The sequence below is a fragment of the Manihot esculenta genome, chromosome 4 (assembly GCF_001659605.2).
Source record: "Manihot esculenta cultivar AM560-2 chromosome 4, M.esculenta_v8, whole genome shotgun sequence".
NCBI lineage: Eukaryota > Viridiplantae > Streptophyta > Magnoliopsida > Malpighiales > Euphorbiaceae > Manihot > Manihot esculenta.
In genome coordinates this window covers 29,201,973-29,344,232 of record NC_035164.2, presented here as the reverse complement: position 1 = coordinate 29,344,232, position 142,260 = coordinate 29,201,973, and the positions used below count along the sequence as shown (strand labels likewise).

Sequence of the window (142,260 nt, the reverse complement as noted above, 5' to 3'; positions counted from 1 at the left end):
TTCAGGAACATTCAAAACAAAGTCGCATCTCAAGTTATTATCAAACCAAACGGGAAAAAAAGCCGCATATTTGGCGGATCAATTAATTTCAGATTGTCACTTCATTCAAATTTAGAAATTGTTTTTCTTTCTTTTTTTTTTTTTTTATTTTCTCTGGAACAACCCTTATAACTACCCATAAGGCCAAAACTATTCATAGTTGACGTACACTTTGGTTACAATAGTAATCTTAAACATATTTCAAGAGGTTTTAAGTAGGCTGAATGCTCAAAATTTATCCTTATTGTTGAATTTTAGTTTAAATTAGACTAAAGCTTTTAATTAATTATCATGTTGTTTGTGTTTCTGTGTTTTGTTAGTTGTTATGGATTTCTTTAATTTTATTGTCTGAAATATATTTAGGTGGTAGCTAATGGTGGAAGGAAGATTGATTGACTTTTTTTGGCACTAGAGTTAATTTGGCTTCTCAAGATTGCCCCAAGTATCACAAACTGAAAAGGTCATGGGCTGGTGCTTCTCTTGTAGTGATTATTCCACAATGGCCTTACTATCTTAGCTTTTCTCTGTATGCAATGGATTACTGGGATTGTCTGCTACCTATCTAACCGTTTGTCCAGTCACTATGGGTTGTGCGATGGTGTTGTTATTTCCTTCACCGGTAGCTTCTTGTTGGTAATGTGTGTTGTAGGTGGTGGTACCATTGCTTTCAACTTCTTTGTTTTCTAGGCTTTGTTTTGCTTGTTAAATTTGAGCCATTTGTTTATTATTTACTTGTTCAACATTTCCATAAACATAGAAGTAAAATCAAATATTTATCCATTTTAGTTACTTATTTATAAAAAAATACTCCAAAAAGAAAAAAGTTATTAAAAAGAAAGGATTAAAGACCATGATCCAGCTAAAAGCCCTCACTTCTTCAACCCTCCCTCTGTTAAAACCAAACCTATAATAATTGCCATGAGGCTAAGATTCTGAGCTACTAGAAAAAGCCACCAAAAATTCAACACATTTGCAAATCAAGTCCACCCTTTTGTTTGATCTGTGGGGAATTTTGATAATTGAATTTGATTAATTTATAATTTAGCTGCAGTGTCAGGACAGTCTCATCAACAAAATGAATTTCACCCTTGAGGACAAGGACCGAAGATGTAGCCATCCTGGAAAATAACACGAACCAGAATTATTTGCAATAATAATAATTCCTTTTTTCTATTTCAATCCGAAGTTTCTCAATCATTTGCCTATAAAAACATAGCATCGAGGGCAAAAATCAAAATCAGGCCATTGCTCCGCCTTGGGGAGAAAAAGAAAGAATCAAAGAATTTCTAAACTGCTATACTTCCTCAATAACCTGTACAAAAACCTATTCAACTATACAACAATTGAAGAAAAATTTACAAGATATATATACATGTAATGGTCAGTCTTCCAGGCGTTGTATTTCACCCATCAGAATTCGGTTGCTGGAAACCTTGAAGCCGAGGAGTGCCGGATCTATCTGCCTTCCTTTCTTCCCTTTCTTTTTCCCACTTCTAGCTGCTTGCAAACCACCATCAGATGACTCCAAAGCAGCAGCCGAATTAGCTACATCAGCATCATAGAGAACCGGCCTTTTAAGCACATCTATGAACGATGTCTCTGATATAGTGGCCTCACTGTAAGACGACGTCCTCCTAAAACGCATTTCTTTCTTCCCAGATGCCTGAGTTTCACCTGCTGAGGTTGCTACAATATTCCCCTCAGACTCGTGCCTTTTTTCTGAAAATTACCGTAGTTTTCAGCTATAAATAACCATCATTATCTAAAACCATCATGCTAAAAACTCACAGATTGAAATAGAAATAGAATTAACACATACCATTAGAAGTTGGAAACCTCGTTGAGCTTTTCTGCTTGACATTTGAGGCAGAGGCTAAGTCTGACAGACCATCCTGGGAAGATAAAGCCCGTGATACAGGTAGGCGTTTATGTGAAGTGTTATCAAGCCCTTTGGTTAATGTTGAATGTACACTGTTGGAAAGAAAAGAGGATTTCATTAACATCAGCGCAAGAGAAATTATGTCTTTAAACAAAAAGCTACTACCACCGGAAGCAATGCATAAGCATAGCAAGCTATCAACGTATTATCAATGTCAAAGCGCAAGGATTTACCAGAAAAAAAATACCTAAAATCAAACCTTACCTCCAAGACTCCAGTGTTGCTAATAAGCATCACATACATAAACAGCTTACTGTATGCAAAATCTGTAAATATCATGACCATGACACTGCAGCCCCCTAATGTGCTCAAGATTTTTGTCATAATACAGAAAAGATACTGCAGATAAACAAAATAGAAAATAGAACCTTTTTTTCACTTTTTACAGCGCTTGGGCAGTAAACAAAATTGACTAGAAAAACTGTTTTCCTGGTCAAAGGAAAATAACTTGTCATTTTCCAATGAGAAAGTCAATTTCTAGGCCTCATAGGTTAACCAAAAAAAAAGGAACACGTAAGATAACTAGCCACTAGCCACTGATCACTACCACCAGTCACCAGCAACAGCCACAATTTATCATCTTTGTATTTTTCTCACACGAACGAATTTCAAATTATAACTGGAAATTATCCTTTGAAAGTCCAAAAACAATCTTTGCATTGTATGAAAATCAAACTTATTCCTGTGCATGCCAAATGCCAGAATAATTTTGAATTGATTCCATCAAACAACAGAAATAAGTTATTGATGTTTTGCTCAAACAATGTATGTGTGAAAAATATAGTCCACAAGACAAATAAAGCCAAAATCAACAACTAACAAATGCAACAAGATATATCAGGTAACAACCACAAGCAGAGATATATTCATCCAACTAAGCACCTAAATGAACAATGAATACACACAATAACCACAAATAATATCATACAAAGTGACCTATCAAACCCTAGAAGAAAAGTAAACATGAAATCACAATCCTTTGAAGCAGACATATTGCTGAACTGGCATTGAGATTCAGGGGTCAAAAAGAGCCTTGTTAAAAAAGTATCATTTTAGATGACGATAAAAAAAGCAATTTGAAAAAAAAAGTTGTATTATTTGGTGTTTTTATGAATAAAAAGTGTAGAATTTATTTTAAAATTCATGTTTAATACTCTTAACTAATTATATTTAAGAAAGAGCTTTCCTTAACAGCTGCTCCAACAACTCTAAACAAACTCAAAAAAAAGTTAACAACCAAAGCAGAAGTATTATGTTCAAATACTTTCAGCATCCCCAAGCCACTTAAAAGAAAATGACAAGAGCATAAATTTGTCAATGCAAGGGACTAAATCTAACAAGACTAGAAATTGAAGACAGAATAAATTCTTCTATGAATAAGAGATAATATTCAACTCAACATCACTAAAAACAGCATTTCTGCTGTTGCAACATAGCAGAAAAAACATACCTATCATTAACAACCTCCTCTCCAGATGATAAATTATTTCCCATCTCATAATTGTATAAGCTTTGAGTTCCACCTGTGATGTTCATAGTGACTCAGTATTCATTTAGAAACAACTGTGTAATGATGAAAGCCTGACATATTACCAGTACTGCTTAGCGAACTATGCCTGCTTGGTATCCCCTCAAAATTCATTGCAGTTCCTGCTTGCTCAACCAAGTTGTCTTCAATTTGGGAAACTGGCATGCTCATTGAAATCATGTTTCTGGACCCATATATACTTCCCTTTCTTCCCATTTCTGGCAACTCTTTGTCCATAGTTGATTTACCAATAAATCTGCCATCCGCATAATTTGTGAGAGAAAGGTCTCTTGCGCCTGACAAGAATGTCTCTTCTTCAATTAGTACTCCTGAATTTGACCTGGAGTGCAATCTTTCACCATTTTGAGCACTCAAAGCTGCATTGACAAGATTTTCTTGCAATAAAGAAGTTGAATTCAAATTTTGTGCCCCTTTCATAAATGAATGGTTCATAGCAGCTTCTTGGCCTAGGATGTGATTGAAAGGAAGATTTGAAAGCCTCAAGTCCTTCATCGGCCACAAGGAATCCTGAGGTTCAGAAGACAATGTAAGATGTTGATAATCATTTTCTGATGACTTCATAGATTGAATACCGAGTTTTTGGTGCTCCATCAAAAGTCTCTTTGAGCTTTCCTCATCAGGTCCAGTTGGCGCCCAAATACTAGCATTTACAGCTTCTGGAAACTTACTCAGCTGCTGAGTTTCAAGATGCAGTTGTTGCATCCCTCCTTCACTCCAACTCTTTTCTGACTGTCCATTTTTTCCAGGAAGGTGCCCCGTTGCTTCTGGGTGAGAACCAGAAAAATCATCTGAAAATTGTTGACACTGGAAAGGATTACTAGAAGAGAAAGGACCTAATTGGTCAGCAGGCTGCTTGTAGAGATGTTCTGTTGAATCAGGACCTTGACGATGATCATTTACATTCTCCAACTTTATCCCAGGAGTGACACCAGGAAGAGACATTGACCTCTCAAATTCCATATAGCTAGGTTCATAAAGCCCATGCTGACGTCGCTCATGTAAAGCACCTTTCCATTTAAGATGCTCCTCCCGTGAGGAAAGCCTCTGCTGCTGGTAGAAATCTGAAGTATCAAATCCTGAAGACACAGAATGACGACGATCATCAGAATTCTGTGAAAGCTGACAAGCCTTACCAACAGACCATGGCCCACTAAAATGTCTTTCCACCTCCATTCCTAACTGCTGTTTTAGTGCCAAAGATAATTGTTTTGCCTGCAAACGTTCTTGCTCAAAATGAAACTGGTTGGAAGGGAGTATATTTCTATGTTTTGACTGCAATACATCAAGGAAATCAGCCTGTGGTTCTTGAGAAGCATTCAAGCCAACCTTAGCTTGAATAATTTGCTCCAGTGATGGATCAAGGTGTCTCGAAGGATTTGAACTCTGTTGCATTTCTGCCAGCTGCATTCTGAACTGAACTTGATCAAGTAAGTTATCCATCATAGGATCCACCTTTGATTGTCTATAACCAAGATCAGACATCTGATACTGCAGCATTCGTTCAAAAAGCAACTGCTGTTGTTCTTGTTGCTGCTGCTGCAGCAACTGCATTTGATGGTGGTGAAGTTGCTGTTGCAGTAACTGCTTCTGCTTCTGAAGTTCCAACTGTCGCTGCTGCCGCTGCTGCTGCTGCTGAATCTCCAACTGCCGCTGCTGCTGAAGCTCCAATTTTCGCTGGTGCTGAAGCTCCAATTTTCGCTGGTGCTGAAGCTCCAACTGCCGCCGCTGCTGAAGCTCCAATTGTCGCTGCTGTTGAAGCTCCAACCACTGCTGCTGTTGAAGCTCCAACCGTCGCTGCTGCTGAAGCTCCAAGTGCCACTGCTGTTGTTGAAGCTCCAATCTCTGTTGCTGTTGAAGCTCTAATTGCTGCTGTTGAAAATGCAGTTTCAGAATATTAGAAGGAATTTCCTCAATGCCCAATCTGGAAGCCTGTGAGAGGGAATGTGGAGAAAAATTATTCTGTTGCTCAAGTTGTTCTTTTTGCAGATTCCGTAAAATTAGATGCTGTAGGTCAAAATCACTGATGTCTTGCTCCCTGTGAGATAAGTGATGAACATCATTTGAATCTATATGAATGCCAGGGTTGGTGAGAGTCTCTTGGCTATAATCATCAGAACATGTCTCCGCATGAGGTTGATCAACCACTGCACCAAAAGAGCTGTGATTTCGGAAAGCAACATCCCTTTCTGAGAAAGGATCCATAGTTTGACCCTGATCACCTATGCTTGAAGATATATTGGATGACTGAACATGCCTCAGCTGAGAGTTGCCTCTGAGCTCAGACATCAACAGGCCAAATGGATGCAGATTCTGACCCTGATGAGTTTCTGAGAATTCATTTGCAAGGGAAGCGTGACTCGAAGCATCGGAAACCAAATTCCGAAGGTCTGCAGCATGCTTCATCAAAGGGTTACCACTGTTACTTCCAGGTACTCCAAGAAGAACTTCTGTTTTACAACAAAAACCAAAACAATCAAGCTAACTGAAATAATAACATTTGCAGTAGAACCAATTTTACATTACTTACCTTCATCCTGAGCAACAAAACACTGGAAGCTTTGTTCATCAGTGTACTGAATCCCAGAGTGAAAGTTCTTATCAGAAGCAGAAGGTACATTTTCTTCCAAGGCACCTCCAACAGTATCGGATAACTTGGGAGTGCTACAAACAGATCCTTGTTTAGCTTTCAAATGAGGCATGATGTCACCAAGTTCATGAAAGGGTGATCCATCAGGTGCATCTGACATGCGAACAGGTAGATCAGTTCCAAAATATCCTTGCTCCAACCATGTGATAATATCAATCCCGAGGTATGGCCCCTGTATTTCCCCTTGAGGATCAAGATAGTACAAAGATAACTCCTCAGGAACCATAATGCTTCTCAAAGAGCGTGCCTCATTGTTGCTCTTTAACTGATCATTGCTAATTTTCTGTCCAGATGGGAAATCAAATAGAGAACTTGGATCATCAGGAAGCTGACTACCAATTTCAAAAGAAGTAACCGACTCAAAATCTTCCGACTGTCGATGATTCATATTAGCCAACTCTGCCACTTGCTGGTTATCAAGAGCTTTCAATTCCACAAAATCATGACTGGGGTCAATCTCCTGGGAAATGCTGGAATCTTCTTTTTTCATAACTGCATGCATCAAGCCATCACCACCAGCTGCCATTCTATGCTCTTGTTCACCTTCTTTTGAAGCACATACTTCTGAAATACATAAGAAATAGCATTAAGGTTATGATTCTCATCTCCATGCACCTACATTTAGCAGCAATCAAGACCTTGGAATAGTGACACCTTACCCTCAGTTATTGATGTATGTGATATCTCAAGCCCATTACTATCACAGGAATCACTAACAAAAACCCTTCTAAGAGATTCAACAATTTCACGAGTACTAACTAAGGAACTCAGACTTCCCTCACTTGTCACTTCAGCAAAGAATAAATAGTAAAATCTGTCTCAAAAAGAATTCAAACATCATATAATGAAAACTCAGACAAGGTACAATAATGATTACCTCCATAATCATTTTCTGATCCCCCATTCCTGTCACCAAGCGAGTTGTGCAAACCTCCAGAGCTTTTGATTTTTCCCACCCATATATCTCCAAGGAAAGCCTGCAAGAATCATACAAGTAAATATGTGACAATAACAAGTTGAACATATACACTCTACTAAACGATTTTTGATATACTTCTTCCTCTGCATCAGGGGCAACTAAAGACAATGGCTTAATAGCAACTTCCAGTGTTACTGAGGCTACATTCTCCATCCCATCAGGCATGGTATCAAAACTTGGAAGATCTTTCTGCCTTCGGTAAATATCCAGAAGTTTGCCCCTCCGATAGCAGTATGATTGATTTTTATCTAAAGGAATAGACCCAATAGCAGATGCGGAAGCAGAAGAATGTGCTGCAATTGATATGCTTCCATTACTATTTGACCTTCCTCGCCCTGCAGCAAATCGAATAGCTGATGCTTCCATGCGTCCTTTTTCTGACCCGAATCCTGGTGCACTTCGATATGCAGCTGTTCCACCTGCATGAACTTCCATACGGTGGCGTGGCCTCCACTTCTCTCGAGAGTCATTCTCACGCTCAGAAGCTGTGCGGCTTCCAGTAACAACAGTTTGCTTGTGTGTACAACTATCTTCCTTCTCAACATATGTTCTCTTCTCTGTCCGAGGATTCTTTTCCTTATCTTCAGGACCCCACCTTGATGACCATTTGCTATCTCTCCAAGATTCATGCCCAGAATTACGGCTATTACTATCACACCAACGATCTGAAGAAGACAATAATCTAGTCTCAGAAATGTCCCTTGTTGACACAGCATCAGCACCACGATCATCCTTTCTACGATCTCGTCTACCAAGTAAACTTGTATCTCTCTCCTCTTCCCGCCAACTACGTTTGATTTCAAGATCAGATGAAATTTTTCTCCAGTCTTTTTTATCCTGGGATCCATCTAACTGCCAACTATTTTTTAGATTGTCAGGGGAGTTCCCATGAGACAGAGAATTTGGTGCATGCATTTCCTGACAATTTTTCAATCCCAAGGAATCATAAATGTCAATAATAAAATAAGTACAACTTAAATCTTGGCAGTCTTGAATATTTGCAACTAAACTGAGTCAAGTATAAGCATAGTTGTCTAATTGAGAATTGATTCGAAAATCAAAATCCTCATTTTTTCAATGGAGAATCAAGAATCCAAGGGAATCATAAATTTTCTGTCAAACTTTTTAAAACAATACATACATACATATATATCTTATTAAATCTAACAAAAGATAGTAAACATTAAATTGTAAACAATGTATAAATAATTTTAATTCCAAATCATGTATTAAACATAAAATCAAAGTGAACCTAATGAGTGAACCTAATGAATTTACCATGGCCAAGATAAAAACATCACAATAACAACTTCAAATTTTAAAACAAAAATAACAACAACTATCTTGGGCCATTTGCCCTTCTTTTTAACTAATTTGGTGTCCTCTTAGGATTCTATCTTTTTCCCTTCCTCTTTTTTTCTGAATTCAGCCATTTGCCACTTTCTATTTGTGAATCTATCAATTCCTAACAATTCTCACAATTCACCTCTGATTCATGAGGTTCTTGTTAGATTCTTTGCTTCTTGTGATTCACTCATCAGATTTGTATCGTTCGGCTAATAATTCAACATGAATCATATGAGTTGCATAAAGAATCGTACAAGGGAAGACAATAATAACAAACATAGAAAAAATAAATCAAGCCACTAAACTAAGTGAATAAGGAGTTAAGGACTAATAAAAAGCAGAGGCCCAATTCTTCCTACTATGTAAGGTAATGGACCTTTATGGACTAAAGTGGTCGAGCTTCTAGCTTCAATAAAATTGGGATTACTTAAAACCAAAATTCACTATAACAATCTTCTCATTAGAATTTCTTGTTATAAACCGTCGTCCTTCCATCACATGAATCTTTAAATGCTGCACACACCCAGCACAATACAAAATTTGTCAGCTCTCCAACCTTTCCGTCCCTTCCTTTTCGGTTTTTTTTTGGTGGGGAAGAGGCTTAAGAAGAGGCCAGAATCAAGAAAATGCCGCAAGAAAAGACAAACAGGAGAGCCTAACTTTTATCATCTGTCATGGAATGATAATCCTTATACATATTCATCAGAAACATGTTCTCAAGTTCATTAAAAGCAAATGAAAACAAGAATAGGTATATGCACTCTGAATAAGGATTATATATCAATCTATGCGCAAATATGAATCTAGTGGAGAAATCATAAGAATCCATTGTTTATAAGGAATCCACATTCTCCTCCAAATAAAATTGAACTTCATAAAATCATATACGAAATTCCTTTCCACACTCAACCCAAAATGCAAGCTACGCAACAACTATAATAAAGATAAAATGACAGACACAACAAACACTGTTGTGAAAGGCGCGCCTAAGGCGCAAGGCGCACTTCCAAATTTTTTGCCCTAGTCTTCCATTTTCAAGACAGTAGCCGCAGTGAGGAGGGAAAAAGAGAGAGGAAAAAAAGAAGAAAAAAGAAGAAGAGGAAGAAAAGGAATTAATGAATAATCATTAACTCTTTACATACCTGTTTAATCCCATCTCAGGCAACTATTTCTTTTTTTTTGTTTGTTTGTTTAACATCCTCCTTCCTCTTTTTCTTTTTCTTCCTTCTCATATCATTTTCCTCTTCTTGTTCTCATTTGTTTGAATCTGTTGCTGCATCTGTTCTGTGCTATTGTTGTTCTGTTTCCTTTTCTTTTCAGCTTTAAGTTACTTGTGCATTTGTGCTATCATGCTAATTAATTAAGTGAGAATTGTGCTTTAGGTACTTGATGTTTTGTGAATTGTGTTATTGTGATTGTGCCATTGTGATTACAGAGAGAGACCAAGTAATGTGTTTTGTGAATAGTGAAATTGTGAATGTGAATTGTGATTACAGAATTGTGAGTATTAGTATTTGATGTTTGGTACTTAATTTTATTAAGTTTAGCTTTATGGTACTTGAATGTTAATGAATTTTTGGATTTTTATTTATTTTTTCTTATTTGCACCTAGTGTTGCTCAAAATAGAAGACTAAGGTAAAAAAAATAAACACTAGAAAAACCAAATGATGATGATTAACCAGCAAGAAAGTCAATAGGATGGAGCGCTATCACATTAAAAATATCCAACAAACACTATAAAAGAAATCCTGAACATAATTTACTTGAGTAAAATAAGAGTAAAAGTATGTCCCCTGAAACCCAGTTGAGACTATAAAGAACTAGAAGAGAGAGAGAGAGAGGGAAAAAAAAGCATACAAACAAGTAAAAAAGGGACCAATCAAGAGATGCGTCCAACTATATGAGAAATTTTGTACCACTGATGCTGCAGCAGTAGGTACCTTAGCATCAATTGGTTTAGTATGAAGCCATTGTGGAGAAAGGGGTATGCTGCTATCTGTCGGCATTTGATCTGCAGATGAAACAATAATAAGTTATACTACTAATAATCAAAAGCCAATAAATTTGCGAAAAAAAATGCCAATAAGACAAGGGAAAAGGAGACACTATTGTCTATTGTAAACAACCAACATTATTAGAAGATAATGTGAGACATCAATTACATTTAACTCAAAAAGTAAACAAAAAAAACAAGACAAAAAACATACGTTTAAGCAGAAAATGAGTTTTACCTTTTGACTCAACAAGCAAACTCATCAGATTCTTGTCCTCACCAGTTCCTCCACCCCAACAATCAACTAGAATGATCAAAACAATAAAGGGAATCAAAGAATAAAAAAATTTGTTCCCTTGTTTAGAGAAGAACTTATTTAAAAATAAAAAAGGCAATCTTTTAAAAGCAGAAGCGAAGCAGATAAGACTACCATAAAATAAGAATAGCAAACATGAAATTGGGAGGCCCAAAACAGGAAACATAAATTGAGCGCACATCAAATATCAAGAAACAGAAGGCAATATGGCATAGCACAGATCGATCAAGTATCTATTCAAGAAAAAGAATTGCAACACAAAACAAGAAATGCGTCCCAGTGTGTGTGTGTGTTTGTGCATATATATGTGTATGCATATTACCATTAACATTGGATGAGAGGAGATCGTCAGGCAGGGTAAGCTTCCCGTCAGCCATTGGAGCCACAGGTAAACAACAGAATTGACAATGGACACAGAGAGAGAAAGATAGAGCTTGAATTGGGGACGAAGTTGCAGAAAAAAGAAGAAGAAGCAGAGGAGATTGTTAGGGTTTGGGAATCGCGAGAGGAAAAGAGGGGGAGTGAAGACGCCTATAGATTAGGATTTGGGAATTGCAGAGAGAGAGAGAGAGAGAGAGGAGACGGCTGGTGGCTTCGGTTGATCACAACAGCCAAAGAAAGGAGCGAGTTTGTTGAAAAAAAAAATCATAAATATGGATAATATAAAAATATTAATATTGTAATTTTACTTTATTAATATTTGTTAATTTTTCGTAAATTTCCCAATTTTTTATGTATTAGTTTTATTGAACGGCTTGTACGCTTTTATACTGATATAATATTGGTGAATTATAAACATACATATACTATTCTTTTTATAATTTTTTTTTTAATTATTTTAAATTATTATCTATTTTCTTTTTTAAATTATAATAATATATAAAATTGATTATTATAATTATATTTAATTTTATCTTATTTTTTAAAAAAAATTTAAAATATCTTTAAATATTTAATAAAATTTAATATATTTAAAATGGTATACACTTAAATTCAATAAATTTATAAAAAAATTAAAGTGGACAAAAATTATAGAATAAAAAAGTATAAATTTAAAATTATAATAAAAAATTTAACTAAAAATATTTAAGTATAAATAATAATAAAAATTTTAAATTAATTTGATATTTTAAATTTTTATCTTAATTATCTAATATTTTAATATTATATTTTAAAAATTAAATAAATTTATTATTTAGATTTTTTAATATTTTATTATTATATTTTATAAATTATATTGTAATTTATCTTTACCAAAGATTAAATCATCATCCAAATATTTATAAATTTTATTTAAATTTATTAAAATTAATTGAGAGATAAATGAATTATTTATTATATAATTAAATTTAATAATTTTTTTAAAATGTAGAAATTTTATTATTTTTTTAAATTAAAACTGTTATCTAATAATTTAATATTATTAAAATTAAAATTTATTTTAACAATTTTGTTTTAAAATTTTGATATTTTAATATTTATGTATAAGTCAAAATACAAATATTCATTTACTAATTTTAAATTTTAAATATAATTGTAAAAAATAAAAGGATAACATATTATTTAATAGTTTTATATTATTTTTTTTAGTATTATTTAATATTTAATTTAAATTTTAAAATATATCTTTTATTATCTCATTTATATTAAGAGTGTTGAAAAAAAATAAACGTAAATTAAATTAAATTTATATAAATTAATAATAAATTATAATATAATTTTTAAAATTTTAATTAAATAATAAAATAATCTTTAAATATATAATTTTATTACAATAATATCATTTTTTTATTAATTTCCTTATCCATTTTCCATTTCCACTTTTATATAATATCATAAATATTAATAAAAATTTAAAATATAAAAAAAATAAAATTTATAATTTAAAACTTATAATATTTTGTTTTATATTGAATATTTTTAATAGTAGTAAATTTTTTTAAATATAAAAAATGTACATATAACTTAAAATATTGAGTATAAAGTAAAATATTTTAATATATATTATTTATATGTAATGTTTTATATAATAAAAATTTATTTATAATAAATATATTTAATTTTAATATAAATTTAAATTGAAAAATTATATGTTTTATTAATAATATTAAATTTTAAAGACTATATTATAATTTAATATTAATTTATACAAATTTAATTTAATTTTCTTAATATAATTGTAATAAATTGAAATTTTTAATTTTATTAAAGATTTAAAATATTATATATAAATATAAATTAATATAAATTTTTAAATTTTTTTATCAATACCACTTTAATGTTATAATTTTTTATTTTTTATTATAAAATTTAAAGATATTATTAATAATTAAAACAACAATCTATTATCTAAAAATCTTATATCATCAAATTATTTATAACAGTATCTAATAATTTAATATTATTAAAGTATCACTTTAATAATTTATAATTTTTATTTTATAAATTTTGATTAAATTATTATCCATTTTAAAATTTAAATACCATTGTTAATAATTTAAAAATAAATAAATATATATATATATATAAATTCAAAAGTTTTATTAAATAATTACAATTACAATAATATTTTAATATTTTCTCTAAACATTAAATCGCCTTTATCAGATGACTTAATTATATTATCACTTATTATCTTACAATCATTTTTTTTTAATTTAAAATTTTTATTTAATAATTTAATAGTATTAAAATTAAATTTATTTCAATAATAATATTATCTTATATTTATATTTTTCATAATGATTTAATCTTTAATTTAAAATTAAAATATTTATTAATAAAATTATATTTTTACCAAATTTAATAATATACAAATAATTTAAATTGTGATGTAGTGCAGATCAACTCCATCAAATCATTAAAAATAAAAGTTTAAATTAATAAATATTTAGTTTATTAATAACTAGTGACACTTTATAAATTGTAATTGTAAAGATTATTATGGATAAGTTTATCATATTTTACAATTATATTTATATAAAAATTAATTATATTAAAATTTTAAATAATAATAAATTTATTTATTATTTTTTAATCGATCATAATAAAGGTAATCAAATTTATCAATTTATGAAATAAAATTTCAACCTTAAAATTTCCATTAGAATTAATAATAAAATTTTAAAATTATTAATCCACTAAAAATAACTGATGATTTTTTTACTTCCTATTTTAAAATTTTTTATTCTTTAATTTTTAATATTTGTTAATTAAATTTAACTTCTTAAAACTATGAATTTATTATTTTAATATTTATCTTATATTTATACATGTTATTTTAATAACTCTTATTTTGAAATTAATTTAATGGTATTTAAATTAATTTAGAGATTTCCTTAACAAATTTAAAAATTAATTTAAATAATAAAATTATAATCTAATTTATATTCTTATTTAAAAAAATTAATCTTACTGTATTTTTATATAAGATTTTCTTAAATAACTAAATTTAATTTAAAGAATAAAATTATCAACAATTTACATAATAAATTAAGCATAATATGTTTTAATTTTTTTAAATTAAATCCTATGATGTTTGTATTTTATTTTTTAAATTTATAAAAAAAAATTATATAAGTTTTTTAAAAAAATATTAAATTAACAAAAAGTAGCGATCCCTCAAAAATATATAAAAAAATATTACCACCTTAAGATATAAAGATAATAACGTAATTTTTATATAATAAAATAAAGATAATTTACCTTATTTTAAATCAAATAACATGCAATTCGGTTAATTTTAAAATGGTAAAATTAAAATATTTATTTAAAAGTATTTTTAGTATTTAGTGAAAAATAATTTATATTTAAAAAATATTTTCTTACAAAATAATTTATTTTTAACTATTTAATTTTAATTCAAAACAAAAATTTTTTTTTAAAGTAAATGTATGGAGTGTATTAATAAAATTTTATCAAATAAAAAGGGATACCATCCCAATCAGAGAGACCTGATAGATTCTCTAATCAAAGTATAAGTGGTTAGAATAGTATTACGATAAATTTATCTAACAGAAATATGAATTTTAGAGTTTAACAAATATTTACAATTATTTAAAATTAAATAATTTGATAAAAATACTCCTAAGTATCTGTCTAAACCCCTATAATTTGGCAAAAATACTCTTCTTTCTTTCTCATCTCTTGAGTATAAATCATTAAAATCTCCCGAACAAAACCACAGAAAAGAGTTTCTGTGAGACAAATCTCGAATAAGGTTTCAAGACTGACGTTACCGTTGCGATTCTGTAAACCATAATAACTAGTAAACCTTCCATTAAATATTACCTTCCGAAACAAATCGAATCAATAAAATTTGAAGAAAAGTCAACAATAGAAACAGACCCATAACTGTTACACGTTAACGAAAGACCTCCTCATAATCTTTATCTATTGACTATTAACTGAGAAACAACCATCAAAATGTGAAAAATTACGAAAAAATTTCATACGAGAACTAAGAGTTTTTATTTCCATAAAAAATAAAATGTCTAGTTTGTAACTTGGAACCAAATCCTTCAATATAATAACTGTCCAATAATTTTCGTCATAAATCTGCCAAAGTGGTTTGTATATTCTAAAAATTGATTGAATTTTATGTGAGAAATATCATCACCCTACAAAAATTATAAGTGACGATCGAAATATTTCTGGAACTCTTAATAAGAACATCATCTTCTTTTTTATCGATAACCAATTGATACAAATTATTTTTCACGAGGAGGGAAAAGAATAAATTAGGTTTAGAAAAAATAAAAAGACGAGAGTACGGAGCCGGAATAAAAACTATTATAATTCAAAACAAAAATATATTAGGTGCCCATAAATTTTTAAATATAAAAATAACTTTTTTAAAAACGATGAAATTATTTTTCCTATTACTTTAATCAGCGTATCATTAAATTTAATACAACCTACTTTTAATTTGTAATAAATTTAACTTATTGACATTCAATTTAAATAAGTTTATAATAAATATCATTTTTTTAAATAAAAAAACAGAAATTTTATTAACTTTCAAAAATGATCAATTAAAAAATATAATTAGAAAAAAAATTCAACTAAACCTGGAATACTATCGTTAATTCGAGCTAAGTGCATGAATTACCCCATTAACAGAACTATGAATAAAGTTAATAGAAATAAAAATTATTTATAAAATAAAAGACTTACAATAAAAAAAATAAAATTACCAAATGATAATAAATTTTAATAATTAGAATCAATTATAATTTGAACTAAATGTTGAGTGTGTGACCTACAGTAACCGAGAATCAACTAAAGGTTTTGAGTTAGTTTAAAACTTTCATAAAATTATGGTGTCAAAAGTTTATAAATATCACTTTAAATTACATAAAAAAAAGTTTCTATAATTTATTTTAATTATATTTAAACATGATTTTTTTTCTGTAAATAAGTTGATTTTACATATTTTAATTTCAATTCTACTTATTTAATGACATTAATTTATTTATATATTAAACTAAAGTAAAATAACACATATTATTATTTTTTTACATGAAGATAAAAAATAACAAACTAAAATAAATTAAATATTATGAATTTTCTATATATAAAATTATTTTATTGAAAACTATTTTATACGAAAATATTTTTTATAGAAAATATTTTTTAAATTATAAAAAATATTTTTTAAATATAAATTATATTCTGTAAATAAATAGAATCTTAATTATAATTATCATTTTTTATATATTAATATCTAAATATTATAAATATTTATAAGTAAATATTTATATTTTTTATAAATTAATCTTTCATAATTATTAAATTTTTGTATTTTATATTTGATAATAAAATAAAATTAAGAATCTTAAAGATAATGTATATTCAGACGAAAATTTTTTTCTATTTAACTTTTTTTTTTCATTCTCAATAATTTATTTATTTATTAGTTTAATTAGAGCAAAGTAAAATATTTAGAGATTAATTTATAAAAATATAAAGATTAATTTTAATTAAAAAGATAAAGATTAATTTTAATTAAAAAGATAAATTTACATTAAAAAAATATTTTATTAATTAAATAAAATTATAATAATTTAATTTAAAAATATAAATATTTATTAAATATTAAAAGAATAAACTGTAATTTACAATAATATTTGACTGTCTCAAAAAATTTGGACTTTTTTTTTTTATAAAATCTTTCCAACTAAAATAACGGGTAGAAAAAACGAATAGCTAGAGAAAGAGACTGGTCACCGGACAGGGCTGAAACATACGCCAGTTCAATTTGAGCTACCTCCGAAGCTGAAGAAAGTGCAGTGTCGACGATCAATCCCTACGCCTCTACTGCATAGTAGCACCTGCCACTGCCGGGCCATGGACAACAGAAACGTCGTCGTCTGCGACAATGGCACTGGGGTACCCTCCTCCAAATCATTTTTTTGTATTACTTCTTTTTTTCCGATCTTGATTCCACTCCTAGCTGCAACATCATACTTCAAAAATTTTCGTATTTCTATTGTTCCTATGTGTTTGGATCTGATACGAACACTGTAATTCTCCCTTTCTTAGAAATTATTCTTCCGATTTCATAGGATACTTATCCAATTATGGGAAGTGGGGGCGATTACCTTGTTATTACTCAGTGCAGATAACTCTTGCTATTTAGGTTTTAGCTTAGGGTGGCATCTAGCAACGTTCATTTCATTTCTTCATCTGTTTTAAGCAGTTCTGTTTTATTTCTTTTGCAAGAGTTTTTTGCAAATATTTGTTCTTCAATTGGGAAGGTTTTGATATTCTTAGAGGTATGTTCCCTGTTTTTATCGTGTTAGGATTTGAAACAATCTAATTGCCTTTTGGAATGAAAGGAATCACAAATAGTCACCAAATTTTGAAAAAAAAAAACCTAAAAATGTTAAGGTGTGATTCATAATACTGTGGGATTTAGATAAGGATCAATATTTGATAAAGCACTTGAATCTCTTATTTTGATATTTTTTCATGCCGCATAAACATGCATGGATTACAAGAGCTTGCCAACTGGCATTGTGATTGTGAAATTAAGAGGTAGAAATGACATGCATGACCATTGCCTTCGTTTGGTTGGCATAATGACATGGAATAGGATGGGAATAGATTAGCTGTTACTAAACTTGATTCAAATTTAGATGGGTACAATTCCATAGAACTAACAATTTTTTTGATAATTTTATTTTTGTCTTAATTTATAACATTTGCAAGAATTATTACATACATAATATCTTTTAATTTAGTATGACTTAGGTTTAAAAGATAACATAGATTGAAAATATAAGTGAACCATACTTGTTCAGTTATTCTGTTACATGCACCAAAAAAGTCCTGGCGTTTGATGAAGTTTGTGCTTAACTATTTCATTGAGGTACAGTGAGAAATATGTTCTACCACTCGATGCACTGACACATCACATATTTATCAATTCTTTCCCATTTACTGATTTTCTTCACTTCGTATAACTTGATTTATTCAATGCAGTATGTAAAGTGTGGATTTGCTGGAGAGAATTTTCCCACCTCTGTATTCCCTTGTGTGGTGGGAAGGCCCATGCTACGGTATGAGGAATCTCTCATGGAAGAACAGTTGAAGGTGAAGACATTTTGTTGGACTTTCACTATGTCATGTATTAACCTTCTGTGTATTTTCGTCATATGCATCCCGATCTCAAAGAAAACCATACAAATTAGCATTTTATTGTTTTTGATGTGCTGTTATTTTTGGTTTTCAATCAGGATATTGTTGTTGGAGAAGCTTGTGCTGACTTGAGGCATCAACTGGATATATCTTATCCTGTTAACAATGGAATAATTCAGAACTGGGATGACATGGGTCATGTTTGGGACCATGCATTTTTCAATGAACTTAAAGTAAAATTCTGGTGCTTTTCCCTGGAAACCTACAGTTTTAAGGGTTTTTTTTGGTATAATTTCATCGTATCATAAAAACACTTCGTTTTTTCATTCTCTTCAACAGGTAGACCCAACAGCATGTAAAATTTTACTCACAGATCCACCTCTTAATCCTTCAAAGAATCGTGAAAAAATGGTTAGCAATCCAATCTTTTACTGTTAGATTATGTTTTTCAGTACAATTGATGTTATTCTAAGTTACTTAATGGTTCACATACTCCTTATTTATGTTTGACTTTGTCTTGATTATATAGGTTGAGACCATGTTTGAGACATATAACTTTGCCGGTGTCTTCATCCAAATCCAGGCTGTTTTAACATTGTATGCCCAAGGTGCATGTGGAGATGATTGAAGGTTTATATTTTATTGATCAACATATTGTATTTCATAATGTGATGGAGAGTTGGAGAACGGCCCTTTGAATCTTGGAAATTACTGATGCTATTTTTATGAAAATGGTCAATTGTTGTTGCTTCTACTGATATTGCTTGACTACAACATTCCTTGTTTATTTGTCCTCTTTGTACGTGTGCTTAAGCGTTACCTTATTTCTCACAGGTTTACTGACAGGATTAGTCATCGACTCTGGTGATGGTGTCACTCATGTGGTAAACTAATCCCTCACACTATTTTTCAGGAGTAATGTTTTCCATTGCAACTCTCCATTTTGTCATTTCAATTGTTGTTCCTCAAGTGTTATCATTGTGTTTCTTAGGGCTGATTAGCTCCTTAATGATGCATAAAATATAAAATTTTTTCAGTAATATTTTATATATTATCTGGAGCTCATTAATTTTTCTTTTTAAAATGGACTAAGACTATATTGAGTTAACTGTGCTGCTTTCTTTACTGTTTGTGCAGTTCCCATAGCAAACAATCAACATGCCTGTTTTCCTCATAAAAGCCTATGCAATTTCAGTATTTAGGATGCTGATTACTCGTTGTTCCACTGCTGTTTATACAATGAACCTAGGGATAAAACTTGTGTATATTGTATGTCTGTCTATGGCTGGGTGCATCACTTAAAATAATCCCAAGGCTAAACTACTTAACCTTTTTCTTCCTAGGTTCCTGTTGTTGATGGCTACTCATTTCCTCATCTGACTAAACGAATGAATGTAGCTGGTCGGCACATTACTTCCTATCTTGTTGATTTACTTTCACGGAGAGGGTGAGTGTCAAATTTTCGTATGATAAATATGCTTATTAATTTTGTTGATCAGATGTACCTCTTTTAACCAGAGCAAGGCTGTTAACTGTAGGTATGCAATGAATAGAACTGCTGATTTTGAGACTGTAAGGGAAATCAAAGAAAAACTCTGCTATATAAGGTGAACAAAGAAATGATATACTGCTATATATCATATTTTAATTTTGTTGATGTAAGATTGGAATCTAAATCCCTTTTCCTTTAGTTATGATTACAAAAGGGAGTATCAATTGGGACTTGAGACCACAATCCTTGTTAAGAACTACACTGTAAGTTCATTCTTTTGTTATTTTTTTTAATCTTTCTATTTTCTGCTCAGTTATCAAAATTGATATATTTGTAGACATGGCCTTAATGAATGTTGAAGAAACAAGAGTTGGACTTAAGGACTCACTATTCATTATTCATTTGATAATATCAATTGGGACTCGGTGCATGTACATGGACATGGCCATGGGATACAAAGATTCTTACAAAAATCAAAATACAATATATTAGGGACACATTATAAGAAAATTATATGATAATATCCATTTGATAACTTAACATGTACTATATCTATTTTTTTATATTAAATATTTTAGTTCATTAAAAATATCAGTGTTTTAGTATTATTTGTAAAAGTGTATATAAAAAAGATAATCACAAAAATTAGAAAGGAAAAGAAAATTTCTGTTAATAATATTAAAAAAATTTCTTTTGCAGGTGGAGAAAAAAAGTGTATTCATAATGTATGAGAAAATGTTTGACATTAATGTGAAACTTAAATGCGTCATTCATTACACATTATAATTCGCAGGCTAATAATAGTAAATTAGTAAACACAGTTATTGAGTAATCTACTTTTCTCCAATGCAGTTATCCTAAAGGTTTTTATGGTTTAAGATTCTACTTTTGATATTTAGTTTTTTTTTTTTGTTTAATATGCTTTTAATTTTCTTATTGTTAATATGAAGCAAACCAAAACACGTATATTATGAGAAAAAGTGACTAACAGGTGTTTTCAATGAATAAAAGGTCGATTGGATATAAATATCAGACATTTTCCATTTTCATTTCCTTTTTGTGTTTAATATGCATTGGTTGCACGTCGGGCATATGTATGTGTCAGGCAAGCAACCAATGGTCCAATACTGCATACTTTTTGTTGGGGCATGTCTGTATTTAGTAGATCATTTACCTTTATATCATATTGCCTCTACTTGTGACATTGCAACTCTGTCTTGTTTAATTCTTACTTTTTGTTTTTAATTGAATATTTCATTACATTATGTTCATCTATTGCTTGGAAAAAGTTGAAACTAGTACTCTGGAAGTCTGAATGTAACCCCAGAACCAGACAACTACTCCTTCAAGTTATGACCGACTCTAGTTCATTTATTGTGTTGAATGTGATACAAAATGTAGCTGTTTGTGGTGCTTCTGGGTTTTGATTTGGTATCATGTAGCTTCTTTAATTTTAAAGCAGATATATACTCGATTGAATAATAATATACCAATAAGTGTTAATTTATCAGCTACCAGACGGAAGGGTGATAAAAGTAGGCACTGAGCGATTCCAGGCACCTGAGGCCCTTTTTACACCGGTAAGCCAATGTCTCCAATTTATTGTCATTTTCAAGTCTTTCTGTAAATTTTTCAATGCAAATGGTTTGGCACAAATATCCATAATGTGGTTGTCTTGTTATGGAGTCCATATATATTAATTTCTTTTTTTCATTTTTTTTAGTACCTTCATGTTACTAAACATGTTCTTGAAACTTTAATTAGCCTGGATAAACTGAGTATCTGATTTGCTTTTCGGGAAGTTTAACTATTTGCTCAGTAACTTATTTAAGCTTTAAATGTTTTCAGCTGTGGTATGTTTTAAAAAGCTGTTGATCATCTTTGCCAGAATGAAAATTTTGAATAGAACTTTTTTTGCTTTTGCAACGTGATATTTTGACACAAATTTCATACAATGAAGGACTTGAGCAAAAAGATTATGGCAAATATACATTCTAGTTTTATAAGTTCTCTTGTTGAGTTTTTTTTCCTTTCTTCCGGAGCTCTTGTTGAGTTGATTTTAACGACTTAAGGTGGAACTATTTTTTCCACATATGCACAATGGCATATGGGCTTTTGAATAAGGAACTTCAGAATAAAACAAGCCACTAGGGACCGCTAAAATTATGAACTAATTAGCAGAATGCACGTGGTAAATAAGCATAGCATAAAAAGTAATAAATATAGTATGTCATTGGTTAGTGAGTGGTTTGAAGAGAAAATCTATTATCAGACTCCACCACTAACCAATAAACTACATACAAAAGTTAAATGCATAATAAGAATTTATTGAAGGCAAAAAATTACAAATCCATAAGCTTGCAAAATCTGTATTACTTCATAAGCTTGCAAAATCTGTATCAGTTCATCAGAAAACCATGTGCATTGTGAAAGATGTTAATGGTTTACCACTGGAGATTAGCTTAAGTGACCAGAAGGCACAAGTACTTTTAAAATTTAATTTTTTATTACTCAAGTTCTTAATTGCATGAAACTATTTTTGAGATCATATTATAAGTGTATAAAATTCAATGTAACAATTTGAACTTAAGCCTGCCAGAGATCTATGAGGCCATGCAATTACAACAATGAATGGTAGTTTGGCAGTTCTGAAAATTATGAGGTGTGCCTTTCCTGCAGGACCTTATAGATGTAGAAGGTGATGGGATGGCCGATATGGTTTTTCGCTGCATCCAGGAAATGGATATTGACAACCGAATGATGGTACTAGGACTGTTTGTTAACACTTCATTTCATGTTTCATTTTTTTGAATTTAAAAGTTTTGCATCCTTTTTCTTTTTTGGTTTTTTGGTAAGGATGCATGAATTCCTTTCTATTTTGTAGAAAATGTTATTTTATTGGTTTGATTTTGATGCAAGGTATGGATGTTTCAGTAGTCCATTGCTTTTACATTAGAATTGTGTCCTTGTCTTGTTTCAATTTCTTCTAAAAGTTTGTTCATTTCCTTATGCCATTTTTGTGCATGATATGTTTTCACTTGAGTGAAGCAACAACTGTAATTTTGTTTTTTGTTTTATGTTTGTCATTTTTCCTGAATACACCCCATTTCCATTTACCATGCCATCTTTTTTTTATGTTTCAGCTTGTGTTAACTATGCTTTAGATGCTTTTAGGTTCATTTGATAAATCCCCAGGTGAAGTGGTTAGGACTTAGGAGTTAAGGCTATGATCTGAGCTCTGGAGTGAGTCACAGATAACTGTTGGGTTACAGTTTTGCATCTTTTCTATGTGTTATGCATGTATACTCTATGCTATGAAATTCTAACTACCGATTTGCTTTACATTTTGCAGCTCTACCAGCATATAGTATTAAGTGGAGGGAGCACCATGTATCCTGGTTTACCTAGTCGGTAATATTTCTAATTCCTGTTTCTCTTATGGGTTTGCTTTCTTTTTAAGACAAGGTACTTTATTATGATGGTTCCTTGTTTACATGGAATACTTAGATTTACATTGAATTTGATGACTTAAAATGCATTAAAATCAGTTTTGCATATTCACATTATAACTTAATGCACTTATGGCTGGAGACTTATTGGGTCATTTTCTCCATGCCCCTGTCTGACATTTAACACATCTACAGATGGTTAGACGGATAAAGCATGCAGCAAAAAAAGTTGAGAAATCGTTTGTTGTTTAGCCAGTCTGCCTGCACATAATTCAAATTCTTCTGTTTGCTCTTTGTTACTTTTGTAAGATACAATGTTCAATTTATGGAAACCTGGTTGTGCTGTATTTCACGACCTTTCTTAAATGTGAAGTGAGCAGCTTCTATCATTTATTTGTTTGCATCTTTATATGGCTGTGCATTTAAGGCAATGTTAGCAAAGAGGAATCACTAAATAATTTACGTATTAGTTCAGCCTGGAGAAAGAAATACTGGATCGCTATCTTGAAGTTGTTCTTAAGGGAAACAAAGATGGTTTAAAGGTAAGATTTAAGTCTCTTATGCTTCAACTTTGAAGTAGAAATAATAATCATGCTCATTTTTGTTTTGCTAAACTTGTGTTCTCTTGTACCTAGTTTGATGTCAAAGTAAACTAATATATTGACATCATATTTGAGGCAATCTCCAAAAGAGTAGATCCTTACAATTCACCAGCTTATAGTTTGTACAAAACATTTTGCTGCATGTCTGGTTGGAAATTTCAACTGCAGGTTGGGTACCTATTTGAAAGGACACAACAGCTGGGTCGCTCTAGTTGCCACTAACTTTGTACCAAATTAGTGTATGGGCAGATTTTGTTGTTTGATAAAATAGTTTTTTTTTTTTTATGAAAAAAATTCGGCATAAAAAATCTAATGAAGTCCATATACTTTATAAATATATTAGAATAAGCTATTCTTGAAATTTCAGAACTTTCCACGTATCCCAGATCTTCCATGAGTAATAATCACTTTCAGAATAATTTATATTGAACTGCACATAACCAAGGTCGCAGCTTAGGAAACATGGCTATAATTGTCCGGATGAGTTTTTGGCGCCTATCTGTGTTGTTTGTCTTATGCTCCTCCTCTGACAAACAGAAGCTGCGATTGCGGATTGAAGATCCACCACGGAGAAAGCATATGGTCTACCTTGGAGGTGCAGTACTTGCTGGAATTATGAAGGTAAATGCCTGACTTTCTGCTGTTTCTGCTTCAATCGTTTTGTTGATGACAGTTTCAACTTCTTCCCAACACTTACATTCAAACCAGTATTAATTCATCAACTCACATCTGTTTATAATGGAAAACTATACAGGATGCTCCAGAGTTCTGGATTAGTAGGGAGGATTATCTAGAAGAAGGAACTGCTTGTCTCAACAAGTGCGGTTAAGCATTATTGTCATTATTATTATTATTTTTATTTTTGAAGGTTTTGCAGCGTCTTTATCCGTCTGTAAATCTACAATATATCATATAGAAGGGTGTTTGAGCTACTAAAAAGGATAATGTTCATCCTGGATAAAGTACAATGCCTGGTATGAATTGGATCGCTCATGACATGTTTCGTTCGTAACAACTACAGCTTCATTGTGTTTCATTCCTCTGACTGGCAAAACGACATGATCACAATATTTTCAGACAAATGGGAAGCTATCCTGATTTCTTTCAGCTTAGGTATGACTAAGATGAGCAATTGATATGCTGTTATGAATTGTTGAATAAATATGAACATAATGCAGGCTTTGTTTGTTTCGTAAAGAATATATTTCATATTTTCCATTGTTTGAGTTTGAGAGTAGTTAAAAAGACGGAAGTTAGATGGCTTGGGTTGCAGTCCCAATTCTTGTGATTTGTTGGATGCTGCGCTTTGGAGTGTTGCGAGGGGCTTGGGATTGCTTGTGGTTTCCATTTTAGGTAAGTGGTGGTTGAGCAATCTAGCAGTCTGTCCAGCCAATCCATCTTGAAAGAGAATTTTTTTGAGAAATTACTCTTTATTTTTTTCATTATAAAAAAATTTAATTACATCAAAATGTCAGTTTTAAAAAGTTCATTAATTAATTTATTAAATTTTTTATTAATTTTAATCGTTAAATATTTTATTAATTAATTTTTATTATTTAAAAAAATTATTAATTAGTTTATTAAATTTGCAAAAAATTTATTAATTAATTTTTTATATTAAAAGTATTTTATTTTTTTATAATATTTAATTATTAAAATTAATAAAAAAAGTTAATTAATAAATTTTTAAAATATTAAATATATTTTAATATATTTTTTAAAATCTACGAATCTTTACGGTGAGTTTGTAAATTTCCTTTTTTTTTAGGTTTAGGCGAATACATTGCTGGTAGAGATTGTGATTTAAGCTACGGTGAATCTCCTATTTTCCCTATCCTTTCTTTGATGAATAGAAGCCGGAGAGTTTAGATTAGGTGTGTATATCGGGAAGATAATCCTTGTGTTTATTGGTTGGCTTGTTTTTATACTCATCAACTTTCTCTAATTAAATTTAATATATTTTAATTATAAACACACTTAATTTTTTTAATATATTCTTACCATAATCTTAAGTAATCTCACTTGTTTTGCATTGTACAACATTAATAATCAGTTCTTTATATACTAATCTGAAATGAAAAGATTATATATTAATCTAATTAAATTTTTGTATTTTCATTTGAAGGACAAATAAAATTAATTCTTTTTTTATCAGATAAATTTTAAATGGATCATGATTTAATAAATATTATTTGTTAATAATTAAATATATTTTTTATAATTTTAAAAATTATTTATTATTTTTCTGTATTTCTTTTTAATTTTATGTTAATAAAATATTAAATTTTTGATATTTTAAATTATAAAAAATAATATTATATTATATCAAAACTTATTAGCTTTAAATCTAAAATTTAGAGATTTATTTAGTAAAAAAATTAAATTAAACTTATTTAATTCTTGAAAAAAAATACACAGATTTAATTTGATTTATTTCTATTATAAAATTATTATAAAAAAATAGCTAACTAACTTTATTTTTTTTACAATATCCACTGCAGAGCAACTACGAGGAAAGTAGTTTGGGAGACTCAATCCCTATATTTCCAGATAAATTTCAGGAAATACTTTAACCATTTCGACTGGACGGTTTTAGCTCTATTTATATATTTATTAAATATTGTGTTAAGTATCAGTTAAAAAAAATAGAAAAATTATTATTTGATTTTTATATTATAAAAAATTAACTAATTACTTTTTTTATTTTAAAAAAATATTAAACATTTACAAAATTTTAAAAAATTTATTAATTAATTTTTTTTATTAATTTTAATCGTTAAATATTTTCAATAAAAAATTAATTAATAAACTTTTTATAAAATTTAATATTTATTTAATAAAATTTTTTAAATTATAAAAATTAAATGGTAAAATATTTAATTATTAAAATTAACATAATAGCTAATGAGTAGATTTTTAAGATTTTTGGGATATTGTAACGTATTTTTAAATCATAAAAATCAACGAAATAAACTTTTCCTTATAGGGACTATTTGAAGAGAATCAAGCTTGCAAAATTTGGGATGCCAACCCCACCAAACAAACTCAAACAGACCATTCTGATAATGGTTGATCCATTGATCAGTGGCCTACTCTCACCCACATCACCAAAACAATAATCCATAAAACAAAACTATTTTCCACGTTTTTCTCTCTCTAAAATTCAACAGTACTTGCTACAGATACATCTTGGAAGACACCATTCCCAATCAAGGACTGACACCTGTCCTTTCACAATTTTCTCACTTACTTAAAGAAGTAAAATTAACTTATTTATTGAATTTTCTAGAATTAATATTCGTTAAGATATGGTGGGAATTATTTAATCTGGCTTATTAGAGTTGGGCCACCCTCTTTCCATATATAAAACCATTGGTTACTAATTCAAAACCTGTGACAGATTTCAGGTTTAAATACAATTATCATTTTTCAGTTACTGGAATTATCTATTCTGTCCTGGGTTCTGGGGATTTGCTCAGTTAACTTCCTTTAGAAATTTCCCAAGCTTCTTCACATGGTTTGTGGTCTTTTTCATTCAATAAATTTTGCATTTAAACTCTAGTTCTCTGCAGGCTACTGTAATATTAATGCTATTTTCTTTGTTTTGTTTGAGCTCAGGTTGTGGAGGTTGAGAAGGTTGCAGCAATGGAGAACTCAAACGGCAATGCGTTTCAACTCACTGTGAAACAAGGAGAGCCAACTCTGGTTGCTCCAGAAAAGGAGACAGAGAAAGGTCTCTATTTTCTGTCAAATCTTGATCAAAACATTGCAGTGATTGTCCGAACAGTCTACTGCTTCAAGTCAGATGAGAAAGGGAATGAAAATGCTGCAGAAGTTATCAAGAGTGCCTTGGAAAAAGTTCTTGTTCATTACTATCCTCTTGCAGGGAGGCTCACAATAAGCTCCGAGGGAAAGCTTATTATAAATTGCACTGGAGAAGGTGCTGTTTTCGTTGAAGCTGAAGCGAACTGTGGATTGGAAGACATTGGAGACATTACAAAACCTGATCCAGACACTCTTGGGAAGCTTGTTTATGACATTCCTGATGCAAAGAACATTCTGCAGATGCCTCCTCTCGTGGCTCAGGTTTTTCAACTTTTCCAACTTTGTTTTCGTTTTCAAGTATAATATGCAGGGGTGCATATTTGGTTTAAAATTAAAAGAGAAATTGATTTGAATCAAAGAATTTAATTCGATTTAATTAAATTCAGTTTTATCGGTTTAATTTTTAATAAATTTTTAATTTTTATATTTTAATTTTAGTATTCTAAAGTTTAATTAAATTTTGATCAAGGTGTGATCTCTTGTATCATCAAAACGGCAGTAATATTATAACTAATTGATTCGGTTTAATTTTGTCAAATTTTTTTATAAAAATTAAACTGAACAAAATATAATCAAACTAAATTTTTAAATTAATTCGACTAAATTAATTATTTCAATTTGAATCAAGCGCTGCTTGCCCTTAATAATAATCTGCATATGTATGATCTTAAAAGAAGCAACTTCTTTTTGTTCTTGAAGGTGACGAAGTTCAAATGTGGAGGATTTGTTCTTGGATTGTGCATGAATCATTGCATGTTTGATGGAATTGGTGCAATGGAGTTTGTAAACTCATGGGGCGAAACAGCTAGAGGCTTACCACTTTCTGTCCCTCCATTTACAGACAGAAGCATTCTTAAATCCAGGAACCCACCAAAGATAGAGTATCTTCATCAAGAATTTGCAGAAATAGAAGACAAATCCAACACCAACAGCCTTTACAAAGCTGATGAAATGCTCTACAATTCCTTCTGTTTCAATCCTGAAATGCTTGAAAGAATCAAAACCAAAGCTATGGAAGATGGAGCTCTTGAAAAGTGCACTACTTTTGAAGCTCTCTCAGCATTTGTGTGGAGAGCTCGAACCAAGGCACTCAAGTTGCTGCCTGATCAACAAACAAAGCTTCTATTTGCTGTTGATGGGAGGCCAAAATTCAATCCACCATTGCCAAAAGGGTACTTTGGAAATGGAATAGTGCTGACAAATTCTATGAGCCAAGCAGACGAACTGCTGGAGAAGCCATTGTCACGTGCAGTTGGGCTTGTTCAGGATGCAATTAAAATGGTTACAGATTCATACATGAGATCTGCCATTGATTATTTTGAAGTGACAAGAGCGAGGCCTTCATTGGCGTCTACTCTGCTGATAACAACTTGGTCAAGGCTGTCGTTTCACACTACAGATTTTGGTTGGGGAGAGCCGATTCTGTCAGGGCCTGTGGCTTTGCCGGAGAAGGAAGTGATCCTGTTTTTATCACATGGTAAAGAGAGAAAAAGCATAAATGTGCTTCTGGGATTGCCGGCTTCTGCCATGAAAATCTTCCAAGAATTGATGCAGATATGAGAAATTAACAAGATTTGTTATCTTTATTTATGGTTTTATTTTTTTTGCGTTTAAATTTTCATTGGTGGATCGGTCTTGGTTGTATTGGACTACTAGTATTATATATGTTTATGGATTGGTCTTGGTTGTGCTAGTGAGAGTGATGGATTTGTCTTTGATCAATTTTAACTCGTTTATTAGCTGATATAAGCTTGTTCTCATGAGAAAACTGTTAGCCCATTATGCCAAAAACAGAATAATTTGTGAACTTTCTTCCCCTGACCCGGCAGTGGGTTTCCTGAACTGAAATGCAATAAAGTTAATCTTTGACCTGAAATGCAGATTTCAAAATCAAATGGAGAGTTGATCTTTGACTTGCATATGACCATCACTTTTAGACGGCTATGAGGCATGATGGGTTTCTGCTGATTGCAAATTTATTTAAAAAAAGTTTGTTTAACTTAGCCATTTTCTTTATTTTGTAGGTCTATTCTAGGATGAAATATATGTTTCTTGAATTATTGATTATGGCATTCAGCTTTTCTAAAACTTTCTCATCTTGCAACTGGAGAAGTAGAATGCAGAAGAAGGGAAAGGAAATGGGGACTCTGACGACTTATCTTGGGTCAAATCAAAAGCCAAAAATGAGAAGCGATGGATGGTGACACCAATAGCTGAAGTGTCTTCAGCCAGAATCAGACTGTTTTCTCAGGATGTTTCCCCTCCATCTATTTCTTATTATTCTCTTGTTGTACTGACATTGTTTTTTCTGTTAGGTTTCATTTGTAGGTGTTTAGGACTTATACGTATTTGCAGCCATGTCGTCTCGTAGAACCCACTCTGTAGCCTGTAGTTGAAGTTGTTTGCAGGCTCAGCTATTTGAAGATTGAAGTTTAACCTATGGTATGAGTTCTAGCAGAAGTTTAATCTACAATAGATTGAGAAAAAAGAAGAGCAGGTACAAACCAACAAATTTTACTTGATATTACCATCAGTTTTATGGCTTAGTTTGGAGCGCAGAGCAGGGAAAAGATATATATATATATATTAAAAAAACTAACATTTAGCTTCCAAGATACTGCATTAGCAAATGAAGAGAACTGTGATGGGCTTGGGAGATTATTGTGATGAGAACAGCACTTGTTTTGAAGGCAAGACAGAATTGAAGGGAGAGTCCAAAGAGAAAAATTGGAAATTTAGACAGATGCAAGCCATAGACTGTTGATAAAAGGTGGAAAGAACTGCAGAAAATTTTCTTTCTTCTTAATTTCCACATAAGGTAAGATCAGTTTTCGATGGTCTAAAAGTCAATGCACTAAGGCTATAGATACAGAGATTGGCATGTCTGGCTTTGATTGCTATCTGATCTGATGTGGATTTGTATCCAGGAACATTGCAGGACTTAGAAGAACTCCACATTAAGCTTGCCTCGCAGGAAGATTCAATGGCTGCTTCAGCACACACAATTCCATCAACAGAAGGTACTTCCAACTTATAGACGCCATACCTGTTAGTGGTTCTGTTTACTGAGAATGATACTTGTTCTTTGGTTTTCGGTGAACTTGCTTTGAACTTGCAATCTATTCTGACTCCTGCACCTGGTTCGACATTCACACACATGAATGTGGAAATCTCCCTGAAAATATGTGTAATAAAGCAATAGTTGTGGGTTGTCGGAAAATTAGTCACCTGGTAAGAAGTAGCTGTGTCTGGAGAAGCTGTTGTTGGAGCAAATGTCACAATAAACAAAACCCATTACAGTGATATGGGCATTGATTTTAGCCGGCTCAACCCTCGAAGATAATGACTTGATAAACAAAGATGAAAGAAACAAGAGAATTACCGGATTCATGGCAGCTAAAATTTGGGAGATAAACTTCAGATAGGCACCTCAATGAACTGTTGGATTTTAGTGAATAGCAATCAAAGCATTATGATATAGTAGAAGATGAGTTGTGTTTTGTGGATAAGCAGCAAGAAGAGTTGGTGGAGATCCAACTGTAAACAAAAGCTAGAGGGAGATTTATCTTTTTCAGTAGAAACAAAGACATGTGAATGTAATTTGGCATATATGGAGTTATATGTGTAGGAGGGGTATCTTCCCTTTTGGGGATTTTTCAGATGTGGGGCATCAAGGTTCCTTTTCAAGGATAGCTCACAGAAAAAGAGAAGCTGTTAGGGCATATATAGACTCACAGAACTGGAGGTTGATACTCAATCAAGGGAGATTTAGAGCTTTGTTTCTTGTGACTATTTTCACTAAAAGATGATTATAAAATTGCAAATTGAAGCCCAAATCATTACTTAAAATGAGTATGATTCTTTGAATTTATTGCAGATGCACTCATTATCAATAGCATGTGTTGGTGGTGGTGGTGGTGGTGGTGGTGGTGTGTGGAGTAAACTGGTGAAGATAAAGAAGGCTTTTGAAGAGGATAAGGATTGTTCATGTTGCTCATGTGAGGCTTTTAAATGGAATATTCGGTCGGTTCTGTTTAAAATCGAATCGAACTGAATAAATTGAAAATCAAACCGAATTGATTTTAATTGAAAATCAAATTGAATCGAACTGATTTGATTCGGTTCAATTCAATTCAGTTTGATCGATTTGAACTTTTAATAAATTTTTTATTTTTCACACTTTATTTTTAATATTTTAAAATTTAATTAGAATATTTTAACTTTCATATGATCTAATCTCAATATATTATTGAAAATAATATATTATTATTCCTAATCGATTCGATTTAATTTTTTTGATTTTTTTCTGATAAAACTAAACCAAATTAAAATAATTAAAATTTTTAAAATTAAATTTAATTTAATCAATTTTTTCGATTTAAACTGAATATTTTTTAATTAATCATAATTATAATTAAAAGAATTAAATTAAATATAAAAAATATAACGCTAAATTATAATATAATCCATAAATTTTTGTTCAACTAAAAATATATATTTTTATTTTAATAATATTTTTTTAATCATATTATTTACTTTTTATTAACACTTTTATATAAATAAATAAAAATTTTAAATGTAAAAAAATTATAAATTAAAATATATAATATTTATTTTATTTAATATTATTAATATAAATTATAATTTTTTATATATTAAAAATTATAAATATTTAATGAAATATTTTAATATAAAATATTTATATATATTATCTCACATACTGAAAATTTATTTTTAATAAATATTTAATGTATTTAAAGTTATATAGGATAAATATAAAATTAATTTACTAATTAAAATATATGCTTAATGTGCCTTACACTTCTTTATTTCTTTCATTGCTTAAATCAAAATAAATTAAGTTACTATGAAGTGTACCCATTTGCATGTGTTCACTCTAAATGATAAGTTTGTTAGTTGGGATTAAAAAAAAATCTCTGTAAAAATTCTACGATTTTATTCTTAATTTTTTTTATAAAAAAATTCTATATCAATAATATTTTTATAATTATATTATCCGTTTAAATTTTTATTAAAAATTAATGAAAATTTTATTTTTAGCATAAAAATTCTAAATTATTAAATTATATTAAATAAATTAATTTAATTTTTATACAGATAAAAAGAGTTTCACATATATGTATGGATTTACATGCAAGTAAAGAGATTTATATATAAGCAAAGAATTTTATCAAAATTATCATAATTTTAACTTGAATTTGATAAAAGAAAAATAATAATTTTACAATTATATTAAATATAAATTTAACACTTCAAACAAACAATATATGTTTTAAATTTAAAATTTTATGTAGATTTGATATAGTTGAGAGTCTTGAGCTTTGAAGGATGGAAAAATGCAGATAACTCCACTCTTCCTATAGAGGAAAAAGACTATACTTAAACTGCCCAGTAACTAATTAAAGATATATTAGATTTTTCTATCATAAAACTAAATATATTTTATTTTAAAAATACAATAATATATTATTAAAATATTTATTTCTTAAAATTTAATTTATTTTTAAGAACATTATTTATCCTTTTATTAGTATATATCAAATAATAAAAAAGAAAAAAGAATAATACAGCCTAACTTATTTAAAAATTTAAAATTAAATGGTATAATTTTTAAATCTTATTTAAAAATATAGACTTAAAAGGAGAGTAAATTTGATAATCCACTTCCATTTTCTTTTCAAATTGAGGGGGAAGTAGGAGGAAATTTTTTAAATTATAAATATATCCCTATATTTATTATAGACTTAAATTATAATTTTACTAATTAAAAAACAGCTCTCCTTTCAATATTTTTCTCTTAATATCCAAACACACTAACAAAAATTTATTTTCCTTCCTTTTTCCTCATCCAAACATGCCACTAGTATTTAACAGAATGTTAAACAACAGTTTTTCTATTTAAGAAATAACTTTTTTTCCAATATTTTCTTCTCAATATCCAAACACACTAATAAAATTTTATTTTTCTCCCTGATCATTACTTTCTTTCTTTTCTTTTTCCCTCCCCTTCTTCCGATCCAACATATCGCTAGTATCTAACTTAATGCTAAACAATAATTTTCCTATTTAAAAAATAATTTTTCTTCCAGTATTTTTCTCTCAATATCTAAACGCACTAATATAAATTTATTTTCTTTCCTAATCATTTCTTTCCTTTATTTTCTTTCTTGCTTCCCTTCTTCCAATCCAAACATACAATTAGCATCTCTAACATAATGCTAAAAAATAACTTTCCTAATTAAAAAACAATTTTCCTTCTAATATCATCCTATCTATATCCAAACACACTAATAAAAATTTATTTTTCTCCCTAATCATCACCTTCTTTTATTTTCCTCCCCACCCTTACTTTCCTTTGTCCAACCCAAACATACCACTAGCGTCTAACAGAATGCTGAACAGCGTCATGGTTACCAAAGCTCTATTGGCACACCATCAACACGTTGATCCTTTCATGTGCATTTTCTTCCTCATTATCAATGCCTGGCTCATGTTCTAATCTTTTTGAAATTGTGGGTGTAGACCATAATTCCAATAAACCAATCCTAGCATGGTTTATTAGACAAACACGAAATTTGAAAACAAAAAAGTAGAACGATCAGCAAGAAATGAAGCCACAGATCAGGAAGCCAGTAATCAAGACTCTAAAAATTAATCAATCATATCTATTTCTCAATTGAACAATCCAAAAGGAATCGTTTAAACACCAGCAATAAACATTTACTATGTGCAAATCTAGTTAAGTGTATAATCAAAGGCACATGGGTAACTAACAAGCTACATTAGTTTTTTTTTCCTTCTGAAATTTCTCATGTTTCCACGGCAAAACCACCTCTCCACTACAAGCAGCCTTCAAAAATTCTATTGCCGGGAAATTGGCATCGATGATTGTTGGCTATACAACGTACCGTCTGAACCCTGATAACTTGGGTATGAATTTGATGGGGGCATTGTATACGGAGCGATACCTGTCATTTGAGTCCCAACTCCTGGATAGCCAGGCAAGGAAGGTGGTTGCTGCTGGGACATGCTGTAGTTGTATGGCACATTGTTTATTGATCCAGCAGTCTGCATGTACTGAGGAATTGAGTAAGGTTGCATAGGTGGTAGCGGAGGTGGTGGTGGAGGTGATGATGGGGGAGGTGGTGGATCATTTGAAGTTAACTGCTGCCCAGAGGTTGCCACTTGGAAAGATTCCGGATGTTGGAAAGGAGGAAGCGGTTGCTGTGGGGGATTCTGGGTCGGTATGTAAGGCTGATCATTCTCGAGCTTAGCTCTCTTGCCAGAGGCATAATCACCAGATGATTCTTTTATTGGATTGCCAATTCCACCCTCAGATGCAAGTGAAGAGAGGACAAAAGACAGCATCTGGGCTGAGGACGTCGACGCAGTCAATTTTGCTGCCACTGCAGCAGCAGCAGACTTTCTGGGATCTTCCTCTATTTGACCAGTTTTTTCAGGGAAAGGTGCCTGCCGTGTGTACATCGTTGGCACTGATTGTTCCCTATCTCCAGTTCTAAAGTTTTGAGATGCAATGGAAGTGCCAACTTCCTTTGAACCTTGCTCGCCAACTAACTGCATATTACCGGAACGCAGCAACTTCTGGCAGACATTACTAGCATGTTCTGATTGGGACTGTCCAGCCTACAATACATACGGAAGAAGACCAGAGACATGTTAAAAGTTAGTACAAATAACAATGCCATACTTCATGAGTTTGTATAAAAAGATTTGGAAGCTGAACTTGAAGCTTATTGGTGTTCATTTATTACCACTCATTTAAGGAAGACAAAGGCAGGGACCTTGAAGCCCAAGTCAAAATAGAAAAGTTGAGATAAAGGTCAGTGTTACTGACATATTTCATTGTACAAAATATTTCTTCAAATTACTGTTGACAAGATCAGAGGTAATTTACGAACAGGTCAAAGACATAAATACAAGGGGGGTATCAGAATATCCTCTCAACTGCCAAGGAAATAAAATCAAGTTCCAAACTGAGTTCGGATTATTAACCTATACTTCATATCAAAATGTCAAAAAATTCTACCTTACAAGCTAGGAAGCTTTTAAACCAAGCAGTATGGAATGGTTAGCAGCAAGCACAACTAAGTCTCTAAACATTCAACTCTCACAAATCATAGCAAAAGCAAAGAACATACATGCTAGAACCTTTACGCTAAGCATATATATTCTACATACTATCCATGAAATTTCAAGCATCGGTAGGATTCACCATTAAAATGTATCATCGAGAGACATTTCCAGTTATAGTTTATCACCTTGTCATAAATAATTAAAAAAAAAATCAATGACCAACTTAAGTAACACATGTACAAGATGTCAAACCTGAAGTTGACTGCGAATCTGTTCCAGCTTGTATTCCTGTTACCAAATTATTTTCACTTCAATATACCTTGCAATAAATTCTTCTAATGTCAATTGCAAAAATTATTTGTTCCTAAAACAGTTTGCCCAACCAACCTGCTCCTGAAGGGCGTCTCTCAGGTGAGACACAAGACTTGCCCTTGATGATTCAATGGCTGTCAGTTGTTCAATGCTATCCCTCAAAATAGTGTGCTGCCCTTGCAGCTCTTCCACAAATGAAGTTGCATGGAATTGTCCTGTTCAAAAAAAAAAAGGACAGCTAAGAAAGAAGTGCAATATCAATAATTCAAGGATCACCAATAACTTCAAATGCAGATTATTTTTTCTTTTCATAAGAATGTTAATAAAGGGATCAGTGGTATCCACCAAATGACAACTGAATCAAAGCTCCAAAAAAATTTCTCAGAAAGTACACATTCAGGTTTAAACCAACCAATTCATGACAATGCCAGGTCTCCGTATCAAATTATGAGTTGAAAATAAATGACATTTGGTATCTCCAGACTCCCATCCAGACTAACTAGATAACTTAGTACACTTATCTTAATCATCAATAACATTTATTACTTTGTGAAGCACACCAACAGACACAGGAGCCACATCTCTAGGCTAACACATAAGATGCTCTCCTTCATTCAATGGAAGAACAACCATAAAAGGCCAAAAATACACTTTGATGCTGTCTTGTTAAATAGAAAATGTTTGCCATATTTAAAATAAAATAAGGACATGCTATGGATAACGGATAGACCAAATCCATAACAGAACATCTCCAAATTTTTGAAGCAAAGTAAGGTTATCCTAATAGATGCAACTTATTATTTCTCAATAGAAATGCATTCTAACACTTGATTGTCTAAGCTTGTTTGTTAACATCTAATTTGTACCCCTTAGTTATTTAGGTGCATTTGATAACTTTTTTTGTCTTCAATAATTAATTTTGAAAAATCATTTAATTTGGGAAGTGCAAAATTCTACTTAATGTGATGAAGTTAATTAGTAAAATCAATCATCGATGGCTCTTATTCACAAATATCATTAACACAATCATCAACCCAACCACCAACATCATGTCAGCTAGCTATTATTACCATCTCCCCCAATTCCCTTGTCTCCCCTTCCCCCAAGGTACCACCACAAGTATCATAATACCAACCTATCATTCGCCACTAAAACAATATTACCAATTGCCACAATCACTGCCAGATCTATTGCCACAGCCCTCAAACTTAATATCTAATTTCCTATACCACCACTCCTAAGTTCTAAACATTATTCACACAATTATCATCACCACAACTACAATAATTAAATTAGTAATTCATTTTCTAGTTTTAATTCAATAATTTATCATTTCAATTAGAATTTGGATCTTAATTATTCAGTATCAAAATCATTTAACTCTAAATTTCAGCACTTAATCTTCAATTTTACCAAAGGCCAGTTTAAAATGCAGACAAAAAGGACATAGTTAAAAGGAATTTGAGACTTTTAGTAATGCAGAAACGATCCTAGACATAAATCACCTGAATTAATATTGACACCAATTTCCTTCTCAGCCTTCTCAAGCGAGCTAATAGCACTCCTACATTTGTTTATTATAACGTCTTCATCCACCTGGCTGGCATCAACAACTTGATAACCTGAAATTATCTTGTCCAATGTGCTTCCAGTAGGTTGCTTCTATTTGAGGATTGAAAAATGAGAGATGATTATGGCCCACAAGACATGAAAAGATTAACTGCCAAGGAAAATCTCAATCAACACATTGCAATTTACCAGTTTGAAGCCTACGCTCTTCCCATTTCTATTACTACCATCTGAGTGCTTTCCCACAAGCTCTTCCTTGAGAATTTGCCCACGTGAGCCAAAAACTTTTCTGTCTTCCCATATGCCAATCTGCAAGCAAAAATGATAAAAGTGAACCATAAGATGCGCAGCGAGCTAATTGTAACATAATTTATTCAAGAAGTAGACACTCGATCAAGCATATAGTTAAAATAAATGCATATGCATATACCCAAGTATCTCACAAAAAGAGGAATTTTGTTCTTCTAGCAATTCTAGACCCAAAGTGAGCATCTTTCACCAAAAAACAGAGGTGAAACATCAGAATATGCTGCCAAAACTATTATCTTAGCGACGACATAAAACATGATTGACACCAAAATACATGTACAAAGCAATTAAACTATATTGGTGGCGAGTTTCCACCTTATCTCTGTCTTCCAGTTATATACCAATTACTCCTCAGTTGTGACTACTAATAGCTAATCCTTTGTCACCATTTAGCTCTGTTACACACTAAGTCTGCATGAATATTCAAGACTTATAAATGCATTGATACTACATCCCTCCTTGTCATTTAGGTATCTCCCCTTCTCTTTTTCATTCCTTTCCTTACTAACTTATAAAGCTTTTGTACTAGGCAATTTGGCTCACTTGTGTCTAATAAATAGTACTATACTAAGATTAATGATTAAAAAAAATCAAAACCTTCATTGCAATGGAATCAAGCCAATCCACTTTTTGCTTTTGTTAACTATATATGCAATCTTTCATGTTGGTGTTAAGTGTAGCCAAATTTTGGAAGTGCATATGCTACATTTCTCAAATTGCTAACATGGCATATGTTTGTTTAAAAACCTTTTCATGTTAGTATATGATATAGTAAATTTAAGCACAAGAGAAGGCAAAATATTATGAACTATATTTCTTAAAAAATTACTAGTTATTATTTAAAACAAAACTAAGCCTTAATCTCAAACTACTTAGGATGACTATAAGGATCCCTGTTCACCATTAAGCCTTGCTTGGCGTTTACTGAAAGACTAAAATCAATCAAAAGAAATAAACATGAACGAATATTAATAAAAGAAAATCAAGAAATCTATTTTTTATACTCAAGTTCTGTTTTGATCTAGAAGGATGAGATGGGTTTTCTTTTATTTTTCTTGGTCAATACCTACAAATATTTTGGAACCCATTACAGATCAGTATTTAGAAATTGTAAATCTATTGATACTGTTAGATTTGATGAGATTCCCCTCACATTAAGAAGTAATTAAGAAGATTACTTCTTAATTGAAGAATTAAATATCTCCTTAATTTAAGGAATGTGCCTTCCTAAATTTAAGGATCTATATTTTTGTAATTTTTTGTTATAAATATGCACTATTTATTATATAAGAGAAGGTAAAACCTTCTAGTTACTTTCCTTCTATTCCATTCCTTTCCTTCCCTTCCTTTTTTTTTTGTAATAAATACTTAATATGGTATCAAAGCCTACAGAAAATTCTAGGTAGTTCTCCTTCCTTAATCTCCCTTAAAAATCTGCCATTTCTTCTTTCCTTCTTCATGATTTGAGGGCCAAGGGTTAAAGCCCCACTTTCTTCTTAATTTCTTATCCTTCATCAAAGCCAAGGGCTGAAGTCCCTACTCCTTTTTTCCTTTTCAAAGCTATGGGTTCGAGTCCCTAAAGCTACTTTTCTTCTTCCAGGTTTAAGTCCCTACTCTCTCATTCTCTCACTAAATTTTCAATTCTAAGAACAGTTCTTTCACACCAGCTTTTGGTAATGAGAAGAGAGCCTAGACAAGTTTATTGCTGCCTCTTGAAAATGTTGGTAAACCTGCTTAGTTTCTGTACATGTTGCAGTACTTCGAGAAGAATTTTGGATCACTTTTTGTCTTTGGATTCAATAAGAATTTCATCAAGGGGGAGTGTTAGAATTAATAAGATTATCCTTAAATTAAGAAGAATATTACTCCTTAATTTAGAGATTGAGTAGCTCCTTAATTTAAGGGATACGTTTTCCTAAATTTAACGATCTATATTTTGTAATTTTTCATTATAAATATGCACTATGTATTATGTAAGAGAAGGTAAAAGTTGAGTAAAGATGTAGCCCTTTAAGTTATTTTCCTTCTCTTCCATCCCTTCCCTCCCTTCTTTTTTCTTATAACAAAAACTTAACAAATATTATGTCCTTATATGTCATTTTAGGCCCCTCCCTTTCCCTCCTTACTTCTTGCACCACTAATTTGTCACATATGCATACTTGAGCATAGTAATTATTTAAAACTTAAAATAGAAAAAAAAAGTCCAGAATTTTTTCCTAGTATCTTCTCTCTCTAGTCTCTTTCCCTCTTCCCTCCGCTTAAATATGCTTATGTAGATTTCTATGAAATGTTACTTATAGCACATGCCATTTCAAGTTTGCTACTATTGTCAATTTGATACTAATATGAAAGGTTCTGTATGTAATTGAAAAAATTAAAAGAACTGGAACTAATAGAAAACTGGAAAAAGGTACCTAAATAGTTTATAGTAGTGAATTGAAGAATTTCATGGGCAGTGTCATACTTCTTAGACTTGAAATTCTATTGCCTTTATTATCAGCCATGAGGGGTTTAAATGGAAAAAGGGATGGAGGTAATGATCCAGGTAATGACCCCAACTATTTAGTGTCCAAGAATTATTGGCAATTTCCAAGATCATGAAACCAATAGCTACAAAAACAAAATGTGAATTTTGTCGAATTTGAAATATGGAAGTTTACTACTGAAATGTATATTTTGTGTGATTAGAAAACCAAGAAAAATAAACAAGATTGTTTTCTAATCATACTTTTTAAACAACCAAAAACCAAAGAGAATCAATACTAACACATCTAGACAACTTCATCAATCATTAACATGATTTCATCGAATTTTTACTTGTAGTGCTCAAGATATTAAGACGATGATATGGACACATGAATATGCTAGGACTAATATAGAGTATAGACTGACCACGGGTGCAAAGACATATCTGTTGTAGGATACATAGCAGGTAAAGAAAAAGACAAATGGGAGCGGATAGTATCACGTATCAACTACCATGGGAATATTCTTAAAAATAAAGAATCAGCACCCATTAAGTTAGTGGATCCAAACTGTCACGTACGGCAGTTGCAAATCATCTTTATCCTTCATAAAGGTAATTATCATAATTTTTTTCACTTAGCTGCAGAAACATTCCAACAATCATAATTTTTTTCATGTTTTCTTATTTAGATGTTATGCTACAGTGCCCTCACTATATGATATATACATCACATGCTAAATATCCAATTTCTCACCTAACATGAGTTTCATGTGTATTGGAATTCATAAGATAGCAATCACATAAAAGCATGCCCAAAAGACAAAAGTAGCAGGGTAAATGAGCTCAATTTATAAGATTGGTTCATTCTTTCTTCTGTCACCACATCCCATTGACATTGCGAACAAACATACAACCTTAGCCTTGAAATTGAAGATATAATGGACATTTATGTACATGGGAAAAAGACATCGAAAAGTAGTAACAAAAGTAAATATAACAACAGTAATAATAAAGTACCAGTCTAAGCGCAGCATTTCTTCCAGCCTCATCCCCATTTTCAATTACATCACGAAGGGCATCTGGAAGAACCTTCCAAAATTCACCAACAAACTCTGAACCTTTACGGCGGCTATTCTGCAAAATGTCATTTGCAAGATATAGAAAAGCCAACCTCTGCTCACGTGGAGAGCAATGAAATTGTCTGTCCCATGTTTCAACAACTTGCTTCGCTTTATTCATATGAAAAATACACCAATGTGATAAAGCTTAGCACATCAAGGATTGCAAATTAGAAATAAAATAATCACAATCTCTTGAGGTTGCAGGATTTAGATGATTACTACGACAAAAGGTATTGAATACATATACAGTCCACATGCTAAAGCTGTGACCATATATAAATGAGAAAAACAAACCACTAAGCAAAATTTCCAAACAAAAATTTTGACTTTGTTCGAACCAATGAGAAGAACATGATACAAGTGTCACAATTAAAAGTGTAAAGTTGCAGAGGATCCCACAAGCCAGTAAAACTTAGTGTTTATCTTAGCGAATGTTGCAAGGAGAATTTCAAGTTGCTTGCTAAGATCAATGTTAGTGCATCCTTTTCTTCATTTGGAGATATCATAAGAAGAGAGTTTTCATATGTTATTAACAAAATAATTTGAAAAGGGATGCTTAATCATTTTTAAAAATAAAAACTAAAAAATCCAACAAAATTATCAGACACAAATTAGAAATATAAATAGAAAAATAGGCTATCCATATCAGAAGGATACTCTCTATGCTTGCTTGTGAATGGTTGAGCTTGGTGAGCTTTTCCACTAAAATCTGAGGATTAAACGAACTCCCCATTTCTCCCAACATACAATGCACAAAGAGATCTTTAAAACCAAAGACACCTTTCAAAAAAAAGATAAGGAAAACAAATTAATCTCAATTCAAGAGTCTGCCGAATAACTTAAAGGGCTAATGCATATTGCCCCTTAAACTTGTAGAGATAAGCCCTTATACTATCATTTACACCCATTTTCATAACAAGTGGGCCCTTACAGTTTAGTCATCAGAGCACGTCAAAACACGCATTATGAAGGCAAGAGGACAGGTAAAAAAAAAAATCTTAAGGTCATTTTATTGAGTAAGTACAAGTCTCTCCCTCTCATTCTTTCTGCAATTTTAAGTTCCTCACTCATTCTCACATTTCTATAATCAAAAGATATTGTTTTTAATTCAGAATGAAGTATCAACCAAATCAACTGATTAGAAATGAAAACAGCAGTTTCTCAGATGGTAATTGAGCGTAGGAAGTCAAGGGGGCAAAAGATTGATAGTTTAGTGAAATAACAACATCAGCCCTCTCATAATTTATGCTTTTTGAATATTTTCGGGGGTGTCTAATGCCTAGTACACTAAACTTCTGCTGAAAGTGGCTTAGACTCAGAGACATATTTTGCTGCTTAATTCACACCTACAAGCAAATACAATCAATTGGACTCTTTATTTTCTGCGATTTTATGGTAGATCAGTGCATAATATGAGAGGAGAGAAGGTGAAAGTAGTAATGATAACAATGGAAAAGGAAGGCTAAAAATTAAAGCCTTATTCTTACCTTCTTTTCAGAAAGTTTATAACAGAAGCAAGAAAAAGCTGAAAAAGGGGAGATCCATAAATTAACATTACCATATAATAAAAATAACATAAGTGGTTAGGTGTTCATCCGTGAGAGCAAGAATTGGTCTTAACATTTTTCTTTTTAATTTTCCTCACTTGGCCAGCTAAGAGGTGTCCATGTTGCATGTTCACATGGGATGCTAATCTAGCCTTACAGTCTAGACTTGCCATTGTTCTTGCTCTAAAATGAGAAGTTTGAGATTTTTTTTTTGAATATTTTCTCCCTTGGTAGCATGTGAAAGCAAGATGGTAGTAGAGTCAAATGGAAGAAATGTCAGATTTTATTTCCATCAGCGTGATAATTTCACACTAAACATATGAGCGTAAGGGTCTATATGTCACAATATAAAACAAAAGGGGTGTAAGAGGTGCAGTTAAAAGGATAAGGGGTCAATGGGTTTTCCGCAAAATGTTTTAAGTCAAACGTATATTGTATTTTGGCCATAGCAAAAACTGCAATACATAAAGATAATTTTGCATTTAAATAACATAACATCACCTAAAACCAGAACTACTCATAACTTGTTTTGAGCAAAATATAGCATGTTACTTTTAAAATAAATAGAAATTCTTCAAAAAGCATATTCCTATTTAGCACACTTGAGATCATTTACCTCAATCCAAAGAATTGCAACAATGGAAAACACATTAATAAATGTCCTTCCAGGTGTAGACTTCATTTAAGAGGAAATTTCACATATTATCGTCCTCACAAACTGGTGTCTAGATATCCAACTCGAACAACAAATGAACCCAATGGAAGTAGCAAACTAAATGCCTGAATCTATTTACAACAAATTTCATAATGCTCATAAATTTAGCAAATAAAGCTTTTCTGGATACAAAATTAATTGCTTTGTGGCGGACTGGTTCCCATTTTGGGAACTGAGGTATTGGTCCTTTATTCCCATAGTCAATTACATGATTATGTGAGATTTCAAATGAGCAATTATTTGCCTATAACAATATGATCACAAATAGCATCAGAGGATTAGAGAAAATTATTTTACAAGATACAAATATGGCCACGCCTATATCAATATCCTTTATTATTATAATAAATTGCGTGATCATGTGGGATTTCAACAAAGCAATATGGCCATGCCTACATCAATGTCCTTTATGGTAGTGAATTACATGATCATTTGTCTTTGACCAAAAAAAACAAAAAAAATTACATGATTATATGTGATTTCAATTGACCAATTATTTGGCCATGGCTACATTACATGACCTATAACATGATAGAACTAGAAACAAGCGATTTTGACTGTTAGATAGGAACTAAGTTCAAACGTATCAAAGGATACACGGTATATATAGCAACAAATTTACAAGCAAAATAACAAAGAACAGTTGCTCCATTTAACACAGTGATAAAGAAAACAAGACAAACACAAGTTCACAAAAGCATATGCACATTGCAGAAGATTCCTGCTTCAACTTGATTTCACAAATTTTAAATGAAAAGTACATTTAATTTGAGTTAAATTCTTGTAAAATTCTAGTTTCCAAACAGACTGTTTATGTTTTTCAGTTTTCATTTTTCTTTTCTTCTCCCCCTTAAAAGTACGATTCTTAATTTTTGCTTACTCAGTTGAAGTTGCAGGACATACTACTCCCAAGAAAAAATTTTCAAACAAGCACAGCAAATCAACAGCTTCTTCCAGATGATATAAAATTAACCCACTAAATAAAAAGGAGCTTATATAAAATTAAATATATACTTAAATTAAACAAAACGAGACCTAAAAGCAAAAGCAATAATCATCCGCAATACTAACATTTTAGAACCAAAAAAAAAAAAAAAGGAAAAACAAATAAAAGTAGGAAGCAATAGAACCAATAAGCTGGAAAATAAAATCAATGAGAAAAACAGAGAGGGATACAGGAAGAAAGAAACCTCGTAAGAAAACAAATGCTGGTGAGGGTTCGCAGAGAATAATCAACGGCGGGTAAAAATAGGCCTTCTCCTGCTCGAAAATTTCATCGATTGAGGACTTGGGGAAGAAAAAGGGGAGTTTTAAGCACAGGAAATTGCCGTAACCGTGCAAACTGTAGTTGCTGGAATTGTAACTTAAGCTCTCAAAGCTCGAAGAGTCCAGAGAGAGAGAGAGAGAGTTTGTGTTCTGTAGTTTGGAGTTTGGGCTTTCAGCTTTCGCAGTTTTAGCCTCGCAGTGCAGGTGAGATTGGGGTGGGACCGGGGGGTGGATGGTGCCTGCCTTTTGTCGATGATGAGTATTTTTGTTTAGGACGAATTAATATTTAGTCCTGTAGGTGGCATAATTAATTATTTAATTCCTTTATTTTTTTAATATATTAAATAGTCTACATTCTTTTAATTTAATGATTATTTAATTTTTATTATTAATTATAAGATTAATTAATTTTATTTTAATATTACAGAAATTAAATAATTATTATTTTAAAATTATATAAATTAAATAATTTTATTTCTAAAATTATAAAAACTAAATATTTATATTTTAAAATTATATATATTAATTAAAAATAAAGATATTTTAGCCATTTAAAAGTTGAAATAGACAGAATATTAAAATTTAAAATTTTTTAATATATAAAAAAATAAAGTGAATAAAAATTATAATAAAATGAGTAAAATAATTTAAAATTTTATTGATGTGGTAATATTTGTAATATTAAATTAATCTTTTTAATTTATATAATAAATATATTTTTTCTATATTACATTTACTTGAGATCTTTTACCTAAATAATATATATATATAAACTATATTTTCATAATTTAATAATTAAATAAAACCAAATTAAAAAATAATTACTTGCAAAAATTATAAATACGCACAATTGACACATGTGCCACTTAATCTATAAACTTAAACTGTAAAATATTATTAGCATTAAAAAAATAAAAACTAAAATATTATTTTTTTTAAAAAAAAAAACTCAAACTAGAACTTGGTGATTTTATTGTAATAAATTAAAATAAAGAGATAAAGCTGAAATAACCCTAAAATAAAAGGATGATAAGTGAAAAACTGAAAATTAATTTTGTCAAGTACTCAGGTTTATATGGTAATAAATTAAAGAATCGCTTAAGAGCAGGCCTTTGGACCTGTTTCACCTACACTGAAATTAAGTGATTTTGGTAAAAAATTAAAGTCGATGAATATAAATCAAACAATTTGAAAGTTGAGGGACAGCATAATTCCTATCCCTTTCCAATCTCGTTCTCTCTAACGCTCTATCTTTACTCTCATTTTGAATTAAAAATTTTGTAATACTATAATTCAATTAATTTTTATTTTATTAATTAATTTTAAATTAAAAAATATTATTTAAAAAATAAAATTTTGTATAAAAATTTAATTAAACTATTTTCTTACAAATTAAATAGTTACAAATGAAGCCTGTGAGGGATAATTCATTTTAAATCGGAGCTTCATTATGTTTATAGATTTAATTTAGTTTTATTTTAATTATTATATTTAAAATTATAATATATATACTTTCCACGTCTCATAATTTATTTTTTGCATCCACAAATTTAGTCTAGTAGTAAATACATACGAGTAAATTTGAGATTTCCGATTATACTCTTTTAATTTCCATTTAAAAAAAAAATTATATATTAAGATCAAATTTAAAATTTCCATATCAATAAAATTAAAGAACATACTTTTTATGAGCTAATTAAAATCTGTCCAAATAATTTATTGAAATAATGGCAAAAAATTAACTGATCAAATAGAAAGATCACCAAGATTACAATCATGTTGTCCATAATACAAAATACAAGAACAAACAAATTACAAAAGATGAATAATCTAGAGCTGAATCACCCTCTCATCAAATTAATCCCACTACACAACTTGCTAATTTAGCCACTTCAACGAACATAGGAGGAGAAAGACAAATTGGAAATGGACTAAGAGCAGCTTTAATTTGCAGTATCAATCTGGCTTGAACTCATCATTTTCAATCCTCTAAAGCTCTGTTCGTATGTGCATGCATGCATGGTTATGGGTTGTTATGTTTCTTCTTGGCTCCAGAGAGAGGGTTTCCATCAAAAAGCTCATCAATACAATTCTCTATATCGTCAGGCTGGTATTTTATGTACTTCTCAGTTTGCCTTCCGGGGTCTAAATACTGAGAAAACCTCCCTAAGAATGATCGGTATGCCGGTATCACCACCGCCGTTATAGAAACTCTAAGTTCAGACTGAAGCTGCTCATCGCTCACCACCCAAGAGCTTTGAGTCTTGTGGATTTCATCAAACAACGAGTTAAAGCTCTTGAATCTCTCTTTCAACACTGGTTTCACTACTTTTCCATGCACTAGCAGACCCTCGTGTCCTAAACAATTCAAAAGCTTAACCCATGTCTCTCTCTGGTAGTTCTTGTGGAAGTTTCTAAGATTCGAAGATTTCTTGCGGCACCATGGGTCTCCCACTGCTTGGTGGATCTCCTTAGAGCCTTTTATCTTCTGTAAGATGTAGCGTCCATTGTTCATCATGAAAATGCTACCCAATGCGATTTCTCTGTAAAGTTTCGACTTAGCCTCCAAGTTTGAGTCTAGTAAATCCATAATTGTCGTCAGTTGAACTGAGAATGGTGACTGGCCTTCTCTATTGTTAATGTTTCTGTGGAAGTCTTGTGTCTTTCCTTCATGTGGCCTACTCGTTGAGTCAGCTTGTTCTATTTTCCAATGTTCCTTGAACACTTGCTCAAGTGTTGCGTTGTATTCACATGCATACTTCAAATAGTTCATCGTGTAGCGAGTCAAAGGATGAACTGCACCACCAGGCACTGTTGTTCTTCCTGTATCAGACTTGATGGAGTTTTCCAAATCACAAAATATACTAATTGCGGCCTCTCCAATCCTACACTTAGCTGTTATCATTTCTGGTTTAAGTTCATTTTCAGATTCCTGGGGAAATAAAGCATCCACTGCTGGAATACTATCACGCAAAGTTTCGTACATGTCTAGAAATTTAAAAAGCTTCTCCGTAGAGTGTCTTGTCATTGCAATACCTTCAGTGAAAATAAGGAGCTTAATCATCACACCTCGAATAAGATTGCTGAAAAGGGAGGAAGATATTGATGGGAAATCGGAGAAAACAGCCTCAGAAAGCTTTCGTTCTTTGGCGAAATATATGGTTGAACAATCTTTGAAGGTCTTGATCCAAGCTGGGATCTCGCTCTCCAGTGCTTCCCAAGTCATCCTTTGTACCTCATCAACGCTCATCTTCTCAAACCTCATCTTATCCAAGCATTCATCCAAGGCATGCCTCCTTGTGATCATGTAAGCTTGGCAGCATTCAGATTCGTATCCTCCTGTGATCATTTCCTTGGCGATCCTATTCAAATTTGCAACAACTTCCTCAGAATATCCCGCGAAATTGTCTTCCTCGGTAACCTGCTGGTCGTCAGATTCGACTAAATTGCAGCCAGCATCATCATTCTGTTGCGTCCCTTTCGTAGGATCGCTTTGATCTGCCCCTTTGTTGCTTTTATAATCTTCAAGAAGCACCCTGAATTCATCTTCCAAGCAAGACATTGCTCGTTGGTAGATCCCTCCAATGCGATTAACCAAGGTATTTGGATCAGATATGAATTCTGGAAGGATATTTGTTAGCTTTGAAACCCGATTTACAGCGTCAAGTAATAACGAGCCGTCCTCTTGCACTTTTCCCCACTTCCCCTTTCCTTCATTGGATTCATATTCTACAACAAGCTCTCCAACAAGATCCAAAAACTTCTCAACAAATGCAGGAACATCTACGTCGACCACCTTTCCATGATTTTCTCCTCTTTTTTCATCACCATCGATATTATCTTTTACGAAAGTTTCCTTTCTGCCTTTCCAGGATGACAAACTCAAAAGAAACTTATCAACATCTTCAGAGACTGACTTGAGAGTACAATGGATTTCAGGAGGAGCCTCTTGGATCTTCTTAGTTGTATCAACAATCTCTTGACAAACTTCAAAAGCAGGATTAGCTGTTTTCTCCAAATTATCTTCAGCTTTCACCTCTGGCTCTGGAGAGTCAGACTCCAAATTGGAAGTTCCAGTATCAGCAGGATAAAGATGAGGATCATGGGTTGGATTAAGAAAGGGATGTTTGTTATCTGTTTGGAGCTGTATGCGGCGACAAGTTAAGAGAAGTTTGTTAGATATTTGTTGCTCTTGTGGGTGGTTCTCATTCGAGATGTTATTACTTTTCATTTTTTATGGGTATGTTAAGTGCAAAAGAAAAGGAAAAGATTGGTTTAGGAAAGAAGTGAAGGTGGGGATTGAAGAAGAGAAATGGCGGTGAGAGAATTGCGAAGAGCTACAGAGAAAGAGAGAGAGAGAAAATTATTAAATTTGTGTTGTTTGATTTTTGTTTATTTTTCTTTTTACGGGCTTGAAACGGTCATAGTTGTTTTGGTCCTTTTGTTGTCCCCTTTGATTTCTCGCCCAATCATCTCAATCAGAACGCTGCCCTACTCACAGGAGAATTATAATTTATTTATAAATGATGTATTAATTTAAATTACATAATAAAATTTTAAATATATTTTAGTCATATTTTTAGATTAAAATCAGGAATAACGTTACATGAATTTTTTTTATTAATTAAATCCCAACATATAAGAATTTTTCTAAATTTTTAAAAAAAAGTTTCTTTTTTTATTATTTCAGAGTTTATAAATTAATTTATACTAAAATAATATCTTTAATATTTTAATATTAATAAATAGTAAAAATTTTTTAACATCATTAAAAAATAATAAATAAAATATAATTATTAATTAAAAAATAAAAATATAAAAAGAAAATATCATGCGGTTCTACTATTTTTTATTTTAAAATTTTATAGTTTAATTTATATTAAATCATTATGTTCTTATATGATTTTCATATAACATTTCTAACAGCGTCTAAAAATTACATCTATTTATTAATAGCTCAATAATAAAGATATTATTTTAACATAAATCGAAGTGAAAAATTGATAAAACGACATATTATTTTTTTATATTTTTAATTTTTAAAATTGATAATTTAATTTGTATTAAAATAATATCTTCTAATATTGTACCATTAATAAACGGTCATAATTTTTCAGATGCAATCAATAAAAAAATATTGATATAATAAGTAAAATATAATTATTAAAAAAATATTGATATCGCTAAATCCTTTCAGTCAGAGATATCTAACCCAGAAGTAAGAATTGTGAGCTGAGGAACTTGGACTCGAATTACCATTAGGTTCTATAGCTGCCCGTCTACTCAAATCTTTAGCTTTCCAATAACCAGACCTGACTGAATAAATGCCGCTTTTCTCAAAGTGCCATACCAACCTATCTTCCCGAGCAAAAATACTGAGAGGAATGGCTCTAATTTTCTCAACATCTACTGGCTCAAAGTTTTGAGACAAGATAGTAGCATCCCAAAGCTTGGTAGATGGATTGATAAGCTGAACCACCCGAGTTATATCTGTATCATGTCCTTCTTTAAGACGTGGCTTGTCTGGGAAAAGGAGTGGAACCCATATGTCTTCTTTGCAGAAGATGTTCTATCCATTACCGACATGCCAGCGAATGCCTTGATTGAGAATTTCTCTTCCCCATAGAACACTCCTCCATCCCCATGATGCCCTGTTTCCTTAGGTTGCTTGAAGGAAGGATGAATATGGATAATATTTACCTTTTAAGTCTCTAGCCAAAAGAGAGTTAGGATTAGAGAGAATTCTCCAACCTTGTTTAGCAATTAAGGCCCTATTGAAGCTTTCCATATCTCTGAAACCTAAACCTCCTTCACCCTTTGACTCGCAGAGTTTGGACCAGGCAACCCAATGGATCTTCCTTTCATTTTGCTGTTGAACCCACCAAAAATTGCTCAGAATGCTATTAATTGTATCGCATAAGGCAGTGGGAAGCCGAAAACAAGACATGGTGTAAACAGGGATAGCCGAAGATACTGCTTTGATCAACACCTCTTTCCCGCCTTTGGATAGAAGCTTTTCCTTCCACCCCGCACATGTCTTCTCAATGCGTTCTCTGAGGTAACCAAATGTTTGAGTTTTTTATCTGTAAAAATGAGCAGGTAAACCTAGAAAACGATCATTGACCTCCAAGTTATGAATATTCAGAGAAGAACAAATTTGTTGCTTCAAGATTGGAGAAGTATTGGGACTGAAGATGATAGTTGATTTAGCCAAGTTAACTGATTGCCCACTTGCTCTTGAATAGTTATGCAAAATGGATCGGATTATATTTGCTTGCTCCATAGTTGCTTGTGTGAATAAGATGGAGTCATCTGCGAACAACAAATGCGATATAGATGGGCCATGTCGAGAAGCAGATAACCCTCTAATGGCCGAATTGTTTAAAGCATGAGAAAAACCTTCCGCTACTAAGAGAAAGAGGTAAGGGGATAGGGGGTCTCCCTGACGAATACCTCTTGTTGGAGTTAGATACCCAAAGCGATGGCCATTAACTTGAAGAGAGAAGGTTACTGAAGAGACACATTGTATGATCCAGGATATCCACTTCTCATGAAAGCCAAAGCAATAGAGCATATGCTGTAAAAAAGACCACTCCACGCATTCATATGCTTTACTCACATCTAGCTTGATTGCCATTTCGGCAGACTTGCCATATTTTTTTAATTTAAGGCTATGCATGATCTCATGGCAGATAAGAACATTGTCCGAAATCAGGTGGCCTTTAATGAAGGCATTTTGTTCCAAACCCACAATAGAGTCCATCAAAGGTTGGAGCCTTAAAGTAAGCAATTTAGCAATAATCTTGTAGAAAACATTGCAAAGGTCGATTGGTCGAAGATCTTTCATGGTTTTAACTGACTTGACCTTGGGAATAAGAGAAATAACCGTGTGGTTGGCATTCTTCAGCATTCGACCACTATTAAAGAACTCCATAACCCCTTGAAAAATATCCCTACTAATGAGGTTCCAGTATTTCTGAAAGAATAAGGCAGATAAACCATCTTCCCCTGGAGCTTTTGATGGGTTAATGGAAAAAACCGCCTTTGTAACTTCTTCGAATGTGAAAGGGGAAATTAAGGAAGCATTCATCTCCTCCGAGACCCGTGGAGTAAATCCTGCAGTAATACAATGAAAATCTCTTGGATTGCAGGATGTGTAAATGTTCTGAAAATAAACGGTAACAATCCTTTGAATATCCTCCAGCTTCGATTTCCAAACTCCCTGTTCATCTTCAATCCCCGCTATGAAGTTCCTTTTACGTCTCTGGATCACCCTTGTATGAAAGAAAGATGTATTTTTGTCCCCTGATTTTAGCCAGTTGATCCTTGCTTTCTGTTCCCAGTACTTCTCTTCATTTTTTATTTCAACAATCAGCTCTTTTTCAATGGCTTTGATGCGAGCTGAATCCCATATATGCATGTTAACTTTCAAGCTATCAAGGTTCTGTTGGAGAGATTCAATCCGAGCCTTAGAATTGGATGGGTTCTTCTTACTCCAAGCACTTAAGGCCTGTCTACAAGCTTTCAATTTTGAGTATGCATTAAACATAGCAGAGCCTCTAAAGGATGAAGACCAGGCTTGCTCAATGATTCCAGAGATCTCTGGCTTGGATATTCAACGAGCATCAAAAGAGAATAATCTTTTTGCTTTTGGCATAGATGGAGAGATATTAACCAACAAGGGACGATGATCAGATCCCTATCCTCTAAATGTTCAACAGCTGCACTAGGATAGAGATAAATCCAATTGATTGATGCTAACGAGCGATCCAGCCTCTCTTGAATATGGTCCGGTCTGCACAGACTCAATGGTAAATTGGACCGAGTTAAAAGAATTTAATTAAAAAATTGCCCTTTAATATTTAGGCTCAAGTCAGCTAGTAGTGGACCCACAAATGATCATTAACATGTTTGGTTTACTTATAAAAAAAATATATTGAGACTAAAAAAATTAATCACGCTGTTAACTAAAAGTTATAAAAACTTTATATTATACTTAAAAATATTGAATTAATTAATTCTCTAACCTAACTTGTGTGGAAGGACGTGTACATAGAAGCTAAGAGAACTTAATCTATTTCCTTTTATGTGACGGCAACACAACATTTATTTCGCTTCTTTTAGAAATATACTAACGGACAATGTTTATTTTTTATTTATAAAAATTATTTAAAATCACCTATAAAATGTAATTAAGTGAGAATTAAATTTATTTCTTTATTATTAAAATAAACTTCAATTGGATTGATTCTTTGGGCTTTTTTATGAGGAAAATTAAACATAATTAAAATGAAATTCAAAAATTTACTTATTTTCATAATTTTTATACATTTTATTTTATATATATATTAATAAAAATAATTTTTTATTAACTTTTTATATTCATTTTAAAAATAATAAATTTTATTAAATATTAAATGATATTCTCGTTATCTTATAATTTTTATCTATTCTTTTATTATTTAAAAATTATTATTCACTTTTTTATACTATAATAATATATAAATCGATTATTATGATTTAATTAATTTTATCCTATTTTCAAAGTAATTTTTCAAAATATTTTTTAATATTTTTTTTAACATGCAAAGTATAATTGCATTGAAATATTCATTGGACCAGACAGCAATAACAAGCCTAATAATAAAAAGCCCAATTCACAATCCAACAAGCCAAACTTAACCCAAAAGCAAATCAGGGTCCCTTCTACAGTCCAGATACAATTCTGTCTATTTCCGACATCACCCTAGCTAATCCATCATCGCCTAGAAACTATAGACACAATTGAAGGAAAGATAATCAACAAAAAAAGCAATCCACGAGCCAAAATAACAGCATGCCCAATAGATCTATACAAGAAAAGCAACAGTGAAAATAAAAGAGCCAAAAGAAAACACATTGTACCAAAACAAGCCACTTTCCACAGTAAAATCATCCATAGCCAAATAAATCATCACAAAAGGAGGGGTGATACCACCACCATCACTACTCAAATGGAGGCAATGCGACAAAACTCTTATAAAAACGGTAATGACCGAAAAAGCGTGAAATTTAAAACTCTTTCAACGCTGAACACCAATTAAAATAGAGTAAAATTAGAATTAAATAAATAAAATTCAAAATAATATTAAATGAGTATCTCTAAAATAAAATAAATTATATATTAATATTTTTAATATGAATATAATTAAAAAATAATAAAAATTTATTTTTTTAATATATATGAAAAATATAAAGCACAGAAATTATGAGACCGAGGAAGCAGTCTCAAAGAGCATACACTTCTAATATTTCCATTGAAATTTAACTTCATGCTGAACCTGAAAACTGGTCAAAGGAAAAAGCTCACCAAATGAGTCCAGCTTCCAGCTAACTGAAGCTGAGCTTGACGCCGGCTCAGCCAACCAAGCACTTTCCGCTTTGTCCAAGCTAAAAGAATAAAAAAATAATTCCATGCTCTCTCATATAAGTAATAAACGTCAGCACTTAAATTTGTTTTTTTTTTTAACAAGGGTTATCGTAAGTATACAGCATGAGGTATTACTATGGATCCAGAAGGAGAAGAGTGTCCATTCACTTTTTGCTCGTCGCCGTTTCGGTTTTCACCGGCTTTGGCGTACTCTTGCTCACACTGAGATCCGTTGATCCGCCTTCTAATGATGGTTTTTTTCTTTCGGATCACGAGGCAGAAGAAGATGATAGAGGTGCAGCGGGAGGTCTAGATTCGATCTCTGCCTCAAAAAATGGCACCATCTCGGCGGAAATGGATGTTTCTAGAGAGAAGAGTGGAGGTTCAAAATCTTGTGCTACGGTTGAAGAAATGGGCGAAAGTTTCAAGGGAGCCGTTTGGAAGGAAAGTTTGCGAGTGCGAAGAATCATCCAGGAACACTTCTCTGTCAACGGTACTTTTGTTTTCTTTTCTTTTTAAAATTTGACTTGCGTTTTGTTTGGTTGCCGAGAAAATATATGACTTCGCGTGAGAAAAAGAGGGAAGGAGACTCAAACTCGAAAGGACGACGTTATTATTATTTTTGAGGAAATAAGTCAATAGTCATGTAACTTTTTCTTTTTAATTAAATTTAGAGAAAATGAAGTTGTAAATTTTATAATTGTAACTTTTTTCTGTGTTAAAATTCGTTATGGATAAGTGATTTGGTAATCGAGTGAGCAATTGAGTATGAAATGCTTTCTTTTGGTCTGATTTTGGACATTGTGGTTCATCTTTCAGGATAAATTTACTTTCTGCATTTAGAATATGCATAAACAGTATCTTAAAAGAATAAATGCAATTAATAAATGAGTGAAAAAGAAAAATAGTTTGATGAACAAATTCTTTTAGCTTTTCAGTTGTGTGTACAGTAAGATGTGTATTATGTTTCTAGTAACCTTTTATAACAAGTTTTTGCCTGTGAGCAATGGTCAATTAGAAGTGTGAAATGAAGGTTTTGGGTGCAACGGTTATGTTCTTCTGCACTTATACTGGAAGGCACTGTTGGCAACATTTTTAAAAGTAATGTTTAGTGTCTTGACTTATTTAAGGTATTGGATTTTGAAAAACTACTCCTCAGGTTGACTAACCACTACCAAAACAACTAGCTGGTCCAAAACAGCCAAAGAATTTCCTTTTGCACCTTTGCAGTGTTTATGTTCCAGTGTTAAAAAGGAACTGAAAACAATTACTGTGTTTCATTTTTAGAGGTTTATGGAAGATTGTTACCTTCTGCAAATGCTTATTAGAATTTGGATTGTAAATGTTTGATTCTTTTTCAGGTGCTTCAAGAATCCGGAGTCTTCCTCCAGAGCAGTTCTGCAAACATGGCTTTGTCTTGGGGAAGGCATCAGAAGCAGGTTTTGGCAATGAAATGTACAAGATCTTAAATGCCGCAGCATTAAGTATAATGTTGAACCGATCCTTGATCATTGGGCAGACCAGGCATATTGGTTCTTTCTCAAGCCTTCCTGTTTTGCGTTAGCATTTGCATTAAAATTATAACTCAGCAAATACTAGGATTTTGGATTATCTGCTTCTGCTATCATCATTTCATACTGTTTGCATCTAGGTATTACCATGGCCCATTAGATATGTCCAAGAGCATTGAGTTCAGAAGTGACACCCAACACTAACACCTCATAGACAGATAATGTTTCAGTTAAACATTAACAGGGCCTTTGAATGACTAATGAGCTTTTTCTCAATGGTATTGGAATAGTCTCTAGGGCTGTAGCCTGTAAGGTCATAAGTTCGTAGTCTAAGCCAAAGGTAAAAGGAGGCGCCTTTGAATGATTTAGGAAGGTTAAGAGACCAGGAACCAGTGTACAAAGTACAAACATTTTTTTGGTGCACAGATCTCAATCAGTTACAAGGTTAGGATCTTGAATGAAGGAAGAACGGGAGTTTCAGGTTTGGAAATTGACTCAGAGCTTGTTAAAGTGAACAAAGAAAGAAATTGAAGATAGTTTTGGCTGTGAACATTGCCCAAGGTAGTGTAGCAGCATAGGGGGAAGGAGCAAGAAGAGAAAATGGGGACCAACCCTTTGAAAACAATACTTATCATTATGAAAAACCAAAGAGAAAATTGGCCTTTATAGACGATTAGTACTACATCTACTAGGATTGGGAATCCCAAACCAGGAAAATTATAAACTATTTACTAAATAGTATGAGCAAACAACTTCTTTAATATCTCAAAGGTTATTAAAATTCTTATATGGTATAATGTAAGGGCTTTTTGCCAAATTAGGGGTGAGAGAAGAATTATTTGTGGATTTGGAATTGGAGAAAAATTATTTGTGGATTTGGGGTTGGACTGCCAGGTGGCAGCCGAAAAAAGTGTCTGGCGCCTATTTGCCCGGCGCCAGAGCCCAGCGCCATTCTAAATGGCGCCAGCCATTATTTGTTTTTTTTTTTTAAGAATGGAGTGGCGCCAGGCCATTATTTATTTTTTTTATTTTTTATTTATTAAAATATTATAATTATATTAATTAATTAACTAATATATGAGTGTGTAAATATTTAAAATTATAAAAATTAAATTTATTTTTATTGGACTGCTATTATATAATCGTACATAATCACAGAATAATGTTAATGTCCTAATATTTTGGAGAGTTATGAAATATATTATTATATGATTTGATAACTGCCGTACTTCTCTCACTCTAGGGGAGGCTAAATTCGAAGAAATGAAATAGGCCTAAGGTCTCAAAAATCCACTTCATTTAGTCGGTCGAGCATCTTCGGTCCTGACCTAGACAGACGCGGGGCAGATTGGGCCGCCCGCGAGTTCGGATCCAGCACAAGGAGTCCAACTCGGTGATGTGACTTGAAGAAGGACAGCAAGCCCGGTCAATTCGCAGCTCTGCCCACATGCGCGTCGGAGGAATTAAATAGCCGCCTGATGTGAAGAGGGGTCTTGAGCTTCCATAAGTACAGACCTGACAGGGACAAGTAGCACAGAGAGTCCGATAGACATCACTAGTGGATAAAGAAAAAAGAATAAAGGGGAGGAAGCACCTCCCTCTCCATCTAAGCTTACATGACTAATATAAATCCCATTATTCTGAATTTCGGAATATCATGATTAAATATATAAAAGATTAATGGTACTATTTAATTACAATATTATTATATTAATCTATTAAAATATAATATAAAAAATTTATTATAATAAAAAATATAATATAAATAAAATTATTAAATTAACATTATATAAAAATAATACATTAATTAATTAATATAATTATAATATTTTAATAATTAAAAAATTAAATTATGGTTTGACCACTTACAAATAAATAATAAAATAAAAAAATAAATAATAAAATAAATAAATAATGGCCGGCACTGCTTAGAGTTGCGCTGTGCCTTTATTTTTTTAATTATTAATATATTATAATAAAATATTTATATTATATTAATTTAATAATATTATTTATATTATATTTTTATAAGAATAAATATTTTTTATAATTTTAATATATTAATATTAAATAAATTTTATTATTAATTTTTAAATAAAAAATTACTGTAATATATAATTTCATAATTATAAAATTAATATTATACTGCGATTAGATATACAAAAACAATTTGATTGCAATTAGATATATAAAAATAATTTAATAATGTTGTATATATTTATTTAATGATAAAATTTTTTATTATGTTAATAAATTAATAGAGTAATAGTGTTGTTAAATAATATCAGTAATTTTTTAATCACATAATAATATTATTTTATAATTCTACAAATTACTAAAATTTTATAAAAAAAATAAATAAATAATAAATAAATAAATAATGGCCTGGCGCCTGGCGCCAGGCCATTCTTAAAAAAAAAAAAGCAAATAATGGCTGGCGCCATTCTAAATGGCGCCAGGCTCTGGCGCCTGTCAAATAGGCGCTAGGCTCTGGCGCTTGTCAAATAGACGCCAGGCTCTGGCGCTTGTCAAATAGACGCCAGCCTCTCTTTTCGGTTGCCACCTGACAGTCCAACCACAAATAATTCTTCTCCCATCCCTAATTTGGCAAAAAGCCCTATAATGTAAACCCAAGCTTCCTAAATTATTAAATGTTCAAGAAAAATCTGAATTTCACAACTAAAAATAAACAGAAATAATCTTTAAGTCTTGTTTTTTCGTAGTGCATCATAGTGGCAAGCCATTTTTAACACATCCTTCAAAATTGTGGTCTCCACTCTCAAGTGAATGATAGAGCATGTAATAATTATACAATTTTGCTGATGCTTAGTTTTTTTTAGTAGTACTGATTATTGCCTCAATTCTACTTGTCAGGGGCAAGTATCCTTTTGGTGATTATATTTCTTACACCAATCATTCTTTCACCTTGAACGAAGTAAAGCACCTGTGGCGACAAAATAGCTGTGTAACGAACTATGGAAGACATCTGGTAATGAGGATTGATGATTTTGAGAAGCCAGCTAAAACAAATGTCCTTTGTAGCAATTGGAGAAAATGGGAGCAACCTATCATATGGTAATGTGAGGACACTTTTGATATTTGAGTTACTTTTGGCATCATCTCTCATGTTTAACTGTTGAACTACAGGTTTCAAAATACAACAGATGCTATGGCCAGTCAATTTTTCTTGAAGAATGTATACCGTGAAATGAGAGATGCTGCTTCTGATTTATTCGGACACCCAGAACAGTTCCTATCTCGGCCTAATGTTTTTGGGGAGCTTATGAAAGTTCTTATATCTCCATCAGAAGATGTTATGGGAGCAGTCAGCAGGGTCCTTGGTGGTGGGGCAGATCCTGATATATCATTGCACATGCGGATGCTTATGAACAGGTTTTTTTATTAAGCTGTTATCAATTTCCAACCAAGTGTCAAGAAGATAATAGTTCCTTCTTACATCTTTTCTCCATTTCTTTGAGAGCTCAAATAACATAGGAGTTCTTCTCTGCCATTTGAGCCTAGTGATCACTAGTAATCTCATCAATTCATGCACTAAGTTTGATCAATATTAGATGCTATTTTTACCCTTCTATATGTTAATTGGGGCATCCTTTAGAATAGTTAAATATGATTTATATACTGTGGTATAACAGCAAAGATGCAACCTTTTCTGTTCTATCCTGAGAAAATGAAGATGGAAAATAGATATAAACCTTTTCATGGGAAATAAAATAAGTCTGTGTCCTATATTTCAGGTCACTGAGAGCCACACAGGCAGCATTGAACTGCATCAAAAAATCCTTGCTTAATCAACACCAAACATCAAGACCTAGGATGGTGATAGTATCAGATACTCCATCTTTTGTAAAGAGTATCACTCCGAACATAAGTGGATTTGCAGAGGTAATTTAATCTGTACTAAATAATGCTTAATAGCTTTGATTTGCTCATTCAGTGAAATTACTGTTCTTGGTCAACTAAAATATTTATGGTTGTCTTTAACTAATATTTCAATGTAATGTTAGCTAGCAACATGATAATAATCTCCTGTGCTGTTGGTTGAGTTAATTTTATTCTAGATTCAAAATCAAGTTTGAAATAATTTCAGATTCAAGCTCATGTGATTGCTTATTCTCTATTATTAATGACTTGCTTTTTTCAGGTTCTTTATTTTGATTATGAACATTTCCAAGGGAATGTCTCCCGAAGTGCCAACAGATCGCACAGTTTAGATTTTAGAGTGAAGGATTGGGGCCCTGCACCCAGATGGGTTGCATTTGTAGACTTCTTTCTTGCATCACGTGCGAGACATACCGTTATCTCCGGTGCTCATAGACGTGTTGGGACTACCTATGCACAATTAATTGCAGCATTGGCTGCAGCAAACCACCTAGGTACTTCGATGATTTCTCCACTTATTTACAATTCATATTTTAAATCAATAGTTAGATGATGGTAAATATTGTCCGAGAGCTTTGTTTGATTCAAAATTTCTCATTGGATTAGTTCATCAAATCGTGTCGCTGACTTGATGCATTGCGTTTACTAAAACATAATTAACTGATATATATTTATATGCTGAAAATAGCAGCTAATAGCTTTTTTTTTTCCTTCTTTCGCAGGCGAAAACTCCACTGGTTCAAGTTTTTCATTCTTAAGCAGCTTCCAAAGTAATTTGTTAACAGATGGTTTAAAGTTGCAGGTTGGATGGGGACATGTTTGGAATAGATTCGCCGGTCCTTTGAGTTGTAGGAACCAGTCCAATCAATGTGCCTTAACACCACTTCTCCCTCCTGCTTGGTGGGATGGTCTTTGGCAATCCCCAATTCCACGGGACGTCCACCGGTTAAAGGCATTTGGCATCAAACTATCTGGTTTTGGTACAGTTGATGAGTATCATCTTCAATCCTTCTGTAGTTCAAAGAAAAGTACTGTTAAAACTGTGTTGATTATATGAGCATAATTTTTGGAGTTGCATCTTTTTTGTCCATTTGGGAAACAAAATGAATAGGTTTCAGGTGAAAATCAAGATGATTGAAAACGCCAATGGGATCTAGACAGCACACCATGGTAAGGATACGGAAACTATTGATGCTCTCATCTCATTTATAAGAGAGTGATTAGAGATAATTAAGTAATTAATCCATTTGTGGACTTGTTATCGATTGACGTCTATATTCAATTATCATTGCTGTAATCTAAGGTTGTCTCTTAAGTCACGTGTCTATAATTTGATCGCTATAAACAGATTATCAATATGAGATGAGTACAGTGACATGCCATAATGGAAAAACATAATAGTTATGATCAAATTTAAGTATTTATTTTTTAAAATTTATCACAAATTGAGTGTGGGCAAAAGTTATCATAGAATAATTATTACAAAAATTATCGTACCATATTTAATACAAAATGCAACACGAATATGATTATATTTGGTATGCAGCTATATTATATCTTATTTTATTTCAGTAATGATAAGAGTCATTGTAAGCAAACTTATTCATGGGTTTTGGGTATCTAATTAATCCAAACTGAAAAATTGTTTGGTGTTAAATTCTTCAAAAATATAATTTCAGATGTCGTTGGGAAAATGTATTTTGTTATTTTACTATGGCTAATTAATATATTTAACAAATGTAATGCTAGGTTTGGACAAGAGTTATGCTAAGTTTTCATGTCAAAAAAAATGAAAAAGATAAAATGGTGGATGCTCAGAATTATGTGTTCTCTAGAGAAATCCTAACCAAAATTCTCCTCAAGAGATAAATATGAAGTTTTCTAAGTAAAACAAGGTTATGAAGTTTTCTAAGTAAAACAAGTTTTCTAAATAAATTTTGATATAATATAATTTATTTTTAAATTTGAAATACTAAAAAATTTAATATTTTAATTAACATACAAAATTTAAAATGCATAGAAATTTTAAAAATTATAAAAATTAAATCTTATTAGTAAAAAAATAATATTTTATCATTTAAAAAAATATTATTTTATTAAAAATTTTATTAAGTCATCACTTATTTCATCCTTAAATAAAATATAAAATTTAATTAGTAAAAAAAATAAATTAAATTTATTTAATTGAGTAAAAGTATATGATTTAATTGGACCTATATCCAAATAATTATTATGTTTATAGAGGTAAGAGCAAAAGTAAAATGAAAGTTATAGAGGTAAGAGCAAAAGTAAAATGAAAGTAAGTCTAATTAAACATTTATATTTTTATTTAAAATTAAATAAGTTTAATTTTATTTTTTTATTAATTAATTTTTTAAACGCAAAAAAATTCTAATCTAATATAATAATATTTTTTAATAATAAAATATTATTTTTTTAATAATAAAATATTATTTTTTATAATTGAAATATCAAAATTTTAGTATTTAAATTATTATAAAAATTTAAAAATAGTAAATAGTTTTTAAAATTACAAAAATGGAATTTTAATATATAAATATATTTTATTATTAAAAAATATTATTATATTAAATTAATATTTAATAATCCTTGAACAAAAAAATAAAAACTTAATTTATAAAAATAAATTAAATTATTTTTATTTAAATCTTGGAGTAAAAGTATAAAGATGTAATCCAACCAACTTATTTCCAAATTCTTACACACATTTTACACTTCATCAATTCAAAATTATTATGTATGGTAAAAATATGATAGAACATATGATTTTATATTAACCAAAAATATAAATACCTGTGTGCAAATAATAATTTTCTGAGGGCATAATTGAAAAAATTGTTAACTACTTAATATTGTCAAAATAACAGGTAATATAAATAAAAACTTCTAAAAAAATTACAGTGAAAAGTAGATGAAGGATGTAATAACTTTCATTTAATATATATTGAAAAATAAAAGTAATTAGTTTTAAAATTAATTTAATAGCATGAATTATTTAATTTTTAATTAAATAATATTAATATATTAATGAAGGACATATTTAAAAAATTAAATAAATTATTATTTTCCACCTTAATTAATTTTTATTGAAGAATTGAAAGGAGAAATTATTTTTTTTTGTTAATTATAATAAAAATAAGAAAAAATATTATTTAGTCCAATAGTATATAGTAAAATTAATTATACTTTTAAAAATATGTTAAATAATTTATATAATTTTTAAAAAATAATTCATAATTTTATTTAACGATTTATTTGTTAAAAATAATTTATTTTTAAAAAATATATTTCCCTGAAAAATATTTTTTGTAAAAATATTTTTTATGAAAAAATATATTTTAATAAAATAATTTATTTTTTTATTACTTAATTTTAATTTAAAAAATAATTTTTTTAATAAAATTTATATACAGAGATCATTTCTCTTAAATAATTTATTTTTTTAATTAAAAAAATATTTTTTATTAATTAAAATTTTTAAATGTACTCAAATAATCTGATTTTCAAACAGCGCCTGTGGTGGAGTGACAAGGTCCAAGCGCAATCGGACTCTCATCCTGTCATATGTTCATTTTGACGGTTTTACTTCAAGGGAGTATATTTGAATAAATCTAATAGATTTCAGGAGTTTTATTTTTCTAATTTTAAATTTTTATTTAAAAAAAAAATTTAGATCCTATCCACTGCTGAAGAAGCTTCTTCACGTGAACGTGCAATAAGCTCATTCACGCCTAAGCAATGCAAAATTACAAAAATCTTGAAGAAAATATAAAAAATATTTTTTATTTTTAAATAAAATGGAGAAATACTAATTTTATAAAATTACAATCTAGATTTTATAAATTATAAGAATATAAAAATTGACTCAAAAGAAAATGTAACAAGGTGACATCGTGTACGTACCTCAAATACAAAAGCTGGATTCTATAGAAGAAACCGTTTGGAGCAAAGTCGTGTTTGTTTGTAAGAAAACGTGCAGGGAATCTGACAACTGAAAACCCCATCATCCCTTTCTATCTTTCAGAATAATTTATCTATCATTCTATCTTCCAATGAAACTTTTCTTTCGTTAGTTATCAACTGGACTTCTTCTGTGAGAACGTTATCAGGATTTTTCATTTTCTCCGTGGCATTTTTTTCCCTCGTAAACTCATATTTTCTCCTTCTCTGTTAATCACACAAATCATCGATTTTCCTTGATTCTGGAAATGGGTCATTGCCCCTGTTTTGGTTTGTTAAATAGAAAGAAGAAGCACAAGCGCAACAATAGCGATAACGAACCATCTCATGGTAAGTTTTCCTTTCCATTTCTTTTGTCCACATTAATTTTGACGCGTTCTCTCCATGTGAGATGATTTTGCACAATTTGTTTTGCATTCTTTTAATTCCATTGTCTTCGTTTTCAATGGCTTTTGGGTATTGTTTGGTGCAACTACGAGAAACTTTTTAGGTTTTAGTCGCCGTTAGTTCCTTTATTCGTTTGGTTTAGAGTTGTCGGTTGTAGAGAATTAAATTAAATTCTTGCTTTAGATTTTGTTTTTGATTGGATAGCATCTTCAGGATATATGATCATATGATCAAAAGACAGAATTCTTTGTATTTTCAGGACCAACCAGCTATGGAGGAACTGGAGAGATTGAATTTTTACATGAAAAATATACTGCCATGAAACTAGAAAGAAATGAGTGAAAAATCCTTAAATTTAACACAAACCCTTATCTACATTTTAGTCCTAGAACTCCCTTCTCATCACCAACCATAAGCTGAACAGATTATCAACTATAAATTCTGATCACTGATTCATCTTAAGTATGCAAAATCATATGTAGGGCTGTCTGAGAAATGTACTTCGTAGGTTTTTAGAAATTTCAGGGTAATGTTGGGTTCAAAAGGAAGTGCATATGATCAGAGAAATGCTATATATGCAACAACAAAGAAGTTGTTGCTGCTTCCTAACATAAACAGATTCTATACAGCAAAGATTTGACTCACATTGCAGATAGATGGTTCTTCAAAGAACTGAAGTTCCACTTTATTATACTTTGTTTTTGCTTCTGATGTTCAAATTCATCTAATTGGAATGCAAGAAGACTTGAGTCTTAAGTCTAGGCTTAGTTTCTGAGTATGGTGTTTTCTACTGTAGATTCAATCATGGCTTTGCTCTCGTCCATTATATTGGTAATCTTGGATTCAATAGAACCTAAACATCTTGTATTGAAATATAGATATAGAAACAAGATCAGAGCCAGAAGCAGTATCAGCATCAGCAGGATCAAAATCAGGGTCGAGATCAAAATTTAATGCAGATTCGAGGCAAGAATCATCCGTTCCAAGACACAGGGCTGAACCTTCTAATAGTAATGTGGCTCCAACATTCACCCATGAAGAACCATCAGCTCCAGGACATAGGGCTGAACCTTCTAATAGTAATATGGCTCCAACATTCACTTATGAAGAACCATCAGCTCCAGGACAAAGGGCTAAACCTTCTAATAGTAATATGGCTCCAACATTCACCTATGAAGAACTTGTAATTGCAACAAATAATTTTCACCCAGATTCTGTTCTTGGCAGAGGTGGTTTTGGTGCTGTTTATAAAGGGAAATTAAAAAGCACTGATCAGGTAAAAAGTTTCACTCTCCCTCACATAGAGACTTTATCATTTCCCATCTCCTTTCTGAATATTGAAAGATTAAGCCCATCTGATTTGATAAATAATAGATTGTAGCAGTTAAGCAGCTAGATCTATCAGGCATCCAAGGAGAAAGGGAGTTCCAGGTTGAAGTTCTAATGCTTACTCTACTGCATCACCCTAACCTTGTCAACTTGATTGGATACTGTGCGGAAGGAGAACAGCGCCTTCTCATCTACGAGTACTTGTCCAAAGGATCATTGGAAGATCACCTTTTCGGTATTACATATCTGTCGAAAAATTATTCAATGCAATAATTATATATATAATGGTTTCATTATAGCTATTGATTACGGTGGATTCCTTATAGGTTGCACCATGGGCAATGGTCAATGTCTAACTATTGTACATACAATGTGTGCATTAAATAATTTTTTCTATTTGTAATTTCATTATGTAAGTAAATATTTTTATTCATTGAATTATAGAGAAAAGTCATTGTATGCAGATGTTACGCCTGATATTGAGCCTCTTGACTGGAATACAAGGATGCAAATAGCTGCTGGGGCAGCCAATGGATTGGACTTTCTGCATAATGCAAATCCTCCTGTTATTTACCGGGACTTAAAAGCATCGAACATTTTATTGGGTGAGGGATTCCACACAAAGCTCTCAGACTTTGGACTTGCAAAGTTTGGTCCAGTTGGAGGTACATCTCATGTCTCAACCAGGGTCATGGGCACGTTTGGCTACTGTGCCCCTGAGTATGCATCAACTGGAAGATTGACAATGAAGACTGACATTTACAGCTTTGGGGTACTCTTATTAGAGCTAATAACAGGACATAAAGCAGTGGATGAAATTAATGGTCGCCAAATGCATCTGGTTCATTGGGTAGCCTACTCGACAAAGTTGTTGATTTTGATGTTAAGATCCATATGGGGGTTGATGAAATTTTCCCTATTACTTTGTTGCAGGCACTTCCTTTGTTGAAAGACCGTGGAAACTTTTTAAAATTAGCAGATCCATTGCTGAGAGGTCACTTCTCAATTTCTTTATTGAAAAAGGCTGTAGGGGTAGCATTAACATGCCTGAATGAGAATGCCAGTAGACGTCCTTCATCAACTGAGTTGGTGACAGCCATGGATTATTTGGTTTCAAATAAATATGAAGCTGGGGGATCCAACGAGACATGGCCTGAGATTGATTTGACTCCAAGTGTAAATCCAGAGATTGTAGAGACGGAATTAGATCGAGATTGTGCAGTTGCAGAGGCCAGGAAGTGGGTGGAGAGTTGCAGAGAAAAGAGAGAACAAGGTCCACTGTCTACATGATATCTAACACTACCAGAAGATATCAATTTATTTTATGATCCCCAACTTAGTTTTCCTTGTCCTTTAAATTCCTTCAATACGTATATTTCTGGTGCTTGCCTATACATACATACAATCATACATACGTTCATATATATATATATATATTGTTTGTGTTTTGGTAAAGCTGAGGTTGCCTTCTTGTAGCTAGGAAATTCTTCAAGAACAGAGCCATTACTGAAAATTGTAAAGGTGGTTAGACTTTCATGTTGTATCTTTTAATTCATAAATTAGCTTTTTGAATTAAAAACTAATATCCCTTAGTTAGATAAATTCACCCAAATTTCTAACTATGTATTGGGATCTCATATTGTAATATTAAAATAGCCCCCCTGACTAACAATGTAGAATGGGAGAATTGCCCAACTTTCTACCAATTTATGAAATTTGGCCTATTTTAAAAAGACCAAAAGAATTCTATTAAATTATCAAATATTAAAAATGTTTAACAATTTTATTTTATCAGACATTCAATCGAATTTATTTATTCACTTGCTTATATTAAAGTTGAAAAATTAGCTTGCCCGTTGGTAAGATATATGTGAAAATTCCCTGTAACAGTTTGATTCCTCTCCTTCAAATACCTATTGACAAAACTTGAAATTGAATGTGTGAGTTAATATTATCTATTTATTTTGATTTTTAGTTTCAATTTTGATTTTTTTTAATAAAATAATTGAAGAGGTAATCTCAAATTTAAATTTATTAAGTGAACTGAACAATATACATTTAGTAAGTAGACAAAACGTAACAATATTCCTTTAGACTTCAACCACTGAAATAAATTATAGTTGGTTTCTTCTTATAATTTTGATGCCTTATCACATTTTTATTTATACAATAAAATTCATTAAAAAAACAGCTAAATTTTTTTAAAAATTACTTTAATAATAAAAAGCTTACGTCATGTGACATGTTAAAGAATGAAGCTACAAATACATTTTCACGATGAAGAGGAAAATTCATAGCAGTTAATATTAATAAAAATAAAAATAGGTCCCACCGGGAGTCGAACCCAGGTCGCTGGATTCAAAGTCCAGAGTGCTAACCACTACACCATGGAACCGCTTTTGTTTGATGACCATTAGTTTTTTCCTACTTTCCTAATTGAGAAGCACAATTTTTTTAATTAAAGAATAAATAATTTTAAAATCAGGAATATATTCAATTAGCACACATTACATAAGGCGTAGGCCTGCCTTGGCTATTAGACGTGGAGTTCTCTCTCAAATTTTTTCTTCTTCTCTAGAGCCAAGGGCTGAGGGCTCTTTTTCCAGCCTTGTTTTGCAGTTTTTTCATTTAAAAACTTTATTTTTTCTACTGGATTGTGGATTTGCCTCTCAACAATTTGGGATGTATATATTGATTTTGTTTATTTTATTTTAAGTGAATTTATACTAAATGAAGATGGATTTCTCTTTTTATTTACTTTATTTTCTTTATAGTTATTATAGTCTATCTTAAACTTTCATACATATTCCTACGAGGATTTTTTCTAGCATGAACAAAACTATTTGAGGGATGTTAAAATTTAGATTTGGGCTTTATTATTTAAGCCTCTTTAAGATTAGGTTATATTTTGAACTCTAATTTACTAAGTTGTATTTCACTTTATCAATGAAATTCTACTTTTTGTTAAAATAAAAAATTCTATCGTTAATTTATATTTATTTTGGAAAATATTACACTGATCATAAAAATTAAATCTAAATGGTAAAATTGCATGCAAGAATACTTATTACTTGAGATGGGGATGATTCCATGAGAAAAATGGATTGAAATTTCCCAATTTCGTAAAGGCACAATTTGATAAATTCACTTAATCCTATACATAATATGATTTTTTTTTTTTTCAAGTGAAGTTTAAAAGCAAAACATTTCGTTTCCTAAACTTGGGCAGTGTGGATCATTGATGTGATTTTGGGTTGGGACCATAAGTTGAGGTTTTGTAATTATAGCCGCTAATTAAATTAAGTAAAGGAGGACGTGTATTAATTATTGAATTAGGTTGGAGTTTTGGTTAATTGCTGCATTAAAAAGCTACAGCCCCACACCCACTCTTTACAAATTCCAATGCTTCCAACTGCCTTCATCATGCCATTGCCATGAATGCCAAGGAACGCTTTCATCATTTCATTGTACGCTCTCTCTTTTATTTTATTTTTTTCTAATTAAAATATTTACATTTTTTTCTTTTTAATTATTGCACTTAAAATAAATAATTTATTACCTATTTTACTTTAAATTCTTACAAAATTCATATTTCAAAAGGAGGAAAAATATTTTTATTTTTTTTATTTAATTACTTTTTATCTCATAAAAATAAAGTCAATTTTATTTAATATTATACTCATTAAAATACCGTACTTTTTTATCTATATCAAATTATATGAAGAAAAAAAAATAATATTTAATAGTTTCTTTTTAGTTTTATAAAATATATTAAAATGTTTTTAAAATTTTAAAATTTTTATTAATTATTTTTTTATTATTGTAATTTAAAAAATTAATTATTATAATAAATCATTCATAAAACTAAAAAATTTATAATAATAATATAAATTTTTTTAATATTATAAATTTTAATTTAAAAAAATAATAAAAAATTATAACCTTTAAAAAAATTTATAATTATATACTAAAATTTAAAAATTTATCAATTAAATTTTAATTTTTTAAATTGTAATCGATTATATTATAAATTTCGTTCAAACAGTATAGTAAACTATTAAATAATAAGATAATTCTGTTAATTCTTAACGAAAAATTTAATATCGTATACGATTATAATAAATATAAAAATTTATAATTTAATTAACAAATCATGAGTACAATTGGAAACATAAAAAAATAATAAATTTTTTAGCCATTAACTCTAAAATTTTTCTTACCACATTATATTTCTTTATTGATGAAATAACGTAAAGAACGTGCATTTTTTTTTCAAAGAAAAAAAAAAAAAACAGAAGAGAGAGAAAAGAAGTAAAGAACATGCAAGATTACTTTAGATAAACAAAACTAACATGGTTAAAATATTTTATAGATTGAGAATGAAGGAACCATGCCGTCCGTAGGGTATAATTACATATTTAATAAATTTAAATTCTATATAATTATATTAAAATCATTTTAATTTAATTAAAATTAGATTTTAATAAAAATATAATTATAATTTATTAAAGTTGACTCATCAAAAAACAATTTTAATTTTTTAAGAATTAAGAAATTAAAAGTAATAATCGATTTACTATCATTTAAAAATTTCAAAAATCAATAAAAAAATTATGGAAAGTAGTACGAAATTAAAAACAACTTGCCTTGTATTTTGGGTAATAAGAAAGTTAGAACTATAAGGCAATTAAAAAAAAAAAAAGAAAGAAAGGGAAATTGAAATGTTTTAATTCTTAATTTCATCCATTTATTTATTGATAATATTTAATTGAGTTTGTTAAACTTGTATCTAAATTAACTTAAAAATTAAAAAAATACATAAATTAGGGATTTTTTATGTTTAGATAAAATTAAATTTTATGATTTTTAGATTATTAAAGTAGGGAATTTAGTGAAAAAGTTTATTTTAAGGTTAATTGGAACTTAAATTAAAAATTAGCTAAATAAAACATATATTAAAAATTTAGTCTAATACACATTTTTATTCTCCCAGATTCAAACACTTTGTTAATTGGAATTTAAATTAAAAATTAGCTAAATATCAACTAAACAAAAACAATTTTCCCAACCTGTGGATTCCTCTCAAAATAAACATATAACTTTTTTTTTAAATAATTTAATATTCAAAATTTATTTGATTAATTCAAATTTATATCAAATAGACTCATAAAAAAATAAATACTCATTTTTAAATTTTAAAGTTATATCATTCTAAATTAAAAAAAAAAATAATAATAATTAAAAAAAATTCATCTCATCTCATCTCGTCTTATTTTCATAAAACACATAAATTATTATTTTAAAAAATTATTGATTGAATAAAATAATGGTCTATCAATTATAATTTTTTCATTTTGAATAATTAAATTTGATAATAATTATAATTTTAATTACAAATTTAAATTAATTTTAACCAAAATTTAGATTTACCCCAGTCATCCCACTTATGTTTTTTAATCTTTTTTTAATTAACTATATTTTGAGTCTACTACTTAAATAATCCAAATTTTTTAAGAAAATCATGTTCATTTCTCAATATTTAATTATTGGACAGTTAAATTACATTTTAATATTAATCATAATTAAGCTACAGTATAATATTAATCACAATTAAACTATGATTAAGTCTTAATTAAAACTTTCTAAATATCTGAAATTCATCATACATATCATATCCTCCATATTATCCACCATATTCACTCTATCTTATATTCTCACTTCTACCATGCCATGTTATTAAAATCCAGCAAACCTTAATTTAGAGAGTGTTGCACTATCACCTCTTTCTCCAGCAGAACTAATAGTTTTTGAAATCCAACCACCTAAACCTAATCCATCAATAGGAGCAAGATAAAAATGATATATTATCTAAAATTGGATGCTCGTAAGTATTTGAGAGAAATGACCTTTTTGAGTATATCAAAAGTAGTAAGTATAAAGAGGGAAATGACCTTTTTGAGTATATCAAAAGTAATGAAAATGACAGATGATGAGTTAAGAACCCGTGACAATAGAGTCATTCAGATGGTAGGGTTCATTTTGAAGTGTAAGAAGGTAAATGAGTGGTTCAAGAATTATATAGAGTTGAAATTATATAGCTTGTCCTCATAACAATTTGCAATTAAGTTTGCATGATGGGTTTTTCCTGACAGTTCAAGAGAATTAAAGGTGATAGAGATTAAATAGTTAAAGTAGATAGAAAAAATAAGTGTAGATGAATATACAGACAAGTTTTTGGAGTTGTTTCAATATGTGGGTTAAACTTATAACATAAAAAAGAAGAAGGCTAGGAGGTATACCATGAAACTCCACTTTAAGTATTTCTCCTTAATCTTAGCAGCAGAAATAGAGAGTATTTATACTATAGTGGATGTAACTAGAAATATGAAGACTAGTGTCATCATTCAAAGAATAGTAAAGTAACAGACGACACAATCATTGGGTTCTAAGGTCTTAAATACACGAAAGTTTAATTTCTCTTCTCTAAATGCAGCTGCCATAGGAAAAAGAAAGTGGAATAAGTCCATTAAGAAGATAAAAAAGAACAAGTTCTGAAACAGGTTGAAGTCTGGTCTAAAAATGGATAGTGATTTAAATTCTAGTTCAGATAGCTCTGGATGTGTCAGATGTGGAAAGTCGCAGAGAAGGTCTTATCGGTTTTGGACTACAGCTTATTATAAATGTGGACAAGAGGGACACATGACATGTAAATGTTTCAATAAAATCAAGATGGCACACTCCTAACAAATAGCTTCTGATAGTGTCTGTAATAGCCGGCTAGACTCTGGTATCGGAATTCCTACCGTCCGGCGGAATCTCGGATGTCGGAGACCTCTAGATGGGTAAAACCATATTTTCATGAAATGTTTTAATGCTTTTGATGATTTTAAGTAAAAAGGGAATGAGTTTTTGCATAAGAACAACCTTGGAGGAAAGCTCAGGTTCGGCCGCCGAAACTCAAAGTTCGGCCGCCGAACATGCATGCGTTTCGGGTGAGCCTTAGGCCCCCGAAGGCATAAGTGAGGGAAGTCCAGGTTCGGCCACCGAACCTCAAGTTCGGCCGCCGAACATGGCATGCATGCGGAGGCACATTCGGCCCCCGAACGTGGCCTGGACAGCCACTATAAAAGGGTCCCTTAGCCGAAAACGGGCGAGCTTTTTCCCATTTTCGGCCAAGGTGAGCTCTCCGCCGCCCCTCACCGATCTTTGATGTTTTTCCTCTAAATCTTTCAAGTTTTTCATTTGTTTTAACTTTATTTTGAAGATTTGAGCTTTTGAGCAAAGTTTTGGAGTTTTGAGGTTCAAGATCTCAAATCTCTCCCAACTCCATGTTTGGTCGCCTCTACTCTCGATCTTCAAGAGGTAAGAGTCGATCTCTAGCTTATACTATGTTTTAAGTAAGTTTTATGAAGTTCATGGGGGTAGAATGCATGTTTAGGTTATAGTTATGTTTATGGGTATAAATGTATGTTCATGAACAATGTGGCTTGTAATGTGTGTTTGATGTGTTGTAGTTGGGGTTTAAGGTAGTTTGAGACCCCTAGGAGCTTGTATGCATGTTTTGGTTGAACTATATGCATGATTGAAAGATTTGGGAGGCAAATGTGCATAAAGGAGCCAAGTTTCTGCCCTTTGGCAGAAACCAGGTTCGTCAGCCGAAGGAACTTTCGGCCGCCGAACATGGCTGGGGAGGCAGGCCTTTCGGCTGCCGAAGTTGCCCCCGAAAAGAGACTTTTGTCTCTGTCTGGGACTTTCGGCCGCCGAAAGTGCCGCCGAACCTGCCTGGGTTTCGGCTCTGGAGGGACTTTCGGCCGCCGAAGGTGCCGCCGAACCTGCCCTGTCCAGCCTTCCTTTGCATGTTTTTGCATGTTTGTTTTGAGGTGTTTTAGGGGGTTTTGGGGGATGTTTTAGAGTTATGTTCTAGTATGTTGGTCCCTCATTTGAGTCCACCTGTGTAGGTTTGGACCCGAGGAACCGAGGACCTCAGCAGTGAGTCAGCTGCTTCAGTCAGTGTCAGAGCTAGCCAGAGGTGAGTGGAATAACTCTTATGCTTTTAAATAAATAAATCAGTTTTGAGCATGTTCATGCATCACGGATGCCATGTGATATTTTAGGTTGTTTGCATTAGAAATCACGAATATGTTGCATTGCATAATATGTTGTTGATGTGGATGAATGTTGAATGATCCATTAGCCCTCATATGTTATGACATGATGATATGATATGGAAGTCCAGGTGTGGCCTGCACTACGCTCCTGGCACTATGTAAGAGAAAGACCGGAAGTGGCCTGCACTACGCCCCCGGCACCATGGAATATGTATGTTATGTTATGTTATGTATAAGAGAAAGACCAGGTGTGGCCTGCACTACGCCCCTGGCATGATTGGAATATGTAGAGGGCTAAATGGTGACAAGTTCATCCTTGATATGATTAGTTGTGATGTGATGCATTCCATGATAGCATGTGTTTTAAATGCTTTATGATTCTGCTCACTGGGCTCTAGTAGCTCACCCCTCTCCCAATTTCCCCAGGTTTGCAGGTACGGGTTAGACAGAGAAGTCAAGAAGAGTAATGAAGTCATATGTATGTAATAGTTAGAATGTGGACATGACAGATTGTATAATGATGTATAGATATGTAATGTAAGGATATTGAGGTTAGAAGTGTGCTTGACCATAGTATAATGTAATCCCTTTTTGAAACATGATCTTAATGTTATTGATGTCCATATTTAGCCAACTCAACACTTGTTATGCCACCCTTTGGGGGCATTGATGAGATCCCACTGAGGGGTCAAGTTTATGATTATGTATATGTTCAGTGCATGCACAGGTTGAGTTTGGTGTATGATAGAATGTATAAAAGAAAAGTTTTAAATTTTTATGTATGTTTGTTGATCATGTATGGGATTAAACAGGTTTACAGGTTACATGTCAGGCTTGCTACGGGTCCCGGCGGCCTTAAGCCGATCTGGATCCTAGCGCCGGTAGCGGTCCGATTTTCGGGTCGTTACAGTGTCACTCAGTCAGCTTTAGCTACATCTCAAAGTATAGGGCGAGGTAAAGGAAGAGGGACAACCTCTTCTTCAGTAGAATTCCTAAGGAGAAGGTCTTTCAGTACCGGCTCGGATGTTCACCATGACATAGAAGGAAGTTAACACATCAAATACAATGATGTCAAGTAAATTCACTATTGAATGTTTTGATATGTATACTCTTATAGACCTTGATGCCTCTCATTATTTTATTTCTCCGATGGCTATAAACAGATTGAGTTTGATAGCTTATATATTAGAGTGTCCTTTTTGAGTCAGTGAATTCAAGTGTAATTTATTTTTGACATAATCAGTCTGTCAATTCAATGTGTTATACTTGAGCACATGTATTCACTTTCTCAACAATCAAACATCAAAATCTCACTTATAATCAATTTTTATAATTCCACTTAGCTTACTTGAAAATCTGTGGTTAACTTTGTATAAACTCTACTATGTCATTTTCTATCTATTCATAACAATATTCTTCTTTGACTAGTCGTTTTTTTATTGCCACTCTATACACTTAGATTCTATTATTTCCTTACAGTTAGATTTTGAAGGAAGTTATTGGCCAATTTGATTTTTTTCTTCTTTGCTAGTTTTTTGGTTAAGAACTGTGACAACTAATTTTATGTGTGTTTTGATGGATGAATTTGCATTATTCAAAATATAAAAATTGAGATATAAATGAGATTTTGTAAAAAAAATTATATTATTATATTTAATAGTTTAAAGATTAGGGTATAAATGTGATTGGAGAAAAAATTCAAATTGTTTTTTTTAAATAAATTAAAAAATAATTAAAAAAAGGCCATGTGGGGTGATCGCTGGTGTCTCAGTTGAAATTTGGTTGAAATTGATTTTAGTTTATGTAGCTAAAATCGTCACTAATATTAAAGTTATGATTTAATAGTTTCATGAAAATATTTGAATTATTTTATTTAATTGTTAAAAATAATTAAATAAAGTAATTATTTTTTTTAATATACTAGAAAGAGATGGGGTCAGGATAGAGGTGTCGCGTATTCAAGGTGAAACCATCAATCACATTTCTGTGTTTCTATGTTGGGTTAAAAACCAACCAAACCCGGTCCATCCCACCTTACTCCATCCAATCAAAACTCGCCACCTCACCCTTTCTCCATTCCTATACACTCCCTCAGCTCAACCAAAAAACAGAAAGAAACCCCCCAGACAAACCCAGAAACCCCACCGCCCTTCCCCCTCCATCCCACTTCGCCGGAATCTGATGAAGCCCTAATAGTTAACTCCGAGAGCTCTCAAGCTCTCTAATTTTCTTATTTTTATTCTTGCCTGGCATTGCTTCTGGTTTATAGGGTTTTAAAGGGTCTCCTATAAGCTGATAGGGAGGGAGGGAGGGAGGGATAAAGATATTACTCTTACATATATCGAGAAATGTACGTGGTGCCGCCACCTCAGCGTTCCGATCTGGGATCGGCTGGGGGAGCGTCCGGTGATTTACGGGTCTATCAAACTTGGAAAGGCAGTAATGTAAGTTCTTTGTTGTTGTTGTTGTTTTTTTTTTTTCCCTCTCCTTGTTATGGTAATTTGGTTGGGCTGTCAGCTAGCCATGAATAAACTATAGATGGATTCTTGTTCTCAGTATAAACTTATCAAGTAATAATATTAAGGTTCTTAATTGTATTGACTTCTATTGATTGGATGTCCTGATAAATTTGAACTTGAATTACTGTTTAGCATCTAGAGTTTCATTCTTTTTCTATTATTTTTTTTTCTTTTGGATGTGATGCTGGAAAGACACCCTGAAACGGATTAGAATTTTGTTTTATTTTATTATGTTATCAGTATAAGGTGCTAGTACTGGTAATATTCAATTTGGAGGAGAAGTTCACACTTTTTCTGGAAAGTCAGATAGGATTGTTGGCAAAACTATGAACATGCTATTATCAATCTGTTTTGCTTGTGAAGTTGGGAGCTTGGTTTCAAGATTGATTGAGCAGTGATTTGGTGATTGCCATTGTGTAAATTAGGAATCATGCTGCCATGAGACTGTCTGGTGAAAATGAAGCCATTTCCTTGTCTTTGTATCATATTTGTTCTCATTTTATTTTCAGTATGATGTTACTTTGCGAAGTGCAATGGAGGCTACTATTAATATTTTTGTTGTTGTGCACCAATAGGGGCTCTTTACTCTTGTTATCTGGTCCGACTTGCAAAAGTTCGAGATTTTTTTTAACAAGGAAAGTAGAGGAGGGAAAAAGGGAAAAGAAAGTCCTTCTGAACTAAATGAGGTTCTAGTAGCTGACTGAGATTGATTTATTTGCTGATTTTTAAATGATGTGAGATTTGAGAACTTCATATTGGCGTGACTTTGTTTCACATCTCTTCATAATTACATTAGTTTAGTTATCAATTGATATTTCTTGGTATGGTGGGTTGGCACGTGGCAAACCAATAAATTGTGGTCCCTCAAATTGTATAATTCAGCAACTAAGGTGCGTAGTTGAGATTTCATTTTGAACCTTGTTGTAGGGGCTCCAAGGCGTGTCATAGCATATTGTTCTTTAATTGTAAGATTAGTACAATTTTTGGCAATGGTTTTTCCAAGTAACGTAATGCTTTATATGTTCTTCTGCAGATATTTTTTCTTCAGGGGAGGTTTATATTTGGACCAGATGTAAGATCACTTGTGCTGACCATATTTCTGATTGTTGCTCCAGTTGCAGTTTTCTGCATCTTTGTCGCTAGAAAACTGATGGATGATTTTTCTGATCACTTGGGAATATCAATAATGGTTGTTGCTGTTGTATTCACTGTATATGTGAGCTCTCTCTCGTTTAAATACATCTCTTTTTTTTTTTAATTTTTTTGAGATCCTTAAATCACATAATGATTTTTCTTATACATAAAATTAGTAGACGTTGCTCTGAGGAGCAGGTCTGTGATCATGTGAACTCTAAATCAGCAAGGATTTTAAAACTCAAAGTAGAATGGTCCCTTTAGATCCTTTGACTTTCTGTAAACTTCGCTTTATAGTTGCTTTTTCTCATGCTATATAGCAGCAGGATTGCCTGGCTATTGCTAGAGCATGCACTATTTTCCAATGAGATTTTATTTGCCTGTTCATGTGACAGCTGTCCAGATCTTCCCTGATACTGGGATGGAATTTTATTAGATCCAGAATAGGGCTGTTGTTACATTGGTGTATCAGCTTAAGTTCACTGAGAACCAATCACATCTTCAGCTCAGTACATTCAGCCCAATAAAGATAGAGGAAAAGAGATTCTTAGGGGTTGGGTACAGTGCTCCTTAAGAGGAAAGCCTTTGTAAATTTCCCTTACAGAAATTAGTGCATAATTTAAATGGGTGGTCAGCAGTGGGATTGGCTAAAGATTTCCATATCTAGCTGTGTACATGAACATGTAAGTTATTGAACTAATTGTTATGATCTGTGAGTGGTGTTAGAGGAAGAGTATTGTTTTCAGGAGTTAGCCCAAGTGTTGAAGCGTGCTTCTGAGATGGGTGAACCTTTTAGGGGATGAGATCATTATTTGCCTAAACCTTAGCAACACTCTCTTTAAATATTTTAAGCGTGGGACCAATTTTATGGTCAACCATGGTAGTCTTTTTTTCCCAGTTAGAGGCTCTTCTGATTGGTGTGCTTTTTGAGCTGTGGATATTTGTAATGCATTTTGCAACTATTACTTTCTTCAGTTATTGGCATGCATGATATGGCTGCATATATTCTCACCAAAAGAAAGAAGGCTAATGAAAAATAATTAGTTATGCATTTGCACTATGTGCATTCTTTTAAATACACACACCCGTATGCACTGTGTATTTCTGTTTATAATAGATGTCTGTGTCATGTATAAGAGGAATAGGTATAGGAATAGAGGGAAGGAGAGAATTATTATTGATTCTTCAAGAATTCTGGAATGAATCTGTACATAGTTCCGGCTTTCCTTTTACAAGATTTCCCTCCAAAAATAACTGCCTTTAACTATATCAACAGTATAACTGCCTTCAACAGCTTTTCCCTCCAAAATACAACACTTATCCAGCTCTATTCCTATACCTCTTCTTCTTATACGTGACAGTCTGCTGAAAAGTTTCAAACATGTCCTCAGTGTGTTTATTTTTTATGCAGGCTAGGGCCGCTAGGCTGGTGGTGGAATTTTAAATATGCTAGGATTGCTTTGCATATGGAAAATGTAAACATTTGTAGTGCTGTGTGGTAAAGAAGCTGAAAGGAGGAACTTACAAAAGACAAACAAATTTAAACGAATTTCTAAAAGTGCTCCATTTTGTAATTGAAACTTTGGGAACGCCCAAGCAAGGGTGAGCTCTCAATTTGCCAAACCAACCTACTTTATAGTTAACCAAATCTTTTAGTATTTCTATATACCAGTAGCATTGAACTGAAATTTTGATAGAGAACCGATTGTAATTTGGTTCATTATTTAGTTTAATTGAATTAACTGAAAAATAAAATTTATGTCATTTGATAATAAAAGTATGATTACATAATATTTCCAAATTAATTGTATATCATCAATTAAAAAAAGATTCATGATTACCAATAAAAGATTATAAATAAAAAATTATCAATAAAGTAATCGTTAGTAATTTAAAAAATTCAGTTATTTTGGTTACAATTCCAAAGGTAAATGGATCAATAACCAATACCCAAAATTTCAAGATCTATTAATCAAACCAAACTATCCTATGCCTAAATAATGAAATTTGGTTAATTCAGTTTGTTTTTTCGGATACAACAGAATAATACACACCTTTACAAGCAAGTTTTAACTCAAGCACATATGTGAAAGTGCAGCACTTGAAACATTCTGAACCAAACCCGACTACCTCTATGATTGTGTGTATTTTGTTCAGATTTCGGCAAAGTTGCAATGCAGCAGAAGGTATCACAAAAACTGCTTTTGCCACTGCTGGAAGGCAGTTATTGGCCTAATTTTCTGATGTTGATTGCTTTAAAATAGTTATCTTGTCCAGAAGTTAAAAGAAACAAAAGTGTTCCCAAGGCACTCTGCAATGTCTTTTATTGGCAAGATAGTGTTGAGTTTCAATTAAATTGAACTCTAACATTTATGATGTTTCAGGATTTAGTTCTTCTCCTCCTAACCTCTGGACGAGATCCTGGCATAATTCCCCGCAATGCACATCCTCCGGAACCAGAAGGCTTTGATGGAACTGCAGATGTTGGTGCTGGACAAACTCCACAGTTACGTTTGCCACGCATTAAGGAGGTAGAGGTCAATGGAGCAGTTGTGAAGATCAAGTATTGTGATACTTGCATGCTTTACAGACCTCCTCGCTGTTCACACTGTTCAATATGCAATAACTGCGTAGAACGATTTGACCATCACTGTCCTTGGGTTGGACAATGTATTGGGCTGGTAAGTGATCCCTTGTTTAGAGTTGTTTACTATTGCCAAGCTCAATGTTTAGTGACTAATACTAAATAATATTATCCTCTGAGTGTGAGGTATCAATTTGGGTTGTGTCTTTTCTTCTCTTCTTTTTCATCATTCCTGATGAATTTCACTCTTTTCTGTTCCAAACAGAAGATGATAATTGCATGGACACAAGCTTGATTGATTTGTTCTCAAATATTATCCACAACGTGTGACCAATAGATGTTTAAAAACTGGATCAATATTAATATATTATAGAGACTTTGTTCACATATTATCAAAAACATGTTTCTGGTATGGGGTTAATATATAAGTGCTGGTGTTGACAATTGTTGCAGTAAATTTGATCGTCACCCAGTATCTTTCCTTGTTAATTTGTGGATAATGTGTCTAAAGGAAAATTTTCTGATGCAGAGAAATTATCGATTCTTCTTCATGTTTGTCTTCTCAACAACCCTTCTTTGTATATATGTTTTTGTGTTCTGCTGGGTCTACATTAGGAGGATCATGTCTTCTGAGCACACATCAATTTTGAAAGCAATGATCAAAACCCCTGCCTCCATTGTGCTAATAGTTTACACTTTCATATCAATGTGGTTTGTCGGTGGCCTTACTGCCTTCCATTTATATCTCATCGGTACTAATCAAGTAAGAAACTCATTTTCCTTAATTTAAGAAAAATCCATCCTGTGATTTAATTCAAGTGTCTGTTTTAAGATGTTGATTAAAGTTTAATGTTTACTTTATGTTTCTTTTCTGCTTTTCAGACTACTTATGAGAATTTTAGATACCGATATGATAGGAGGGCAAATCCTTATAATAAAGGTGTGGTTGAGAACTTTAAAGAAATCTTTTGCTCCGCTATTCCTTTGTCCAAGAACAATTTCAGGGCAAAGGTGCCAAGAGAGCCTGCATTACCAACTCGGCCAATTGGTGGAGGTTTCATGAGTCCTAATATGGGAAAAGCTGTGGATGACATAGAAATGGGCAGGAAAACTGTGTGGGGAGATATGGGTGCTATGGCTGATAATGTTGAGGGGCAAGTCACAAACAATGATCGCTTGAACATAAAGGATGGTAATTTAAGTGAATTATCCCCGGAAGTGAGGACTGCAGTGGAGGAAGGGGACCATGGTGGAATACATCCAAGAAGATCTAGCTGGGGAAGAAAAAGTGGAAGCTGGGACATGTCACCTGAAGTTCTTGCTTTGGCAGCCAGAGTAAGGGAACCAAACCATGTGGGTGGGAGTAGCAGTGGTAGCTTGACAACTGAGAAACGAGTTTCATAGAACCAAGTTTCGATAGATCAGTTGAGTACAAGTTGGGACCACTTGAGTCCAAGCTCCAAGCTAAGATTTGCAATGTTGGGGAACCTTTTTAGCTGGGTGTTTGGAAGCATTGGTTTGGCTATTGTTCATGTAGCGGGTGTGATGGAGTGATGTATTGTTGTACTAGTGAGATTGCTTCTTTTTCAAGTTTTAGTTTGTATTTGTGGAATTAGATGGCATATAATTTGATTTCAGTTCACTTGTGTAACCACTTACTGTTGTTTTATGTCCCTCTCCAATGTGGGGACACCAAGTTCAACTGCCATCCTTACTGACTCCCTATTAAGTAGCTTGTGGATTGCTGTATTATTAATGAATGGGTCATGTAGAGCTAAATTGGACCATGCCATAATTTGTTTGAAGAGCTCTTTTGGTAGCTATCTCTCTCTCCCATTTCTAGAGGTGAGCACTTTTCGGCTATAATCCAAAAACAGAACTGAACCGATTCAATCAATCTGATTCGGTTAATGAATTTTGAGAGTTTCAAATCAATTTGATTTGGTTAATGAATTTTGAGAGTTTTAATTTTTTATTTGATTCGGTTTATTTGTGTTAAAAATATGATAAAACAAAAAAATAAAAGAACGTATCTCTTAAATTTACGCATCAACCCATTATTCACCCAAACCATAAAATTAAAACTCTAGCCCAGCCTATTCCCAAACCTAAAATCTAAAAATCCCTAAACATTCACTATATTCTCCTTCTTCTTCCAAGTTCCAGAATAAGCCCACTCGCGGCCCACAACACCTTTGTGCGACCACACCCACATTTACTTGCAAATCCTATTCTCTATTTCATCGAGCCTAAGTCGTCGAGTTGCAGTGGCGTTGAGCCCCTATCGTCAAGTCACAACGCCATTAAGCCTTTATCATCGAGTCGCAGACGCATCAATTCGATGGCTTCTGTGGTCAACTCGAAATCACTTTGTGGTGCGACTCAAGTCCATGCGAGTATTGCAAGTCCTGTTTGCAACGTTATCAAGCCTTTTAAGTCCTATTCTCCATTTTATTGATTTTGGGTTTGTTATTTGTAGAATTTAATATTCAATTTAGATTTTTGTTTTATTTATTGTTCTGTTTTCTACAGGTCTGTAATCTGAATTTTTTTTTTGTTAATTATTGCTAACTTGGAATATGAAAATTTATTGGTTGAGAGAAAATATAGGGTTTGAAAAATCTTTATTATCTCCAACTCATAGATATGAGAGAAAATATATTATAATTTTTTTTTATTTAAAATATTTTATGAGAATCGAATAAAAATCTAAAAAGTTTTAAGTGATAAAATAAAATTTAGTAAATTAACGCAAAAATACTAACTAATTAATATTATGTATATCCTCTAAATTTGTCCATTAATCTATAAGAATTATAAATATTTTTGATAAATATTTTCCTCTTCCTGGTCCATGATAGATCTGGTTTTCTTCTGGGTCCCTTCTTGCTGGGCTCCCTGGTGGATCTCTCCATGTTCTTCCTTGTGAAGGGACCTGTAAAATAAGAAAGAAAGGTCAGGGGCCTACCGGGTGTGCCCCGGCAGAGGCCCTCCGACGCTCAAGTCAGATTTTATGGCTCAGAGTAGTATATTTAGGCAAGGGTTACAGAAAGAATAAAAATGGTGTCCAGGAAGGAAAAGGAAGAAGAAGAGAGCCCCCTCTGCGTGGCCTCTACCGTGATATATATATCTGTCTCTCTGCCACAATGCTAGCTGTCTTCTGTCGCCTAGCTCCGTATGTACGGATGTGTCAGGCGCCTGCTCCATGCGTAACGGCCATTAATTCTCCTCTGATACGTATGATTCTCCTCTGATACGCATGCGGAAGGACCTACCAGCGGGGCATCTTGGTCATTTTCCCCTTTCCGGGCTGGGTTGAATGGTAGGGCTGAAGTTGAGCCTGGTGAGGGCCTGATTACTGGGCCGAGAGGTTTGGGCCGGTTTGATTGAGGAGTCTAGGCGGAGTCCGGCCCTGTGACTGAGCGGGCTGGACCTGGCTCTCGAGGGGAATATTGAAGCCTTCAGATCATGGACTGTTTTCATGGGCCTGGCCTTTATACCGGGGTGAAGAAATCCAGCGATCATCAATTGCCCCTTTATCTCCTCATCAGTTATTCCATGACTGGTGAGGGGATAAATCTTTAAACTCTATTCATGACCGTGTGGTCTGAGAACTGCTCCTGTCGAAAGTATCCCTTTCTTGCCTTTTTATTATTTTTGCCTGAGCGTTGGACTCTTGTGTATGTTTTTTGCCCCTGAGTATTTATGGGCTGTCTTCTTTCGAGCGTTTTGCGGGCTCTTTGTTGCTTGGACCTTTCTCTAGGTCAGCTGAGTTGGTTTAGTGTGAGCGGTCAATTCTCGAGGTCGTTGCCTCTCATGATTGTCCCTGATTCTCTGTTTGGCTTTGTATTTTGGTATGCAGTTTGCTTAGGAATCGCCTTGCCTTAATTCGGTCTGTCTTATCGAGTTTACCAGTACTGCGCTCGTTTTCTTGAGATCGGCATGATGCTTTGGTACTTTTGGCTGTTGTGTGAGATTAAAGTCTCTCTACCTGATGACTTGAGCTCCTTTGGGAGGTCGGAGTTTAGCTTTTTCATTTATGGTCCCGTGCCCCAATCTTTTATGTGAGATCAGAACTAAGTTCTTTATGAGTTGTTTTTGCTTGTAGCACCGGATGATCTTGGGGATTCCGGCTATTTTTGCTCCGGGAGATCTTTGAGATCTTCGCCGGTCTTCTACCTCAGTGAGGTCTTCTGCCTCATTGAGGTCTTCTGCCTCAGTGAGGTCTTCTGCCTCAGTGAGGTCTTCTGCCTCAGTGAGGTCTTCTGCCTCAGTGAGGTCTTCTTTTGTCAAGACCTTATTGAGGTCTTCCTTTGCTAGGACCTCAGTGAGGTCTTCTTTTGTCAAGACCTTATTGAGGTCTTCTCTTGTCAAGACCTCATTGAGGTCTTCCATGTCAAGACCTTATTGAGGTCTTCTTTTGCTAGGACCTCAGTGAGGTCTTCTTTTGTCAAGACCTTATTGAGGTCTTCCTTTGTCAAGACCTCATTGAGGTCTTCTCTTGTTAAGACCTTATTGAGGTCTTCCTTTGTCAGGACCTCAGTGAGGTCTTCATGCTCCGGGAGGTCTTTTAAGATCCTCACCGGCCGTTTTTATTTTGTTTTCTCGGGAGTTCTAGGGAATCCCGGTCTTCTTTGTTTTCCCGGGAGTTCTAGGGGATCCCGGTCTTCATGCTCCGGGAGGTCTTTTAAGATCCTCACCGGCCGTTCCGGGGTGACCTCGGGGCCCGCCGGCAGTTTTTTGTTTTGTTTTCCCGGGAGTTCTAGGGGATCCCGATCTTCATGCTCCGGGAGGCATCTTTAAGATCCTCACCGGCCGTTCCGGGGTGACCTCGGGGCCCCGCCGGCAGTTTTTTGTTTTGTTTTCCCGGGAGTTCTAGGGGATCCCGGTCTTCATGCTCCGGGAGGCATCTTTAAGATCCTCACCGGCCGTTCCGGGGTGACCTCGGGGCCCCGCCGGCAGTTTTTTGTTTTGTTTTCCCGGGAGTTCTAGGGGATCCCGGTCTTTATGCTCCGGGAGGCATCTTTAAGATCCTCGCCGGCCGTTCCGGGGTGACCTCGGGGCCCCGCCGGCAGTTTTTTGTGCCTTCTTGAGGTTTTTGCACAAGATTCAGGCTCATTGGCCTTACTGTCGCTTCGTCATCTCAGCTGGTTTTGTGCCTAACTGAGGTCTTGTTTATTTTTCTGAATTTTTCTGCAAAATAAGAGCTTGCACAGAGCGTATATAACGAGAATGCTTGTTGTTAATTCAATAATATCCGTCAATAAATAATATGTCACACATGTCACTCGGTTTCACCTTTCAGATGCATGCAAGTATTAACTCTTACAACGTTAACCCATGCATTTTTAGAGATGCAATAAACAATATTTTGCATGTGTAAATTTCTTCAGGACTTTTCGATCTATAAAATGCAAGCTATTATCAGGATATCTAAACTCATAGAGATTTATTTTAAACTTAGTCTTACTATTTACATGCGAAGCATGCCTTTTAATCAATTTATAAAATCATCTGTAAAAAATAATTACCAATAACCAAAGGCAATCTTGAAATTTAAATTCTATCTTACCTATTTGGGACTTCGAATACTAATTGTAAAAAGAATCGGTTAATTTATAAAAAAGAGTCTTTTTCTTTTTCTTTTTCTTTTTTTTTTTTTTCATGCATGTCTATATGTTATATTATCATGCACATGACATGGCATGAGATGAATGCATATGTAGACACATGCCTACATAGAACTACGAGAAGAGGAGATAGGAACCTGAATGGGAAAAGCATCCATGTCAGCTCTGATGGCAACAAACGGAGGCCCATCAGTGCCGATCTAAGCCCGAATACCCATTTTCTTCTGCTTTTTCTTTTCTCTTTTCATCCTTGCTGTCCTTTAATTCATTTGCAAAACTCTCTGGACCTTTCTTCTGGTTCTCCTCATTCAGATCTTTCACATAAGCTACACCAGAATGATTATCTTTTTTAAATAAATTGTCCTTCAATCCATTTCTGCACTTCTCTTCATTGGCACAGGATGATCCCGTCCCCTTGGTTTTCTTTGAATGGGTCATGAAGTCTTCATCGTCACTCAAATTTTCCTTATAAGAGACCTGTTGCTTACGCCGATCAGATCTCCTTGGGCGCTTTCCATAGCTACTCGAATTCACTTCTGCCTTAAACTCACCATCTTCATCAACTAGCATATCTTCTTCAGCAGGTGCGATTCTTCTTGCATTGATATAAATGTATATGTATTATTGGCATACAAAAAAGCCAATAGAGAGGACACTTGTCCTGCTGTTATAGGCTCTAGCCCATTCACGCGTTCACCTTCCTCATCTCCTTTTCCTTTCTCTGTTTGGTTCCCGAAAGCATTAAACTGCCTCCCAAATATTTGCTAGTGTTGTTTCTTGCGGTGGTGCTACTCACTACTCACTCTCTTACCCAATACAAGCCACTAATTAACAAGCCTCCTCCTGCAGTTGGTACAGAGGACGCAACACACAGGCCACCAGCAAAGAAGAAACCCCCCCACTGTACAGCCATAGGCCTCTGTCATCCGATTAAGCGCCCAACGCTAGAGCTGGCCTATTCAATTAGGGGTTGAAGGCTTGCCGACCTGGTAATCTAATCGGCCTATCGAGCTCTTGATTGTCCGACCTACGGGTTTGACCACGCAGATCCCTCGACGCTCTAATCAAGCGTTCCTTCGATGCTCTGCCCAGCGAAGTTGTTTCCTGCAAGAGACAATTTGGTGAGCTCGTCAAGCCTGGAAATCTGAGGTGAAACAGAGCCACACAGATTCGATTCTGTCATCTCCCATGAAACCACACGCCCACGAGAGCGACGAACTCCTGCGCTCGTCTTCAAGCCGGCCAATGTCTACAACATTATTCCTTCCGACCTGAAACGCGAGTCCGACCTCAAGCATGGCTCCGACCTCAAACACAAGTCTAATTTCGAGCATGGGTCCAATCTCAACGAGCAATCTATTACTATAGTCGTCGGATTTGCCGAGTTCTCCGGCCTCCAGCATTACGCGAACCAGAAACAAGAGAGCGGCAACTGGACGCGACAATCATTTTTATCCGACCCGAAATGTGAGGCCGATCTCAGACACGGCTCCGTCCTCGATCACATCTAAGCTCGAGCACAGATCCGACCTCAACAAGTAATCTAACGCTGTGGTCGTCGGATTTGCCGAGTTCCTTCTGTCTTGCTATTCCGACCAACCAACCCAGAAATATTTCTCTGCAGAACACTGGTTCCAGAAGCCAAAACCCAGGAAGAAAGGTAACGCTTCAAACACGGATCCGACCTCGATCACATATCTAAGCTCGAGCATGGATCCGACCTCAACGAGTAATCTAATGTCGGGGTCGTTGGATATGTCGAGCTCCTTTCAGTTTTGTTACTCCGACTAGCGAAACCATTGACGGTCTTACTAGCGGCTTGATCAGTCATTCTCTCGACAATCAGACGGACTAATGCCGACCATGCCGACCTGGGTATCTCATCTCACCTTGTCTTTGAGCTGGACGGCGCACCGCGTCCGAACTTATCCACCTTGCCTGGATATTTGATTATTTCCTATTATCTTCAGGTTGCTCTGATACTTGAGGGGCGTTGCTTTCCAACAGAGTTGGATGGCTATGAATCGTGTATCCTCTGACCTCATGTCCTATCCGACCTGAAATGTTAGTCCGACCTTGTCTATTTTTCATTTATTAATTTTCTCTCTAACTTGCTAACCTGATATTTTACAGCCGACCTCACAACTTCAACAAATATATATATACTTCTCATTCTTTTTTTTTCTTTTTTTTTCTTTTATAAAAAAAATTAAAATCTACACTCAGAGACAAGCATTTCGATCTGAAGTTTCACCTCGTCAGATCTCAAAGAAAAAGTTAGTAGTAATAAAATTCAATAAATGTTAAAATAAACAACGAGGGTAGGAAAATGAAGATTAAGAGACTGTCAAGATATTCTTACACCAGCTGGGTCTTTCCTTTCAGCTGGGTTACTGTAAATCTCCAGCTTTCTTTTTCGTGTAAGCTTTCTTTTTTGTATTGTCTCCCTGTCGCCCCGATGCTTTCCATCTGTCCTGAAATGCGACTCCAACCTCGACCACGAATCTAGTTTCGAACATGGATCCGACCTCAACAAGCAATCTATCGCTGTGGTCGTCGGATTTGCTGAGTTCCTTTCTGTCTTGCTAAACACGGCTCCGACCTCCTTTTTTCTTACGGACTCCTCTTCTCTTTCTCTCACCTTCTTCTTCTCTCTTTTTTTTTATATATTTTTTTTATATATATACAGTGGACCTCAGAATTTCAACAATACATATATTCCTCACCCTTTTTTTTTTTTTTACAGAAAATATTCACCAGACTTCAAAGAAAAAATCAGCCGTAATAAAATCTAATAAATATTAAAATAATTATCTGAAAGACCATCAAAATATTCTTTAGCACAATGAACCTTTCTTTTCAGCTGGGTTATCTGCTCAAACTTTCGTACCGTATGTGGATCTCAATGGGTGGATCTGAAAACTTTTGAGATAGTAAAATCTCTTTCGTGGAGGGCACATTCCCGGCCAAGCTCGGCGAGGGGTTAAAAGGAATGGGTGGTTGGTTGTTTGGAGTTGTAGGACTGGAAAATAAGAACCGCTGCCCCTCTTGGGCAGAGCTCAGATTATTTGGAATGACGTTAAGGTTATTTTCTTGGTGGTTTGCCATTGTGGATCTCAGTGGGTTTTGAAAGTGAAAACTCCGGTGATGAAAAGATCTCCTTCGTTTCCCACAGACGGCGCCATTTGATAAATATTTTCCTCTTCCTGGTCCATGATAGATCTGGTTTTCTTCTGGGTCCCTTCTTGCTGGGCTCCCTGGTGGATCTCTCCATGTTCTTCCTTGTGAAGGGACCTGTAAAATAAGAAAGAAAGGTCAGGGGCCTACCGGGTGTGCCCCGGCAGAGGCCCTCCGACGCTCAAGTCAGATTTTATGGCTCAGAGTAGTATATTTAGGCAAGGATTACAGAAAGAATAAAAATGGTATCCAGGAAGGAAAAGGAAGAAGAAGAGAACCCCCTCTGCGTGGCCTCTACCGTGATATATATATCTGTCTCTCTGCCACAATGCTAGCTGTCTTCTGTCGCCTAGCTCCGTATGTACGGATGTGTCAGGCGCCTGCTCCATGCGTAACGGCCATTAATTCTCCTCTGATACGTATGATTCTCCTCTGATATGCATGCGGAAGGACCTACCAGCGGGGCATCTTGGTCATTTTCCCCTTTCCGGGCTGGGTTGAATGGTAGGGCTGAAGTTGAGCCTGATGAGGGCCTGATTACTGGGCCGAGAGGTTTGGGCCGGTTTGATTGAGGAGTCTAGGCGGAGTCCGGCCCTGTGACTGAGCGGGCTGGACCTGGCTCTCGAGGGGAATATTGAAGTCTTCGGATCATGGACTGTTTTCATGGGCCTGGCCTTTATACCGGGGTGAAGAAGTCCAGCGATCATCAATTTTAATCATTAAATTAAATCAAAACACAAAAATATATTAGAATTTGGTCGAGTGAAAATACCCAAGTAATTGTGATCGCTAACCATAGACTAAATTTGAACCATATCATAAGTTTTTTTCCAATTTATCGAATGGAATTAGCACATATACCTGTGATCAGACCACAAGGCTAAAAGACCCATAATAAATATGGTGAAAACTTATTATAACATTTATTACAGAGAGGGAGCTCGTTTAAGGAAAATTTTCCTCATCTAACATAAATATTATTTTTTTAACATCTATAAATTAAATTATGAAATAAAAGACTAAATAAATCACTCAAGTTTTCACCAATGTTCAAATAAATTTTATTTTACCATTTTATCAAATAAAATCTTAAACTTTGCATTTAATTATTATAAACAAATAGCAACCCAATAAATATTATTTTTAATAATAAAAATAATTTTATATTTTTAAATATTAAAAATTATTTACTATTTTAAATCTACATAATATTGCACTCCCGCTATCGATTTATGGTGCCTTTTTTTTTATAAAAATAAAAAAATTAACTATTCTTTTAAATAAAGAAAGAAAAAAAGAATATAATTATACTGATTTAAAGAATTAATATCGAAAAAATTATCATGCTAAAATTTTTTTTTTCTATTAACATAAGAGAATCGAATAAGAGAAAATTTTTTTACTAGTTCTTAAATATCACGAACGGTTCCTAAAATGATAGGAGGAATAAAACTCGAATTGATAGTTTGTATGACTTGAATTTTCCTGTAAAACCGGCATAGATGAACGTTTGCTATATGGGTAACATAATAATTTAATATAATATTTATTTTTTAAATTAAATTATCTTAACTCGTTAGTTATAAAGATAATATTTTTATTTTATTTTTTTAAAATTTAAATAATTTAACCTATTATCTATACAAATAATATTTATTTATATTTAAATATTTTTTAAATTTAAATTATCTAACCTATTATCCATTATATTTATATTTTTTAAAATTAAATTATTTTTTAAATTTAAATAGTCCATAAAACTCGTTAATTAATAAAATATTATTCATAAAACATTTATTTTATAAAAATTTAAAATTTATTTTTTTAAATTTAAATAATTTAACAAATAATTTTAGTTATATAAATAGGTTATAAACTAATTAAATGAGATTTATTTTTTAATAATAAAAATAGTATATAAAATTTATTTATGCAGTAATAAATAATTTTAAAAAAATTTTATATTAAAATTGAAATTTTAAAGATGAAAAATAAATTTTTAAAATTGAAAAAATAGAGAATGAGAGAGATAAAATAAAATGAATAACTAAAATTAAATAAATTAAATAGTAGTAAAGGCAAATAAGATTTTAGTTGATAAAAAGATTAAAAAATTTAATTTTATAAAATATAAAATATTTTAATTGAGTAATTTTAAAATAAAAATTAATTAATAAATTTTTTAAATATACAAAAATTTCATGATAATTTTTATATTATAAATAAAATTACTTAAATAACTCTACATAATTTAAAAATTTTCAGGCACCTAGAGGCCCTTGTCCACGCTGGCTCCGTACTTGATTCCTAAGTACATATTTGAAACTAAAGCTGGCTCCGTCCTTGATTCTTAAAGTACATATTTGAAACTAAAGCTGCCCTCGCTTGGAAGCCAGATAGTGTGTGAAAATCATGAAGATTTGTTTGCAGGGCTGCCATTATTTGCTTAATATAAGGTTAATTATTTTAGTAAAATAATTGATATTATGTTATTAAAATACAATGAGAAATAAGAAAAGCATTTCATTAACTTGTTATTTTTTAAAAAATTTTGAAAATATCACTCAGGCTCACTGATATATTATTTATTTATTTATTTTTAATTAACTATTATTTTATTAATTTTTTTAACATTTTGTTTACATATCTCTAATTAAAATAGTGTTTAATTAACTTATATTGGGAATAGACAAATTTTGAGGGTACAACTTATTTAGAATGCATGATTATAGGTTGTTATCATAGTCAAAACACACACAAATATGATGTCTCCGTACTTCAAGAACTAATCATGCACAATCTTTCTTACTATTGCCAAATCTCCTCTAAAAATAAGTAATATATATTTTTTATACTTCCTTTACCACCTCATTAATCTTAAAAATTTCTATAAAAAAAATAATATTTTATTAATTTATGATTTATTCGTATGTAAAATTAAAAAATAAAAAAAATAACATTCTTTCTCTCTAATTTTTTAAAAAATAAAAGAAAAATAAAATATTAATTAACATTGATACAACAAGTCTAAAACGCAACTTTAAAAGCGTGCTTAAACTAGAAATAAAAGACCGATTAGTAATGCATGTGATGGGTAGTTATTACATACAAAATGCGTGAAATTCATATTCGCACAAATATGATGTCTCTTAAGTCCAGGAACCAAATATGCATGATCCTATTGCCCAATCTCCTCTAAAAATAAGTAATATATGTTTTTATACCTCTCTTTGCCGTCTAAACTATCTTGAAAACTTCTACAAAAATAATATTTTATTATGAAAATAATAATATTTTATTAATTTATGATTTATTCATACGTAAAATTAAAACAGTGAATTTTATTAAAAAAATCAATTAAAATAAGTTTATTTGATCTTTCATAAAAAATTTAAGGGTTTACTTGAAATATGTATAAATTATACTTATATTTTTTTCCCCTTCCTACTCTCTCCTCTCCTATATATAGGACTACTTGTGTGTAGTTTCTTACACCCAACTACACAACAGAAGTCCAAATAATTTATTCAAATCATGAACATGGTGTTTCTCGTTCTATTACTTGTTATTTTTTATCCTTTCAACATTGCATCTGCTACTACCCATTATGATGCATTTTACTTAACACTGCGGTGGCCTCCATCATTTTGCAAGCTTTATTCTTGCAACACCCCTTATATTGAAGATAGGTTCACTTTGCATGGACTGTGGCCTATCACTCTCAATGGCAAGAGTCCTAATTATAAGAAATGTAAGAAGATTCCATTTAATGCTAATCAGGTATGTGTATAATAATATTTTAGTATTTTCCAATTCTCAAAATTAAAAGTTCATTTTCATCTGTTTTATTTTATTTTGTTTTGTGACAGCTAATTCACTCTGAAATCATCGATGATTTAAATAATTTATGGCCAGTTCTCGAAACCACAAAAACTAATATTAAATTTTGGAAACATGAATGGGAACGTCATGGCGTATGCACTACGTGGGAGCAATTTCGCTACTTTCAAACATCCGTTGAAAGGGTAAAGCATACTCATACACTTGAGATGTTGAAAGGATCAGGTAGTAATTGATTATTGTATATATTATATTTTGATATTGTTGTTGTAATGTTATAACTTTTTTAAAAATTTATCTATTGGAACAGATATTATTCCCAACAATAGCGTGTACAAGATTGTTGATATAATGCAAGCTTTGAGCGGTCTGTCAAGACCAATCATTGAATGCAAAAAAATAAAAAAGGACGCTCATCCTATGTTATACCAGGTATACTTTTGCCTTACCCAGAATGGAGAACAATTTCAAGACTGTCCACCCATGGCACCACATGGACAATTGGGATATGGATGCGATACAGCAGAAGTAGTTATATTTCCTTCAACAGAAGAAGAAGTTATACTTCCTTCAACCGCAATCTCATCTCAATTTTCATGGAAGTTATATTTGATCACATGTACAATCTTCAATGTCATTATATATTTTTGATAATTTTAAGACAGTAGTATGTAGTATTAAAGGGAGTTATATTTTCTTGGGGATAAGCAGATTTAGAAGGAAATGTTTTATGCCCCATAATCTGATTTATTATGATGCTTTCCGCAGCTATAGCTGCTGCTGTTGGAATTCAAAAAACATGTTAGAATTCAGTTTAAGTTTATCAAAATTTAAAGAAATTGGTGTTAGTTATAACCAATCCCATACATTGAATTACAGGAAATTTTAGGAATTGAAATTGAATCAAACACGGTGGTGGTGGCTAAGAGTTCATCTCCCTCCTCTTCAATTTCATAAGCCTTTCCGATCATCCTCTCCATTCCTTCCTCTCTCCCTCAAAACTGGGGATCTTATGTGCAAGCCTCTGTTTTCGGTGGATTTAAGGCTCTATCCTTTTACAAATCTCTCTACTTGTGGGAAGTGTGCTCTGTCCTTCAATTTTTCAGCTATTTTGCTTAGGACTCTCATCAACAAAACCAATATCTACCATGGCTGTTGATTATTTTCCCAAGCATTTGGTGTTCAACATCTTGTTCAAATTACCCGTTAGAAGTGTTGTTAGATTCAGGTGCGTTTGCAAATCTTGGTGTGCTCTCTTTTCTGATCCTAATTTTATATATAAAAACCTACTCTCTTGTTCTGATTCTACAACCAATTCTCAAATCCTTGTCAAATATGATGATTATAGGTTTGAATATATGGCTTTTTGTTTTCTTTGCAATGATACATTTGACATGTCTCCCCCACAAGAAATTCCATATCCTCGTGATATAATGGAAAAATGCTCTTTCGTTGACATCGTGGGTTCTTGCTGTAATGGTGTAATTTGCCTCCGTGATGGATATTTCTTTGAGGATTTGCTTCGGTTATGGGATGATGTTTACAAGTACGAGAGTAATATTGTTCTATGGAACCCAACTACTTCTGAAACTAAGATACTACCTCAATCCAATCTTTCACATCCTCCACCTGAACGGTTTTCACTGGAAATTGTAGAATTTGGATTTGACTCCACAACATGTGATTACAAAGTACTCAGGATTTTTGAGTATTTCACTCGTGATAAACAATATGATTACCTGGCGGAGATCTATAGTCTGAGGGATGATACTTGGAGAAAACTTGATGTCTCTCTGAATTCTTGGGAGTTGCCTAGTTATAAGTTCGAAAATGGCGACTCTGATTATAATTATGATCATAGAGCTCATACGGGTGCAAATGGAACATTTCATTGGTGCGCAAAAGAGAGAGACCATAGTCGAGACTTAATTGTTTCTTTCGACTTGAGCAATGAGGTTATCAAAACAACAGCTCTACCAGATGCTTTCAGTTCTCGCTATTTTTGGCGGACAATTCTTTGCTTGAATGAGCATGTTGCTTTGTCTCTGTCTACTGATCATCATGTGGAGTTGTGGGTATTGCTTGAATATGGAGTTGAAGAGTCTTGGACTAAATTATTTACCGTAGCAAAGCCAGAATGTTTGGAGATGTCTCTGCCATTAGGATTTTCAAGGAAGGGCGAGCTATTTTTCTCATCGTGGAATGAACACTTCCTCGTATGGAACCCTCCTGAAGAAACAATTAGCCCTGTTCGTTTAGAAGGAGCAGTACATACAAGCATTTACTTGCAAGCTGTCCCTTGCATGGAGTCCCATACTTCATTGAAGGGTTGCAACAAATTAGAAGATGAGCAAAATTCTGGAGATGCAGCTCAATGTTGAAGCTCCTTAATTTCATCAGAGCTCTTGTGCTTCTTCTCATCAATTACAACTGATATAAAGTTTTAATACTTTTATTAATATGTTGCTTATGTATTCAGTTCATGTTGTGTTTGATACAATTGGTAGAACTGAAATCAGTTAATAAAGGACATTTTCTTCTTTGTTTACTTTATAATGATAATAGTTCACTTCTTTCTTTAATTAATATTTAGAAGTATGATCATCATTACTGGCCAGACACAACAAATCAAAACCTTATCTTCTCCTTCATTTGATTGGCATTTTCATTGCATTTGCCACAATTTCTTCTGTATCATCATCTTTTTTCCTTGTGTTTCAACAATAGTAACCATATCAAGAACAAATAAAATTAGTTTTTTTTTTTAAATCTAATAAAATCTTCTCTCTCAGGAACTAAAATTGATATCTTATAATCGATAAAGATTGTGAATTTGCTATTCAGATCTGTACCATCACCATTGTGATCTCCCTTTGGTGGTCATTGATCTAACATCTTTCACCTATTTCCCCCAAAATTTGGGATCCATTCGACAGCCTTAATGGGAGATTTAAATAAAGAGTCAACAATAAATTGTATAAGGATTTTATTGTCATTAAAAAATAATTAAGGGTGAATTGATCATGTTTTTAATATAATGACCAATTGATTTAATAGATTTAAAATTTAAGAACTTAATTATTATACAAATTTTAAACAAAAACTAACTTGTAGATTTTGCTAAAATTTAGGGACTTAGCTGTAAATTACATTTAAATATTTTTATATATTTTTAATGTATAAAAACAAGAAAAAAAAATTTATTTGCTATTATATTGCTTCAAGCTTTAATATTACATACTTCTCCTATAAGAGTAAAGATTCTTGAAAAAAAAAAGGTTTGATTTAATTATAATAAATACAGTAGCTAGTGCACCTTTATCCTATAAATATAATTGGAATTAAAAAAGTCTCTAGAATTAAAAAAAATCTTTTTGGACTCTTAAGCGAAAATCATCTAATTCTATAAAGATAGAAATTGTTTAATTGAATCTTTTAATACTTTGTATAAGATTATTGATAAGTTTTGAACGGCCTATCAAGATTCATAATTGAATGCAAAAGGAAAAAAACCTTGCTATGGAGAACAGTCTACGCATGTCACCATAAAGACAATTAGGATATGGATGCGGTACGATAGAGAAAGTTATATTTTCTTCAACAGAGGAAATTATACTTTCTTCCACGGCAATGTCATTTCAATTTTAATAGAAGTTATATTTGATCACATATATAATTTTCAATGTTATTATATATCTTTTATAATTTTATGTCATTATATATCTTTTATAATTTTAGTGCAATAGTATTAAAAGATTATTTCCTTGGGGATAAGCCGTCTTAGAAAAAATATTTTATGCCCCATAATCTAAATTATTGTGATGTAGTTTATATTTCTACAGCTATAGCCGCTGCTGTCGGAGTTTAAAAAAATTATGTTTAATATTATTATATATAAAATAATGTTATTAGGTTTTTAATTTTATTATTAAATTTAACTTTTTAGAAATGTGATTAATTTTAATTTTAATTAAAAAATTATTACATCTGAAATAATTGTAAAAAAATAAAATAATATATTTATAAAATATGGCTAATTTTAATTTTTTAGAAATTAAAAAATAAAAATAATTAATTTAAGATATTATATTCTTAATAATAATAATAAAAAAAACTTATTAGTATTATATTTAAACCAAACATACAAATTAAACAATAAAATGCAAAGTTAAAATTAAAATATATAATTAAATATAAAATAATTATTTATTAATTAACTAATAAAAAAATTATATAAATTTTTATAAAACATCTAAAAATCAATTCAAAATAATTATTTAATGAAATTTATTAATTTAAATTTATTTGATTGGTTGGATTTTGTGAACACCCTATCCCAAGATATCGACCAGCGATTGTTATCTATAACCTGGTCAATCCTAACCTCCACCTGATGACTGTGATCCGATTTACTTTGTATGGAACACCAACTCTTGGAAGCAAGTGAAATTTGCTGAAAACCCACACGTTTCTTGCCACCAGGCAATCTTGATAAATATGGTAAGTTTCTTATATGGTGTGTGGGTCCGCTATTCTTGCTTACGTAGGATCTACATATTCTTATTTACATAGTATTTAGTTCAATTTTATGATTAATATACTTAATATAATAATGATTATTATTATTATTAAAAAAATGAAATTAAGTTGAGTGAGTTGATTAGTTAGCAATAAATAGTCCAAATTAATAATAACGAAAATTATTATCAAGCTGTATAAATTTAAAAATTCTATCTATTGAAATAAATATAATTTTCAACAATAACTTGTACAAAATTATTAATATAATGTTAATTTTTAAATCTGTCAAGATTTATCATCAAATATATATAAAAAAAAATCGTCACAGTCATTTGCCTTATTCAAAATGAAAAATAGTTTTCTTGCGTGAGTTTAATATGACCATAATAACAGTCAGATATGCTCCCATCTCACTACAATTTTTCATTAGTTTGATAAGACGGCTTTAATTTCTTTGAATCCCAAACTATAGTTGTTCAATAATTTATTTGAATTAAAATCATTTTCATCCATTATAATACAAAATTTAATTAGTTTTGTAAATAAACTCAATTTAATTTATATATCACCATTCAAACTCCTTAATAGTCCATAGCTCATCAAACATTAAAATAAATTTTATTATTTAATATTATATTAATTATAAAATAAAATAAAAAATTATTCAATTTTTATCTACAAATTTACTAATATAATATAATAAAAATACAATTAAAAATATAAATTAAAAAAGTATAATTATTTATTTTGTAATTATTGATATTTTTAATAATTTATTAATTTTCAGTTATTTATTTAATTAACTAATAAAATAAAAAATAATTGGGGAAAAACTTGATTAGGGGCATTTTAATTTATAAAACATGTTGAATTCATTTTAAATTTCATCAAAATTTAAAGGAATTAGTGTTAGTTGTAACCAATCCCATACAAGTAGAATTGAATTCTAATTGAATTACACAAAATTTTAGGAATTGAAATTGAATCAAACACGGTGGTGGTGGCTAAGAGTTCATCTCCCTCCTCTTCAATTTCATAAGCCTTTCCGATCATCCTCTCCATTCCTTCCTCTCTCCCTCAAAACTGGGGATCTTATGTGCAAGCCTCTGTTTTCGGTGGATTTAAGGCTCTATCCTTTTACAAATCTCTCTACTTGTGGGAAGTGTGCTCTGTCCTTCAATTTTTCAGCTATTTTGCTTAGGACTCTCATCAACAAAACCAATATCTACCATGGCTGTTGATTATTTTTCCAAGCATTTGGTGTTCAACATCTTGTTCAAATTACCCGTTAGAAGTGTTGTTAGATTCAGGTGCGTTTGCAGATCTTGGTGTGCTCTCTTTTCTGATCCTAATTTTATATATAAAAACCTACTCTCTTGTTCTGATTCTACAACCAATTCCCAAATCCTTGTCAAATATGATGATTATAGGTTTGAATATATGGCTTTTTGTTTTCTTTGCAATGATACATTTGACATGTCTCCCCCACAAGAAATTCCATATCCTCATGATATAATGGAAAAATGCTCTTTCGTTGACATCGTGGGTTCTTGCTGTAATGGTGTAATTTGCCTCCGTGATGGATATTTCTTTGAGGATTTGCTTCGGTTATGGGATGATGTTTACAAGTACGAGAGTAATATTGTTCTATGGAACCCAACTACTTCTGAAACTAAGATACTACCTCAATCCAATCTTTCACATCCTCCACCTGAACGGTTTTCACTGGAAATTGTAGAATTTGGATTTGACTCCACAACATGTGATTACAAAGTACTCAGGATTTTTGAGTATTTCACTCGTGATAAACAATATGATTACCTGGCGGAGATCTATAGTCTGAGGGATGATACTTGGAGAAAACTTGATGTCTCTCTGAATTCTTGGGAGTTGCCTAGTTATAAGTTCGAAAATGGCGACTCTGATTATAATTATGATCATAGAGCTCATACGGGTGCAAATGGAACATTTCATTGGTGCGCAAAAGAGAGAGACCATAGTCGAGACTTAATTGTTTCTTTCGACTTGAGCAATGAGGTTATCAAAACAACAGCTCTACCAGATGCTTTCAGTTCTCGCTATTTTTGGCGGACAATTCTTTGCTTGAATGAGCATGTTGCTTTGTCTCTGTCTACTGATCATCATGTGGAGTTGTGGGTATTGCTTGAATATGGAGTTGAAGAGTCTTGGACTAAATTATTTACCGTAGCAAAGCCAGAATGTTTGGAGATGTCTCTGCCATTAGGATTTTCAAGGAAGGGCGAGCTATTTTTCTCATCGTGGAATGAACACTTCCTCGTATGGAACCCTCCTGAAGAAACAATTAGCCCTGTTCGTTTAGAAGGAGCAGTACATACAAGCATTTACTTGCAAGCTGTCCCTTGCATGGAGTCCCATACTTCATTGAAGGGTTGCAACAAATTAGAAGATGAGCAAAATTCTGGAGATGCAGCTCAATGTTGAAGCTCCTTAATTTCATCAGAGCTCTTGTGCTTCTTCTCATCAATTACAACTGATATAAAGTTTTAATACTTTTATTAATATGTTGCTTATGTATTCAGTTCATGTTGTGTTTGATACAATTGGTAGAACTGAAATCAGTTAATAAAGGACATTTTCTTCTTTGTTTACTTTATAATGATAATAGTTCACTTCTAACTTTCTTTAATTAATATTTAGAAGTATGATCTTTATTACTGGCCAGACCCAACAAATCAAAGCCTTATCTTCTCCTTCATTTGATTGGCATTTTCATTGCATTTGCCACAATTTCTTCTGTATCATCATCTTTTTTCCTTGTATTTCAACAATAGTAACCCTATCAAGAACTGATAAAAAAACTAAAATTGATAAGATTATCTATGGATCGATAAAGATTGTGAATTTGCTATTCAGATCTGTACCATCACCATTGTGATCTCCCTTTGGTGGTCATTGATCTAACATCTTTCACCTATTTCTCCCAAAATTTGGGATCCATTCGAAAGCCTTAATGGGAGATTTAGATAGAGAGCCATAACAACAAATTGTATAAGGATTTTATTGTCATTAAAAAATAATTAAGGGTAAATTGATCATGTTTTTAACAGAATGACCAATTGGTTTAATAGATTTAAAATTTAAGAACTTAATTATTATACAAATTTTAAACAAAAACTAACTTGTAGATTTTGCTAAAATTCAGGGACTTAGCTGTAAATTACCTTTAAATATTTTTATATATTTTTAATATATAAAAACGAGAAAAAAAAAAAATTGCTATAACTGATAGTTATTGCTTGTAAGTATTGGCATTGATCTAGGTAGTAATTGATTATTGTATATATCATATTTTTGATATTTTTGGTCTAACGTTATAATCTTTTTAAAAATTGATCTATTGGAACAGATATTATTCCCAACAATAGCCTGTAAAAGATTGTTGATATAATTTAAGGTTTGAGCGGCCTGTCAAGACCCATAATCGAATATGCAAGTTTTGAACAGTTTGTCAAGACTTATCATCGAATGTAAAAAAAATAAAAATAAAAATAAATATCATAAACTCATCTTATTATACCAGGTATACTTAGCAGAGGAAGTTATATTTTCTTTAACCGAGAAAGTTGAATTTCCTTCAACTCCAATGTCATTTAAATCTTCATGCAAATTATATTTGATCACATATATAATCTTCAATATCATTGTAAATCTTTTATAATTTTAGAGCAAGTAGTAGTAAAGGAAGTTATATTTCCTTAGGGATAAGCAAGTTTAGAAGGAAATGTTTTATGTCCCATAATCTGAATTATTGTGATGCAGTTTGTATTTCCGCAGCCATAACTGCTGCCCTTGGAGTTCAAAGAAATTATGTTTAATATTATTATATATAAAATAATGATTTTAGTTTTTTAATTTTTGATATGGAGCAACTAGCCTTGAATTTTATAGCAATTTCGACCAGGGTTAACTTTTATATTTTAATTATTTTTTTGAATATTTTGGGTATTTTCATAATTTTGCATATTAGGGTTTTGTTTTTATTATAAATAGCCTCACTTGGCTATTAGAATTAGACTTTTGCAATCTTTAAAGAATTTCAATAAAATTTTTCGTCTTTCAGCCTATTTTTTCTTTTATTTCGTCTTTAACCAAATGATATTGATTAAAACTCCTGACGGAGTCTAAATAGTTCTTTATCAATTTTAGTCACTAAGGTAGGCATGACCAAAGTTAGAATTTTTAGAAAAATGGTAAATTTAGCTTTTATGCGAGCAATAAGTTGTTTGTATTCAAAGATTATATTAGATTGTGAGAAGAAGCTAAACAATCTCACCATCAAGATTAACTTCAACCCTCCTATAGCCCATAATCCATGCAATTTCCAAACCAACCAACCACCACCTCCTCTTCCCGTCCACGTTCAATCTTACCCATCCTGCATCAGTCTAATAGCGATAATACCAGTTAGATATGCTTCCGGCTCACTATAATTTTCCAATAGTTTGATAAGATAGCTTTAATTTCTTCTAATCCCAAGTTAAAGGTGTTTAATAATTTATTTGGATTAAAATAATTTTCATCCATCATAATACATAGTTAATTAGTTTTGTAACTAAACTCAATTTAAGTCACACATCACCTTTCAAACTCTTGCTCATCAAACATTAAAATAAATTTTAGGGAGATTTACAATTTAGTCCCTAAATATTGTTATTATTAACAAGTCAGTCCCTGTATTTTCAGAAACCAATTAAAACGTCCTTATCTTTTCTTTAAGTTAACAAAATAGTCATTCCGTCTATTTCTGCCGTTAAAAATATAGTAAAAGATCAAATTATCTCCCTCCTCCTCCTCCTCCTCCTCCTCCTCCTCTTCTTCTTCATCGATTCTTTCTTTTCTTCTTCTTCTTCTTTGATTCTACTTCGATTTTTCTTTTTATTCTTCTTCTTTAAGGAGGAGGAGCTAAAGGTGTTTAATAATTTATTTGGATTAAAATAATTTTCATCCATCATAATACATAGTTAATTAGTTTTGTAACTAAACTCAATTTAATTCACATATCACCTTTCAAACTCTTGCTCATCAAACATTAAAATAAATTTTAGGAAGATTTACAATTTAGTCCCTGAGTATTGCTATTATTAACAAGTCAGTCTCTGTATTTTCAGAAACCTATTAAAACGTCCTTATCTTTTTTTTACGTCAACAAAATAGTCCTTCCATCTATTTCTGCGGTTAAAAATATAGTAAAAGACCAAATTACCCCCTTCTATTCCTCCTCCTCCTCCTCTTTGTTTTCTTCTTTTTTGAGGAGGAGGAGGAGGAGGATGAGGAGAGACTATTTCGTTGATGAAAAGAAACGATAATGACGTTTTAATAGATATGAGAAAAGATAGGGACTATTTCGTTGACGAAAAGAAACGATAAGGACATTTTAATAGATATAAGAAAAGATAAAAACGTTTTAATAGATTTTTGAAAATGTAGGAAGTGACTATTTCGTTGACGGAAAGAAACGGTGAGGAGGGACTATTTCATTGACGGAAAGAAACGATAAGAACGTTTTAATAAAATTAAATTTTATTAAATTTTATTTTATTTTTAAATTAAATAATTAAAATGATCATATATTTTATAAAATTAAATTATTTAATTATTATATCAAATAAATTTTACTCAATTTATTTAAATTCTAATGAAAAAAATTAAATTATATAAATTTAAAAATTATATTTATTGAAATAAATATTATTTTCAATAATAACTTGTGCAAAATTATTAATATAATATAAATATTTAAGGCCTGTCATGAGCTATCATCAAATGTGAAAAAAAAAAACAAAACCATCAAAGGCTCTATTGTTTTACTCAAAATGAAAAACAGTTTTAAAACCGTCCACCTGTACCACCAAATGGACAATTGGGATATGAATAGAGTACAATAGAGGAAGTTATATTTCCTATGTCAGTCTAATATGGCTATGCTCCCATCTGACTATAATTTTCCACTAATTTGATACGATGACTTTAATTTCTTCGAATCCCAAACTAGAGTTGTTCAATAATTTATTTGAATTAAAATCATTTTCATTCATAATACATAATTTAATTAGTTTTGTAAATAAATTCAATTTAATTTATATATCACCATTCAAACTCCTTAATAGTCCATAGTTCATCAAACATTAAAATAAATTTTATTATTTAATATTATATTAATTATAAAATAAAATAAAAAATTATTCAAATTTTATCTACAAATTTACTAATATAATATATTAAAAATATAAATTAAAAAGTATAAATATTTATTTTGTAATTATTGATATTTTTAATAATTTTTTAATTTTCAGATATTTATTTAATTAACTAATAAAATAAAAAATAATTGGGGAAAAAATTGATTAGGGGCATTTTCATTTATAAAACATGTTGAATTCATTTTAAATTTCATCAAAATTTAAAGGAATTAGTGTTAGTTATAACCAATCCCATACAAGTAGAATTGAATTCTAATTGAATTACACAAAATTTTAGGAATTGAAATTGAATCAAACACGGTGGTGGTGGCTAAGAGTTCATCTCCCTCCTCTTCAATTTCATACGCCTTTCCGATCATCCTCTCCATTCCTTCCTCTCTCTCTCTCGCTCTCAAAACTGGGGATCTTATGTGCAACCCTCTGTTTTAGGTGGATTTGAGGCTCTATCCTTTTACAAATCTCTCTACTTGTGGGAAGTGTGCTCTGTCCTTCAATTTTTCAGCTATTTTGCTTAGGACTCTCATCAACAAAACCAATATCTACCATGGCTGTTGATTATTTTCCCAAGCATTTGGTGTTCAACATCTTGTTCAAATTACCCGTTAGAAGTGTTGTTAGATTCAGGTGCGTTTGCAGATCTTGGTGTGCTCTCTTTTCTGATCCTAATTTTGTATATAAAAACCTACTCTCTTGTTCTGATTCTACAACCAATTCCCAAATCCTTGTCAAATATGATGATTATAGGTTTGAATATTATTTGGCTTTTTCTTTTCTTTGCAATGATACATTTGACATGTCTCCCCCACAAGAAATTCCATATCCTCATGATATAATGGAAAAATGCTCTTTCGTTGACATCGTGGGTTCTTGCTGTAATGGTGTAATTTGCCTCCGTGATGGATATTTCTTTGAGGATTTGCTTCGGTTATGGGATGATGTTTACGACTACGAGAGTAATATTGTTCTATGGAACCCAACTACTTCTGAAACTAAGATACTACCTCAATCCAATCTTTCACATCCTCCCCCTCCTCCTGAACCTTTTTCATTGGAAATTGTAGAATTTGGATTTGACTCCACAACATGTGATTACAAAGTACTCAGGATTTTTGAGTATTTGACTCATGATAACCAACGTGATTACCTGGCGGAGATCTATAGTCTGAGGGATGATACTTGGAGAAAACTTGATGTCTCTCTGAATTATTGGGTGTTGCCTAGTTATAAGTTCCAAAATGGCGACTCTGATTATAATTATGATCATAGAGCTCATACGGGTGCAAATGGTACATTTCATTGGTGCGCAAAAGAGAGAGACCATAGTAGAGATTTAATTGTTTCTTTCGACTTGAGCAATGAGATTATCAAAACAACTGCTCTACCAGATGCTTTCAGTTCTCGCTATTTTTGGCGGACAATTCTTTGCTTGAATGAGCATGTTGCTTTGTCTCTGTCTACTAATCATCATGTGGAGTTGTGGGTATTGCTTGAATATGGAGTTGAAGAGTCTTGGACTAAATTATTTACTGTAGCATGCCCAGAATATTTGGAGATGTCCCTGCCATTAGGATTTTCAAGGAAGGGCGAGCTATTTTTCTCATCGTGGAATGAACACTTGCTCGTATGGAACCCTCCTGAAGAAACAATTAGCCCTGTTCCTTTAGAAGGAGCAGTATATGCAAGCAATTGCTTGCAGGCTGTCCCTTACATGGAGTCCCATACTTCATTGAAGGGTTGCAACAAATTAGAAGAGGAGCAAAATTCTGGAGATGCAGCTCAATGTTGAAGCTCTTAATTTCATCAGAGCTCTTGTGCTTCTTCTCATCAATTACAACTGATATAAAGTTATAATACTTTTATTAATATGTTGCTTATGTATTCAGTTCATGTTGTGTTTGATACAATTGGTAGAACTGAAATCAGTTAATAAAGGACATTTTCTTCTTTGTGGACTCTTAAGAAAATCTTTTTGGACTCTTAAGTGAAAATCATCTAATTCTAAAAAGATAGAAATTGTCCAATTGAATCTTTTAATACTTTTTGTTTATCGTATTTGACTTTACTTATTTTTCTCTTAATTTGATAGAATTAAGCATGTTGCACTCACTAAACCTTTAATCAAATCAACTTAAATTCTCTTATATTGGACACTAAAATAAGAGTATAGACAATTTTTCAAGATATCACTATGTTATCAACTTTAATCCATTTTTAAAATTCAGGTGGCTCTTCTTTAGATAATACGCTCTTCATTAATAAATCCTAACTTATTTTTATATATGCAAGGCAATCAAAATAGATCTAAGCACTTACATAATTTATACTTAAAAGATGTAAACTTTGGAAAAGTTATTTTCTCTATAAATCCATTACTAATTTCAGCCATATCTTAAATTAAGAATCTACCTTAGTTTAAATATTAGATAGTAAGTGTTGGCACTGATCGTTAGGTAGTAATTGATTTATTGTATGTATCATATTTTTTATATAATCTTTTTAAAAATTGATCCATTGGAACAGATATTATTCCCGACAATAGCTCGCTGCATCTTTGTCGCTAGAAGACTGATGGATGATTTTTCTGATCACTTGGGAATATCAATAATGGCTGTTGCTGTTGTATTCACTGTATATGTGATCTCTCTCTCTCTTGTTTAAATACATTGTTTTTTTAAAAAAAAATTTTTGAGATCCTTAAATCACATAATGATTTTTCTTATACATAAAATTAGTAGACGTTGCTCTGAGTAGCAGGTCTGGATTTTTTAATAAAACTCAAAGTAGAATGGTCCCTTTAGATCTTTTGACTTTCTGTAAACTTCGCTTTGTATTTGCTTTTTCTCATGCTATATAGCAGCAGGATTGCCTGGCTATTGCTAGAGCATGCACTATTTTCCAATGAGATTTTATTTGCCTGTTCATGTGACAGCTGTCCAGATCTTCCCTGATACTGGGATGGAATTTTATTAGATCCAGAATAGGGCTGTTGTTACATTGGTGTATCAGCTTAAGTTCACTGCGAACCAATCACATCTTCACCTCAGTACATTCAGCCCAATAAAGATAGAGGAAAAGAGATTCTTAGGGGTTGGGTACAGTGCTCCTTAAGAGGAAAGCCTTTGTAAATTTCCCTTACAGAAATTAGTGCATAATTTAAATGGGTGGTCAGCAGTGGGATTGGCTAAAGATTTGCATATCTAGCTGTGTACATGAACATGGAAGTTATTGAACTAATTGTTATGATCTGTGAGTGGTGTTAGAGGAAGAGTATTGTTTGCAGGAGTTAGCCCAAGTGTTGAAGCGTGCTTCTGAGATGGGTGAACCTTTTAGGGGATGAGATCATTATTTGCCTAAACCTTAGCAACACTCTCTTTAAATATTTTAAGCATGGGACCATTTTTATGGTCAACCATGGTAGTCTTTTTTTCCCAGTTAGAGGCTCTTCTGATTGGTGTGCTTTTTGAGCTGTGGATATTTGTAATGCATTTTGCAACTATTACTTTCTTCAGTTATTGGCATGCATGATATGGCTGCATATATTCTCACCAAAAGAAAGAAGGCTAATGGAAAATAACTGCCTTTAACTATCTCAACAGTATAACTGCCTTCAACAGCTTTTCCCTCCAAAATACAACACTTATCCAGCTCTATTCCTATACCTCTTCTTCTTATACGTGACAGTCTGCTGAAAAGTTTCAAATATGTCCTCAGTGTGTTTATTTTTTATGCAGGCTAGGGCCGCTAGGCTGGTGGTGGAATTTTAAATATGCTAGGATTGTTTTGCATATGGAATTTTAAAGATAGTGTTGAGTTTCAATTAAATTGAACTCTAACATGTATGATGTCTCAGGATTTAGTTCTTCTCCTCCTAACCTCTGGACGAGATCCTGGCATAATTCCCCGCAATGCACATCCTCCAGAACCAGAAGGCTTTGATGGAACTGCAGATGTTGGTGCTGGACAAACTCCACAGTTACGTTTGCCACGCATTAAGGAGGTAGAGGTCAATGGAGCAGTTGTGAAGATCAAGTATTGTGATACTTGCATGCTTTACAGACCTCCTCGCTGTTCACACTGTTCAATATGCAATAACTGCGTAGAACGATTTGACCATCACTGTCCTTGGGTTGGACAATGTATTGGGCTGGTAAGTGATCCCTTGTTTAGAGTTGTTTACTATTGCCAAGCTCAATTGTTAGTGACTAGTACTAAATAATATTATCCTCTGAGTGTGAGGTATTAATTTGGGTTGTGTCTTTTCTTCTCTTCTTTTTCATCATTCCTGATGAATTTCACTCTTTTCTGTTCCAAACAGAGGATGATAATTGCGTGGACACAAGCTTGATTGATTTGGTCTCAAATATTATCCACATCGTGTGACCAATAGATGTTTAAAAACTGGATCAATATTAATATATTATATGAGACTTTGTTCACATATTATCAGAAACATGTTTCTGGTATGGGGTTGACAATTGTTGCAGTAAATTTGATCGTCACCCAATATCTTTCCTTGTTAATTTGTGGATAATGTGTCTAAAGGAAAATTTTCTGATGCAGAGAAATTATCGATTCTTCTTCATGTTTGTCTTCTCAACAACCCTTCTTGGTATATATGTTTTTGTGTTCTGCTGGGTCTACATTAGGAGGATCATGTCTTCTGAGCACACATCAATTTTGAAAGCTAATAGTTTAAATTTACATAGTATTTGGTTGAATTCTATGATTAATATAATTAATATAATAATAAATCTACATATTTTTATTTACATAGTATTTGGTTGAATTCTATGATTAATATAATTAATATAATAATAATAATTATTATTATTATTAAAAAATGAAATTATTATTTTATTAATAGTCCAAATTAATAACAATGAAAATTATTATCAAGCTGTTAAATTTTATTAATTTTTATTTTATTTTTAAATTAAATAATTAAAATGATTATATATGTTATAAAATTAAATTATTTAATTATTATATCAAATAAATGTTAAACTAAAATAACGCTACTTGATAAGAAAAGACCAAACTGCAATTCCGTTGGGGTCAATCAAATTCGGCAGTGGAGGAACGGTAAGAATGATCTTCTCATTGCGGTGGGGAGTTCTAACACGATAAATGGAGGTATCTAGATATTTTTGAGAAAAGAAGTTGGTAAGGGAAGCAGATACTGGACTTCAGATTTGCAATATCAAGAAGATTGGGGCAACTATTAAAGAATAGAAGACGTATCTCGAAGAAATTTTACAGAAGAAGAGAGAAATAAAGTATAGAGCACATAGCGAGAGGAAGAGTCTAGAGAGTTTGAATTTGAAAAAAGTAAAGGCAGAAAAATGACGTTTTGACAGAAGCATCTCTAAGGTTGTACGATCATAATAAGGACCTGGAGATTTATCCCTCATTGCTCATGGAATAACTACTGAAGAGGTAATAAGACACTTGATAACCGTCGGGTTTTTTATAACCAGGGTGAGGTCGGATCTTAGAGAAGAATCTAAACCCAAAATCAATGAGAATTCCCTAAAGCAGACCGGTTCAATATCGCGTACTCCAGCTCGTGGCTAAGGCAAGCTGGACTGACTCCACGCGCGGATCCACTAGAGGATGGTCTAATCCGATGATGTGATGGAATGTAAAAGAGCAGGTCCAGTCACTTCGCAACTTTATCAGCATGCAAATCGAAAAAATTAAATAATAAAGAGGGAAATTAATATAGTGTAAGTTTTTGAACGGTCTATCAAGTCCTAGTGAAAACTAAATATACTTTTGTCTTACTCAAAATGAAAAATAATTTCAAGAGTATCCAGCTGTACCCACATGGATAAATATATTCTTGTTGGACAATTAAATAAATATATCTTTTCTTATTCAAAATAAAAAACTGTTTCAAGACCGTCACCTGTATCACCACATGTACAATAGTAGAATAATTTATAAAACTGTTTCAAAATAAATATATCTTTTTAATAATTTATTAATTTTCAGTTATTTATTTAATTAACTAATAAAATAAAAAATAATTGGGGAAAAAATTTATTAGGGGCATTTTAATTTATAAAACATGTTGAATTCATTTTAAATTTCGTCAAAATTTAAAGGAATTAGTGTTAGTTGTAACTAATCCCATACAAGTAGAATTGAATTCTAATTGAATTACACAAAATTTTAGGAATTGAAATTGAATCAAACACGGTGGTGGTGGCTAAGAGTTCATCTCCCTCCTCTTCAATTTCATAAGCCCTTCCGAACATCCTCTCCATTCCTTCCTCTCTCGCTCTCGCTCTCAAAACTGGGGATCTTATGTGCAAGCCTCTGTTTTAGGTGGATTTGAGGCTCTATCCTTTTACAAATCTCTCTACTTGTGGGAAGTGTGCTCTGTCCTTCAATTTTTCAGCTATTTTGCTTAGGACTCTCATCAACAAAACCAATATCTACCATGGCTGTTGATTATTTTCCCAAGCATTTGGTGTTCAACATCTTGTTCAAATTACCCGTTAGAAGTGTTGTTAGATTCAGGTGCGTTTGCAGATCTTGGTGTGCTCTCTTTTCTGATCCTAATTTTGTATATAAAAACCTACTCTCTTGTTCTGATTCTACAACCAATTCCCAAATCCTTGTCAAATATGATGATTATAGGTTTGAATATTTGGCGGCTTTTTCTTTTCTTTGCAATGATACATTTGACATGTCTCCCCCACAAGAAATTCCATATCCTCATGATATAATGGAAAATTGCTCTTTCGTTGACATCGTGGGTTCTTGCTGTAATGGCGTAATTTGCCTCCGTGATGGATATTTCTTTGAGAATTTGCTTGGGTTATGGGGCTTTTTGCTTTTTCAGGTTAAAAAAAAATATATTTCTCAATCCCTGGTTAGAAAAAAATATTTTCCGAAACCAGGGTGAAAAGAACCTCTACCGCACTTTAAAAGTGCGGTAGAGCTTACCGCACGTTTAAAGTGCGGTAAGTAAAGAATAAATTAAAAAAAAAAAAAATTAAATGCATTACCGCACCTTAAAGGTGCGGTAATGCATGAGTGCGGCATTTGCCGCACTCAATTTTGTTTTAATTATAAATTTAATTTTTATTTAATTAATTATTATATTTTATTAATTTAATTTATATAATTATATATTAAATTTATAAAATATAATTATAAAAATTATATTAATATTATTATAAATATTAATCATTTTAATTTATTTACAATAAAAAATTATATTTTTCATATTTATCATTCTACTTTTATTATTTTTATTATAATTAATTTATAAATATTTAATATAAATATTTGTAAATTATAAAAATTATAAAAAATTAAAATTTATTTTATTTCATATTTTTTCTCATAATTTTTTTTATTCTCTTATATTCCTCTCAAAATAATCAATAAATATTGATTTTTAATATTTTTATAAATTTACAAATATTAATATTGAAGAGTGACTATATAAATGATAAACGCCAGTCATATAGAACTCAATATTTTAAAAAAAATGTCTATATAGGACGGAAAGAGATTTAATCATCCTTAATATTATTTTTTAATAAAATTTTTTATTTTATCATTTATATATATATTAACTTATTTTTATTATATTTCACTGCTTTTACATATTTAAATGTATTTTTTTAGCACTCACAGGCTTAGCCTGGTGGTAAGTGCATTCGAGTAAATCTGAGTGATCTCAGGTTCGAATTCCCAACCCCGTTTCAAAGAAAAAAAATATTTTTTTATTTAATTTTTTATAATTTCTGCATTGATAAATATAATTAATAAAATAAATTATATTAATACATTTATATATATTTTTAGTATTAATTAAATTATATAAATTAATAAAATAAAGTGATAAATATGATAGATATAGTATTATATTATAAATAATTTAAATTAATTAATATTAATATAATTTTTATAATTATATTTATATAAATTTAATATATAATTAATTAAATTATATAAATTAATAAAATAAATTAATAAATATAATATTATATTACAAATAACTTAAATTAATTAATATTAATATTAATATTAATATAATTTTTATAATTATATTTTATAAATTTAATATATAATTATATAAATTAAATTAATAAAATATAATAATTAATTAAATAAAAATTAAATTTATAATTAAAACAAAATTGAGTGCGGCAACCGCCGCACTCATGCATTACCGCACCTTTAAGGTGCGGTAATGCATTTAATATTTTTTTTTTTAATTTATTCTTTACTTACCGCACTTTAAAAGTGCGGTAAGCTCTACCGCACTTTTAAAGTGCGGTAGAGGTTCTTTTTACCCTGGTTTCGGAAAATATTTTTTCCGAACCAGGGATTGAGAAATATTTTTTTATTTTAACCTGAAAAAGCAAAAAGCCCTGGGTTATGGGATGATGTTTACAACTACGAGAGTAATATTGTTCTATGGAACCCAACTACTTCTGAAACTAAGATGCTACCTCAATCCAATCTTTCACATCCTCCTCCTCCTCCTGAACCTTTTTCATTGGAAATTGTAGAATTTGGATTTGACTCCACAACATGTGATTACAAAGTACTCAGGATTTTTGAGTATTTGACTCATGATAACCAATGTGATTACCTGGCGGAGATCTATAGTCTGAGGGATGATACTTGGAGAAAACTTGATGTCTCTCTGAATTCTTGGGAGTTGCCTCGTTATAAGTACGAAAATGGCTACTCTGAGTATAATTATGATCATAGAGCTCATACGGGTGCAAATGGTACATTTCATTGGTGCGCAAAAGAGAGAGACCATAGTCGAGATTTAATTGTTTCTTTCGACTTGAGCAATGAGGTTATCAAAACAACAGCTCTACCAGATGCTTTCAGTTCTCATTTTTGGCGGACAATTCTTTGCTTGAATGAGCATGTTGCTTTGTCTCTGTCTACTAATCATCATGTGGAGTTGTGGGTATTGCTTGAATATGGAGTTGATGAGTCTTGGACTAAATTATTTACCGTAGCATACCCAGAATGTTTGGAGATGTCTCTGCCATTAGGATTTTCAAGGAAGGGCGAGCTATTTTTCTCATCGTGGAATCAACACTTGCTCGTATGGAACCCTCCTGAAGAAACAATTAGCCCTGTTCCTTTAGAAGGAGCAGTACATACAAGCAATTACTTGCAGGCTGTCCCTTACATGGAGTCCCATACTTCATTGAAGGGTTGCAACAAATGAGAAGATGAGCAAAATTCCGGAGATGCAGCTCAATGTTGAAGCTCTTAATTTCGTCAGAGCTCTTGTGCTTCTTGTCATCAATTACAACTGATATAAAGTTATAATACTTTTATTAATATGTTGCTTATGTGTTCAGTTCATGTTGTGTTTGATACAATTGGTAGAACTGAAATCAGTTAATAAAGGACATTTTCTTTGTTTACTTTATAATAATAATAGTTCACTTCTAACTTTCTTTAATTAATATTTAGAAGTATGATCATCATTACTGGCCAGACCAAACAAATCAAAGCCTTATCTTCTCTTTCATTTGATTGGCATATTCATTGCATTTGCCACAATTTCTTGTGTATCAGCATCTTTTTTCCTTGTGTTTCAACAATAGTAACCATATCAAGAACTGAGAAAATTAATTTTTTTTTAAATCTAATAAAATCTTCTCTCTCAGGAACTAAAATTGATAAGATTATCTTTGGATGGATAAAGATTGTGAATTTGCTATTCAGATCTGTACCATCACCATTGTGATCTCCCTTTGGTGGTCATCAATCCAACACCATTCGACAGCCTTAATGGGAGATTTAGATAGAGAGCCATAACAACAAATTGTATAAGGATTTTATTGTCATTAAAAAATAATTAAGGGTAAATTGATCATGTTTTTGACAGAATGACCAATTGGTTTAATAGATTTAAAATTTAAGAACTTAATTATTATACAAATTTTAAACAAAAACTAACTTGTAGATTTTGCTAAAATTCAGGGACATAGCTGTAAATTACCTTTAAATATTTTTATATATTTTTAATGTATAAAAACAAGAAAAAAAAAATTATTTGCTATTATATTGCTTCGAGCTTTAATATTACATACTTCTCCTATAAGAGTAAAGATTCTTGGAAAAAAAAGGTTTGATTTAATTATAATAAATACATAGCTAGTGCACCTTTATCCTATAAATACAACTGGAATTAAGAAAATCTTTTTGGACTCTTAAGCGAAAATCATCTAATTCTATAAAGATAGAAATTATCCAATTGAATCTTTTAATTCTTTTTGTTTATCATATTTGACTTTACTTATTTTTCTCTTAATTTGATAGAATTAAGCCTGTTGCACTCACGAAACCTTTAATCAAATCAACTTAAATTCTCTTATATTGGACACTAAAATAAGAGTATAGACAATTTTAAAGATATCACTATGTTATCAACTTTAATCTATTTTTAAAATTCAGGTGGCTCTTCCTTTAGATAATACGCTCTTCATTAATAAATACTAACTTATTTTTATATATGCACGACAATCAAAATAGATCTAAGCACTTACATGATTCATACTTAAAAGATCTAAATTTTGAAAAAGTTATTTTCTCTATAAACCCATCACTAATTTCACCCATATCTTAAATTAAGAATCTACCTTAGTTTAAATATTAGATATAACTAATAGTTATCGCTTGTAAGTATTAGCACTGATCGTTAATTATACCTAGTAGGTAGTAATTGATTATTGTATGTATCATATTTTTGATATTTTTAGTGTAACGTTATAATCTTTTTAAAAATTGATCTATTGGAACAAATATTATTTCCAACAATAGCTAGTACAAAATTGTTGATATAATTCAAGGTTTGAACAGCCTGTTAAGACTCATCATCGAATATGCAAGTTTTGAACAGTCTGTCAAAATCCATTATCAAATGCAAAAAAAAAAAAAAAAAAGACATTAGAAGCTCATCCTCCTATACCATATATACTTTTGCCTTATTCAGGATGGAGAATATAAAATTTATTGGGTAATTTTTTTTATGAAATTTTTAATATGGGCAATATAAAATTTATTGGGTAATTTTTTTTGTTGCTTTCTTTATATATATAAACTTTTTTTTAATTTTTTTTATGTTATGTTTGTTTTTGCTTTGCAGATATTTTTTAATGCAAATTATGATGCAATCAAAATTTAGTTTATTTTGGGATTACTTTTGATGTTGGTTATGGGTACGATGCAATAATAAATATTTTGTTGTTATGTGGAATTGTGTTGCTTATTAGTTGGCCTTTGTGGTACTGTGTTGTTTATGGGTTGGCTTTTGTGGTACTGTGCTTATGGATTAGCTATTTCTTGTTTGTCATTTTTTTTTCATATGTCTCTTTAGCTATTGTCTGTTTAAGAATGGGAAGAAAACAAACAGCTCGTAGACATCCATATTTTAGAGGTCAGTCTAGTAGGCAAGCCGATGCTCCTAGGTCTCCCTCTCCAGACCCTCCCCAGACCCTTCTGCATCTCCACCCTTTGAATTCCTATAGTCAGAGAGGAGGATCCTGATTTTCAGTATTTTTCTCTCAGATTTGTTCATCCTGGGAGAACTGTTCATGCTAACATCGTTCAGTTATTTCGTTCTCATGGACTTCTACAGCCTTTTATTGTCCAGGGTTGGGAGCATCTCCTGATCACTCCCTCAGACACTCACCCTATGCTTGTTAGGGAGTTTTATGCAAACCTACACACCTTCACTCGTCACTCTCCCTCCCACCTGGTCAGTTTTGTTAATGGTTAGCGAGTTTATCTCACTCCTGATATCATTGCTCAGCACCTGGGTATCTGTAACTCTGGAGCTGTAGTATCTGTTAGTGTATTTGCCCTAGGCCATTGTCTTGGACCTTTTTGTATGTCGTTTTGGTTATTAATAAAAGAGGTTTTATTATCATTATTATTTGTTTGCATGTTATATAATAATAATTAATATCCCTAGTTACTTTTTATTATATTGATAATAATAAAATATAACTAGTATGATTATTGATTGATAATCATAAGATGATTATGTATATGTTGATATAATTCAATAATCATAGATACTTGTTAGAGAACAAAGTATTGGATGGACCCGCATTGAGATCACTACATGGGTCATTGTCATAAGTAAATCTCAAAGTAATTATGTCTTAATCCTTTGACTTGAGATTGTCATAGTTTCCAACATAAGAACTATTATGTTTTGACATAACCAAACATTGTCTTTAATCGGACAATCATAAAGGTTATGATTGAACATGATAGAAATTATATAGAGGATATTGAACAATCAAGATTGTAATACCCGGCTAGACTCCGGTATCGGAATTCCTACCGTCCGGTGGAATCTCGGATGTCGGAGACCTCTAGAAGGGAAAAACCATGTTTTCATGAAATGTTTTAATGTTTTTGATGATTTTAAGTAAAGAGGAAATGAGTTTTTGGAATAAAAACACCCTTGGAGGAAACTCAGGTTCGGCCGCCGAAACTCAAAGTTTGGCCGCCGAACATGCATGCTTTTCGGGTGAGCCTTAGGCCCCCGAAGGCATAAGTGAGGGAAGCCCAGGTTCGGCCGCCGAACATGGCATGCATGCGAGGGCACGTTTGGCTCCCGAATGTGGCCTAACCAGCCACTATAAAAGAGCCCCTTAGCCGAAATGGGCGAGCTTTCTCCCCATTTTCGGCCAAGGTGAGCCCTTCCGCCATTCCTCACCATCCTTGAGTTCTTTCCTTCAAGTCTTTCAAGATTTTCACAAGTTTTTACGTTGTTTTGAAGATTTTCGAGTTTAAAGCAAGTTTTGGAGCTTTGAGGTTCAAGAACTCAAAATCTCCCACCTCCGAGTTTAGGACGTCTCTCTCTCGATCTTCAAGAGGTAAGAGCCGATCTTAAGCTCATTTCATGTTTAAAGTAAGTTTTATGCAAGATCTATGGGGTAGAATGCATGTTTAGCTCATAGTTAGGTTTTTAAGTTAATGTTATGTTTTGAGCAATGTATGTTGGATTTGTGTTGTTGTTGTGTGTTGTAGTTGGGGTTTAAGTTAGTTTGAAGCCCCTAGGAGCCAATGTATGTACATTTGCATGTTTTGGTTGAGCTAAATGCATGATTGGAAGTTTTGAAGGCAAATGTGCTTAAAGGAGCCAAGTTTCTGCCCTTTGGCAGAAACCAGGTTCGGCAGCCGAAGGAACTTTCGGCCGCCGAACATGGCTGGGGAGGCAGGCCTTTTGGCTGCCGAAGTTGCCCCCGAAAAGAGACTTTCGTCTCTGTCTGGGACTTTCGGCCGCCGAAGGTGCCGCCGAACCTGCCTGGGTTTCGGCTCTGGAGGGACTTTCGGCCGCCGAACCTGCCCTGTTCTGCCTTCCTTTGCATGTTTTTGCATGATTGTTTTGAGGTGTTTTAGGGGGTTTTTGGGGGATATTTTTATAGTTATGTTCTAGTTGTTTGGTCCCTCATTTGAGTCCACCTGTATAGGTTCGGACCCGAGGAACCGAGGACCCCAGCTGTGAGTTCAGCCGCTTCTGAGTCAGTAGAGCTTCAGCCTGAGGTGAGTAGAATAAATCTTATGTTTTTAAAGCAAATGAATTATACAGTTGAGCATGTTCATGCATCATGAATGCCATGTGATGAAATAGGTTGTTTGCATTAGAATCCACGAATATGTTGCATTGCATTTATGATGTTGATGTGGATTGGTTATTGAATGATCCTTTAGTCCTCATATGGTATGATGATGCTACGGCATGACATGGTATGGAAGTCCAAGTTGTACCCATTCTACGTCCCTGGCACTATGTAAGAGAAAGTCCAGGTTGTACCCATTCTACGTCCCTGGCACATTGGTATGCATGATATGTTATGTTAAGAGAAAGACCGGTTGTACCCATTCTACGTCCCGGCACTTTGGAATGTAGAGGACTATTGGTGACAATACCATCCGAGATGTGATTTGTTGTGATGTGTTGCATTACATGATGGCATGAGATTTTAATGTTTCCTATTATTCTGCTCACTGGGCTCTAGTAGCTCACCCCTTTTTCCTAATCCCACAGGATTGCAGGTACGGGCTAGACAGAGAAGTCAAGAAGAGTAAAGTCTTATGTTTGTAATAGATAGATAGTGGACATGGTATATGGTATAATGATGTAAAGTTAAATAGTTATGTTATGTATAATGATATTGAAGTTTAGAAGTGTGCTTGACCATAACTCATTGTAATCCCTTGTTGATACATGATCTTAATGTCTATTGACGTTTATGTTTAACCAACTCAACTTATGATGTATCGCCCATTGGGGCATTGATGAGATCCCACAGAGGGGTCAAGTTTATGATTATGATTATGTTTAGTGCATGCACAGGTTGAGTTTGGTGTATGAGGAATGAATGAAAGAAAAGTTTTAATTTTTATGTATGATTGTTGATCATGTATGAGATTAAACAGGTTTAAAGGTCTCATGTCAGGCTTGCTACGGGTCCCGGCGGCCTTAAGCCGATTTGGATCCTAGCGCCAGTAGCGGTCCGATTTTCGGGTCCTTACAGAATGGTATCAGAGCCCTAGGTTCATATGGTCGGACCTAGAGTGTCGGGCTCATAGAGGTTATAGAAGGTCAAGCACAATAGGAAGATCATGTCCACTAGGATAGGATGTGGAGTCCTGTCTTGTTTGATGATGTGAAATGCCATGATTTTATACATGTGCATTAATGCTATGATATGAATGATATGTATGTGATGAGGGTTCATGTGTGCCCACATGAACCATATGATGCTAATGTTTGCTTGTTATGTGCTGCCTTTCAAAAAACAGGATGAGGGGAACTCGTCGATCAGCAAGATTGACTGGAGTGCCACCTGAGGATGAGGGCATGAGTGCCCGTCCTCCTACATTGCCTAGGGCAATGTCTAGTAGGTCTAACAGAGATAGAGCAGTAAGAGACCCTAGAAGGTCTCTGGATCTGGGTAGAAGCAGATCAGTCAGAGGAACAGTTCAGGGAGGAATGTCAGAAGGCATGGGGGATGATATGGATGTAGAGCAGAGGAGGGATGGCAGTTTGGGAGTTAGCATGTCAGAAGAGGGAATGGGAGAGTCCCAAGGAGGCACTCAGGCCTCGGGATTTGTTCAGCCACCCCACTACCCACACTTCTCACAAAATCCCGGGTATTCGATGGGAGGTACGTCGGATTACCCTAGCTTCACCCCTTATCCCACACAGATGCCATACCCACCCTACTACCCACCATATTCACAATACCCAATGTATCCACCCCCACCTTACTATCCAAACCCTACCTCAGAAAATGTTGCCCCACCTCCTCCTCCAGCAGAACCAGCAGCCCCAGCTACTCAACCTCCTAGACCTAGCTCAGCCAGTGGGAGCAAGGTCAAGATGACAGACTACATGAAGTTGGGTGCTCCCCAGTATAAAAAAGGGGATGACCCATTTGTGTATCTGGAAAGGGTTAAGGTGATCACGGATGAGATTGGGGCTGATGACAGTAGAGCCATTCAGATGGCTGGGTTCACGCTTAAGTGCAAGAAGGTACGAGAGTGGTTTAAGAACTATGTGAACCCCAGAGTAGACAGCATGTCTTGGGAGGAGTTTGCAAACGAGTTTGCAGGATGGGCTTTCCCAGATAGTTCAAGGGAGCTGAAGATGATAGAGTTTGAGCAGTTGAGGCAGACTGATGAGATGGGTGTAGAGGAGTTCACAGACAGATTCTTGGAGCTGTTGCCATTTGCAGGGCAGAATCTTAACTCAAACCAGAAAAGGTCAAGGAGGTATATCATGAAACTCCACTCTAGATATTCCTCCTTGATCCAGTCAGCAGATAGGGAGAGCTTTCACGCCATAGTGGATATGGCCCGGAAAATGGAGGCCAGTGCCATCGTTCAGGGAACAGTTAAGCAGTCAGTGGCACAGCCTTCTGGTTCTAAGACCCCAGGCTCTTCTTCTTTCAGTGCAGCAGCTTCAGGTAGCAAAAAGTGGAGTAACACCACTAGGAAGCCCAAGAAGAACAAGTTTTGGAATAAGGTCAAGTCTAGTCTGGGACTAGGGAGTGGCTCAAGCTCTGGCGCGGATAATGCAGTTTGTGCAAAGTGTGGTAGGCTACACAGGGGAGTTTGTCGGGCTGGGACAACAGCCTGCTTCCGATGCGGGCAAGAGGGACACATGGCTCGGGAGTGTCCTAGGGCAGCTTTTGGAGCACAGTCTCAGCAGACAGCTTCTGGTAGTGTGGCTCAGCCAGCAGCTCCAGCCATGACTCAAGCCAGTGGCAGAGGCAGAAGGAGAGGGGCAGCCTCTTCTTCAGCAGGTTTCAAAGGTGAAGGTCCATCAGCTCCAGCACGGATCTTCACAATGACTCAGCAGGAGGCAGATGCATCTAACACCGTGGTGGCAGGTAATTTAGTCATTGGTTGTTCAGATGTGTATGCCTTGATGGACCCTGGTGCATCTCATTCTTTTATTGCTCCGAGAGCCGTTCAGAGGTTGGGGTTGATGATCTCTGAGTTAGAGTGTCCTCTCTGGGTCAGTGGACCCAAATGTGATCCATCAGTGGCAGAGTCAGTCTGCCAGTGTAGTCCTGTGTTTGTTGAGGGAAGATGCTTGTCCGCCGACCTTGTGGTTCTAGACTTGACAGATTTTGACGTCATTCTAGGGATGGACTGGCTATCTACCCATGGTGCTACCTTGGACTGCAGGGACAAGGTAGTCAGGTTCAGAGTTCAGGATGGGTCAGAGGTTGTCTTCAGGGGAGACAGGAGGGGTACACCTAGAGGTTTGATATCAGCTCTTCAGGCTCGTAGGTTGCTTAGGAAGGGATGTCAGGGGTATTTGGCTCATGTGAGAGAGCTTAGCAGTCAGGTTAGAGAGCCCGCCTCGGTGCCAGTGGTTAGAGAGTTTCTAGACGTCTTCCCAGACGAGTTGCCAGGTTTACCACCTGCTAGGGAGATAGAGTTCGAGATAGAATTGATGCCTAGAACCCGACCGATCTCTATCCCTCCCTACAGGATGGCTCCAGCGGAGTTGAAGGAATTGAAAGAACAGTTGCAAGAGCTGGTAGACAAGGGCTTCATCCGACCGAGTACCTCGCCCTGGGGTGCACCAGTTTTGTTTGTGAGAAAGAAGGATGGATCCCTTAGGCTTTGTATCGACTACAGGCAGTTGAACAAAGTCACTACCAAGAACAAGTACCCTTTGCCAAGGATCGACGATCTATTCGACCAGCTAGCCGGAGCAGGTTGTTTCTCCAAAATAGATCTGAGATCTGGGTACCATCAGCTGAGGATCAGAGATGAAGATGTGCCAAAGACAGCTTTCAGGACCAGATATGGGCATTTTGAGTTCCTTGTAATGCCGTTCGGGTTAACCAACGCCCCTGCAGCATTCATGGATCTCATGAACAGAGTGTTTAGCCAGTACCTGGATCACTTCATTATTGTCTTCATAGATGATATCTTAGTGTATTCCAGGAATGCAGAGGAACATGCCCATCATCTGCGGTTGGTCTTGCAGACCTTGAGGGAACATGGCTTGTATGCCAAGTTCTCTAAATGTGAGTTCTGGCTGAGGAGCATTTCGTTCTTGGGGCATGTAGTGTCAGAGAATGGGATTGAGGTGGACCCCAAGAAGACAGAAACTGTGGCTAACTGGCCTAGACCCACTTCAGTGACGGAGATCAGGAGTTTCTTGGGTTTGGTAGGTTACTACAGGAGGTTCATTCAGGACTTCTCGAAAATAGCAGCTCCTCTGACCAGACTAACCAGGAAGAATCAGAAGTTTCTGTGGACCGACCAGTGCGAAGAGAGTTTTGAAGAGCTTAAGAAAAGGTTGACTTCAGCACCAGTTTTAGCTCTGCCATCTAGTGATGAGGACTTTACAGTCTTTTGTGATGCGTCCCGTGTGGGACTGGGTTGTGTGCTGATGCAGAATGAGAGGGTGATTGCTTATGCTTCTAGGCAGCTGAAGAAGCATGAGTTGAATTACCCCACACATGACCTTGAGATGGCAGCAGTAATCTTTGCACTCAAGATGTGGAGGCACTACCTCTATGGGGTAAAATGTGAGATCTTTACAGATCATAAGAGCCTACAGTACATCCTGAGTCAAAGAGATTTGAACTTGAGACAGAGGAGATGGGTAGAGCTGCTGAGTGACTATGATTGCAAGATTCAGTATCATCCGGGTAAGGTGAATGTCGTGGCAGACGCCCTAAGCCGGAAGTTACTAGGCAGTCTATCCCACATCACGGCAGAGAGGAGACCAGTGGTGAAGGAGTTTTACAAGCTCATTGATGAAGGTCTATAGATGGAGTTGTCTGGTACAGGTGCTTTAGTGGCCCAGATGAGAGTGACACCTGTGTTTCTGGAGCAAGTGGCTCAGAAACAGCATGAGGACCCAGAGTTAGTGAAGATTGCCAGGACTGTTCAGTCAGGCAAGGACAGTGAGTTCAGATTTGACAGTAAGGGGATCCTCCGCTATGGGAGCAGACTTTGTGTACCAGATGACATAGGGCTAAAAGGAGACATTATGAGGGAGGCTCATAATGCAAGATACAGCGTTCACCCCGGAGCCACCAAGATGTATCAAGATTTGAAGAAGGTTTATTGGTGGCCAGCGATGAAGAAAGAAGTGGCACAGTTTGTGTCCGCCTACAAAGTATGTCAGAGGGTGAAGCTGGAACATCAGAAGCCGGCTGGAATGCTTAACCCGCTACCTATTCCAGAGTGGAAATGGGAGAATATAGCTATGGACTTCGTAGTGGGGTTACCGGCAGCGTCCAACAGAGTGGACTCCATATGGGTGATTGTGGACAGACTCACCAAATCTGCTCACTTCATTCCTGTCAGGAGTGGCTACTCTGTGGACAAGTTGGCGCAGGTATATGTGGATGAGATCGTCAGGCTGCATGGGGTTCCTGTTTCAATAGTGTTTGATAGAGGGCCCCAGTTCACCTCCAGGTTTTGGCGGAGTCTGCAGAATGCCATGGGTACCAGGTTGGATTTCAGTACTGCCTTCCACCCCCAGACGGACGGACAGTCCGAAAGGACCATCCAGACTATCGAGGATATGCTCAGAATGTGTGTGCTGGACTTTGGCGGTTCTTGGAGGCAGCATCTACCTTTGGTGGAGTTTGCCTACAATAACAGCCATCATGCTAGCATCGGGATGGCTCCATATGAAGCCTTATATGGAAGGAAGTGCAGGTCACCTGTTTGCTGGGAAGAAGTTGGAGAAAAGGCCTTGGCAGGGCCTGAGCTAGTAGAGATTACCAGCAGGGTGGTACCCATAATCAGAGAGAGAATCAAGACTGCTGCAAGCAGACAGAAGAGTTATGCAGACGTCCACAGACGGCAAGTAGAATTTCAGGAGGGGGATCTGGTATTGCTCAGGGTGTCTCCAATGAAGGGAGTGGTTCGCTTTGGGAAGAAGGGTAAACTAGCCCCACGATACATCAGACCCTTTGAAATCTTGCAGAAGATTGGGAATGTGTCGTACAAGCTAGATTTGCCTGCTTCAATGGCAAGAATCCATCCGGTTTCCCATGTTTCAATGTTGAGGAAATTTGTGTCAGATCCGGGCAAGGTTCTTAGTGAGCCTGATGTGGAGATCCAAGAGGATCTCACCTATGTTGAGCAGCCAGTGCGGATCATAGACACCCAGATCAGAAAGCTGAGAAACAAGAAAATCCCGATGGTGAAAGTCCTTTGGAACCACCACAATTTGGAAGAATGCACTTGGGAGACACGGGAGTCCATGCTCCAGCAATACCCTTATCTTTTCTAAGGTTAGTTCTTGTATGTTTCATGTGTGTTATGTGTATGTTGTGATGACTCTATGCATGTGCTAGTTGAGGAACATTTGGGGACGAATGTTCTTAAGGGGGGGAGAATGTAATACCCGGCTAGACTCCGGTATCGGAATTCCTACCGTCCGGTGGAATCTCGGATGTCGGAGACCTCTAGAAGGGAAAAACCATGTTTTCATGAAATGTTTTAATGTTTTTGATGATTTTAAGTAAAGAGGAAATGAGTTTTTGGAATAAAAACACCCTTGGAGGAAACTCAGGTTCGACCGCCGAAACTCAAAGTTCGGCCGCCGAACATGCATGCTTTTCGGGTGAGCCTTAGGCCCCCGAAGGCATAAGTGAGGGAAGCCCAGGTTCGGCCGCCGAACCTCAAGTTCGGCCGCCGAACATGGCATGCATGCGGGGGCACATTCGGCTCCCGAATGTGGCCTAACCAGCCACTATAAAAGAGCCCCTTAGCCGAAATGGGCGAGCTTTCTCCCCATTTTCGGCCAAGGTGAGCCCTTCCGCCATTCCTCACCATCCTTGAGTTCTTTTTCCTTCAAGTCTTTCAAGATTTTTACAAGTTTTTACGTTGTTTTGAAGATTTTCGAGTTTAAAGCAAGTTTTGGAGCTTTGAGGTTCAAGAACTCAAAATCTCCCACCTCCGAGTTTAGGACGTCTCTCTCTCGATCTTCAAGAGGTAAGAGCCGATCTTAAGCTCATTTCATGTTTAAAGTAAGTTTTATGCAAGATCTATGGGGTAGAATGCATGTTTAGCTCATAGTTAGGTTTTTGAGTTAATGTTATGTTTTGAGCAATGTATGTTGGATTTGTGTTGTTGTTGTGTGTTGTAGTTGGGGTTTAAGTTAGTTTGAAGCCCCTAGGAGCCAATGTATGTACATTTGCATGTTTTGGTTGAGCTAAATGCATGATTGGAAGTTTTGGAGGCAAATGTGCTTAAAGGAGCCAAGTTTCTGCCCTTTGGCAGAAACCAGGTTCGGCAGCCGAAGGAACTTTCGGTCGCTGAACATGGCTGGGGAGGCAGGCCTTTCGGCTGCCGAAGTTGCCCCCGAAAAGAGACTTTCGTCTCTATCTGGGACTTTCGGCCGCCGAACCTGCCTGGGTTTCGGCTCTGGAGGGACTTTCGGCCGCCGAACCTGCCCTGTTCTGCCTTCCTTTGCATGTTTTTGCATGATTGTTTTGAGGTGTTTTAGGGGGTTTTTGGGGGATATTTTTAGAGTTATGTTCTAGTTGTTTGGTCCCTCATTTGAGTCCACCTGTATAGGTTCGGACCCGAGGAACCGAGGACCCCAGCAGTGAGTTCAGCTGCTTCTGAGTCAGTAGAGCTTCAGCCTGAGGTGAGTAGAATAAATCTTATGTTTTTAAAGCAAATGAATTATACAGTTGAGCATGTTCATGCATCATGAATGCCATGTGATGAAATAGGTTGTTTGCATTAGAATCCACGAATATGTTGCATTGCATTTATGATGTTGATGTGGATTGGTTATTGAATGATCCTTTAGTCCTCATATGGTATGATGATGCTATGGCATGACATGGTATGGAAGTCCAGGTTGTACCCATTCTACGTCCCTGGCACTATGTAAGAGAAAGTCCAGGTTGTACCCATTCTACGTCCCTGGCACATTGGTATGCATGATATGTTATGTTAAGAGAAAGACCGGTTGTACCCATTCTACGTCCCGGCACTTTGGAATGTAGAGGACTATTGGTGACAATACCATCCGAGATGTGATTTGTTGTGATGTGTTGCATTACATGATGGCATGAGATTTTAATGTTTCCTATTATTCTGCTCACTGGGCTCTAGTAGCTCACCCCTTTTCCCTAATCCCCCAGGATTGCAGGTACGGGCTAGACAGAGAAGTTAAGAAGAGTAAAGTCTTATGTTTGTAATAGATAGATAGTGGACATGGTAGATGGTATAATGATGTAAAGTTAAATAGTTATGTTATGTATAATGATATTGAAGTTTAGAAGTGTGCTTGACCATAACTCATTGTAATCCCTTGTTGATACATGATCTTAATGTCTATTGACGTTTATGTTTAACCAACTCAACTTATGATGTATCGCCCATTGGGGCATTGATGAGATCCCACAGAGGGGTCAAGTTTATGATTATGATTATGTTTAGTGCATGCACAGGTTGAGTTTGGTGTATGAGGAATGAATGAAAGAAAAGTTTTAATTTTTATGTATGATTGTTGATCATGTATGAGATTAAACAGGTTTAAAGGTCTCATGTCAGGCTTGCTACGGGTCCCGGCGGCCTTAAGCCGATTTGGATCCTAGCGCCAGTAGCGGTCCGATTTTCGGGTCGTTACAAAGATAGAATTTGTTCCTCTCTTTGAGAGAGATATCTTCTGAGCCCCTCGATAAGTGAGACTGAAAAATACATGGCCGTGCTCAAATGAATTGATAGTGTGATCAATATCATTTGATTTTATCAGTCTACTTAGAGATCGAGAAATCATAAGCTTAAACATTGTAAGTTTGACATTGACTGTGACTTATATTCAAACTAGATATCGTGTGACAAAGGGATTAATGCATATTCTATTTATTAGGTTTTATTGGATTATTGATCCTCATATTAGTTGGGTAGTAATAATGTCTTGCTAGATGCCACTTATGACTTATGGGCCTTATGGAACTGGGCCTATTGCTAATTAATGTGAGCTTATTGGGTCACACACAAAAGAACGTTGTTGATGTGCTATGTCATATTAATGAGCTAAAAGCCCAAAACCTATTAATATAATTAATAATAATAAAGTGTTATTATTATTAATATTAATCATTAATATAATTGATAATAATAAAGTGTTATTATTAATTAATTAATAATAATAAAGTGTTATTATTATTAATATTAATCATTAATATAATTAATAATAATAAAGTGTTATTATTATTAATTATTTATTATTATGAGATAATAATATTTAAAAGATTTGCAGTATATCTGTAACTGTTATAGATAAAAGACTCTATCACATAAGATATTTGAGTATCTGTGAGATTGTGATAGTGGGTTATGAACACAACTCAATTTTCTAAAAGGAGTTGTGTGAAAAACAAAAAACTGAAACATATAAATATCCCTTCTACGAATTGTGGAAGGTACATTTTTTGAGAAAATTTAATCTAATAGCTGCAAATTGTGGAGCACATAATCTATCCATCTTTGAGAGAGTTAGCACTCTAGAAGGATAGAAGACGTTCGTGTGAATACCATAGAGGGTGTTCGTTTGAAAAAGCAGCACTATCAGTCCAGCATTGTATCTTCTTAACGAGATTAACAGGCTAGTCTCATATCCTTCTTATGAAATAAACGAAGCACTCGGATTTTGAGAAAAGGAAATCAGAGAATTTTTATTTTTTCGCTGCACCTTTGGGTTGCAATAATCTCTGGATTTCCTAACAGTATCCACTACCCATAAGTGGATCACTGGTGATGTCTCTTCCCTTCACCAGACTCAGATTATTTCAGGAAACACCGAGCGTGAGCAGCCATCTAGGCTTATGACCTGCGACCTTACTACCCTTCCCAAGATCGTCCTCATATTGTCACCTATGAGGTTCTCCCTTGAGCAGGTCACAGGACTGCTCTTTCCTATTCCGATATGTTTGTGGTGTCCTGCCTATTAGAGGGTCGAGCTCTAAACCTACCACATATTATGATTCATACCATAGCAGATCTGATCTTTATGATGCCATGGGTCGTCTGGAGCTGCAGGTTGCTCAGATGTCTGATCGCCAGGCTCAGATGTCTGATCGCTAGGCTCAGATGTCTGATCGCTAGACTCAGATGGAGTAGCAGTTAGTACGACTCACTGACCAGCAGCAGACCCTTATAGAGCAACAGAGACATATTTTGTACTTCCTTCAGCAGTCGTCTGAAGTGCCACCTCCTCAGCCTCCTTAGTGATATTTTTTCTAGTTTTGTTTGTTTTGCTAGTATACTCTTGCTATTCCCCTTTTTGTACTTTGGTACATTTGTTTTTTATGATGTCAAAAGGGGGAGATATGTACGATTTTGGATTTATGGATATTAAATGATGTGTTGATACCTTAACATTTATTTGACTCTCTTGAATTATGAATATTGTGTATGATTATAACTTTTCTTGAGATGCATTTTTTTTTTTGCTCATTCATTCATATAGGATCTATTGCATCTCATTGCATTGCGTCAAAACCTCCCTTATGTGTCTTCTCAAATTTTAAATATGGCATAAAGTAATTTTGAAAGAGGGAGCACATTAAGAGGGAGTAATTCTTAAAATCTACACACTACACTTGAGATTATTATCTTATCATTTACCAATTGTTTGTCATCATCAAAAAGGGGGAGATTGTTGGACCTAAATGTTCTAATCCTTATTTTAATGATAAATAAACAATTTGTGCTATTAATATTCTTCAAAAGTGTTTATGTTGAGGTTGTAGGACCCTTATTAAAATGAATGAAATCGCTTCAGACTCGAAAGTGAGGGACAGAGACGAAAGTCTCATATGTTAGGCCCGAACATTGACTTTAGGCCGCGGAAAGTGAGTTTTCAACATGCCTGAGTCAAAACTTCGGCTTCCGAAAGTGAGAGATAGAGACGAAAGTCCCATACGTTCGGCCACCGAATATTGAATTTCGGCCGCCGCAAGTCTTCTTTTAAGGATGATGTTCTTTACTCAAATGGTTCGGCCGCCGAACCTGAGTTTTTCTGAGCACGTTATAACGATTATTTATGTACACAAAATGGCTCTATTTGCATTTAATGCATTCCCAACGGCCATATTTATAACTGAACTATAAATATAATGTGTTTTTAATCCGAAAAGGTTACAATAAGCATCTAAGCAAAAACCTTTTGAGATTAAAGCATTTTTCACTCTCTCTCAAAATCTTGAGCTATTGCATTAATTTCTTGAAATTCTGTCTTGACTTGTAATCAGTTTGAGTTTTAAGATTGAGTAAAGGTTGTTGAGTGAATTAATTGTGGTGGGTGTGATTTTGAGCAAAGGATTGCTGTTATGAGAAAAAGAGAATTATAAAGAGTAAATGTTTGCTCTAAAATTGTAAGGGATTTTAATTTTTACCCAAAAAAGGATTTGATAGTGAAATTGAATTCTCAATAAAGGTTTCGATAAGAGGACGTAGGCTTAAGATAAATGAATTTTTATAAATCCTTGTGTTAATTGTTATCTTCCTTATTTTCTTTTAATTTATATATTTATCTTTAAATTTTTTATAAATCTAAATCACTCCTCTTGGAGTGCTTGAGGAACACATCTAAAAATCAATTCAAAATAATTATTTAATGAAATTTATTAATTTAAATTTATTTGATCGGTTGGATTTTGTGAACACCCTATCCCAAGCTATCAACCAGCGATTGTTATCTATAACCCGGTCAATGCTAACCTCCACCTGATGACTGTGATCCGATTTACTTTGCATGGAACACTAACTCTTGGAAACAACTGAAATTTGCTGAAAACCCACACGTTTCTTGCCACCAGGCAATCTTGATAAATATGGTAAGTTTCTTATATGGTGTGTGGGTCCGCTATTCTTGCTTACGTAGGATCTACGCATTCTTATTTACATAGTATTTAGTTGAATTTTATGATTAATATAATTAATATAATAATGATTATTATTATTATTAAAAAAAATGAAATTAAGTTAAGTGAGTTGATTAGTTAGCAATAGATAGTCCAAATTAATAATAACGAAAATTATGATAAAGCTGTTAAATTTTATTAGTTTTTATTTTATTTTTAAATTAAATAATTAAAATGATCATATATTTTATAAAACTAAATTATTTAATTATTATATCAAATAAATGTTTCTCAATTTATTTTAGTTCTAATTAAAAAAATTAAATTATTTAAAAATTATATAAACTAAATAATATATATTGAAAATAAATAACATGAGGGTTATATTTGTATATATCAAAAGAGTTTTCAATTTGTGTATAATAAAAGAGTTTCCATTTCATTTAACTAATTCAAGAAAGTGAAGGTTTAATGTAAATAATCGATTGTATAGCAATATCTATTATTTTTATTTCAGATTGTGTAGTAGTATCTATTATTTTTATTTAATATTTATAAATAATATAAAAAATTAAAAATATAATTATTTATTAAAATAATTTTTTATTATTAATTTTATAATTATTAAATTTTTTTTAATTTTAATTATTACTTTAATTAATTAATAAAATATTATTATGTAAATATTATGAAATTCATTTCAAATTTCATCAAAATTTAAAGAAATTAATTTTAGTTATAACCAATTCTATTGAATTCAATTAAGAATTTAATTTTAATTTTTCTTCAAATCAACCACACAAATAAAATTTTATATGTATACTAATATTTTAGTGTTTTTCAAATCTCAAAATTAAAAATTTATTTTCATTTGTTTTACTTTGTCTTGTTTGTGATAGTTAATTCACTCTAATGACTTAAATAAATTATGGCCATCCCTCAAAATCAAACATGCTAATACTCAATTTTGAAAATATGAATGAAAATATCATGATATAGGCACCACATAAGAGTAACTTTGCTATTTTTAAACATACACAAAAAGTAAAACATACAAATATATTTAAAATGTTGAAAAAATCCTGTAGTAATTGATTATTGTATGTATTGTGTTTTTGTCAATGTTATTATAATATTATAATTTTTTTAAAAATTTATTTATTGAAATAAATTAACAATACAAAATTATTAATATAATGTAAATTTTTAAGGTCCGTCAAGACCTATCATCAAATGTGAAAAAAAAAAATCATCAAACGCTATTTTGCCTTACCCAAAATGAAAAACAGTTTCAAGACCGTCCACCTGTACAACCACATTGACAATTGGAATATAGATGGTGCAGCGGAGAAAGTTATATTTCCTGCGTCCGTCTAATATGACCATAATACCAGTAAGATATACTCCCGTCTCACTATAATTTTCCACTAGTTTAACAAGATGGCTTTAATTTCTTCGAATCCCAAGCTAGAGTTGTTCAATAATTTATTTGAATTAAAATCATTTTCATCCATCATAATACATAATTTAATTAGTTTTGTAAACAAACTCAATTTAATTTATATATCACCATTCAAACTCCTTAATAGTCCATAGCTCATCAAACATTAAAATAAGTTTTATTATTTAATATCATATTAATTATAAAATAAAATAAAAAATTATTCAATTTTTATCTACAAATTTACTAATATAATATAATAAAGATACAATTAAAAAAATAAATTAAAAAAGTATAATTATTTATTTTGTAATTATTTAATATTTAGAAGCAACCTGGACGCCCTGGAGAAAGTCAGGGAGGAAGTCCAAGTCCGTACTGCCGATTATCAACAAAGAGCGGCTCGTTATTACAATCAAAGGGTCAGAGAAAGAAGCCTGAAGGTAGGAGATCTGGCCCTGAGAAACCTGGAAGCTACTGGAAAGAGAGCGGCAGTAGGAAACCTGGCGCCGACCTGGGATGGCCCCTTCAGAATAGCAAAAGTGGTCAAACCGGGGGTATATTGAATTGAGGACATGCAAGGAAATCCTAAGCCTCATACTTGGAATATCCAGCATTTGAAAAGGTACTTCTCCTAAAATGTTATCAAATGTAAAAAGACTGGTTGTACTTTAAAGCATGGTAATAAAATAGACGTTGTATTCGTCCAATTCTTTATTCGCCATAACTTACATTGCTTCCATGGAAAGAAATAGAAAAGAAAGATAAAACAGGCACAAAGGCCCAAGACCTCAGGAAGGTAGGTGACCGAGATCCCCAAGATCTCCCGACACCACAAACCGAACTGAGATGATGAAGCGACAGTAAGGCCACAGTGTCTAAATCTTGCGCAAGACCTCAGGAAGGTAGGTGACCGGGATCCCCAAGATCTCTCGGCACCACAAGCCGAACTGAGATGGCAAGACCTCAGAGAGGTAGGTGACCGGGATCCCCAAAATCTCCCAGCACCACAAAACCGAACTGAGATGATGAAGCGACAGTAAGGCCACAGTGCCTGAATCTTGTGCAAGACCTCAGAAAGGTAGGTGACCGGGATCCCCAAGATCTCTCGGCACCACAAGCCGAACTGAGATGGCAAGACCTCAGAGAGGTAGGTGACCGGGATCCCCAAGATCTCCCGGCGCTACAAAACCGAACTGAGATGACGAAGCGACAGTAAGGCCACAGTGCCTGAATCTTGCACAAGACCTCAGTCAGGTAGGTGACCGGGATCCCCAAGATCTCCTGGCACCACAAAATCGGCTGAGATGACAAGACCTCAGTCAGGTAGGTGACCGGGATCCCCAAGATCTCCTGGCACCACAAAACCGGCTGAGATGACAAGACCTCAGTAAGGTAGGTGACCGGGATTTCCAAGATCTCTTGGCACCACAAAACCGGCTGAGATGACAAGACCTCAGGGAGGTAGGTGACCGGGATCCCTAAGATCTCCCGGCACCCAAAAATCGAGCTAAGAAGACAAAAGCAACGTAAAGCCAAAAGCGCCAACCTGAGACACGCAAATATAAGCCCGAAAAAGCAAGCAAGAAAAGGGCTGAACTCAGAAAGCTCAAGGGCAAACTGAAGCTACAAGCCTCCTACGATCCAAGAGGAAACCTAAAGCATGAGCAGACAAGGCCGCAGCCTCGATTCCTATCAGAATAGAACTAAAAACAAAAAGGCCAACCCTGTTCATCACTTTAAAAGGTACATGATCCATTTCACTTTGGTTATATGAATGTTATACGTCTAAGCTCACATTGTGGACGAGTTAACAGAATAGAAAATAATAAGAACGCCTGTACGAGGTTGTAGAAACTCGTGAGCGGGAAGTTTAGTCAATTGTTAAAAATCGAACTCATAGTGAAGACCTGATATATTTGAACCCTGTGGGAGATTAATTAAACATGTAGCTTAAAGATTTTTATCCTTAAGGCAGATCCAGTTCGAAAAAGGCCTGCAGATAAGAATGCCCTTGTGAAATTGGAAAAGTTCATAAGTTAGAAGCCAAGTCTCTTGCTAAATTTCCAACCCTGATTAGCCTAAGGGCAAGGAATAAAGGACAATATGGTCGATTCCTTAGAAAAATTATTGGGCATAGCTTAAGTGTTTTATTCTTAAGTCTTTAACAAATTAAACAAGTTAGGCTCTTAACAGATTAAGTAGCTTGATGAAGCTGGAAAGATAAACCAAGGTAACAGTAATTCAAGTATGAACATAAGACAGAAAATAGCTCAAGTGTGAACAGAAAATAAAAATAAAATTTCACTAAAGGAAAAATAAAAATTACAATCTATTCTACTAAAGGAAAAACTGTCCTTAAGGGACTTACATGCCTAGGTGTATCAATATCTGCATTACTATTGTCTACACTATTATCTACAAAGGGTACAATTGCCCCTGTTTGGAGCCCTGCCTCCTCTTCCCCCTGAGGCCCAGCATCTTCATCTCCCTTCCCCAGCTTGGCATCTGCCTCAGAAGGTCCAGCTGCAGTGCGAGAAGCTCCTTTGGGCAAGGGCCTGTCATCCTCCCCTTAAAGCACGTCCTCACCATCGGAGTCTTCCTCAGCAGCTCGGAGTACGGCCAACGGGGTGGAAGGGTTATATCTGGCATCCCTCAAGCCTCGATTGTATCCAGAGATGAACATGCGAAAGCTCTTATTCCATATAGCAGTCTTCATCTCGCCAGAGCCTTTGAATTCCGCAAGTCGCTCCTCGTAGGCCTCAGCTATCTTGGTTTTCAGCTCTGAAGAGTCCTTATATTCTTGGAGATAAGCTTCACAGGCCTGCTGGATCTCCTGTTTTAGCTCGGCCAACTCCTTATACTCCCTTAGACGCTCCTCGCACTCCAGCTGGACTCTATCCTCAGCCAGCTTGGCATCTTCAAGCAGGGCTGAGCACCTCTTCTCCAGAGCTTTGACTTGTTGGCAGAGTTGCTGATTCTGAAGTTTGGACTCCTCTGCCACCAAGGTTAAGCCCTTAACGCTGTCAGCTTGCTTGCTCAGCTCCTACTCTAGAACCACGACCCGAGCTAGGGCTTCACTCTTTTGAGCCAGCACGACATCAAAATCTGCCTTCAACAGCTCGTGCTGGTGCTGGGCCTCATCTCTTTGGCTTACAGCCTCATCTTTTTCCTGTCGGATCTCCTCCAGGGAGGACAGCTGCTTTAAAGCCTCATCACGTTGAATTTCTGCCTCAACTGTCCTCCCATCAGCCCTTTTGACGGCCTCCAGTGCATAAGTCAGCTCTGCCTGGAGGGACTTGGAGTGCTCTTGTGCAGCCGCAAGATTGCCCCGAGCATCGCTAGTCACTGACAAGTTCTCCTCAAGGCGCGCCTCCTCTATACGACGGTCCACGGAGTCCCTGAGAGCGCGCTCCCGGGCATCTATCTCCATGAAAACACCCATCGCCTAGCAAAAGGGGAAAACGAATGAAGTCAGAAGGTAAAGAAAGGTAAAAGTAAATTAAGAACAGAAAAGAGGCTAGCGCGAATTACCATCAAGAGCATCTCCCTGGCAGTGTCTCCGAGCTGCTCTCTGGTCCGAGCCCGGAAGGCCACCTGCTCTCTAGTAGAGCTGGCCAACAGGCCAGTAAGAGCTAGCAGGCGAGGGTCCGAAGCTTCTGTGGTCCCTCCGAACATTCGCCCCCGCAAAATCTCTACCACGACGCTCGCCGGAGACTGGTGAGTGATGTCCTCCGCGTTCAAAATATTGTTGTCTGGGGCAGACAGCAGGGGCACTGTAGAAGTCTTCTCCTTCTCAAGAGGAGGCAGAGGTGGAGCCGGTCTCCTAGAGGCCCGGGCTTTCTTGGAAACGGGAGCTGGGGCAAGAACTTTGGAGGGAGGGGGACGCTTACTCCCAGCCCCTTCTGCAAGGCCCTCAGAGACAACTGACGACTTCTCTTGAGGAAGAATGACCTCAACCGGCCTGGACTCAGCCCCTTTGCAAGGATGCCCTCGATGACAGGAGTGCCTTCAGTAGCGACTCCCTGAGCACCCTCCTCCATAAGGATGACCTCCGCCTCACCCTCGGGAGCCCTATCATCACCCGGGACAATCTCCATTCCCCCTTCAGGGACCCGCTCCTTAGGTGTAGAGGCCTCGAGCCTCTCCCCGGAAGCACTATCTGAAGGCAAGGCAGGCTTTGTCTTCACCGGCACAGTGTCTTCAACAGGCCTAGGAGCGACCCTTGGGGCTTTCTTCGCCCCCTCGGTAGAAACCCATTGAGACCTAGGAGCCTGAGCAGGTTGAGGGACCGAGCTCGACCTGCTGCGGCTGGGTGGTCTTGAAGACTTGGTACCTCGGGAGCTCGGCTTCGGAGCTCGGGTAGAAGCTGGGGCAGGAGGTCGGCTGGCCGACCTGGAGGAGATAACTTCAGCCACTTCCTGGGTAGCCTCCCCCACCGATCGCCCAGCTAGGAGGGCGTCCAACGCATCATTCATGCTCTCCCTAGATAGCGTGAAGTTCTTTGGGAGCTTGATCTGATCCATTTTCACGTCGGAAGCTGCAAAGATCCAAAACCAAGACAAATTAGAATGACCCACAGTAAAAATCGCAATGAAAAAGCAAAACGGTTAAACAAGGAACAATACCCGCATCCTGGATATCCCGAAGATTGGACGCGAATATACATTTTTCGACATCATACTTCTTATCGATAGAAGTCAATCGAAGGAATCCGACCTGCTCAGAGAGACTCAACTGAGGCAGGTTGTTGCAACCCAGAGAGACATCCTCCCAGTCAAGGTCCACCCCCCAGGACAGACCGAAGTTTTTCTTCAACTCCACCATCAGAAAACCCTCTACCCAACCCTTAATGGAATCCTTGTAACCCGTGAAAATGGACAACCCTCCACGAGGGGCAAAGTAATAGAAGCACTGACTCGCCCTGACGAGACGGAAGAAGGTCACAAACAGACACGCCGTGGGCGTTAATCCCCAGCTCAAGCAGATAGACTCGAAAGAACACATGAACAAAATGGAGTTGAGAGACAGTATCCAGGGGGTTATCCCGAAGTACGTGAAGACCTCGATGAAGAAAGGAGTAAAAGGAAAAGTTAGACCGAAGTCCCGTTGCTTAACGAAAAAGACTAGACTGAGATCTTTCTGAGGATCTATCAATCCGGAAGGAGGAGGATCGGGAAGAACGATCCTTTCGCTCCAGTAAGGAGCTCGAATATGATAGAGGGGAGTATCCAAATATTTTCGGGAGAAGAAATTTGTCAGGTTAGAAGGAGTAATATAAGACTCCAGATTAGAGACATCAGGGAGTTTTGGGCCTTCCATGGAATAATGAGAAGCGTACCTGGAAAACGATTAAAGCAGATGAACAGAGCAAGCAAGACACGTAGAGCACAAAGAGAAGCAAAAGCTTTGAGAAGACAGAGAGAATTTGAAATTTGAAACAACAGCGAGACGAAGAGGTGTTCTGAGAAAAACTGTCCTTAGGCGGCGCGGTCATTATTACTCTCGATATTTACCCCCTCATCAGTCGGATAATAACTGATGAGAAGGTAAAGGGGCAATTGATGACCGTTGGATTTCTCCACCCCGGTCTGGGGCCAGGCCCATGACAACAGCCCATTACTTGAAGGCCCACAAGTCTCCCGCATAAACCAGGTCCAGTCCGCTCAGCTTTAAGACCGGGCTCCATCTAGATTTCTCAATCAGGCCGGCCCAGCCTTTTCGGTCCAACGATCAGATCCCCTCGGGGCTCAGTTTTAATCTCATCTTCCGGCCCATCTCGGAGGAAGGAAGGTGGCCAGTCCGTCCGCCTGGTGGCTCCATCCGCATGCGTGCCAGGAGAGAATTAAATAGCCGTTACGCATGGAGCAGAGATCTGATATTCTCGTACGTTCGTATCAACATGGCAGAGACATGTGACCCAATGACGAGAAATTTGTTATACGTCACTAGCAGACAAAAGGAAACGAATAAAGAGGGAAGGGGCGTCCTTCTCTCGGATGTCAGATTATCAATATTTATTAAAAAAAACTCTTTATGATATATAAATTCATAAAAAAATAATATTGTGAAAATAACATAATAATTTAATATAATATTTACTAATAAAATTTATTTATTTTTAAATTAAATTACCTAATTCATTACCTATACAAATAATATTTTCATTTTATTTTTTCTAAATTTAAATAATCTAATCTATTATCTATAAAAATACTACTTGATTTATATTTAAGTATTTTAAATTTAAATTATCTAACTTATTACCCATTAAATTTATATTTTTAAATTAAATTATTTTTTAAATGTAAATAATTCACAAAACTCATTAATTAATAAAATATTACTCATACATTACTTTTATTTATAAAAATTTAAAATTTATTTCTCTAAATTTAAATAGTTTAACAAATAATTTTAATTATATAAATAGATTAAAAATTAATTAAGTGAGATAATTATTTATGAATAATAAAAATAATATATAAAATTAAATTACAAAATTATGAATAATTTTTTAAAAAAAAATTATGTATTGGAATTGAAATTTTAAAAATAAAAAATAAAATTTTTAGATCGGAAAAATAGAGAAGGAAAGAAAAAAAATAAAATGAATAACTAAAATTAAATAAACTAAATAGAATTAAAGATAGATACAGATTTATTTTATAAAGTATAAAATATTTTAATTAAGTAATGTTAAAATAAAAATTAATAATAATTTTTTCTATTATATATAAAACTACTCAAATACCCTTATATAATTTAAAATTTTTCCAGAGTGCCCCCAACCCTCCGTTGCATGCTTTTGCTGGTCCTAATTAGTGTTATTATATTTCTTATAGATTAGTTTTTATTTTTCATAATTTTTATGTATATAATATTATTTGCTTTGACATGCATGTTTGTTGTAGTGTTTAAAATTGTAAAATTTTCTAAAATATAATTAAGTCTATTTTTCAGATAAAATTTACAATATAATTATATGACTTAAGTAATTTTTAAATAATAAAATATTTAATTAAAAATTGAAATTGATATTCTTATTTTTTAAAAAATTTTTGAAAATATCACTCAGGCTCACATCTTTTTGAAAAAAATTACACATTTAAAAAAATTACACAAATTTTTAAAAATTTACTAATATAATATAATAAAAGCACAATTAAAAAATATAAATTAAAAAGTATCATAAAAAATAAATGAAAATAAAAATAATTAATTAAGATATTATATTTTAATAATAAAAAAATATCTAATCAATTTTATAAATTATACACTATCTTGTAAATTAAAAAGAATTAACTTTAAAATAAAAATTATAACATTAATAATTAAAATAATTTATGCATGTTATTTTAATTTTTTTATGACTAATTCTAATTTTGTAAAAGTTAAAAAATAAAAAATATATATATTTTATATATTATTTTAATATTTTTGTTAGAAATGTGACTACTTTTAAATTTTGTATAAATTAAAATAAAATTCTATATAATAATTTAATTTTTTTAGAAATGTGACTAATTTTAATTTTATATAAATTAAAAAAATAATCTATATATACTATTTTAACTTTTTAGAAATGTGATTAATTTTAATTTTATAAAAATTAAAAATTTATTACATCTGAAATGATCGTAAAAAAATAAAATAATATATTTACAAAATATGGCTAATTTTAATTTTTTAGAAATTAAAAAATAAAAATAAAAATAATTAGTTTGAGATATTATATTCTTAATAATAATAAAAATAAAAAGAAACTAATTAGTATTATATTTAAACCAAAATATACAAAATAAACAAGAAAATGCAAAGTTAAAATTAAAATATATAATTAAATATAAAATAATTATTTATTAATAAACTAATAAAAAAATTATATAAATTTTTATAAAACATCTAAAAATCAATTCAAAATAATTATTTAATGAAATTTATTAATTTAAATTTATTTGATTGGTTGGATTTGGTGAACACCCTATCCCAAGCTATCGACCAGCGATTGTTATCTATATAACCTGGTCAATGCTAACCTCCACCTGATGACTGTGATCCGACTGGAAGCAAGTGAAATTTGCTGAAAACCCACACGTTTCTTGCCACCAGGCAATCTTGATAAATATGGTAAGTTTCTTATATGGTGTGTGGGTCCGCTATTATTGCTTACGTAGGATCTACATATTCTTATTTACATAGTATTTAGTTCAATTTTATGATTAATATACTTAATATAATAATGATTATTATTATTATTATTATTATTAAAAAAATGAAATTAAGTTAAGTGAGTTGATTTGTTAGCAATAAATAGTCCAAATTAATAATAAAGAAAATTATTATCAAGCTGTTAAATTTTATTAATTTTTATTTTATTTTTAAATTAAATAATTAAAATGATCATATATTTTATAAAATTAAATTATTTAATTATTATATCAAATAAATGTTACTCAATTTATTTTAATTCTAATTAAAAAAATTATATAAACTAAACAATATATATCGAGAATAAATAACATGAGGGTTATATTTGTATATACTAAAAGAGTTTTCAATTTGAGTATAATAAAAGGATTTCATTTCATTTAACTAATTCAAGAAAGTGAAGGTTTAATGTAAATAATTGGTTGTACTAAGTATACTTTTGCCTTATCCAAAATGGAAAATAGTTTCAATACCATCCAGCTGTACTACTACGTGAATAATTGAGATATGGATGGGTACAGCCGAGGAAATTATATTTCTTGCGTCAATCTAATGCTCATAATACCAGTCAGATGTGCTCCCATTTCACTATAATTTTTCACTAGTTTGATAAGATGGCTTTAATTTTTTCGAATTTCAAGCTATAACTGTTCAATAATTTATTTGAATTAAAATCATTTTCATTCATCATAATACATAATTTAATTAGTTTTGTAACTAAACTCAATTTAATTTATGTCACCATTCAAACTCTTTAATAGACTATAGCTCATCAAACATTAAAATAAATTTTATTACTTAATATCATATTAATTATAAAATATAAAAAAATTATTCAAAATTTATCTATAAATTTACTAATATAATATAATAAAAATACAATTAAAAATATAAATTAAAAAGTATAATTATTTATTTTGTAATTATTGATATTTTTAATAATTTATTAATTTTCAGTTATTTATTTAATTAACTAATAAAATAAAAAATAATTGGGGAAAAATTGATTAGGGGCATTTTAATTTATAAAACATGTTGAATTCATTTTAAATTTCATCAAAATTTAAAGAAATCGGTGTTAGTTATAACCAATCCCATACAAGTAGAATTGAATTCTAATCGAATTACACAAAATTTTAGGAATTGAAATTGAATCAAACGCGGTGGTGGTGGCTAAGAGTTCATCTCCGTCCTCTTCAATTTCATACGCCTTTCCGAACATCCTCTCCATTCCTTCCTCTCTCTCTCAAAACTGGGGATCTTATGTGCAAGCCTCTGTTTTAGGTGGATTTGAGGCTCTATCCTTTTACAAATCTCTCTACTTGTGGGAAGTGTGCTCTATCCTTCAATTTTTCAGCTATTTTGCTTAGGACTCTCATCAACAAAACCAATATCTACCATGGCTGTTGATTATTTTCCCAAGCATTTGGAGTGCAACATCTTGTTCAAATTACCCGTTAGAAGTGTTGTTAGATTCAGGTGCGTTTGCAGATCTTGGTGTGCTCTCTTTTCTGATCCTAATTTTGTATATAAAAACCTACTCTCTTGTTCTGATTCTACAACCAATTCCCAAATCCTTGTCAAATATGATGATTATAGGTTTGAATATTATTTGGCCTTTTCTTTTCTTTGCAATGATACATTTGACATGTCTCCCCCACAAGAAATTCCATATCCTCATGATATAATGGAAAAATGCTCTTTCGTTGACATCGTGGGTTCTTGCTGTAATGGTGTAATTTGCCTCCGTGATGGATATTTCTTTGGGGATTTGCTTGGGTTATGGGATGATGTTTACAACTACGAGAGTAATATTGTTCTATGGAACCCAACTACTTCTGAAACTAAGATACTACCTCAATCCAATCTTTCACATCCTCCACCTGAACGGTTTTCACTGGAAATTGTAGAATTTGGATTTGACTCCACAACATGTGATTACAAAGTACTCAGGATTTTTGAGTATTTGACTCATGATAACCAATGTGATTACCTGGCGGAGATCTATAGTCTGAGGGATGATACTTGGAGAAAACTTGATGTCTCTCTGAATTCTTGGGAGTTGCCTAGTTATAAGTTCGAAAATGGCGACTCTGAGTATAATTATGATCATAGAGCTCATACGGGTGCAAATGGTACATTTCATTGGTGCGCAAAAGAGAGAGACCATAGTCGAGACTTAATTGTTTCTTTCGACTTGAGCAATGAGGTTATTAAAACAACAGCTCTACCAGATGCTTTCAGTTCTCGCTATTTTTGGCGGACAATTCTTTGCTTGAATGAGCATGTTGCTTTGTCTCTGTCTACTAATCATCATGTGGAGTTGTGGGTATAGCTTGAATATGGAGTTGAAGAGTCTTGGACTAATTTATTTACTGTTGCATGCCCAGAATATTTGGAGATGTCCCTGCCATTAGGATTTTCAAGGAAGGGCGAGCTATTTTTCTCATCGTGGAATGAACACTTGCTCGTATGGAACCCTCCTGAAGAAACAATTAGCCCTGTTCCTTTAGAAGGAGCAGTATATGCAAGCAATTGCTTGCAGGCTGTCCCTTACATGGAGTCCCATACTTCATTGAAGGGTTGCAACAAATTAGAAGATGAGCAAAATTCCGGAGATGCAGCTCAATGTTGAAGCTCTTAATTTCATCAGAGCTCTTGTGCTTCTTCTCATCAATTACAACTGATATAAAGTTATAATACTTTTATTAATATGTTGCTTATGTATTCAGTTCATGTTGTGTTTGATACAATTGGTAGAACTGAAATCAGTTAATAAAGGACATTTTCTTCTTTCTGGACTCTTAAGAAAATCTTTTTGGACTCTTAAGTGAAAATCATCTAATTCTAAAAAGATAGAAATTGTCCAATTGAATCTTTTAATACTTTTTGTTTATCGTATTTGACTTTACTTATTTTTCTCTTAATTTGATAGAATTAAGCATGTTGCACTCACTAAACCTTTAATCAAATCAACTTAATATAATTAATATAATAAGAGTAACTTTGCTATTTTTAAACATACATAAAAAGTAAAACATACAAATATATTTGAAATGTTGAAAAGATCATGTAGTAATTGATTATTGTACGTATTGTATTTTTATCAATGTTATTATAATATTATAATTTTTAAAAAAATTTATTTATTGAAATAAATATTATTTTCAACAATACAAAATTATTAATATAATGTAAATTTTTAAGGCCCATCAAGACCTATCATCAAATGTGAAAAAAAAAAATCATCAAAGACTCTTTTGCCTTACCCAAAATGAAAAATAGTTTCAAGACCGTCCACATGTACAACCACATTGACAATTGGAATATAGATGGTGCAGCGGAGAAAGTTATATTTCCTGCGTCCGTCTAATATGACCATAATACCAGTAAGATATACTCCCGTCTCACTATAATTTTTCACTAGTTTAATAAGATGGCTTTAATTTTTTCGAATCCCAAGCTAGAGTTGTAATACCCGGTTAGACTCCGGCATCGGAATTCCTACCGTCCGGTGGAATCTCGGATGTCGGAAACCTCTAGAAGGATAAAATCATGTTTTTATAAAATGTTTTAATGTATTTCATGGGTTTAAACAAGAAAGAAATTAAGTTTTGAATGAAAATAGTATTGAGAGGAAGGCTCAGGTTCGGCCGCTGAACCTCAAGTTCGGCCGCCGAACATGCATGCACTTCGGGA

General features: G+C 33.2%; 15 protein-coding genes, 1 non-coding gene and 1 pseudogene across 25 annotated transcripts; 12 read left to right on the top strand and 5 right to left on the bottom strand.

Annotated features, from left to right (window-relative positions):
• Nucleotides 1-1,165: 1,165 nt before the first annotated feature.
• Nucleotides 1,166-11,425, bottom strand: LOC110612986 (protein ESSENTIAL FOR POTEXVIRUS ACCUMULATION 1). 7 transcript variants are annotated; one of them, XM_043955711.1, is made up of 11 exons: nucleotides 11,133-11,425; nucleotides 10,733-10,798; nucleotides 10,418-10,512; nucleotides 7,229-8,071; nucleotides 7,052-7,151; nucleotides 6,834-6,962; nucleotides 6,055-6,738; nucleotides 3,572-5,974; nucleotides 3,429-3,501; nucleotides 1,859-2,010; nucleotides 1,166-1,758 (listed from the first exon to the last, which is right to left on the bottom strand). In XM_043955711.1, the coding sequence occupies exons 1-11, from the start codon at nucleotides 11,185-11,187 to the stop codon at nucleotides 1,421-1,423; spliced, it is 4,938 nt and encodes a 1,645-aa protein (XP_043811646.1). In that variant the 5' UTR covers nucleotides 11,188-11,425; the 3' UTR covers nucleotides 1,166-1,420. The 7 variants fall into 7 exon arrangements, with proteins under 7 accessions (XP_043811646.1, XP_043811647.1, XP_043811650.1 ...); XM_043955712.1 differs by having other exon boundaries at nucleotides 10,442-10,512; XM_043955715.1 differs by lacking the exon at nucleotides 6,834-6,962.
• Nucleotides 11,426-17,000: 5,575 nt separating this feature from the next.
• LOC110612995 (actin-related protein 2) lies at nucleotides 17,001-25,220 on the top strand. The gene is made up of 15 exons (XM_021753885.2): nucleotides 17,001-17,200; nucleotides 18,296-18,406; nucleotides 18,550-18,684; nucleotides 18,791-18,862; nucleotides 18,981-19,059; nucleotides 19,286-19,335; nucleotides 19,795-19,898; nucleotides 19,990-20,058; nucleotides 20,143-20,206; nucleotides 21,455-21,523; nucleotides 22,623-22,706; nucleotides 23,296-23,354; nucleotides 23,868-23,934; nucleotides 24,532-24,615; nucleotides 24,749-25,220. The coding sequence occupies exons 1-15, from the start codon at nucleotides 17,159-17,161 to the stop codon at nucleotides 24,821-24,823; spliced, it is 1,164 nt and encodes a 387-aa protein (XP_021609577.1). The 5' UTR covers nucleotides 17,001-17,158; the 3' UTR covers nucleotides 24,824-25,220.
• Nucleotides 25,221-27,354: 2,134 nt separating this feature from the next.
• On the top strand, nucleotides 27,355-30,396 carry LOC110612991 (omega-hydroxypalmitate O-feruloyl transferase). Its single transcript, XM_021753882.2, has 3 exons — nucleotides 27,355-27,511; nucleotides 27,613-28,080; nucleotides 28,519-30,396. Exons 1-3 carry the CDS (start codon nucleotides 27,509-27,511, stop codon nucleotides 29,377-29,379), a joined length of 1,332 nt encoding a protein of 443 aa, XP_021609574.2. The 5' UTR covers nucleotides 27,355-27,508; the 3' UTR covers nucleotides 29,380-30,396.
• A 204-nt stretch (nucleotides 30,397-30,600) lies between these two features.
• Nucleotides 30,601-31,568, bottom strand: LOC110612996 (pollen-specific protein-like At4g18596). Of its 2 annotated transcripts, XM_021753888.2 has the most exons (3): nucleotides 31,048-31,568; nucleotides 30,866-30,956; nucleotides 30,601-30,781 (listed from the first exon to the last, which is right to left on the bottom strand). In XM_021753888.2, exons 1-3 carry the CDS (start codon nucleotides 31,208-31,210, stop codon nucleotides 30,622-30,624), a joined length of 414 nt encoding a protein of 137 aa, XP_021609580.1. In that variant the 5' UTR covers nucleotides 31,211-31,568; the 3' UTR covers nucleotides 30,601-30,621. The 2 variants fall into 2 exon arrangements, with proteins under 2 accessions (XP_021609580.1, XP_021609579.1); XM_021753887.2 differs by having other exon boundaries at nucleotides 30,601-30,956; nucleotides 31,048-31,515.
• A 2,912-nt stretch (nucleotides 31,569-34,480) lies between these two features.
• LOC110612993 (programmed cell death 6-interacting protein) lies at nucleotides 34,481-45,474 on the bottom strand. The gene is made up of 8 exons (XM_021753883.2): nucleotides 45,165-45,474; nucleotides 42,370-42,492; nucleotides 41,609-41,856; nucleotides 38,005-38,124; nucleotides 37,752-37,908; nucleotides 36,322-36,461; nucleotides 36,187-36,222; nucleotides 34,481-35,484 (listed from the first exon to the last, which is right to left on the bottom strand). The coding sequence occupies exons 2-8, from the start codon at nucleotides 42,455-42,457 to the stop codon at nucleotides 34,702-34,704; spliced, it is 1,572 nt and encodes a 523-aa protein (XP_021609575.1). The 5' UTR covers nucleotides 42,458-42,492; nucleotides 45,165-45,474; the 3' UTR covers nucleotides 34,481-34,701.
• A 1,789-nt stretch (nucleotides 45,475-47,263) lies between these two features.
• LOC110612623 (exocyst complex component EXO70B1) lies at nucleotides 47,264-49,471 on the bottom strand. The gene has a single exon (XM_021753399.1). It carries the CDS (start codon nucleotides 49,469-49,471, stop codon nucleotides 47,264-47,266), a length of 2,208 nt encoding a protein of 735 aa, XP_021609091.1.
• A 5,260-nt stretch (nucleotides 49,472-54,731) lies between these two features.
• LOC110612988 lies at nucleotides 54,732-61,379 on the top strand. Its single transcript, XM_021753876.2, has 7 exons — nucleotides 54,732-55,142; nucleotides 56,011-56,173; nucleotides 59,035-59,235; nucleotides 59,308-59,553; nucleotides 59,916-60,063; nucleotides 60,323-60,554; nucleotides 60,783-61,379. Exons 1-7 carry the CDS (start codon nucleotides 54,773-54,775, stop codon nucleotides 61,115-61,117), a joined length of 1,695 nt encoding a protein of 564 aa, XP_021609568.2. The 5' UTR covers nucleotides 54,732-54,772; the 3' UTR covers nucleotides 61,118-61,379.
• A 2,560-nt stretch (nucleotides 61,380-63,939) lies between these two features.
• On the top strand, nucleotides 63,940-67,408 carry LOC110612990 (probable serine/threonine-protein kinase PBL7). The gene is made up of 5 exons (XM_021753881.2): nucleotides 63,940-64,371; nucleotides 65,307-65,704; nucleotides 65,803-65,992; nucleotides 66,222-66,607; nucleotides 66,691-67,408. Exons 1-5 carry the CDS (start codon nucleotides 64,290-64,292, stop codon nucleotides 67,045-67,047), a joined length of 1,413 nt encoding a protein of 470 aa, XP_021609573.2. The 5' UTR covers nucleotides 63,940-64,289; the 3' UTR covers nucleotides 67,048-67,408.
• A 672-nt stretch (nucleotides 67,409-68,080) lies between these two features.
• On the bottom strand, nucleotides 68,081-68,152 carry TRNAQ-UUG. The gene has a single exon. It is a non-coding gene; the product is annotated as a tRNA-Gln (tRNA).
• A 7,807-nt stretch (nucleotides 68,153-75,959) lies between these two features.
• LOC110612989 (probable protein S-acyltransferase 7) lies at nucleotides 75,960-81,907 on the top strand. Of its 2 annotated transcripts, XM_021753877.2 has the most exons (6): nucleotides 75,960-76,309; nucleotides 76,960-77,070; nucleotides 77,418-77,600; nucleotides 79,903-80,199; nucleotides 80,632-80,865; nucleotides 80,985-81,907. In XM_021753877.2, the coding sequence occupies exons 1-6, from the start codon at nucleotides 76,214-76,216 to the stop codon at nucleotides 81,504-81,506; spliced, it is 1,443 nt and encodes a 480-aa protein (XP_021609569.2). In that variant the 5' UTR covers nucleotides 75,960-76,213; the 3' UTR covers nucleotides 81,507-81,907. The 2 variants fall into 2 exon arrangements, with proteins under 2 accessions (XP_021609569.2, XP_021609570.2); XM_021753878.2 differs by lacking the exon at nucleotides 76,960-77,070 and having other exon boundaries at nucleotides 75,962-76,309.
• Nucleotides 81,908-92,449: 10,542 nt separating this feature from the next.
• On the top strand, nucleotides 92,450-93,400 carry LOC110608406 (ribonuclease 1). Its single transcript, XM_021747623.2, has 3 exons — nucleotides 92,450-92,689; nucleotides 92,779-92,974; nucleotides 93,060-93,400. Exons 1-3 carry the CDS (start codon nucleotides 92,450-92,452, stop codon nucleotides 93,398-93,400), a joined length of 777 nt encoding a protein of 258 aa, XP_021603315.2.
• Nucleotides 93,401-93,641: 241 nt separating this feature from the next.
• Nucleotides 93,642-95,299, top strand: LOC110608405 (F-box/kelch-repeat protein At3g06240-like). The gene has a single exon (XM_021747622.2). The coding sequence runs from the start codon at nucleotides 93,898-93,900 to the stop codon at nucleotides 95,128-95,130; it is 1,233 nt and encodes a 410-aa protein (XP_021603314.2). The 5' UTR covers nucleotides 93,642-93,897; the 3' UTR covers nucleotides 95,131-95,299.
• A 2,891-nt stretch (nucleotides 95,300-98,190) lies between these two features.
• LOC110608117 (F-box/kelch-repeat protein At3g06240) lies at nucleotides 98,191-99,902 on the top strand. The gene has a single exon (XM_021747326.2). It carries the CDS (start codon nucleotides 98,501-98,503, stop codon nucleotides 99,731-99,733), a length of 1,233 nt encoding a protein of 410 aa, XP_021603018.2. The 5' UTR covers nucleotides 98,191-98,500; the 3' UTR covers nucleotides 99,734-99,902.
• A 4,110-nt stretch (nucleotides 99,903-104,012) lies between these two features.
• Nucleotides 104,013-108,198, top strand: LOC122723517 (probable protein S-acyltransferase 7). Of its 2 annotated transcripts, none has more exons than XM_043955847.1 (4): nucleotides 104,013-104,136; nucleotides 106,033-106,146; nucleotides 107,363-107,659; nucleotides 108,159-108,198. In XM_043955847.1, exons 2-4 carry the CDS (start codon nucleotides 106,081-106,083, stop codon nucleotides 108,174-108,176), a joined length of 381 nt encoding a protein of 126 aa, XP_043811782.1. In that variant the 5' UTR covers nucleotides 104,013-104,136; nucleotides 106,033-106,080; the 3' UTR covers nucleotides 108,177-108,198. The 2 variants fall into 2 exon arrangements, with proteins under 2 accessions (XP_043811782.1, XP_043811781.1); XM_043955846.1 differs by lacking the exon at nucleotides 108,159-108,198 and adding an exon at nucleotides 107,828-107,948.
• Nucleotides 104,057-105,298, top strand: LOC122723473 (F-box/kelch-repeat protein At3g23880-like). The gene has a single exon (XM_043955625.1). It carries the CDS (start codon nucleotides 104,057-104,059, stop codon nucleotides 105,296-105,298), a length of 1,242 nt encoding a protein of 413 aa, XP_043811560.1.
• Nucleotides 108,199-109,957: 1,759 nt separating the features above from the next.
• LOC122723472 (F-box/kelch-repeat protein At3g06240-like) lies at nucleotides 109,958-112,729 on the top strand. The gene is made up of 3 exons (XM_043955624.1): nucleotides 109,958-110,037; nucleotides 110,158-110,362; nucleotides 111,980-112,729. Exons 1-3 carry the CDS (start codon nucleotides 109,958-109,960, stop codon nucleotides 112,727-112,729), a joined length of 1,035 nt encoding a protein of 344 aa, XP_043811559.1.
• A 26,951-nt stretch (nucleotides 112,730-139,680) lies between these two features.
• LOC122723496 lies at nucleotides 139,681-141,356 on the top strand (annotated as a pseudogene).
• The last annotated feature ends 904 nt before the right edge of the window (nucleotides 141,357-142,260 follow it).

Excerpts from the sequence above, each read along its gene's own strand:
- LOC122723517 (XM_043955846.1), top strand. The coding sequence starts at position 106,081 with ATGGATGATTTTTCTGATCACTTGGGAATATCAATAATGGCTGTTGCT. Across the intron at positions 106,147-107,362 it reads CTGTTGTATTCACTGTATAT|GATTTAGTTCTTCTCCTCCT; the intron begins GTGATCTCTCTC and ends ATGATGTCTCAG. Across the intron at positions 107,660-107,827 it reads TTGGACAATGTATTGGGCTG|AGGATGATAATTGCGTGGAC; the intron begins GTAAGTGATCCC and ends TGTTCCAAACAG.
- LOC110612988 (XM_021753876.2), top strand. The coding sequence starts at position 54,773 with ATGAGGTATTACTATGGATCCAGAAGGAGAAGAGTGTCCATTCACTTT. Across the intron at positions 56,174-59,034 it reads TTGATCATTGGGCAGACCAG|GGGCAAGTATCCTTTTGGTG; the intron begins GCATATTGGTTC and ends TCTACTTGTCAG. Across the intron at positions 59,554-59,915 it reads ATGCGGATGCTTATGAACAG|GTCACTGAGAGCCACACAGG; the intron begins GTTTTTTTATTA and ends CCTATATTTCAG.
- LOC110612623 (XM_021753399.1), bottom strand. The coding sequence starts at position 49,471 with ATGAAAAGTAATAACATCTCGAATGAGAACCACCCACAAGAGCAACAA.
- LOC110608117 (XM_021747326.2), top strand. The coding sequence starts at position 98,501 with ATGGCTGTTGATTATTTTTCCAAGCATTTGGTGTTCAACATCTTGTTC.
- LOC110608405 (XM_021747622.2), top strand. The coding sequence starts at position 93,898 with ATGGCTGTTGATTATTTTCCCAAGCATTTGGTGTTCAACATCTTGTTC.
- LOC110612986 (XM_043955711.1), bottom strand. The coding sequence starts at position 11,187 with ATGGCTGACGGGAAGCTTACCCTGCCTGACGATCTCCTCTCATCCAAT. Across the intron at positions 10,513-10,732 it reads TTTGCTTGTTGAGTCAAAAG|ATCAAATGCCGACAGATAGC; the intron begins GTAAAACTCATT and ends TTTCATCTGCAG. Across the intron at positions 2,011-3,428 it reads GAGGAGGTTGTTAATGATAG|TGTACATTCAACATTAACCA; the intron begins GTATGTTTTTTC and ends TCTTTCCAACAG.
- LOC110612995 (XM_021753885.2), top strand. The coding sequence starts at position 17,159 with ATGGACAACAGAAACGTCGTCGTCTGCGACAATGGCACTGGG. Across the intron at positions 23,355-23,867 it reads TATCCTGGTTTACCTAGTCG|CCTGGAGAAAGAAATACTGG; the intron begins GTAATATTTCTA and ends GTATTAGTTCAG. Across the intron at positions 23,935-24,531 it reads GAAACAAAGATGGTTTAAAG|AAGCTGCGATTGCGGATTGA; the intron begins GTAAGATTTAAG and ends TCTGACAAACAG.
- LOC110608406 (XM_021747623.2), top strand. The coding sequence starts at position 92,450 with ATGGTGTTTCTCGTTCTATTACTTGTTATTTTTTATCCTTTCAACATT. Across the intron at positions 92,690-92,778 it reads TTCCATTTAATGCTAATCAG|CTAATTCACTCTGAAATCAT; the intron begins GTATGTGTATAA and ends GTTTTGTGACAG. Across the intron at positions 92,975-93,059 it reads TGAGATGTTGAAAGGATCAG|ATATTATTCCCAACAATAGC; the intron begins GTAGTAATTGAT and ends CTATTGGAACAG.
- LOC122723472 (XM_043955624.1), top strand. The coding sequence starts at position 109,958 with ATGGCTGTTGATTATTTTCCCAAGCATTTGGTGTTCAACATCTTGTTC. Across the intron at positions 110,038-110,157 it reads AGAAGTGTTGTTAGATTCAG|GTTTGAATATTTGGCGGCTT; the intron begins GTGCGTTTGCAG and ends TGATGATTATAG. Across the intron at positions 110,363-111,979 it reads GGGGCTTTTTGCTTTTTCAG|ATGCTACCTCAATCCAATCT; the intron begins GTTAAAAAAAAA and ends TCTGAAACTAAG.
- LOC110612990 (XM_021753881.2), top strand. The coding sequence starts at position 64,290 with ATGGGTCATTGCCCCTGTTTTGGTTTGTTAAATAGAAAGAAGAAGCAC. Across the intron at positions 65,993-66,221 it reads ATTGGAAGATCACCTTTTCG|ATGTTACGCCTGATATTGAG; the intron begins GTATTACATATC and ends CATTGTATGCAG. Across the intron at positions 66,608-66,690 it reads AAATGCATCTGGTTCATTGG|GCACTTCCTTTGTTGAAAGA; the intron begins GTAGCCTACTCG and ends ACTTTGTTGCAG.
- LOC110612991 (XM_021753882.2), top strand. Across the intron at positions 28,081-28,518 it reads TGCCTCCTCTCGTGGCTCAG|GTGACGAAGTTCAAATGTGG; the intron begins GTTTTTCAACTT and ends TTGTTCTTGAAG.
- LOC122723473 (XM_043955625.1), top strand. The coding sequence starts at position 104,057 with ATGGCTGTTGATTATTTTCCCAAGCATTTGGTGTTCAACATCTTGTTC.
- LOC110612989 (XM_021753877.2), top strand. The coding sequence starts at position 76,214 with ATGTACGTGGTGCCGCCACCTCAGCGTTCCGATCTGGGATCGGCTGGG. Across the intron at positions 77,071-77,417 it reads GTCCTTCTGAACTAAATGAG|ATATTTTTTCTTCAGGGGAG; the intron begins GTTCTAGTAGCT and ends GTTCTTCTGCAG. Across the intron at positions 77,601-79,902 it reads CTGTTGTATTCACTGTATAT|GATTTAGTTCTTCTCCTCCT; the intron begins GTGAGCTCTCTC and ends ATGATGTTTCAG.
- LOC110612993 (XM_021753883.2), bottom strand. The coding sequence starts at position 42,457 with ATGTTGGGAGAAATGGGGAGTTCGTTTAATCCTCAGATTTTAGTGGAA. Across the intron at positions 36,462-37,751 it reads TGGTGTCAATATTAATTCAG|GACAATTCCATGCAACTTCA; the intron begins GTGATTTATGTC and ends TTTTTTGAACAG. Across the intron at positions 35,485-36,186 it reads AGATTCGCAGTCAACTTCAG|GCTGGACAGTCCCAATCAGA; the intron begins GTTTGACATCTT and ends TATGTATTGTAG.
- LOC110612996 (XM_021753887.2), bottom strand. The coding sequence starts at position 31,210 with ATGAATCCGGTAATTCTCTTGTTTCTTTCATCTTTGTTTATCAAGTCA. Across the intron at positions 30,957-31,047 it reads ACACAGCTACTTCTTACCAG|GTGCAGGAGTCAGAATAGAT; the intron begins GTGACTAATTTT and ends ATGTCGAACCAG.